Raw genomic sequence first — 144,179 nt, 5'->3', positions numbered from 1 at the left:
TACTCCATAGTGTATATGGACCACATCTTCCTTATTCATTCATCCGTTGAAGGGCATCTTGGTTCTTTCCACAGTTTGGCGACCGTGGCCATTGCTGCTATAAACATTGGGGTACAGATGGTCCTTCTTTTCACTACATTTGTATCTTTGGGGTAAATACCCAGGAGTGCAATGGCAGGGTCATAGGGAAGTTCTATTTTTAATTTCTTGAGGAATCTCCACACTGTTCTCCAAAGAGGCTGCACCAACTTGCATTCCCACCAACAGTGTAAGAGAGTTCCCCTTTCTCCACATCCTCTCCAACATATGTTGTTTCCTGTCTTGCTAATTTTGGCCATTCTAACTGGTGTAAGGTGATATCTCAATGTAGTTTTAATTTGAATCTCCCTCATGGCTAGTGATGATGAACATTTTTTCATGTGTTTAATAGTCATTTGTATATCTTTATTGGAGAAGTGTCTGTCCATATCTTCTGCCCATTTTTTGATATGATTGGTTTTTTTTTAAGATTTTATTTATTTAATTTGACAGACAGAAATCACAAGTAGGCAGACAGGCAGGCAGAGAGAGAGAGAGGAGGAAGCAGGCTCCCTGCTGAGCAGAGAGCCCGATGCGGGACTCGATCCCAGGACCCTGAGATCATGACCCGAGCCGAAGGCAGTGGCCTAACCCACTGAGCCACCCAGGCGCCTGATATGATTGTCTGTTTTGTGTGTGTTGAGTTTGAGGAGTTCATTATAGATCCTGGATATCAACCTTTTGTCTGACTGTCATTTGCAAATATCTTCTCCCATTCCGTGGGTTGCCTCTTTGTTTTCTTGACTGTTTCCTTTGCTGTGCAGAAGCTTTTGATTTTGATGAAGTCCCAAAAGTTCATCTTTGCTTTTGTTTCCTTTGCCTTTGGAGACGGATCTTGAAAGAAGTTGCTGTGGCTGATATCGAAGAGATTACTGCCTATGTTCTCCTCTAGGATTCTGATGGATTCCTATCTCACATTGAAGTCTTTTATCCATTTTGAGTTTATCTTTGTGTACGGTGTAAGAGAATGGTCGAATTTCATTCTTCTACATATAGCTGCCCAGTTTTCCCAGCACCATTTATTGAAGAGACTGTCTTTTTTCCACTGTATATTTTTTCCTGTTTTGTTGAAGATTATTTGACCATAGAGTTGAGGGTCCATATCTGGGCTCTCTACTCTTGAGAGCTCAGATTTTATAAAATAAAATATTATTTTATAAAATATTATTTTATAAAATTTTATAAAATATTATTTTGTATTATATATTATATATCCACTGGTCTATGTGTCTGTTTTTATGCCAGTACCATGCTGTCTTGGTGATCACAGCTTTGTAGTAAAGCTTGAAATCAGGTAACGTGATGCCCCCAGTTTTATTTTTGTTTTTCAACATTTCCTTAGCGATTTGGGGTCTCTTCTGATTCCATGCAAATTTTAGGATAATTTTTTAAAAGTAGAGCCCCTTCTTTCCGTGAGGTGTATCAGAGTAGGTATGCAGTGGCTATTCCAAGGACAAGATTTCCAAGAACTGAGAGGAATTCAGATTTAAGAAACAGAGTTTCTACTTAAATATTCCACTGACTAGCTGTATGAGTGGGGGCAATGACCTTAATTACTATCCCCCAAATCTCCATCCATGATTATGACTAAGTTTTTCTATTTTACTAGCAGCCTTGCTTTAAAGATCAAATGAAAAATTTATTTAGCTAACTTTAAATAATGTTTACTTTTAAACAGTATGGAATCATGTTTAAAATGATGTTATTTATAAAGCAAATAGTGTCCTACCCAAGCCTTTAAATGATGTTCACATTATGAGAACATAATTTGAACTGTTCTATAAACATCAACTCCTTTAGTTTTCAAAACAGCTGGTGAGTTGGCCTATTATTATCCACAATCTATCAATGAGAAAACTGAAACTCAGAAAGGTTAAGCAACTTACCCAACCTTTAACAGCTTATCAGTGGCTAAACTAAGATTTTAACACAATCAGTGTGGATTCTGGATTCCATTCCTGTTTTGCCTGTCTTATGCCGTTCTCACTTTGAAAACTCAGACATATTGTATGAATGTTGGTTACTATTATTATTATTGTTACTACTTCTACTATTATTATCATTATCAATATTATTATTACTTCTTGTTTCATTTTTTCTTCTGGAACTGAGAAAGTAACAGATTGAAGATCTACAATGGTGTGTCAGGCGTGTACTTTAAGACTTAGCATAAGCCAGAAGCAATATTTTAGGATATTTGAGGAACAAAAATCAAGTAATTAAACTGATAATTTTTATAAAATATTATTTTATATTAAAATAATCACAAATGTTTTTAGAGAATAAAACAAAATTCACAACGTTTTTATAACAAATCATGAAATTTCAAATAATTCTCAAGTATAAAGCAACAGCTATCTCCCCATTAAGGGCATATATTGATGGGGAAGGACAACAACTTCATGGATTACACAAGCTCATTAAGGAGTTAAACAATACCAGTTGATAATAATAATGCATTCCTGGGTTATATCTGGGACTTCTTAATGTTAACTGCAAAACAGTGTCATGATTCTAAGGTATTTTTCCATGTCCTATTATCTTATTTCCTCTTAGACCTTGAATTGCTATAGGGAATGCCTGGAAATTGTATCAAGGTCACCAGGACCAAAATACCCATGTCAGAGCCTGATGGGTCAAGTTGTGTCCTCACTAGGAACTGCCCTCCACTGGCTGCAGGAAATAGGGCATATGACTGGCTGATGGGGGAATACAAGAGCTAAGCCTTTGTGCCTGGGTTTGGGAAACTGCTGAAAGGCATCCCAGTTGGAGAGCTGATAGGTTTGAAGGCTTCAGTTATATCCCCATACAAGACCAGCTTCTGTCTTTGCTCTGTTCTGTCTTCCTCACTTCCTTAAAAACATGTCCAGAGCATATTCGCCAAAGAGCTTCTGCATGCAACTTCACGTCTCAGAGACTCCTTCCAGGGAACTCAGTCTGAGGATTGGATTATTCAGCTCCTGTGGTTTGGACTTAAATGATTAATTAACCAAGGTTTAAAAAAAAAAAAAAAAAGCCCAGAGTGTTGAAGGCAGAGTTAAATGATAATGAAATCATCAAGCTTTCAGGTATCAAGGCAGGTGGGGAAACAAATATCAAAGTCAAAGTTACCATCAAACATCAAGATTAGGAACTAAAAACATGGGCAAGGCTGGTGCAACTTAATTCATGAGGACAATCTCCCTGGTCCAGGGTTTTCAAAGAATAGAGACAGTCATGATAAAAGTGTGACTCAGAGACTAACAGTTCTGAAGCACGTAATCAATAATTAATACATACACAAGGACTCAATAAAATAACAATACAACAGTTCAAGGAAGCAAAGAAAAAATTCCCCAAACATTGTCTTTATTTCTGTCTTGTTACTAAACATTTGTTGTCCAAATAAGCTCCATTCTTACTCTTTGCTTTTATGGATTTCTTCATCTTTATCCAATTAAAAAAAAAAAAGTTTTCTGAAAATTCTTATGTAAGAGTAAAACATAAAAATTATCTTCATGAAAGGTATACAGTAATAAGGAATTACCAGTCCACAGTGTAAGTGAAGTAAAATCATACAGAAAGGTCCCCGAGTAAGGAAGTTGCTTTTGCCCTGAGGTTATTTGCAAGTATTGTCACATTTGAATTTTGATGTTGATGGCCAACCAGAGCAAAGGGGACAAAAATCAAAACTGAGGATCCACAGTGACAGGGATTCAAGCAGAGCTACTTTTCAAAATAATCTGAAGCATAAAAGGACTACATCCTCAACGTAAATGTGGATCTGATATGAATCAGCCTTCAGACCGCTGTGTAGGTTCTAGCTCCTGCTGCAGGAGTCGCTCAACCCACTTTGGTAGCTTCAGACAGGCAAAACCCCTGGGCATTTGGGGGAAGTTAACACACATCTCTGGGGGAAGGTACATTCATGCCGGGCCTCAGGTCCTATGGACAGCGCCCATTCCAAGACAATCATAGGAAGAGATGCGAGAACCAGAGGAAGCAATGGTCCACAGAACAGAACTGCAGTCTTCAGGTGTTACTGACAAAGACAGTCTTATTGACCACAATTCTCCTTGACCAAACCACAGTCAGGTTTTGCCGAACCTTGTTTCTGACTAGGCTTCAGCCTTATCCCTCACCTTGTCTTTGGCCTGATGAGCGTTAGCAAGAATCCTGCTGATTCAGACAGTCCCACACTCTTTGTGTGTGTGTGTGTGTGTGTGTGTGTGTGTGTGTATGATTATTTTTTCCATTTTTAAAATTTATTTCAATTAATTAACATTTACCATATTATTGGTTTCAAAGTTAGAGGTCAGTGATTCATCAGTCTTCCATAACACCCAGTGCTCATCACATCGTGTGCTCTCCTTAATGCCCATTACCCAGTTGCCCCATCCCCCCACCCCCTTCCCTTCCTCGGTTTTTTTCCTAGAGTTAAGAGTCTCTAGGAGACTTCCACACTCTTATTATCTGATCCAGCTCCTCATCTCCTGTTTTTAATGGATAAGGTCTTAAACTGCTGGTAGCAGGAATCATGTTAGGTCAGTTTAGCAAGAAAGCCCCTACCCTTGAGGACTCCTTTAAGTACTTTTCCATCCATGGACCCCCTTCACTCTGTTTGTTGGCTAAAAATCCCCCGCTGTTTTTTGCTACATTCAGAGTTAAGACTGCTGTCCCTCGCCTATTGTAATACCCCTATTGCACTATTCTTGAATGAAGTCTTCCTTACACTACTATACTTAATGAACTAACATAAAAAGGTTAAAATATCTGCAAGAAATAGGAAAGTATAAGAACTGTCACCATGACTTTGAAAAGATGCTAAGGAAATCCTTGAGGATGACAAATACAAAAGCAATAACTAAAATCATACTCACCATAGTCTTTTGATTTACATTCTGTTTACCAGAAGACGTCTATAAGGATCAGCAAAGCAAATAAAAAATGAATATAGAAGAGACTCTTAACTCGAGGAAACAAACTGAGGGCTTCGGAGGGGAGAGAGTTGGGGGATGGGGTGACTGGGTGATGGGCATTAAGGAGGGCATGCGATGGAATGAGCACTGGGTGTTGTATGCAACTGATGAGCCACTAAACTCAACCTCTGAAACTAATAATACATTATATGTTAATTGACTGAGTTTAAATAAAATTTTTTTAAAAGAAATGAATTTCTATAGAATGTATAGAAATGATTACATTACAAACTCCAAGAGCTGTCATGGCTCCTTTTCAAATCCTTTTTAACAGCAGTAATCAGAGAGAAGGAGAGAGAGACAGCTACAGAATATGTCATTTTTCCACTCAGAAGCGGCTTGCTTCAAGGGTCTTCAACCAAAAAGGATTTCTCAAAGTATATTCTCAAAGTATATTTTTATTTACAATGTATGTAAAATTTCTCATTGTGGTTGTTTTATTTTATTTTGATTAAGTAAAGAGTACTTTACTAAAGAAAGCCCTTGGTCATCCATACACTTGAAGGAAAAGCAGAGGACACAGGAAGTCAGTGTAAGGAAAGTGATGTCTATTGAGAAGACATTATGAGTCAGAAAAATGTACTATAGGCACTGCAATTATTTGTCTTTTTATGCTGGTAATTATACAGTACTCATACTTCCTGTCTCTTCAGTATCCATTTAGTATTTACAGAAGTTTAGTTAAGGCTGCACAATACTAATAATAAGTACCATTGATAAGGCTCTTCTAAGTAACCAGCTCTATATTGGACTTTCTGAAGTACATGAGTCCATTTCATCCCAATAGGATAGATCTCACTAACACCTCAAGAAGATAAAGAAACTTAGGCCCAAGCTCGCACTTCTAGTCAGTAGAGGAGCTAAGATTAAAATTCTGGTTTATGTGACTTCAAAGTACATCCTCATAATCACTATGCTCTGTTTCCTTTCATGTTTGAAGAAACCGTGGGTGCTCCACCAGAAAGGGATTTTAAAAACATGCTTCAATAAGAGTTGCCAGACATACTTACGAAGCAGTGCACTATTTATGTACATTACCTTAATTAAAAAAGATAAGTTTATAATTAACAGTTGACCAACTGATTTCATTTTGTCCGTCTAATTGCATTCATCAGTTTAGATAAGTTTATGGATGCACTGATTCTTTAATAGACATTACTGTTTCACAATCATTTCATATTAGAAAGATCATAAATACTGCCAACATCGATCTATTGGTACTTATTTTTAAAAATTTTAAAAGTTAAGCTTGTACTTCTGAATTTGGAAATCTAGAAAGAGCCTGTGGTTGCTGTTCTTGCTTTTGCATTTCATCAACTACCATTATCCCATTTCAAACTGAGGCCCAGAACGGAATATATTTCTGTGGTAAATTTGTTATGACAGCCCAGCAAACTAAGCGTCTCTGCACAGGTAAGATACTGATAGAATTAAAGAAGAGAAAAAGATCACTTCACACACACACACCACACACACCACTCACACCCACCCCACACAGGAATTGAGTTTGAGTGAGTCTTCAGAATTTTGAAACATTGGAACATTGGTTCACCTCCTTAAACCCTTCCTATTCAGAATGTTCTGGAACACATTTGTTAATTCTTTTATTACACTAGAATATAATCTTTTTGTGTCTGAAAACTCAATACCATTTAAGGGTCTAAGCGTTTACTTTCTATCTTCTCTCCTGTACTGAGTTTCAATCCCCCCTGACACCCTTTCTTTACATCTTTTTGTTAAAGAAAACAAAAGAAAGGAATAGTTGAGTGTGTGTGGTGTTTCTGTCAGGTTAATAAAACTGTGCATCTTCCCTAAACAGTTCCTTCCCTTGTTCAGCTTGTTCTTGTCTATTCTTAGCAAAAACAGATATATTTTTTATTGTCTTAAGTCTGTTTTATTGTTTTGTTCGTTTTTTTTTCCCCTCATAGATCTCAGGACAATCTGGGCTTGGACTATCCTGACCATATTGCTACAGACCTGTCTACTGTTTCAGGACTTCCATTCCAGCTTTGGTGACCTCTCTGTGTCAATTCCTCCTGTTTTATTTGTTCTTTTCAATGCTGATACCAGAGTGTTCTGTGTATAGTTAATTTGTTCTCTGGTCTTTTTTTTTTTTTTTTAAGATTTTATTTATTTATTTGACAGAGAGAGAGATCACAGGTAGGCAGAGAGATAGGCCAGGTGGGGGAAGCAGGCTCCCCGCTGAGTCGAGAGCCCAGTGCGGGGTTTGATCCCAGAACCCAGAGATCATGACCTGAGCCAAAGGCAGAGGCTTAACTCACTGAGCCACCCAGGTGCCCTGATCTCTGTTCTTTTAACTCTTGCATACAATTATCAAAATTTTGTCAGAATTCCACTCTAGAAGATCACATCATTCTTTTATATAAAATTTTATTTTAATTTGGTTATATAATTAGAAAATTAATGTAGGCTCACTGTAAAATTGTTTTTCAATAATGCAGAAGTTTAGAAGGAAAAAAAAGAAAAAGGTTAATTTCCCCTGTGCCCATACCAATTTCAATTCTATACCCAGAGGTATCTGTCATTCATACTTTGATGTTTCAATATCATGTTCTAGACATTTACTGGGAAAGCCATTGAGAGGATATGACCACTAGTTAACCTGTAAACTGACCAGGGCAATTGGAGTCTTCTCAATAACCACAGTCTTTGAAACATACATTTTACCTACCATTCCCAAGGTGGGGGCTGTTTCAAGAACACAGCCTTGAAAGTAAGGTGTTGTTGAGACCGTCTAGACTGAATATGTTCTAAGCTTAGTTAAGGCCTTCGTATAAACTTTTGAGATTCAGGGAGACTAGTGTAGAGATGTACTCATCTTCCAGCCACCCAAAACAAGCCTTGTATGTAAGTCCCCTTGCTTACTGAACCTACCACCTTCCAGTCTGGGGTAGTCTGTCTTCCTCTTTCCTCAGCCTCTTCTTGACCTTCAGGTTTGGGTGTAGCCTTAAATATCACCAGGGAAACTCCTGAGGTTTTGAGCCAATCACGTTTAAATATGGCATTGGATGTTTAAACACCCAAAGTTTTTAAGACTTAACAGTCTGCTCTTTGATCATCACTTTATAAATCAAAGTACCATAATATTTCAAGGAATGACAGTCCACAATGCTATTGTGCTATATCATGCATTACATTTGGTAATGATGCTACAAATGACCGGTTGGTATTGCCAGGGAATCCTTGTTCTCTGTGACATAGCCAGGGGGGTGTGGAACCGAAGGAAGGGGTTGCATTACTGTCCCAGCTTTATTGTTGGCATGGCATAATTGTTAGGATTTACAGTTATTTATATATTTAGAGAGTTAAAGCTGTTTTTAAACCACTGAATTGTCTGTCTTATATATTCAAATCTTTCTTCTATTATAGTGCACCATGGATTTGAAATATCTAAATGTCGAAAATAGCATTAAACCAAAACGTGGCAAATGTTGACTGTGGATAAATGATACATATATGGGTATCAATTTTTTTAAAATCTAACGTATCCACTGTGGAATTGTTTTTATGTCAGTACACCCAATTCTCCCTCACATTTTTCAATAGCTGCATGATAATGCTTAGCTTATAGATCGGTTGTGGACTGAATAGGAAATGTGTGGGAGCAGGGTCAAGGGAACGAGCAAGGTATGGTAAAGCATCAGGTTTTAACAGCAGAAGAAAGGAGTCACCACCTTGAACCCTGAAGAAACAGGAAGAGAATTTTCTTTGTTATTGGAACCTAGAGAGATCTGTGGCCATGGGTGGAGGGGGTGGGTAGGATGGAGTGGGGGTTGCTTGTCCAGACTTAACCAATGAGGTCTGGCTATAGTTAAAGGATGCAATTACTGGTATGGCAGAGAAGTAGCAGAGGAGAAATACCGCAATGCCCTTCCACTCTCTAATACTGTTGGTTTGACGCTATGGGCGTGGCAAACTGAATGCCAGAGGATAAAGGAAACCCACATCGGTTTCCTAGAAATCAGAATAGGGCAAAAATTGGATATAGAAGGGCAATCACAGAAAAAGAGCATTATATATATTTAGGAATCATTTTAGATATGTTGATTGATGACCTGCTACCCTGCTACATAACAGGCATTGTTTTTGGCCAAGGGGTTGCAATAATGAGTGAAACAGACAAATGTGCTGCTTTCAACGAACTTATAATTCCAGGGTGGGAGAATAATAAAGCTAACACATATCTGGTGCTTATCAGGTGCCAGATGTTGTTCTAAGTGCTTTACATATATTGCCTCATTAAATAAATCAATAGCATAAACTCGATAACCATTCTACAATGATGGAACATGATAGGTTGTATCCAATTTTCTCTTCTTTTTCCTCGTACCAACAATGATGAAATAAATTTTCCTGAGCATCCATCTTTGTGTGCACAGATAAGTAATTCTGTGGAAAAGACATCTAGACATAAAATTGCGAGTCAAAGGAAATGCATTTTTTTTTTAACTTCATAGACCCAGTCAAATGATTCTCCAGATAACTGCACCAGTTCACATAATCACCCATGGGAGTGCCACTTTCTCCTTTGCAAAACCTCACTGTTATCTCACCCTCCCAATCATCGAAGCAGGAAATGGGACACCACTGTTGTTTTGATAGGTGTTCCCCTGATGACCTGTGATGTTGAGCATGTCTTTTCATATTTCCTAGCTATTAGTATGAATTTCATGAATTATTCATCCTAGTTGGATTGTTTGCCTTTTTAAAAATTGTTAACAATTAAAAATATCCTAATTAGTATAATATAAGATATAAATAACAAATATAAAAAAATAAAAATAAACTTTTGTTTTTTTTAAACAAATGTTTTCTTCCAATGGGTGCTTGTCTTGTCACTTCATTTAAAGTATCTTGCATTCTACTGTATATATTAGTGTTTGTTAAGTTACATTTCTTAATCTTTTCTTTCAGAGTCTTTGAGCTTATAACGTATTAGGAGGACTTTTGCTATCCCAAGGGAATAGAGACATATTCTCTCTTTTTTTTCCTAACAACTTTGTGAACTTCTAAATACAGGTGTTTGATTTATATGGAGTTTCCTTTTACATATGATGAGCGGTAAGATTATAAAATTAATCTTTCCCATATGGCTATCCAATTGCTAGGTACTATTTACTAAATAACAATTCTTTTCCCTACCCCAAATTATTTGAAATATCATTTCTATTATAAACTAAATAAAATTTCTTAATGATGAATCATATTTGCAGTTCTGAGATATATATATACTTGGTTATGTTATTCTTTTAACACAGTAAAGGACTTAATTTGTTGATTTAAAAAATTATACTTGTGTTCATATGTGATACTGAGCTCCTGATGGCTGAAAGGTTATGTGATAGTCTTGCCTTATTACACTAGTGCTACAGTAGCCATGTGATAAGTAAGAAAACTTTAATCTTTTTCTCCCCTTTGAAACAACCTAAATAACATGAATTAGAGACAACTTTTAAGTGCCTGGTAGGATTTGATTGAACTCACAAGCTAAACAGATGTCATTTAAAGCAGTGCTGCTTTATTTAATTTTTCTTTTTTTTGTTGTTGTTGGTGGTGGTTTCTTAAGGTATGTTGCTTGTTTTTCATTTTTTTGACACTTGTATCTTCTTAAAAAATGATTAATTCCTCTAGATTTTCAGATAAGTTGTTATAAATGTGTACATAGTGTTTTCTTATTTTTTATTCCTTCACATCTGTACTTATATCCTGTTTCTTTTTCCTAACATTGATTTTTAGCAAACTCTCTTTTTTGTTAACCAGATTTGCTAGACGTCTTAATATTGTATTCATTAATTGTTTTAAAATTTACTTTTTGGTACTTAAAATCACATATACTTTAAAAAATTATCTGTATTATGAAGGCTGAATTTATCATTGTTCATTCCATCTCTCTATGTTCTTCTTGAAATTGTTTTCTGATATCTCAAATTAAAGGCTTAGTATATTTATTTTTTATTTCATTTTCTAATAAATAATCTATAACTGTTCCTCTAAGAATTGAGAGGGAGAGTGAGAATAAGTTATTATTCCAATGCTTTTCACCCCTGCTTATCTCAGAAGATATTGAAATGGAAGTTTGGGCTGAGACTCACAAGCACTAGAAACATCATCCCCAGTTTAGGTGGCAGAACCACAATGCAGAATTTTCAAGCAAAATTTTTTATGAAACTTTAGAAAACTCTTAAGTTCCTCACACATAGCTAGGATATAATGAGTCAGAGTTGAATTTGGAAAAACATTGTTGAGGAGGATTTCTCTAGATCAAACTCCGCTTGAAGTCACAATCCCTCTGATTCCCACAGAAAAGAAGAAGGGGGAGTGTGTTACTCCTCAGCCCCCCATCACTAGGAGGGGAGTTGGAGGTGGCTACTCAAAAGTTTAACCTGTGGACCCTTCAGTTTGAAGACGAAGCAGTACAATGGGGTCTGAGTTAAGCCTGGGAAGCTTGAGGACGACATACTGACCAAAGTGACCTCAATGGGAACAAAGTAGTCATTTGAAGTTTGGTAGGAAAGTGCTCTTTCAAAGTCTTACAGGAAAGACTTGCAATTTCCATGAACCAGACATCTATAAAAAGGAAGCTTGGCCCCTCTCAAAGTTGTCATCCACTCATTCCAGCTAATTAGAGGCATCAATTAGTCAGGAAAAGAGAACGAGTAGAAGAAATACCAGAAGGAATAAACCAACAAGCTTCCTTTGCTTAGATATTTGCCTGTAATAGCTCTTGGCATGGAGAGGGAGAGATGTCATAAATCAAGGTTAGAGCTTTTAACGATTACATAGGACTGAACACTTTAATGGCTGAACTGAGACTGTGTTTGATGAAATTTACAGGAATTACTATTATTATTTTTTAAGATTTTATTTATTTATTTGACAGAGAGAGAGACAGAGATCACAAGTAGGCAGAGAGGCAGGCGGATGATGGGGAAGCAGGCTCCCTGCTGAGCAGAGAGCCCAACGTGGGGCTCGATCCCAGGACCCTGAGATTATGACCTGAGCCCAAGGCAGAGGCTTAACCCACTGAGCCACCCAGGCGCCCCAACAGGAATTATTTCTTTAGGGAAAATCATGGGGCTGCCCAGTTAACCTGAGCCAGGAAGAGGGGGAAAATAGGCCCACTGAAGACCTGCAAAAGCCTGATGAGATGCAAAACGGAGTCCTTTTATGACTACATCCCCTGAATCATGTTTGCTCACATTGTGGTTACATTGCCTGATCTGGTGATTTTTAAAAGGAAGTGTTAACATCTCCCATTTTGGCTATATCTTTATATACTAGTCCTTACGTGTTTCCTCCGGTTCTCTTGCATATTTTAAACTTAGTGACTAGAAAAATAAAGACTCCTGATGGCTGAAAGTTCTTAAAATATACTTTGTGTCATAATAAAATAAGACTTTTAATCCCCAAAAAATCTTCATATTGAGTTCTATTTTTTTCTAGATTAATATTGTCACAGTAGTTTTTAAAATAAGTTTTTTCTTGGTATGTTTTTCCATCCTGCATTTTCAAACTCATTTTGTTTGGGATGTGCTTCTTGAAAATAACCTTTAAGTAATGTTGTTTGCCTTATCTATTTGCTTTTATTCTGGGTTTCTCTATTTAACTTTTGTTACCCAGTCCAATGGTATCTGTCTCATAAGAAAATGTAACCCTTTGTCTTTATTTTGAGCACTTCTGATGTATTTTTATTTACTCATTGCAGTATAATGAAATTTAAATCCAGCAAATTATTTTAGGGTATTAATTTATCATGGGAACTTATTATCTCAGTTGTTCTTTTCCTGAGCTTTGGGTTAGAAATACATCTAGAAGATGTAGTGATATAAAGAGTTTAAGTGGTGGGCTAATATACATCAAGCTTAATAAGACTTGAGGTGTATAAATATACAAATATAACACAAGCTTTACCAGGTGAAAGGTTGAGAACTCAGCTTCAGACCCAACTCCAGGGGCAATCGTTTTATTGAAGGCTCCACCCTGTACCATAGAATCTTAACATATTTTGGGAAATATAAAGTATCTTTGAGATACTTTATACACTTGAAATCCTATGATGTTATGCTATTATGTTTAACTATAAATTTCTTTCACTTATCAATCCAATGCATTAGATCAAGGAAAACAAAACAAAACAAAACAAAACAAAAAAACATGATGGTGCCGTACACCAACCAATAGTCAGCTTTAACTCAGGAATTTAGGATCTGGACTTTGGGGCAGTTTTAGACAATTTCCCAAATGAACTCCTAACTGTAAGTCATCACTGGACAATAATTGCTCAGAATACCTGTGTTGTTTCAGCACTGAAAAAATCCATTGGAATTAACACAGATCACAAACCAAAACTGTCATTTGTATTTAAATGACAGTCTTATATTTTATCATTTATCAGTGAACAGTAAAACCCTGATATAGAGAAACTAACTTGTGCTCTAGGTATTATTATAGTTATCTAGATATTGATATCCCCTACATATGAAATGTCTTTTTCTGAGGAGTAAACTCTTTTGTATTCATTATTTCTGTGATTATTAAAACATCTCTTAGGCTCTATATCAGTAAAACCATAACACCCTAGGACTTTAGAAGATGTTAGGACCTTGAAGTTCCCTGGTCTGCACTTGACCATCAAGGAGAATAAGTTCAGAGACTTTCAGGGATTTGCCTCAGACATCCAGAGAAGTGGTGGCAGAAGTGGCTCAAAGATTCAGGGACTCAGAGACTCGGTCCTAAACCTCCTGTCATAATTATTTTTCCTTTGTTGTGACTCCACAGATGCATCGCTTGAATTATAGTGAGGAAAACTTGACTGAAAGGAGGTTTGCTCACTCTTGGGTCATGGGATAACTGGTCAAGACTGTACTTGCTATTTGTTTTTTACGTCTCCATGGCCATGGTTCTCCTTTTTAGCTAACCTTATTCTCATATGGGTATCATGGTTGTGTAGCCTATGCAGTTGGTGCCTGGTACCCAGGACATGGAACAGAAAAGGTTGGGTTACTTCCATGACACAGGAAGTAGAAACAGTCATGCTGCCAAGTTCCAGAAGAATAGAAACTCCATGATGTCTAGAAGACCTGCTTCTGTTGGAGACCCCTTACCATAAGGCCAGCCACACTAGTGACTCCTGATGCTGGAAGCAGATACCCCATTAAGGAATGGAATGGTGCCAACCAACGAACATAGCTAGGGTTCCTACAGTTTGAGAAGTCTTCTCCAAGTGTGCATTAGAAATCTGGAATCTGGTCTGCATCAGCCATGCCAACCTTATTACTGCCAGGAAGGAAGCAGTTTCTCAAATGAAAAGAAGATAAATAAGCTTCTTTGTCATACCAATTCCAGACAAAAATAGCTGAAATGCTACTTAATATGAAGCAAATTGCTGTAGAGGTATAGAGCTTGTTCTCATTTTAAGGAATCTGCATCTAGGTACTTAAGTCTTCAAAAAGAACACACGATAAAATATGCTTGAGCATCTTAAAGGATTTCTTTTTTTTTTTTTCTGGAATAATACTTAATTTTACTTCCAATCTTTTGTTATATTTTAGAGCTGATGGCAGGGCTGCCTGGGTGGCTCAGTGGGTTAAAGCCTCTGCCTTCAGCTCAGGTCATGGTCTCAGGGTCCTGGGAATGAGCCCTGCATTGGGCTCTCAGCTCAGCAGGGAGCCTGCTTCCTCGTCTCCCTCTCTCTCTGCCTGCCTCTCTGACTACTTATAATCTCTATCAAATAAATAAATAAAATCTTTAGAGCTGATGACAATTCATATTTCCATCATTTGAATCTTCTTTTTCCCATAGCTACTCAAATAGAATGAGGACAGTTCTAGAGTTTCTCAAAACCAAGAAAGGATAGGTGTTAAAAAGATCACTCTGTGCCAGCATCAGGTAGCAATAAATAGCATCGAACATTAAGTGTAATTTGGCCAGGGGAAACATTAATTTCATCATCTTAAAATTCCAGTTACTTTGCCTTATTCTTTAGTCTGCACCTTTTTCACTTGTTTTGTTTTGTTTTTTTTCCCCCTTTGAAGCAAAAGCAACTCTTTTGTTTGCTATTTCATACCTTGCATCAAAATTTCAGTACTTCTTGAAATGCCTGCGTGGCTCAGTCAGTTAAGCAGCTGCGTCTGGCTCAGGTCATGATTCCAGGGTCCTGGGATTGAGCCCCACATCGGGCTCCCTGCTCGGCAGGGAGCCTACTTCTCCCCTGCCTGATGCTCCCCCTGCGTGTGCTCTCTCTCCCTCTCTCTCTCTCTCTGTCAAAAAGAAAAAAAAAAAAAATCAGTACTTCTTGCTGCAATTGTATTACGGTATGAAACCATGACTTTAATGATACTTAAAGACATCCTCAGTGCTTGTTTGCTCCTGGTCTTTTCCTGATGTCTATGAATTCCAGTTTGGGTGATTGATTGCGGTTGGCAGCCTTAAAAAGAAATACAGGTCATGATTACAGATGTCCTAAGACCTGGCTGCTCTGGTGTGACAGATTATGGGCAAAATACTAACCAAGGACTTAAATTTTTTTTTTTTTTTAGGACTTAAATTTTTAACATAGCCTTTTCTCTGCTCACCACTACTTTTCCTTCTGAAATTGGTGTTAAGAGTTACCTGCCCCTCTCCCACCCTGTATCAGGACTTGGTCAGACTCACCCTATTCACATATATCTAGAAAGATGAATATTTACTAATTGCAGATGAACTACACTTAACTTATATATTTATGGTCCTTTTGGTTTTTCTTTCCCCCAGCAAACCTAAACAGGCCATATACCTGTGTTCACTCTTATAATTGCTTCCTATTAAGGCCTATCTTCCTGACTAGTTTATAAGCCTTTAGAATTCAGGAACTCTATACTACTCATCTTCCTACACTCTAAGGTATTAGACACAGAGTAAGTGTTCAGAGAAAACTTATTCAATTAAATAATTCAAAGACCTAAGACAGACTTTTAAAAAGTGGATTAAATGATATCTTTAGTTATTTCTTACTGTATTATTGACTTTTTCATTAGTGACTTATCAGTTGCAAAGGAATGAGTGTAATATTTGAGTTTAAATTACAAATTGATCATTTATCTATATATAGTATGATTTAAACTTCTTGAGTGGGATACCTGGGTGGCTCAGTCCGTTAAGTGTCTGCCTTCAGCTCAGGTCATTATTCCAAGTTCCTGGGATCAGGTCCTGTGATCCCGGGGGAGGGGGTGCTCAGTGGGAAGCCTGCTTTTTCCTCTGCCTGCTTGTGCTAATAAATAAATAAGATATTAAAAATAAATAAATAAATTATTGGGTGTTGGTTTCCTTGTCCTGTTTTTTAAAGGGATAATGATGCTTTTTTTATAAGATTCTTATAGGGATCAAATTGACATAAAACTATTAATCATTATATTTGTCTCATGTCATCTTAATTTCTCTATCCTAACAAGAAAATACAATTATTTCCATCTTTAGTACGAATGCATTCAGGGAAGGTTTCAGACTTTGTTTAATGATTAAACACATTAACAAAACTGTAGAGCTAATGGAAACTTAGAAATTGGGAAATCCAGTGGTTTGCAAACTTTCATAGCTATGAGATGCTCTGTTCAAGCAAAATCCTTCTAGATAATCCAAAACCAAAAATCAGTTAATTCAGATGTTGAAGCAATAGTGGAGATAGTTGAGTCACATCTCGTCACCTTCCTTTTCTCTCAATTCAAGGGAAGGAAATCCTGATATTCCAAGATTCTTCAAATGCACTTTTTACAAAAGCTTTTGATCTTGATGAAATCCCAATAGTTCATTTTTGCCCTTGCTTCCCTTGCCTTTGGCGTTGTTCCTAGGAAGATGTTGCTGCGGCTGAGGTTGAAGAGGTTGCTGCCTGTGTTCTCCTCAAGGATTTTGATGGATTCCTTTCACACATTGAGGTCCTTCATCCATTTTGAGTCTATTTTTGTGTGTGGTGTAAGGAAATGGTCCAATTTCATTTTTCTGCATGTGGCTGTCCAATTTTCCCAGCATCATTTATTGAAGAGGCTGTCTTTTTTCCATTGGACATTCTTTCCTGCTTTGTCGAAAATGAGTTGACCATAGAGTTGAGGGTCTATTTCTGGGCTCTCTATTCTGTTCCATTGATCTATGTGTCTGTTTTTGTGCCAGTACCATGCTGTCTTGATGATGACAGCTTTGTAATAGAGCTTGAAGTCCGGAATTGTGATGCCACCAACGTTGGCTTTCTTTTTCAATATTCCTTTGGCTATTCGAGGTCTTTTCTGGTTCCATATAAATTTCAGGATTATGTGTTCCATTTCTTTGAAAAAGATGGATGGTACTTTGATAGGAATTGCATTAAATGTGTAGATTGTTTTAGGTAATCAGTCAATGTGATACAACACATCAATAAAAGAAAGAACAAGAACCATATGATACTCTCAATAGATGCTGAAAAAGCATTTGACAAAGTACAGCATCCCTTCCTGATCAAATGCACTTTTTAAATCTAGTGGATGGTCCAGCACCCTAATCTTATTGATGAAAAGAATCGGAGACATCCCATTACACCTTCAAAAACTCATAGTTCACTAATGTCAGAGTGTGGCAACAGCTAGATTCCCTGATTTTCAATCTAGTCTTTCATTCCACTCAACATAGAGCTACACATGTATTCAGTACAAACAGGAAAATTGGTCCCATATTGATCTGCCAGTCCCAACAAGTCCAGGTAGCAAGAAAAACAACATCTTATTTTTACTGAGGATTTACTGTATATCAAACACTATGTATGTATTTCAGAATCACCGTTTCATCTAAGCATTGCAGCAAACCTATGATTTGAATATCATTATCCCCATTTGGCGATGGAGAATTTGAGTATTAGAGAGGTCCAATAATTTGCTGAAAGTTACCCAGCAAGAATCTCCCATGATCTGTGCTAAACTCAGTCCTTTCCAACACCAAACTCCACACGGAAACAACAATATTGTACTTAGGAAACTAAGAAAATAAATATAAATATTGTTTCCATAAGTAATCTTTGAAAATTTTGAGTCCAAAGATACTGACTTTAGTCAGGGTCATCATTCATTCAGTTACAAGTTTCCAATTGTATGCAATTGAAAAAAATCTATTAATTACTTTGCTTTGTTTTAATAAGCCACTTTCTTTATTAAAAAGCCATTAATACCATTCCTTTTTTAAACTGTGCTTGCATTTCTCAATCATATTTAAATTTTACAAGGGTTTATTTCCTAAGAAGAAACTAAATTTAATCAATATTTTTCTAAGAAAACAGTCTTTGATTTATGGCAAGTCACTACTATTCAACTTTTAAATTAAAAAAGAAAGAAGTATAATAATGACTTAACTAGCTGTTAAAAATGAATGTAGACTTACATGGCAAAAGCATTTTAATAGGAAATAAAATTTTGATTATTTTTGTGAGATTCCCATATCAATTCTTTTTTTATGTAACTACAAAAGTATCCATTATAAAAGTCAAATATTTAATCAATAAATTGTTGTTTTCATGATTTTTTAAATTACATTCACTTAGTTTTTTCCTGTCTAGTCCTTTTGGTCTACATTCTCCCAGGTAGCATGGAAGGCCCATCTCAATATTGCCCTAAACTGTCCTCAGATTCATCATTCAAAATCCTCCCACAGTTAACCTCCCCATCAAGAACAATGAATTTAAGAACAATGAATTTAAGATATCTCCCAAGTACTATGTCCCCTTAAATCTGTAGTTTTTGCATATATTTCTTCATGGAACCTTTATGCTCCTTTCTCTGTTGAACTATTTCTTCAAAAACAACTGAGATGTTACTTGCTTGACCCTTAGATATTTAGATCCTTCCTCCTCTACTATATTTCTACTGTAGTCTGTTCAAAACATAATTATAAAATTTAGAATATCTTACACTTGATTTGCATCTCTATCTCTCTATCTACTTACCTATGTATCTGTCTGTCTGTCTATAGGGAGAAAGAAAAATAAAAGCATCTAGAGAGAAAGGAACACATCCCGTTTATTTTTTATCCCCACAAGCTTGCTTAGTACCAACAAAAATATTCTAAATATTTCTAAATAATTTCATCTTTTTTTTTTAAGTCTGTGAAGTGTGGCATATATATTTTAATTTCCATTTTGCATGTCATAAAATGAGATTAAGTTCCAAAATCACTGAGTAAGTCAGAGCCATAGCTGGCATCAGAGAACAGACATCTGAAAAAGAGGTCCAGAGCCTTTCTGCTCTACAAATGAATTCCAAAAATTCTCTATTTTTATAGAGATATAAAAGTTATATTTCCGTTTTTAAAAATCGCTAGTAATTTCCCCTCTTCTATAGGAAGAAGAAATATCCTGTGTCAGATAGGCATATGTTCTTAGGTGCTATCCAAGGAAGGTTTTGCCAAATTACTATATATTCTGGGTGCAAATAGATTTTCTGTCATTCATGTTATCTCTTTTTTTAAAGTAGTTTATTGAGGGGTAATTGCCATTCAAGAAAATGCACATGTACAAAGTGGACAATTTGATAAGTTATGACATGAAGCACACTCTTATTAAACTATACATCAAGAGAGTGAACATGTTCATAACATCCAAAAGTTTCATTATGCCCTTTGTAATCTATCCTATACTGCCCCTATCCCCAAGCAACCTCAAGCATTATCTGTTTTCTGTCCCTATAGATTAGTTTGTGTTTTCTAGAGTTTTACATAAATGTACTCTTTTGTGGCAGGGGAGGGGAGGTTTGGCTTCTTTCACCCAATATAATTATTTTGAGACTCATCCATGCTGTTATGCATTTCAATAACAATCCCTAAAGTCACTAGTGCCTCTAACCTGCTATGATTTCAAGGGAGAAATATCACATTTATCTTATTAAACTATTACTATCTTTGACTCAGATTTATCATATCACCCTAACTCTTTCTCATTTTCTTAGGCCATCAATCAGATCTCTTCTACTGTGTTATCCTTTGAGATATATAGTTCTAGATTTAATCATATCTCTTGGAAAAAGAGAGCTTTAAAAAGCTAGCCCCAAGAATTTAGAGAAGTATAGTCATTTTATGGTCCAGTCAGATCCATATGTCTTCTAATGTTCTGTCAATGCTGTTCTTAGTTGATTGTATTACACAACATGAAGCAGAGCCTTTGCAGACTTCCTGTCTCAGTATTTCCAAATAAATACTACCTGATCTCAATATTTCTCCATTTTTCCTGCAGTGTAACCCTATTTCCCCATTCTTCACTTTATCCATCCTTCCAGAAGTAAATTCTCCAAATAAGTTCCCTCCAGAGGAACTTTCTCATTGTGAATAGTCATGATTTCATTTGTTTGCATTCCTTTCCACAAATCAATCCTTCGGCTCTACCCTAATACTGCTATTCATCCCTGAGACTCTCTTCTCTTTGTCTTTGCCTTTTAGGAAAGAAATAACATCATGCTTCTGCTAAAATATACTCGTTTTTATCCGAAATGTTCCCTCCCTATCAGTCTCATTTTTACCAACGTTTTTCTAGCCTCACTTTGAATTCTTTCCCAAATCTTCCCAAACCCACCCATTTCAAAGTCTAATGTTTTTTGTATGCTCCCATACCATTTTGTTTGCACAACTATTGTGCATTTAGTCTCATTAACTTTGTGGTACAGTCAAGTATACATAAGATATCTTCCTGTTGCCTGTGAACTCTCAAATGACAGCTCTGAATCTTTGAAAATGCCTTGCACCCATGCAATAAATATTGTCTCAGTAGTTTTGTGTCATTTTCCCTTCTCTGAGCAGGTGCAGAAGGTTCCATGGTGATCTTCCTACGACTCCTCCCTGTGGGTCAGTAGGTCTCTTTCTGGGTAAATTTCCTTTCTTTTCTTCCAAATTCCCTCATCCTTTACTTTTTAAGGTTTTTTTTTTAAAGTAATCTCTACACCCAATGTGGGGCTTAAACTTCGAACCCCAAGATCAAGAGTTGTATGCTCGACCAACTGAGTCAGCCAAACACCCTGAAATTCCTTTATTCTTTAAAGTAGCAGATGATTATTAATATGTGAAGGTGGGAAAGGGGGCAGTGAAAAAGTTTTAAGTGGTGGGTTTGGGTTAGGATTAAAGATAGGAGGAGAGGTTGTCAGATTCAACAGAGATTCATTTCTAACAATTTTTCCCATTCTACACCAACAAATTAAATTATAGAAATAACTTTGTTTCTTCTGCTCACTTCTATACTACTTTAAATTATCACTCATTACGAAGAGACATCATTTTATTAACCCATCTCTACCCACTTCTCCACCCCTTAGGGCTGCCTTTAAAAAGATGGACCGAATTTCTTCCCAAAGCTAGAGTAAATAAAATTTAAAGTTTAATTCATACAATAATTTTTTTTGTAAGATTTTTATTTACTTATGTGACAGACAGAGATCACAAGTAGGCAGAGAGGCAGGCAGAGAGAGAGAGAGAGGGGAGGAAGCAGGCTCCCTGCAGAGCAGAGAGCCCAATGTGGGGCTCGATCCCAGGACCCTGGGATCATGACCCGAGCTGAAGGCAGAGGCTTTAACCCACTGAGCCACCCAGGCGCCCCAATTCATACAATAATTTAAAATGCATTCTATGGCTTAAAGTTATCCACCTAATTCCTACCTTTACATTTTAAAGAAGAGAACTGCTTGGATAAGTCACTTCACCTTCTGGGATTTTAATTTTTTCACCTGAAAAATGAAGCGATTTAAATGAATGATCTCTGAAGTTCTCTTCATCTCCAAGTCTTCATGAATCTGTGATTCTGTAATGTCTGCCCTGCAGGAATTCTATAAGAATAAATGTTTGTGAAATAATTTAAGACTCAAGGATGAAAGGTTTTATGGTAGTTTCAGAACTATTTTTATTAAATGAAGCATGCCAGGGAAGTCTGTTATGCCTGGGGATAGCTGTTGCCAGTGTCCCAGCACTGCCTGTGCCCAACACATCTTAGGAAGGGAAAAGGGGGACAAAAATCCCACTAATAGAGCCAGAAATCATGGTGAATCCATAGTACATATATTCCTGAAATTCAAACAAGAAAGTGGTAACAGGCACATAAACATTAACGCTTACAGAAAAGAGTCCATGAAAGGATTATGCCTTGGTGTCCTTATTAGAGCATATGCACAAGCTACAGACAAGGACTGGTGCTATCTCTGGGCATCACCTGCATGGTATATCTCCAGTGATATACCATGATGAACCTTTCCTTGCCTGACTCCTTCTGCCCATCAAAGCAACCTGTTTGATGATGTCATTCCAACCACCCAAGTAACAGATGGGGTTACTGAATCATTGCATTAGAATTCAAGACAACTTAAACTTACTAATTCGTTGTTTTTCATATTTCTCATATCAATGAACTAAACCTCAGAGTAGTCAGTGGACTATCAAAAGCCACAATTTATACATAGTTATACCAGGGCTGAGTAGCAGACTTGTGACTCCTAATCAATGCTACTTTCATCACAGCTTATTATCTTATAAATTAATTATAGTCTCAATATGAGTCGATGGAGGTGTAATGAATTCCCTGACTGCATGTTGATGAAGCTGTCAGTGCTTTACTCCAAAAGATTAAGAGAAGTGGATAATCTAGCACTTGGCAAGGCCTGCAAAGGAGATATTGTACACCAACACTGGAAGAGCGGGCATGGGCTCCACCACACCATCTAGAGAAGATAAAGGACTGGTAGTCCATAGACTGAACCCATCAGTGAATTATTTTAATTCCTCTCTACATTTCATTTTCCATATATATATATATATATATATATATATATATATATATATGGAATGGCAAGATTAGACCTAAAATCATCAAATTCAGAGAGTCATTTTTGTTTGCAGTAGGTGAACATCTGCGATTTTAGGACAGGAGATATGTGTGGAATATATTGCAATTAGTTGTCTAGGAAGATATATATATATATTTTTTTAATTTGTTATTTATGAGAGAGTGAGCAGTGGGGAGGAGCAGAGGGAGAAGGACAAGCAGACTCCATGCTCAGCTTGAGCCTGATGAGGAGCTTGACCTCAGGATCCTGAGCTCATGACCTGAGCCAAAACCAAGTCAGTTGCTTACCCAACTTCGCTTCACAGGCATCCCACTCATGAGATATGATTTAGGTCTTTATTCAGTGTGTAATTGATAACACAGTGAGGTTACAAAATAGAATTTTTGCTTGAAGATGCTTCAGTGTGGTCCAGGATTCTGCACTCAAGCCAGTCTGAGGACCTCATGCAGCAGTATTCCACAACAATGCTCTTCAAACTCTAGCTTGCATCAGGATGCTTGATTAAACACAGATTCCAGACCCCTGCCCCAGACCCTATGCAGAGATTCTGATTCAGAAGGTCTAGTATGGAGCCTGAGAATTTGGACATATCACAATCTCCCAGGTAATGCTAGGCTGAATAATTGAGGTCCATATTTTGAGTACCACTGCTCTATACTCTGAAGCATGTCTTGCACAGTTTCATTGTTAGTGCCATCACCAGATGTTGAATAATGAAAAAAATAATAATGCTTTTGTTTTAGGTAAAGGAGATTAAAAGCTACCAAAATTTTAGAAGATTAAAGTAAGTGAAGTGTGTTAAAATATATAAATGTCATCTGTCCACATTTTCCTTCACCAATTGTCCTAAATTATGGTACATTTACCCAGACTTATCCTGCTGTTGGATACCGTCAACCCAAAAGGAGATGGTAAGCTTTCCTAATACAGGCACTATCAGAAATTGCTTATTGTAGAGTTTAAGAAAATTTTAATAGAAAAGTGGTTATCCTAGATACTATATAAACAAGTAAGTATGCAACTGAAAACTTGGTGTGAATTAAGCTGTGGAAAATTAACTCTTTTTAAATACTATGGGAGAATGCTCTTTTAAAGGATGGTTGAACACATGTTGTGGACATTTCTGTCAAGAGTAAAGCTATCAAAGCCAAGACTGAAGTGGGACAGGTGAAGAATATTCCATATGAGTTCTTCTAGTAATTCAAACCATTACGGGATTCCAGTTAGATACAAATGCCCATTCTACATTCTGATTTATCTTCTACATAATTGAGCGCTGGCCCCATGCATTGAGGAATGATGTGGGATAGGGATTCTGCCACCCCTGGCAACTTGATTTTCTTATAGAATCATTATTTTTTTCCCCTTCTGAGATTTCGGTTTCCTTCGCAGCCTACTGTAGAAAAGTAGCAGGTTTTCACATCAGGAAGATCTCAGTTCAAATCCAAATACAAAAAATCATTATAGGATCACCACTCTGAGGCTGCTACAAAATGGCACTAAAAAATACTTGCTTGGTGGGGTTGCCATGAGGATTAAAGACAATATAAGTTAAGTAACCTTTGAAGATAGCAGCTACTTTCTATGAAGGAACAATAAGCTTCCCTGGGAATGACTTACCCTCCTATCAAATATCGGATGATCATCCAAAAACAATCTTGTTAATTTATAAATAATGGCAGGAAAGGTAATAGATGGGTAATAACATTTTAGAAGACGTGTGCATTTCTGAATGCACGTCATTCATAAATAAGTTTGCAATTTCTAACATTAAATTACCTATTGCAACTTTAAACAGAAAATAATATTTTTTATAATAAGAAGAAGTGTTCTGAATACTTATTAACTAAATCAAAGTTCAATATACCACAAAGTAGTAAATGTACTAAAATTTATGAAATAGCTCAGAGAAACTATAGAAAAATAGTGATAAAACATTAAGGGATATCTAAAATTGACCCTTCAGCCAAAACAATTTCTGTATCAAAAAAGGCAGATGAATAATATTTAAAAAAGAAACAGATAAAAATGAAAAGCAAAAGTAATCATTTGGTAGTGCAGAATGTGAACAATTAACAAGCTATAACCAACATGGGAGACATAAAATGGAACACATGTGAGACATAAAATTTCAATTTATACATGGGGAATAAGAATTTCCAATGCAATTGATAAATGCATTGAGTGCTATCATGATGAAAAGATTTTTCTCAACCTGCTGAATGAGAAATATCTACTCTATTTGCAGTGCTGATGAAGGGAATTCAATTTTAAAAACAAAAAAATTACAAAATCTCAGAGTACAGTTCAACAATAGGGGCTATGACAGTGAGTATCAAAATTATACCAATAATCTCTATGTTCATTCTCACTGAACTCCAATCGTGTCTTATCTAAATATGATTTTAACTGTCTTTACTACGATTGATTAAATACATTAAAATGTGTTAATATTTTGTGTCTAATACAAATTATTAGAATCCAGTAAAACAGTAAATTCTACTTGGTTATAGCTAGTGGTCATTCTTCTTTTTTAATGGAGACTGTTGATAGGCTTTATATACCCAATCCACCACTTAATTAGTGACAATAACTTTCTATAGTTTCAGAGTCCAGTATTATGGAAAGTATTAAATAAAATTTAGAATATTCATAAAACCACATCTATCCAAAAATAAGTACATTGTAAGCTGTTTTGTTTTCATTATCCTTTTAGTTAATGTGAGTCTTCTGGGAATTTCCACCTTATCTGGCCTTGCTACTATTGATTTCCTCCCATTACAGCGTCGGTATCCCTCTGTCTCTGAATGGGCAAGCGTGCACCAGAGTGACAGCCACCCACGTTTTCTTAAGCCAGAGATTTGGGCAAAGCCTATGTACTAGAAGGAAAGACTTGACTTAGTGAAATATTTACAGTTTCACTACAGTAAAACTATAGTCTTTTAGTCCCTCAAAGACTTAATGATATTCTTACAGGTATGTCGGACTTCACTGAATTTTTTGTCACAGCTTTGAAACAATAAGTCACCTTCAACAACTCATATTCACATTTACACAGTCATTCAGACTAATGACTGTTCATTTCATGCACTGATTCTGTCTGATCCAGTCTGTGGTCATCTTTAACGCAATCTAATGATAGTCCTTAAACAGAGGGCCAAAGGTCAATTGCTTTTATGAAGAAAGGAAGCATTGTAAACTATAAATCACCCATTTTAGAACATAGGGTTTTCATAAAATAGTTCTTCAGTCAAATCAATATCTTTGTTGAAGAGCTAACCTATGCTAAATGAGGCAATCCATCAGTATTGAAAAGAGAGGCCCACCCTTCCAACCAGGGGACACGGAAATGCTATCAATGGAGACCTCTGAAAAATACAAAGTACTGTTTCAAACACTGAAGGCCACCATGTAAAATTTCTTAGAAGAAATGACAAGGCATCTAAGATCCTGAGCTTTCTGTTGACGGTCTTGCAACCCAACATGTCTACTCAGAAGATCATTTTGATTCTGAAACAATTATTAAACACTCAATTTATTGCAGCCAACTGGGTTGCATATTATAATATTTATATTTTAACCAATAAGTTACATCAATATGTTCTATTGTACATTTTACCTGAGATTTAACTTCAAAAGAGGCTACCAAATAACAGTTTCCATTGACAGTAAAAAATACATAGGCATTGTAATTGACACTTGTGCTGTGCTAAACTTAATAATTGAGAGCTGAAGGAAATGATAGATCACCTAATGGCAAGCTAATTCTTTTTAGATAGTTGTGACTTTTTCATTTGCCTTATCTGCTTTCTCTTTAGAATCACTATCACAGGCTTTGAGGCAAGATAGACCTGAGTTTGAATCCAGGCTCTGCCATCTAGTGGCTATGGGAACTTAAGAAAAGTAATGTTACCTCTTAAAGCCTCAATTCTTCTGGAAAGGCATAACAATAGATACTCCCCACCCAGAACTTTTGTGAGAGTTAATTAAAACAATACATGCAAATGTCCTGGCTCTTAGTAAGGATCCCATAAATGTTACATATGCTTAACATCATTAACAAATGAAATATTACATTACTACATAAAGACAGGCCTGGAGGGGAACAGGGAGAGCCATAGGTCGAGGTAGGTCAATGACGGAAGTGGAATTGGCAGTGGCTACCATGTCTCCCATGCCAATGCTTTAAATGCTAAGTTGCTCCATCTCTGTGTAAAGTCCCACTTTGGAACAAATAGCTCTTTTGTTTTTATGATGTCATTTTGTAAATGGTATCAAAATAAAGACTTAGATATTAATGGAAATAAATTTCTCTTGTTTCCACTTTTAGAAAAGAATATGAATAACAAAAATGATAGTACAGGGGCACCAGGGTGGCTCAGTTGGTTAAGCAACTGCCTTCAGCTCAGGTCATGATCCCAGAGTCCCTGGAATGAGTCCCGCATCGGGCTCCCAGCTACTTGGGGAGTCAGTTTCTCCCTCTGACCGTCTCCTCTCATGCTCTCTCTCTTTCTCTCTCTCAGATAAATAAATAAATAAATAAATCTTTAAAAAATGATAGGACAAATTTTGTCATTTGTGCAAATGATAAAAAACAAAGGACGCCTAGGAACCACAGAGAGTCATGGTGGAAATGTTCCCTTTATTTCTAGATGTGTGATGTTTTTCTTCACAGACATTCTCACATTCTTGATTTTAAGCTTTTCCCCCCCAACTAAAGTAAGAAAACATAAGAGGAAAATATCCAAATGTCACTTTTCATTTATATTATTCTAGTGCCCCCTACTCCTACTAGACACAGAATTTGGTTAGTTTATTTCTAAGTAGACTTGCCCTGAGAAAGAAGTGAGCATGTCTTTTCCTTTCACCTCCATAGTCCCCATTCTTCCCTACTCTTTCCCACTGAAGTAAATCACAAAAAGACCGAGATGGTGAATATTTTCATGATTTCAGCTTATGTAGAAATTTTGATCTTTTTATTAAAACATTCTTCTAGTATGGGAGTCTGCAAACTCCAGCCCAAAGGCCAAATTCTGACTTCTCTGTTTTTATATAGATTATGAACTAAGAATGAGTTTCCTTTTTAAGTCGTTGAAGTAAAATTAAAAAAGGGATCATCTATGGCATGTAAAAATTATATGAGACTTAAATGCTAGTGTCCCCAGTTAAAGTTTTATTAGAACATAGCCAGGCTTGTTCATGTACACATTGCCTGGGGCTGCTTTTGTGCTCTAACAGTGGAACTGAGTAGTTGTGACACAAAGCATAAGCTGCATGCTCACTGCTTTGCTCAGCGGTTTGTTCGCTACAAATCAGTTATAATTCTACAACATTTCTGCTGTTAGGCCTATCACTGTACCATGACATTGGTTTTGTTACTTTTGTATGTGATGTAAAAAGGAATGAAAAAAGTGGACTTTGAATAATTCAGTCTTAAGGTACAGTGGAGTGTGGGTTATTTCATTATCAAATTTGATGGCAAAATATCTTTGAATTAAGCAAGGACTTTATCACAATGTTAAATAAGCATTGGTATTTCCATATGACGCCCTTACATCTCCCAACTCATGGGAAAACAACAATCGGAAAAAAGTAGAACCATTTAAATAAAATGTCTCATTCAATAGAATTTCTTCACAAAAATTAAAAAAAAAATGAGGCTGCAACTGATTTTCTAAGAAGATCAATTATTAGCCAAATTAGAGAATGCTTTTACTGATGTTAACATCAATTAAAGAAGTGTGGCCAGAGAAAGTAGTTAAGATTGTCAACTATTTGGCAAGACTGGGTGCTCAAAGAGTTAAAAACATTGGAAACGACATCAATAGTCGATTAAAAACAAGGCAAATTATCTTGAGTGGTTTTCCTTGGCTCTTCATTAGTCAAAAGACATTGACAGTACCGGTTGGTTGTTGCTTATTAGTGAAGTCAATGATGCATTTGGAGCAACTGAAAAGTGACCTTTGTGAATAATCTGTGTGGAGCAAATACAGGTGGAAACAGTTTCAAATAAGTTGAGAAAACACTCATACACAACAACCTGAAGTGGAATCAGCTAAGATGTGTTACAACTGATGGCGGTAAAAATATGTGTGGAGCAGAAAACCCTACCCTAGCTCCCCACGAATTCACAAAGCTTATGAAGAGGTTAAGGTGTTTAAAGCCTATGGGTTTGATTGTGTCATTCATCCACAGGTCATCTGCAGAAAGTATTTGAAGCTCTATTGTTGAACCAATTGTGTCAATAATGAACTTCATTTACTTTTGTGGATTTAACCATTGTCATTTGGATAATTTTGAACTTAGGACCAAGCATTTAATTTTTTTTCAGCCTCTATTACCAAACATTGAGCAGCTTTGAAATTCACCTTTGCTAGGAACTTGATAATGTTCCTTAAGGAATAGGCAGAGTGCTTACCTTTGAAATGTATACTTCAGTGTAATCATTCCCATAATACTAATGTTGGTTGAATCACAAGTAATATCAAAGTACTTTATAAAGTTGTCAAACTTTAAAACAATAAGCTGGATTTCCACTTTTACACAAATTGTAAAGTGGGCTAAACTCACCAGTTCTGAGCTAAAATTATAGTTACAGCAGCATTTTTCTTACCTTAATGAATGTGCAGAGGAATTGTACATATTTTATAATCCATTGAATGGTGCAACCAAGAAGCTTCTGTTGTACCTTCAAATGGACGTGATTCCTCTGCAATGTAAGAATATGTTAAAAAGCAATTATCAAGATGAGAACCAAATAGAATCCACAAATTCCTTCCAAGAGATTGAATATATTCAATTAAAATAATATTTTTGTGGAAGGTTATCAGTATCAGTACCTCTGTGTGGGAAAAGACACAAAATTTCATTACAGATTAACATTAACAGATGGACATTTGCAATTAATTTTGATGATCGAGAACACTAAATTTGAAACCCCAAAATATGAACTTCCATCACTGCTATAACAAATGACCCCAACTAGTGGATTAAAAAAATACTCGCTTGTTACCTTTCAGCCTTGTGGGTCAGAAGTCTGAGTTAGAGCACAGCTCACTTGGATTCACAGCTGAAAATCTCACAAGGCCAAACTCAAGGTGTCAGCAAAGCTATGTTCTTTTCTGGAAGCTCTGGAAATGATTCCACTTCTGAGCTTATTCAACGTGTAGGACAATCGCAGTTCCTATGGTTATGGAGCTGGGGCCTTCATTTCCTTTATGAACTGTCAGCCAGGAGCCAGTATGGGGATCCTTGATACTTCGTGCGTTTTTTCTCATGCTTTCCATGTGGCCCTTCCATCAACCACAGATTTGCTCTCTCTCATGATTCCAATCTCTATTTCTCCTTTTCCTGCATCTCCCTCACTTCAACCTAAGAGCATTCTCTCTGTATTTAAGAGCTTGTTTAATTAGAATAGGCCCACCTGGATAAACCAAGCAGCTATCTCATATTAACCTCTGTGACCTCAATTATATCTGCAACTTCCCTTTTGCTATATAGCATAGTTAAAGGACATATGGATTAGGGTGTGGACATCTTCATGGGTCATTCATTATTCTGCCTACCATATGCAATTGAACAAAATATTATTACCCAAAAAATAAATTCATTCTTTTCATTAGTAATTTTCATGTTATAAAAATTATATATATTATCATTATTTTGAATTATGTTAATTGAAAATGTATAGAAATGTGTATTTGTCTCTTGCTATACAAATACTTGTCTAATATTCTCAACTTTGCCTTTTGGCCCATAAGCCTAAAAAAATTTACTACCTGGCCCACTATAGAAAAATTTGTTGATTTATGTTGTGGTAGAAAAATAAATTGGTATAGACTTTCTGGAAAGAAGTTTAACAAAATGTTTCACAAACTAAAATGAAAATGAATAAAGAAAACACATTTTAAAAAGCTGTGCCAGGAATTATATTACTAGAAATTTTGTCTAGAAACTTTGTCTAGGAAATAAGGTATGTCTAGGAAATAAAGTGTGCTCATATTTAACAACAGTTTTGTTTACTCAGTATCCTTTACAAAGAGAGAAGTTTATAGTAAAGCCAAGTATGTATCAATAGGGGGATGGTTAGGGGTGCCTGGGTGGCTCAGCGGGTTAAGCAGCTGCTTTCAGTTCAGGTCATGATCTCAGAGTCCTGGGATCGAGCCCCACATCGGGCTCTCTCCTCAGTGGGGAGACTGCTTCCCTTCCTCTCTCTCTGCCTGCCTTTCTGCCTACTTGTGATCTCTGTCAAATAAATAAATAAATAATCTTAAAAAAAAATAGGGGGATGGTTAAATACGCTCAAGTAAATTAGCACTAAAATTATATTATGATAAATGCTGGGGCGCCTGGGTGGCTCAGTGGGTCAAAGCCTCTGCCTTCAGCTCAGGTTGTGATCCCAGGGTCCTGGGATCGAGCCCCACAACGGGCTTTCTGCTCCATGGGGAGCCTGCTTCCTCCTCTCTCTCTGCCTGCCTCTCTATCTACTTGTGATCTGTCAAATAAATAAATAAAATCTTAAAAAAAAATTATATTATGATAAATGTAAATGGTAACTTTTTCTTGCCATTGATTATTTACATTTTAATATTTTAATAAGTACATTTATTGTATTATAAAGATGTAACTATAATTAAAAGTTTTATAAAACAAATTGACTTAATTTTGTAGGACCATTAAAGAAGCAATAAAAAGAGACTTTGGTCTAATGTGGTTAATCCTGAAATAGAGCTCTACAAATATGGTTTAGAAATACAGAGAAATCTTCAAGAAGAAATGTTGGGGTTTGTCCCTAAGGAGTGTGCCTGAGAGCAGGAAGATGTGGAACAAAGATTCACACTTTTCATCACAAGGTCTATGCACTATTTGATTTTACTTTGATTAAAGTGTAAAAATATGGAATTGTGTGTGGGTATGTGGTTCATTTTATTTTTTTTAAGCGTTATTTATTTACTTCACAGAGAGAGTGAGCGTGGGGGAGGGGGGAACAGAAGGAGAGGGAGACAAGCAAACTCCCAGCTCTGCAGGGAGCCCCATGTGGGGGCTCAATCCCTTGAACCTGAGATCCTGACCTGAGCCAAAACCAAGAGTTGGAGGCTTAAACCAAATGAGCCACCCAGGTGCCCCGGATTTTACTTTGATAGAAGTGGGAAAATAACGAAATTTGCACACGTGTATATGTGTTTGTGGTTTATTTTTTTAAAGAAATATATGCTGGAGGCTGTCTTTTCTTCAGCAAAGCATGATACTCCATGAAACAAGAAATGACTGAGAAATTGAGAGAACTAATTCCTCAATTTGCTCCCTTTGACCAAACAGGCCAGAGCTTAGGTGAATGAAATATAAATTGAATGAAATCTCACAGGACCTGAAAACAATATTTTGTATATCATGTTTTTCCTTTTAAGTCTCCTGTTCTAATGTCCTCCTTTTACAGTCACTCCCTGAAGAGAAGACCTTTGAATTCTGCGGGTTACAGAAAGCTTTCCCTTCCCACTAAGAGAAAGGAAATCTTTAAGCAAAGCCCCTTTTCCCTCCTGGGGCACATCTGACATAGGTAGGTGGAACATTTTCCCTGGGTACATGAATAGGCAAAGTCAGAAAACTCAATAGATAGACAATTTTTTATAACAAGGAAATATCCAAGATAGGCTAAGAACACAGAAATGCAGAGCAGCCTAAATATCAGAATGAAGAGGGGCTTTGAAGTAAGCAGGCCTGCTATCAAAGCATTATCCAGTAATGCTTACTCCTCTGAACCTCAGTTCTAGTATCTGTAATAGTGAGTAAGAGACATTTATGTCAAGGATTCCTTAGTAATTAATGAATTAATGAATATAAAATAACAAGCACGGTATTTAGCTTACAGTAAACATTCAACAAAGATGTTTCTCTGCCTACTATTATAAATATCTCCCCCCACACTATATCCCTTGTAGTGTCTATAATCATATGAATGACATCTAAATATATGTATATAGACTTAAGTTCAGCTTTTAAATATATGCAAATTAATTTAATTATCTATGTTTTACTTTCAAGTAATTATGTACTTCCTTTCATTTTAGCTATTTTGAAAGCAAGAAACACATCTAATAATTCTTGTATAACCCCATATAATATGTATCCTGCTTCTACTAATGTATTTGAATATTTACATTCAGTATCCCACTTAATCCACAAAATCGTCTGCAAGGTGTGAGCTTTTCTTATCCCGCAGTTACAGGTGAGAAGGCTAAAGTGTACAGTGGTTAAATAAGTTGGCCAACCTAATATTCCTCGAAGATGACAGTGTAGGGATTTGAGGGACTTAAACATGGATGTGTCTGTGTCCAGAGTCCAGATATCTGTATGCTGTATTGCCATCACCCCAAAAGAGAGCAGAAATGTTGTCATCGTTGCTTTCTTGCTTATCTTTGAAAGCGCCTTCAGGGGATACACTACCTGTTTTTAGCATACACATCCGCATTGACTCCATCACCATCATTTCTCTTTTCACTTATAAGTAACTCATGAATACTCTCATTTTCCACCATCCCTGTCCATAGGACCCCGGTGCAGGCTGCTCTTGTCATGGCTCAAACAACTGTTTCAGCCTCCTGCAGATCAACCAGTCTTCATTCTTAAACCTTCCAGTTCATTCTCTATCTGGCGGCCCAGCTGTACTCTAAAACCCGATCTATTCTTGCAACATTTCAGTAACTCCATATCCCTCTGAGGAAAATTCTCCAACTCTTTAAGGCTCCCTACTATATAAGCTCCATGAAAGTAGCAACCCCAGCATAGGAGGGGGTCTGCACATTTTGGTTATTCAGGAAGTCTCTGTTTAGTCAGCATGCTGAAGGAACCCAGTTTCCAGGCTTCTTTAATTCATGTACCTGCTCATCTCTCAGTCTCACCTTTTACTATTCCTGCCCTTGAATTTACTCTCCAGCTATCATAGAACTTGTTTAGACTTTGAAAGTCATCAACGAGAGAAACCGTTCTCAGAAACAAACAGCAGCAAGAGTGAGAAAGGTAAACTCCAAGGTGCAGAGAATCTGAAAATACGAGGAAGGCTGAGGCTGGGGACAGGGCAGCTAGAAGGGCCAAGGAGATACTCAGGAACAGCAACAACAACAACAACCAAAGGACAGTGGACACAAGGCAAACAGAAGTACAGACCCATGTCATCAACCGCAAGGACTAAACCCCTGGCTCGAAAGTAATTTCTTGTGTCTTATCCTCAGCGACCTTTATACTTCTATTCTTCCTTAGTTTTTATTTATTTTTTTTAAATACATCACTCCCATCGGGAGAGCCATTCTGGGATGAGGTAAGTAGTAGCTATTATGCTCTTGTGTGTTCACTGTATGTGAGGTTTCTGCTAGAAACTGAAGGTACGAGACCAGGGGGTAACAGGCATTGCCCTCAGGAAGACTATGGTCTGTGTAGGAGACAGACATAGATTATCCCAATACAACAGAATAAAGACTTCCCTAAGCTTCACAGCTGCTCGCAAAGAAGGGCCACTTTACCAAAGACAAGGCCCACAGAAAGGTTTCACCATGATTTCTATAAATGCCTATTGATTTTGCCTATGTCAACAAGATAATTAAATCTCCAGAAGTTAAGTCCTCATTATTGTAAAGATGGGTTGTTTACATATATATGTGAATGGTCATAGGAAGCTTTATTTTTTTTTCTATTTGAATATTAACTCATTTTGTTTATACTGATTTTCCTGGCCAAAGGGCTGAAAATTTCCAAAAGTTCACAGTGGAATTTCTCACGTTGTTTGACAGGCTGAAGACCAAATTTCTGAATGTCAAACACGCTTATAAGTAGTCTGAGTTTGTCTGTTGTCTAATGCCATTTCACTTCCATTTTTTCTGAAGAAACCTGTTTTCCTCAGCGAGAGAACTCTATTTGGAATTAAGTCATATGCGGGTCCTGTTACATCAGGGGTCAGGCCCTTCCATTTCTCTCCCCTCCATTTTGATACCATTCTGTGTGGGGGTGTGGGGGTCATCACAGGGGGCATGCATTATAATCTAGGAGCGGAACAACTCAATCTTTTGTATTGTGATTCCATATTGACTGCAAACTTATTCCAATCTCTTCAGTAATATGCGGCACTGGATATGCAGGACATGAAGTTACTGAGAAATCACGGCTGCAAACACTGAGACCAGTGGTGCACCAAGTGTGGGGGAGGGCAAGGCAGTAGGAGCACTCTGTTTCCTGTATAGCCAGTAATGGCACTGACTGTAGAAAATTTAAAGAAATGTTAAAACTGATTAGAATCTGGTCTGCTTTTTTATGATCACCCTTCATTGTCATTTTAACAATGTCAGTGGTGTAATTCTTTTCCCTGCCAGGATAGACCATGCTTTATGTGACCCTTCTGCCTCCTCTCCAAGTCCTCCTCTTGGGACTCATATATCTCTTTCTCTCAGACCCTACGAGGCGCGAAGACTGCTGTTACCAGAGTTAGGGAGTGTTATCTTCTGTTGCTGTCTATAATATCAATCTTGGTATTTGATGATGCAGCAATAAATGTGGAGTTGTAACACAGGGCGACACCCCTAGTGCTTTCCCACTCGAGCAGTTCTTCCAGAGTGAATCGGATGCTCACTACCACTCAATGACTGGCTTCATAAAATTATTTTCCAGGATCTGATGAGACAACTGCCTTGTCAGGAAATAGGATGCATTTTTATGGTCAGATCTGAAATTAATGAGCAACTTGTCCTTTAGAAGCTCCTTCTGGGTGCAGTAATACCACTAAAGTCCCAGGTTGATAATCACCCACTTGATTTGATTATGAGCACTGCACTTTTTGGAAGACGTGTAATGTTATAACAAACAATATGAGAGATGTATACTACTGAGCTCAACCAGAAGAAAGAGATATGTTTTCAGAGCAATTTCAAGGAGGCCTTGCTAGGAATATTTCAGAAAAAAAAAAAAAAAAAGAGAGAGAGAGAGATTACTACTGGAAGGAAGGCAAGAAGGGAAGACAAAAAGGAAGGAACAAAACCGGGGGAAAACATTTAGGGTTTTTTGTGGAGCCAACTGATTGATCTGTATTACATTTGGATTTAAGAAAAAAACTAAAAGATGATTTAAAAAAAAAAAAAGGTATGATTTAGGGATGCCTGGGTGGCTCAGTTGGTTAAGTTCAGGTCGTGATACCAAGGTCCTGGGATTGAATCCTGGGTCAGGTTCCTTGCTCAGCAGGGAACCCCCTTCTTCCTCTGCCTCCAGTTCCCCCTGCTGTGTTCTCTCTCTTTCTTTGACAAATAAGTAAATAAAATCTTTAAAAAAAATAAGTTTATTTTACTTATTCCCAAATTAGAAAATTTTTATTTAAATGATTGAAAATGGAATGTGTACAAAGTAACATGTCATCTCTGTGCATTATGCAATAAGTCTCTGACTGAGCTGTATCTTGGCAGGCAGTCTTTCATCTTCAGTCTAACCACTCTCCCATGACTACAATATTCCAAGTATTTTTCCAGCCTCTCTATCTTTTCCCAGACCATAACTAAAGCTCTCATTCTCCTGTGTGCTGGGCCACTCCAACCCTCAGTGACTCTCTGTTTGATAGGGTGCAAAGAGTAAACAGGAAAGCAAGGCAGGGACTCCAGCAAGGAATGGGTTTGCCCTTGTTAAAATGTAGCAAACCTAGCAAGTGAGCCCCATGAACTTAACTTTCAGAGGATTATGGAATCATAGCAGAAGGTCAAGGTAATGATCACTTAGTCCAATTCTGCAACTTTGCATGAGTTTACAGATGTAGATCTAAGGCATACTGACACGGAATGATTGAACCAAAGTGATGCAGAGGTGAAACCAGAGGAGACCCTAACTGAAAGTTAAGGGAAAGGAGAACCTTGATTGTTTGAAATCTTTTCCAGAACTTAACTTTAAATTCCACCATAGAAAAATACGAATTCTGGCAAAAATTTGGTACTGAGGATTTACTTATAAATGGTAGAATAATGGATGTCTACACTTGTTTGTTCCTTTTTTGGATACGCAGTGTAGGTATTTTATAATTGGAATGAGAATGGTGTTTATTCTATGTTTTAAACGCACAGGGTGCAACAACATGACAAGGAGACTGAACGTCTAAGCCAAATTTGATGCAAAGTCTTATCTATGATGAATTTTTGGTTATCGATTAATGCAAATCCTATCAAACTTCCTATTGTTTTTATTAAATCAAGATGCTTGCATAAACTCTTCAGTCATTACCCATCCATCATTTCCTACCCATACAGAAATGGTGATGGGAGATAGTGGATTTTTTGTACCATATGGAAATAAGGTAATTTTTAAATTATCAAATATCATTGGACTCCCTCTGTGCCATATTATAAAACTATTAATATAAGTGGATTACAGATCAGAAAAACAATTCCTTTGTCAGATAATGAGTCTATTTTCCATTCCATTCAGTCCGGTCTCCAGAAACTAATTTGCTCCAAGCAAAAAAACTCAATACCCAAGGTTAATGTCAGCTGCCTAACATCCAAACATCCCTGCCATCACATTATGCTTCTTCCTAAAGAAACTTTTGTTTAAAACAAAACAAACTAACAAAGTAAACCCCACATAAATTCCCACATGACAATGTTCTCAGAGAGGAGGCTGGCTCCATTCCCAGCCCCACAATCTGAGTCCAGATTGGTCTAAACCAATTACTGTGCTACCATTCCTCTCACCAGTGATTGGTTTAGACATGGGCATGAGGAATAAGACTTAAGAGGAAATCCGTTGGGGGTGTCTTCTGGGGAAAGCTTCTTCACTCTTAGAAGAGATGCACAGAAAGAGGCAGCTGCTTCTTCCCCAGGATTTCATTTTCCTTGTTGTGTGGTCCGTGGGCAAGAATGAGCACAAAGCTCATGCTCTGGGGATAGGCAAAGCAGAATGAGGAAGAAGACTTAGGTTCTTAATGACACCCCTGAACCTCTAAATTCACAAGCTCTATAACTACCATTCTTCTGAACACTGTGTTGTGTTAGATAAGAAATGTCCTTACTGTTTAAACCAGTTGCAACCAGGAACATCCAAAATGATCAAGACCAAAATTGCCTTTACAACTCTCCTGGGATGGAGCCCTTTATTGGACTCCCTGCTCAGCGCGAGGCCTGCTTCTCCCTCTCCCACTCCCCCTGCTTGTGTTCCCTTTCTCATTGTCTTTCTGTCAAATAAATAATAAAGTCTTAAAAAAAAAAATGTGCCCTTCCTAGATACAATAGGCCTGACAAAGATGGTGGTGCAACGCAAACTCCTTAAAGCTACCACAGAAGAAGCTCAAAGAACATTTTCTTGAAGCCCCAAAGCCAGCATTGCTTGAGATGGCTGTGGTAGAATGAGTTCTATGTGAAACTGCATTATTCAGCCTCTGTTGCAATGAAATTCTAATCTTAGGATGCAAGAGGAAGTGATGTATCCTATTCCACACTGAGCCAATAACACCTCCCCAGTGGGTTCCTCTAGGCTGGTGACTAGCTACGAAATGACCTCAGGAATGTCCTTGGAAGCCAGGAGTTAAAGGAGGATGAATGACTTGTGGAACCAAGGTCTACCTTTTCTTGCTAAGCAGGAATATCCTTGATGAACTATTTCCCTTGAAGGAGAGAAAATCTTGTATTGTGTTATACTGCTAACATTTAGAGGTTTATTTGTTGCAATCACTAGCATTACAGCATTAGTTATACAATAAGAATTACAGTGTTTTGGTGAATGGGGATATGAATGAATTAAAAAGTGGGTAAAGAACATAATCCAAGAGGCGCCTGGGTGGCTTAGTGAGTTAAGCCTCCGCCTTCAGCTCAGGTCATGATTTCAGGGTCCTAGGATCGAGCCCCGCATCGGGCTCCCTGCTTAGAGGGGAGTCTGCTTCCCCCTCTCTCTCTGCCTGCCTCTGCCTTCTTGTGATTTCTCTCTCTGTCAAATTAAATAAATAAAATCTTAAAAAAAAAAAAAAGAACATAATCCAAGTTCATAAATAAGGAAACAGGATCAGAGAGTCAGGAGTCTTGCCCAAAACACCCAGGAAGTAACTTGTGAAACTGGCCTAGAACTCGGCCATTCTGTGCAAATTCATGTTCTTCTGGTGTCCTATCCTACAAAAGACCAACTGGATTAAGTCCAACCTACTACCCCCGTTTGTCACTATTGAAGTGAGAGGTTACAGGCAAGCATGGGAAAGAGGCTTCAGCGATCCACATGGCAACATATTAGAGTCAGAGGACGTAAGTACAAACTCTCGTTAGCTTATTGTAGATCTAGAGAGCCACAGAGAACTATTCATAGATACACACATGCACAGATTAGTATATAGACAGTCCCCAATTTACAATGGCTCAGTGTATGATTTTTCAACTTCATGATCCTGTAGACACCAGACTTTGAATTTTGCTAGCCACATGCAGTAAGACAATCTCTGGTGATGCTGGGCAATGGCTGTGAGCCACAGCTCCCAATCAGCCATGCAATCAGCAGGGTAAACATCCAGTGTACTTACAAACATTCTGTTGTTCACTTTCAGTACCATAGTCAATCAATTTACATGAGATATTCAACACTGTATTATAAAATAAGCTTTATGTTTGGGTGCCTGGGTAGCTCAGTCAGCTGAGATCGGGATTCTGAGATCGAGCCCTGTGCTCAGGCTCCATATAGAGCCTGCTTAAGATTCTCTCTCACCCCCTCATTCTGTGCCCCATCTTCCATACACATGTGCACTCACTCTGTCTTAAAAAAATAATGATAATAGGCTTTATGCTAAATGATTTTGTCCAACTGTAGGCCAATGTAAGTGTTCTCAGCATGTTAAGGCAGACTAGACTAAGCTATAATTTTGGTAGGTAGGGGTATTAATACATTTTGAACTTTCAATATTTTCAACTTATTGCAAGTTTGTTAAGACATAATCCCAGCATAAGTTAAGGAAGATCTGTACAACCGTGTATTTCCTTGTTACCAGTTGAGAAGGCTTAGAAGTGATAGTACCACAACAGCAAGTAGCACATTTAGCATCAGATTTTTGCTTCTAATACCATTGTCTAATAAAACAAACCAGAGCTTCTTAGAGAAATGGCTGATACTGGGGCAGGAAATATACAAGACAAGCCTAGAATATATTACAGAGCAAGAAAGTATGGAATACATTTTTTTTCTTTTAAAGGACTCAATAATAATAATGGGATGTGTCAAAGGGAGACAGAAGCCAATGAACAGAGTTGGAACAATTTGAGCAGTAAAGTAATTGAAGTGGTATTGAATTATAACCCAAACACAATAGAAATATGTATAAATATCCATGTGTTCATACTGATATAAAAGCATATATATTGGCTCGGTGAGCCAGTCAGTTAAGCATCTGCCTTCACCTCGGGTCATGATCTCAGGGTCCTGAGATTGAGCCCCATGTTGGGAAGTGGGCCGGTGGGAAGTCTGCTTCTCCCTCTTCTTCTGCCTCTCCACCCACTCACGTTCTCTCTCTCTCTCAAATAAAAAAAAAATCTTTTTTTTTAAAAAGCATCAAATAAATAGAGTAGAATGGAATAGAATAGAACAGAGTAGACTAGAATAGAATAGAAATTATATAGAGCAGCATGGATTGGGTGGAGAGCCATCAGGAGTATTATAGAAGCCATTCTTGCCCACAGTGGAGATGCAAACTCAACGGTCTCCAAGGTCACTTTCAGTTTAAAAGACTGGAATTTTTTCTTAATCTTATATATAACACTACATTTGAACTATTACCCTTAAACGTTGCCCCTGTTTTTGAGCTGTCTGCAGTCTCACTGGTGTCCAAAGTGAAAAATTTATTCCACTAGCAAAAATAAAAGGCATCTATTAAGAGGATGAGTACTTCAGCTTGTTTGTATGCATAGATGGGCACATCTCTAAGTATGTGATGAAGAACAGATCCTTTCACTATGATTAGGAAAGTGTGAAGGAATCATCTCTTGAAACTCAATCTTCTCTATGAAGTCAATGCAAAAAGAACAGAAGCTTTGGAAGGCAGGTCTCTAGTTCACAACCAAATTTAGAACTTGTCTTCTAGACTTCTTCATATCCTTTCCAGAACAAGGTCTTGTGAAAGGTCCCATCAGTAAAAAATAAAACACACACACACATTTATTAATATTAAAGCTTTTGAAGATCATGGGATCTGCTGATGAGAGTTTCCCACCTTCACAGTGGTAGGTCCTGAGGGATGAATTGTACATGGTGGCAGTTTTCTTTCCTCTGTGGTGAAGTAGACTTCACTGTTTAACACATCAAATGACTCCAATGTGTTTCCCCCTAGCCTCCTAGTCCTCTTTATTCAGGCAAAAACTGTGTGATGGGTGTCCCAAAATGTTTGTTTCTGGAATTCCACTCACAAGAGAAAATTAGATAACCTCTTGGTCCACTTCCTATGGAAGGGAGAATGGGGGAAGGGAACTGAAACCAGCTTTAAGAACTTTTTGTCTAAACTTCACAAGCACAGAAAGTGAATGTAATATTTTATGGGAAACCACACATTGCCTGTGGATCTCCACTACCAACGCGCGGGATACACACAGACACACACACACACACACACACCCCAAGCCATAGGCGACTGCTATTGGCAAATGCCTCACCTCCAATCACCACAGCTAGGAAAGGTTCCCAAATTCCTAACGCACCACCGGGTCTCTCGCAGCCCTGGGCTGCAGCCTGCTAGTCTGTGGAATGACAGCGTGGAAGGTGTTGCAAGGAAATCCCTTGCATGCTTTGTGGTATGTTAAAAATGCAGCATCATCCTCTCCGCTCCCTTTTCTTCAGCGGAAAAGCAGAATTCGAGGGCACTGGAGGAAACTGGAGGGGCAAAAACGCCGCTTGCCTCCAGGAGCCCTCGAGCTCCCTCCCTCCACGCCGCCTCCCCCCCCAGGCTCTAATTGCCAGTGCTCCAATGGGCCAGCAGCACCTTCACCCGTTTCCTCTTCCATTCACTCCAGCGAGGAGGGAAGAGGGAAAACAAAACTCTAAAAATAACTGCCAGCATCTTAAAAAAAGGAAAGCTTAGCTGCCCCCCCCCCCGAACAGCTCCCTCCCTTCTAGTCTCTCTCCTCCCCGCCCCCCCCCCGCCCCTTATGGGGCACATGTCTGCTTCTTACAACACCGAGGCACATGGTTCCAGTTAGGCACCGAACCCCATCAGGACGGAGAGGAAATCCACATCTGTGGGACGCTCCGCACGGAACCACCTCCAGCGAGGGAGGCCGGGGGACTGCAGCACCGAGATGAAGGGCTAGACCGCGGGAACGCTGCTCATGCGGTGAGAGGGGCGCAGGAGGCGGCGAGGGCGCGGGGAGGCCGGGGAGGGTGGGCCCCGCGGTGCCCCCGCAGTGTCCGCCGCGGGCCCCCGCGCGCGCTGTCGATATTTGCCCGCCTTGCTGCAACTTGCTGCAGTGTTTGAAAGAGTAGTAAGAGCGCATGGAGGTGGGGCCGGGGAAAGACCAGGCGGAGTGGCTGGGGGTGAAGCGGCGGGGGTGGGACGCGGCGGTGTGGGGAAGGGGGCTGGCCGGGAGGGGGTGGGATGGGGGAGTAAGGGGAAGCCCGGCGCTTACACATGTCACATGTGCTTTTTAAGACGGCCGGGAGCGCCTGCGAGCTGGATCTGGTGGAGGATGCTGCGGCAGGTGCTTCGCAGAGGGCTCCAGTCGTTCTGCCACAGGCTGGGCTTGTGCGTGAGCCGGCACCCGGTCTTTTTCCTCACCGTGCCCGCAGTCCTGACCATCACCTTCGGCCTCAGCGCGCTCAACCGCTTCCAGCCCGAGGGCGACCTGGAGCGCCTGGTCGCTCCCAGCCACAGCCTGGCCAAGATCGAGCGCAGCCTGGCCAGCAGCCTTTTCCCCCTGGACCAGTCCAAAAGCCAGCTCTATTCGGACTTACACACCCCTGGGAGGTATGGCAGGGTGATCCTCCTCTCCCCACCCGGGGACAATATTTTGCTCCAGGCTGAGGGGATCCTGCAGACCCACCGAGCCGTGCTGGAAATGAAGGTGAACCACAAGGGCTATAATTATACTTTTTCCCATCTGTGTGTGTTGAAAAATCAGGATAAGAAATGCGTGCTGGATGATATTATTTCAGTGCTAGAGGATCTCAGGCAGGCTGCCGTCTCCAATAAGACAACAGCCAGGGTGCAAGTGAGGTATCCCAACACTAAATTAAAGGTATGCTCCTCCTGCATGCTTCTGCCAATTAAAGAGGCAGCACTTCATTTCTTGCCCTAAACAAGCAAAGAAAATGCAGAGGTCTCATCCTTAAGACTCAGAAGCTAATGCTTCTTTCATTTCTTGGGGGAGGGGAAGATGGGCAACTGAGTGAAGAAAACAGGCAATGAATGGTATGACTAGATATTAAGAAATTCAAAGCCGAACAAAACAAATGCCAAAAATGGAAAAAAAAAAAAAAAAAAAAAAAAAGGAAAAAAAGTTGTTTCTGAGACCCTGCAATTACATCTTTGTTCAGGGTTAATAAATCAGTGAATGGAAGGGGGAGGGGGAATCCTGAACAATTTGGGGGATTTCTTTTCATTATGGGGTTCGATGTATTTCTTATTACTGATTACACATCCACCTGGTGCCATATCCACCTATCTACATCTTCAGCCTAGCTTGATTTTGACATGCAGAGATTTTGTGTTTTGGTGCCTTGTGAGTGTGTGTCTGAGAGCAGTGGTTATGAATGTAGTAGGGATTCCAGGAATTATGTGTAAGTGTGTTAGCATAGCAAAAGAAGCAGAAATTTTCTGTGTGTAAAAATGGAGATATGCAGCTCACTGATGTACTAGTTTACTGAGTCCTGTCATCTTCCTTTTCCATGAAAAAATCCAAACCAAACCGAAATTATTGTCACAGCCCAATAGCAAGAAGGAGAAAGAAAGATTGATTCTACAGTCAGCAAAAATTGCAAAAAAAAAAATTATTTCAGCATTAGATATATTGTGTTGTTTAAACTCTCAAGTCAAATTTTGTTCCTCAAATGAGATTTCTAAATTCATTCTACACTGTCAGGATTGAGCTGCTGCAGGCAATGAGGCATGCAGTCTCCAGGTGACTGAAGTTTCAGGGACAAATGTGACTTCTAAAAGAGTCACTGCACCATTTGTATGCTCGACCCTGTGCATGCTCAGAACCAAGAACTCCCAAGACAGGTGTTTCCCAAGAAGGAGGAATTTTCTTGCTTCTGATGTGTATAAGACTATGTGTGTGCTTCCGTGGAGATAATGAAACAGGAAGGCTGTCAGTTTGGATAAGTGAATGGCCTCACATAGAAAATCATTAATACTTCTGTTTATGGATTTGATAAAAACAGCATCCATACATGATTTTAAAAAGAACTTTCTCCAGGTTTTGTTTAGTTAAAAAGCTTTTTTTTTTTTTTTTTTTTTTGTGCAATGAGGGAGAACTTAATGCACTTAGAAACCAGGGATGCCTCAGGAAACCTCATAACCTGCCTCCTTTTAGCATGTTGTCCTGTTTAAATGCATCCAGAAGCTGACACAGTTTCAGCTTTACAAAGCTGAGCAGTCCCTTGGGGTTTACTGAAACTAGACAGATGATTCATCAGCTTGAAATCTAGGTAAGGCCTTGCGTGCTTCGTACTTACTGAAGGAAGCATGAATATATGGGTGGGCAGCATGTTTTTTTGTTACCTGAATCTTTTGCCATCAACATTATCACTGGCTATGGAAAAGAATGCAGTGGAGAGGTGATCTTTCTAGTCCACAGTCTTTTACCTGAGTTCCTAGCTATGCCAGACATCTGGTTTAAGAAAGGTTTTGGAACTGTTTCATATTTAAGCATCAATTTGTTTTACCTATTGAGGCAAGTTTACTGATTATTCATATGCATTATTAGTTGGGTCCCTTATTTCCTTCATTCAGCAGTACTCTCCAGGTGTAAGAGCTTTGTCCAATCAGCCACTGTGAATATTTTGTTTACCTGGCAATATCATTATGATATTTACAGTATAAACCCCCGAGGTCTTAGATGCACTCACATAATGATTGGTTGTGCTCCTCTGATTTACTAGGGGGCTCTTCTAGGCCCACAAGACAGGATTTGAGGTAAGAAAAGCAAGGTTTTATTATTAAAAGTAATATATGTCAGTATCTTCATGCAGAATTATCTGTGAGCAGGGACTCTGCAATTTCTGGGGTTCCTCATTGAACCAACACCATACTAGGCCTATAACTGGTGCTCCATCTAAACTTTCTGGCTGACTGGTTGGTAGATCTACATCTCCGTAAGAGTCAGTGGGTAACCATAGAAGAATGGAGTAATTGATTACAAAGGTCAGTGTAGTAGTAGTAAAATTGTTCTACGTACCATAAAAAGAACAGGAGAATTACACATTGGCTCTATACATATAGGCTCTATAGACCTTATTCTGCTACATTCTAATATCAGTGCCTCCTCCAGTGTGCTGGCTTGACTCTCTGTGCATGGCCTCAGTGGGACTTATAGAAGCTCTTTGAGAAAATGAATCCCTGGAGTTTCTGTTGAGAGCAGTGAGCTTTCTCAAGCATCCAGTGGTAACTGCACCCATGCCAATATAATATAATATATAATTTGTACAGTGCCACAAATACCTAGAATCTTATCAAAATGTCTCCAAGAACTTCTAGGTTAAGAACTCCTTGTCACAGAGCAAAATGAGGGGGTCTTTTGTTTGGATTGCATGTTATTTGGAAATGATTTTGATTCACATGTGGCAGTGATTCTCAAAAGGTTGTCCCTGTGATTTTGATGTGTGGTAAAGTTTGAGAACTTCTGGTTTATGCGATTTGAGGGGAAATTTATACTACATTTTATAGCTCTCTAATGCATTTTGCTTTCCTTTGTCATACTTGGGTCACTGCCCTTCCCAACTCAATATGGAAAATTTTCATGATGGAAGATGCTATTAGTGGGCCAGGGAAGCAGGAGTTGTGGCTAAATAAATAGCACTGGTTGGATAATAAATAGCACACTGGTTGGATAATTGGCAATCTCTTGACATGAAAGAAGCAGTAGGTCAGTTCTTGGAGATCTCTGTAGATGTGTAAACACTGTTTGACAGAAAAAAGTGGCCAGAAATAGCTCTGACAATTGGAAGGGCATCTCCCAAACATCTTGAAGACACCCAAGTAGTCCTGAGGACAGAAGGGTTTAGAACTTCTGATAAACATGATTATCTTGACAAGGTGATCCAAGAAGCAGGGACATAGAAAGTTGGCTGGCATCGAATTCCAAAGAAAGGCTCAAATAAAGATGTTACAGAAGATATGAAACATACACACATTTTCAAAGACTATGTAGAAAACGTGCCAAAATCTACAATTTCCACACCTATGAAATACGAATGCTATGATGAACTCTATGAGTGTACCTGTTATTAAAATCATTATATCATCATATCCATTATTATATCCCCAGTTAGGTACAAAGTTCAAGTCTTATACTCCTTCTAAGCATGCTTTTTGTGTCCCCCACTCCAACCTAATCTGATTCTTTGTAGATAGTATTCACATCATTGATTAGCCTATTAATTTGGAGATTTGTACTGTGATATGACAAAATTATCACCACTTTTCAAACCTCTGTGGCATGCTTTTATTTTTAAAGGTATTCCCTACATTCTCCAGATCTCTATAAGGTATTTCGGTTTGGAGGCCTCCCCCCGCCCCCCAACTTAGGAAAGCTACATATTATTTAGCTTAATACAATGTGGCCAGACTGAATTTTTAAATCAAATACTTTACATTTTGCTGGACCAGGCTCTTGAATAAAATGAATCAGGCATCAAAATCCTTAAGCAAGGATTGCTCTGGACTCAAAGAAATGTTTCCATGATTATTCAAGTGGCCTAGGTGTTTGCGGGTGTTATTTCTCCTCACTTTTCCATCTGGCTAATTCTAAGAAAGTAACAATTTCCATGTCTCCTTCTTTATTTTTACCACAGTAAAAGCACAGGTAAAGAAGAAACAGACAAATGCGGTCCATAGCAAATGGCAAAAAGGAAATGAAGCAGATTTGCTTCCCCTGCAGCCTGTCCTCCCTGTTAAATTTCATTAATATCATACCTATGAGCAGATGTTTAACTGAAGCATTCGTGCTTCAATACACTGCACTCAAGAATAGGAGCAAAAAAAAAAAGACTTTCCTGTTTCTTCATGAGGGACAGTGTTTCATTTTCCAGGTTTGGAAGATGTTACCCTTGATTACTTAGCTCCAGTCTGAGTGGAAGGACAACATAAGCCAACATGAATGAGGACCAACATTATTTTTAGAAACTTCCAAGAAAGGTCATTCTCTAGACCTTTTTAGACATCCATGTCAGGATCTTACCTTGGGATATTTTGATTCAAGCTTACTTTCCTGATTCTATCTTTTAATAAGGGAAAACATTATTACCTTATTGAATGTTCACATTGTGTACTATGTGATACTGGTGTTTTAGACACACCATGCTATTTTTACAAGTTTATAAATCAGAGGAATATTTTTATTGTCATTTGATAGGTAAGGAAACTAAAGATCATGAGGATGAAGGGTTTCTACAAGACTCTCCAGGGTAGTATAGGTTGGAGCTGGGATTTAAATCTGTCTGTCTGTACCAAAGTTCATATTCTTAATCCCAATGCTATATTAGGTCCTATCATACCCTGTACCATTCTTTGTAACAACAGATCTTTGTACTAAGACAAATCTAATGCCAATCACCAGTCCACAAGTTGGTGAAAGGAAGCCTTAATTCTCTTATTCAACCATAAGGGAATGAAATTTCCAGTCTGGACAAACTCCTACCCTCTGCATATCATGGAACCTGCTACAAATTGTTTAGCAAATTTCTCGCTGACACATGATTTCATCTTTAATATCATTTTACATCAACTCAGAACAAACCCTAGTCAGGATTCAGGATCAACTGTAAGTGGGAAGACTATAAGATGGCCCGAGGTTCTCAGACAGAGGATTTTGTGTCAGACAAGCTTGGATGTTTTTGTCTTAAATTGGCATCAGGAAAAAAGATTGATTAGATAGCATGAGATAAAACAATGCAGACTAAATTGAGAAATGTTCAGAGCACCTAAGTTCTAAACCTAGTTCTTTGAAGATTTGTGTGACAATGGACAAGTCGTCCCATCACCAGTCTGGGCCTCAAGTCCTAATATTCTTTTGTAACATTCCACCTTTTAGTTGATGAATATCATCACAGTGGATTTGGGAATATACACTAGAATATTTTTTTCCTGTGGAATAAAGTAGATGTATTTGGTTAGATGTGAACTATGCTATTGAATGATGTTAATCATAGTCTCCTAGTGAAATTATTGTAACATCTATTTCTTAACCATCATGTCAGGATTAGTTAATCAAATCTCTCTGCTGGTACTTCCCTCAGTGGTACAAGACTACCAGGAGCTTGGGGTAAGGGCAAGGAAAAGTTACTTTTTCCTCTTTGACACATCCAACATGGTGGAAACACAGGAGGAATAAAGTGAACCACTCCCTTGCCTCTCCTGCCACTTTAAACAATAATTAGCTCTAACAGTTGTTTTCCTAATCTTTTCTATGATACACATTATTTAACTGAAACAAGCTCATTTATTTTGTTTTTATATTGTGTTTGGAGAGTATTTTCCATTTTAACCTGGTAGCTATTACACAATTATTGGACCACATTGCTTTTAATTCAATTTTAGAGTGATCAGCATATGCTCAAACCTATTCTAGATACATCCAAACACTTCTCTATGTGCTCAGTATAAATATTTTTAAAGAGGAAACCTGGAAATTCCAAGATTCTATATTTGCCCAAGACAGCTCTAGACTGGACAGCAGGTCTGTTTCTTCCCTGAGTCAAACAGATCATCCCAGGGGCCCCCTCCCCAGGATGGAATCCTGGAAGTGACTCATTTCTCTGGATTATTTCTGCCCGAGTGCTGGTGGATAGGGTTACATTCATCACAGGCTTGGCACACAACAACAATTAGGCAATGCATCTGGCTTATCAGGGTGCCAAGTTGAATTATATACCACAAAATCAATGTCATTTTGTTTTCTAAGACCTTGCTCCCCGAAGTGTTGTTTATGGACCCATGGCAGTAGTATCACCTAGGAGCTTATTAGAAATGAAAACTCCCCAGGTCATACCTGACTGGGATCTGCATTTTCACAAGGCCCCTAGATGACTTGTAAGCATTTAAGAGTTTGAGAAATTCAGGTCTAAGACACAAGGTTGACCTAAGTATTCTTCATTCGTGACTGAGCTTGAAGTAGCATGTGTCAATTCAGACCAAAAACACCCATAAGAAAATTGAGTAGTTGAGCCTGTATCCATATGATTGAGTCATGCGGTAGAGACACTGAAGAAATGCCTGGAGAATTAGCAAACAGCTTTTCCACACTGAGAAACCCTCATCCCTGTCATCTGTCGTCGGGACTGTCACCTGGTTAAACTTAAAGCTGATTACTGTCGTTCAATATTTTCCAAAAATGTTGAAATTAAATCTAACCATCTCTTTAAGAAAAAACATCAGCAGCATTTTTCTCAAGCCCCTTTGCAGTTATTTTACAAGAGTAGCAACATTAAGGCCTAGTTAGCCTAATTATGTTAATATAATATGAGAACACAAGGTATAGGAACTATCCATAGGAGGAAGAGTGTTTGGGAAAATGAAACACAAAATTACAGTGGAGTATATTTTAAAGTGGCCTTGCAATCCAATTTTCTCAGATAGGATTATTATGGTAGAGCCATTCACTGAAATCAAGGCTTATTCTCTGTCATTCAAGGGAATTCAGGGCCTCTGAAAGGTACCCGATGAGCAGCGCTCAGAATGAATGGATTCTGTTTCGTTACAGGATTTGTGTTAGAACAGCCAATGTTTTCCCTCCAGATCTACCCTCCCAACATGGAGAAGCCTCACCTGGGCCACTCTGACTTTCCTCTACTGTCTCAAAGCCTGAAGGCAGAGTATAAGCTCTGGATTCTGGAAAGCAGAAATGTGTACAAAGGGTTCTCATGGCTTCAGGAGGTCCTGAAGGTTCATGGCAGACGCAGACTTGCCTGGAGGGTTAGGGTTCAGCCTCAAAGTTTATACTTCCCTTTGATTGTTCAGGTCTGTGCTTTTGCCTCACCAGTTTTCTTAATTCCGTGGAGGGAGGGAATGTTTGGTTTTGAGTGTCACTGCAGGTCATGCTAATATGGACAAGATGCACGTTTGGTTCAAAAGCCATTCCTGCACACACTCATCCAGGTAACAACTGTGTCAACTATGTACCAGGCTCTGTATTGGGCAGATTGGAGATCCTGTGAGGTACAAAACACATGTGCATTTGCCCTCCAGGAGCTTGAGCCTCATAAAAAAAAAAACAAAAAAAAAATCACATAAATTTTTATCATAGTAAGAAAAATAAATGATGAAATAAATAAATAAATGATGAAAGAAAGAGTGGAATACCAATTCTTAGGGTATTGGAAATTGTTTTCTTGAGGAAGTGACTGTGAGTTGAGATCTAAGCTGAGGAGGTTAACTTGCTTAAGTTGGATGGTAGACACAGAGCACAAAAGGGAGGACATGAACCTTAGAAGCATTGGACAGGAGCCACCATGGATGGAAGTTTCCAGCAACGATGGTGCTGAGGGCCACTGGAGACTTTCTTGAGGGTTGGTGTAACACAAGTTAGATCCAGGTCTATGGACCTAGACTGTCTTGGTTTAGATCATTGCTCCATGAGCTCTCTGACTCTGTACAAATATTTTTTCACCTCTTTGTAATTTAGCTCCCTTCTCATAGTTCCTACTATTGAGTAGGTTAGCATTGAGAAGGTTAGCATTGAGTAGGTTAAATGAGTTCATGATACCTAAAAGCAGTGCTTCTCGAGCTCTAATTGTTAACAAGATCCCTGGGTTAGGGATCTTGTTAAAAAAACAGATTCTGTTTCAGTAGGTCTGGTATGGGTGACAGTCTGCATTTCTAGCAAGTGATGCCGATGCCACTAGTCTACAAACCATACTGTGAGCAGGAAAGGCATGGCATGCAGCATTAGAACAGCACCCGGTTCATTATAAATTCTTAACAACTGCTGGTGGCTTAACCGCTTGCATGCTGATACTTTGTCCTTATCCCCATTAAGTAAGTGAAAAACCCTTTTTGTTTCAACCCTCAAAGCTGAAAAAGCTTTGTGTCATATGGTAGTATCCTCTTTTCCTTAGTAAGTACAGTATGAGGGACATAGATCCCTCTGTTTTTTGCATTGAAGACCTTAAGCTGCCTCCAGGGTTATCATTCTGAATGTGACCTCTCTTTGCTAAGGATAGTAAAGTGAAGATAAAGAAAGTGTGGGACCTCGGTTTCTGTGTTCAGCGGGTTTGGAAGTATCTTGTTGTTCTTAGTACAATAGCCTTGACCACTCTCTCCCCTAGAGGCATTTGTGTCATTCTGGTTCTCCTCTTCCATCTCTGATGGTTCTCTACTTCTTACTGGCTCCCTCTTTCTACTACTCTGTACTTATAATGGCCCCCATAGAACACTCTTTTCCATTGTCTTTTCTCACAATATTCTCATTCAAGCCAAACTTCTATCTTCTTCTACATCTATGACTCTTTGAATGGCATCTCTATTGCACCATTTACTCAGGCTCAGAATGTCCATCACCTATAATTAACTTTTTTCCCCTACCCGCAACCATCCAAGACATGCATACACAGTAATAGCTAATTAACTACTGGTTCTGATGCCAGGAGTTCTCCTAACGTGGTCCTTGGACCAATAGCATAAAAACCAGCTAGGAACTTGATAGAAATGTGAATCCTCAGACCTCATTCCATATCTGCTGAAACTTTAAGAGGGTACCCAACAAGGTCTGTAGGTGATTGATTCCTATTGAAGTGCGAGAACCCTTATTCTACAGTAATGGTGTTCAATCTTGCCTAAGCACAGGAATCATGAGGGAGGCCTCCAAAATACTGATGTGTAGGTCTCATCCCCAAAGATTCTGACTTAATCAGTCTGGAGGAGCCTGGGTGCTTGGAATTAATAAATAAATAAACAAATAAACAAACAAAAACCTTCCTCTGCTGATTAAATGGATTCCAAAGGTTTCATACCAAGGTCTTCTTTTCAATTATTTTTTCCTTGTCTTTCTCTTCTCTCCCCCCTTGGGCCTTCATTACCCATTACCTTTTTTATTTGTCTGATAATCTAATCTCTCTCCTGTAATTTCTCACACTTGAGACATAATCTGTGTAACAGGACTTGATTACTGTTTGTTGGTTTTATTTTCTTCTAACCAAATCCTGTAAGTGCTTCCCATTGCTTGGAGAAGAAGTTACGAGCTCCTGACCATGGCCATGGAGAACTTTCCTTGGTCAGGTCCCCAACTTTTTTTTTACAGATTCAGGTTACACTATATCATATGCTGTCACCAAACCAAAGTAAGCCTACCCTGAACTTCCCTCTTTTCTTACCTCCATTTATACTGTTCCTTTTGCTTGGAATTTCTTTCACTGTCAAACTCACCCACATTTCTGAAAAACTAAGGTCCCAAAGCCACTTTTTCCCTGGAGTTTCTCTAAGTGCTTCCAAAGGTAGAGAACACTTCCCTGAACTTTAGAGGTACTTTGAAGGCATTTCCCGTAATCACAGTCTAACAGTGGTTACAGATTTGTTGTAAGTCTTTGATGAAATAAAATTGTACGTACCTTATAAGCTGATAGAGCTGGAAGCCTTCATTATAAAAATTGATTTGCCTGAGAGGAGCCAGCCAATAAGGAGATCTGTAGGGCAAGCCCTTGGGGGAAATTCTAAAAGGACAAGGTAAAAAGCCCATGCCAGTGAGCCTGACATTCATAGGTTGTGTCTAAACCCTCAAGATAGATGGCCACAGAAAGACACTGAAAGTTGTTTCTGTGAAGGGTCCTGAGATATATGAGATATATGAGGCACAAGCAAGCTAGCTTTGATCTAAAGAGCCAAAAAAAAAAAAAAAAACATCAGAAGAAGGAGAGAGAGAGAGATATTTTCCCCACATGTACACAGCACACATGTGACTTTAGCTCAGGAGAGACTGCAGAGAGCATAACATGGCATGGGTACATGATAGGGTTGCTTAGGTATAGCAAATAAAAATACAAGTCACCAAGTTAAATTTGAATGTTGGATGAACAAAGGATAATTTTTTTTAGTATAAGTATGTCCCCTATATATTGCTCTCTTTACTTATCAGATACGCAGATTTAACTGGGTGTCCAATATTTTATCTAGGAGCCCAGTGGTATGAAAATTCACAGACTCACTTCTGAAAGCCACCGTATTGACTTCAGAAAGTCCCAGGGACCAATACCAGTGCTGACTCACAGCAGTGGCAATCAACCAGGGAAATGGAGAAGATGAGGAAAAGTCTATTTGGGATGTAGTAAAGATAGCAGAAGGACTCCCAGAGATGCATGGGTAAAAGTTTTCAGGGGCAGACTTCTGTTTCAGAGTGAGGATACAAGCAAGTGAAACAAGTTCTTCTTACTATGACCTTATCTCTACATTGTGCCCACAGGAAACCCAAGTTACATTTATTATTTTAATAGTTCCAAGTGTTTATTTGCTAGTGAAATGAAAATGTAATGAATAAAAAACTTACCCAAAGACCACACTGGGAAAAGATTCCATTTAGCAGAAATGTCTTTTGTTTTATATTTTATCTATGAGAAGATTAAGAATATTTATACACAAGAAAAAAATTTAATTAAAGAATGTAGATGATGGGTATAGATTAGTGAAAATCTGTAGCATGGGAATATTAGCAATGCAAAATTTGAACACTAGACAGGATAGGTTACCCATTCCACGCATGATATTGCATTAGAAACAAAGATGAAGCAAGGTATTAAACATGTGTATAACAGCACGAAGGAGTGTATGTGTTATTTAGAATCTGTCTTATTTTCCTTCAAGAGTATAAGACTTTTAAGGGCAGTGATCATATCTGGTTCAGATTTCTAGCTTTAAAAAAAAATGCAAGAAAATTCTAGTTTTTCATTTCTCTCTTCCCAGGAACCAGGTCTCTTTGCTCAGTGCATTTTGTGGGATGATCTCTGTAGGGCCAATTCCTGGGTGGAAGAAGCAGAGCCTGAGTAATGGAGCATGAGGACAATGAGTGGTGGGGTACAAGTCAGTGCCCCCCAAGACAGACACACACCCTGCTAGAGCTCCCAGGGGGCTGAGAAGCTCAGGGTCTGAACTAGTTTAATGACCCCTTTTCATAGATAGAGCGTATCTCTCGAAGGGAATGGCACATAAAACTGGTATTAGCAAATTGCCTTTTATTATCATTTCGTTCTTTCCAGCCATTTTTTTACCTTGGGGATTATTTTTAAGGACTTGAATCTTTCTAGGCTGAGAAACTTCAGAATTTTGTTTTATCAACTAATCACATCTTATCAGTATGTCTCTTGTCAAACAATGCCCAACTTTATATTTTTAGTTAACTTAGCTCAAAAAGTTGTTTATAAACTGATATTTTCCTACTTGACTTTTTCCTGATAGAAGGATGTTTTGTTAGTTGATAACTAAATTCATAAGATCCTCACTTCTAATCCCCATGTCCCTCAGTTTAGTATCCAGAAAGTATACCGCGATGTGAAACGTACAGCCTGAAACAATTAATGTTTTTATTGAGGTGGGTCATATTTCCTAATGGATTGAGATGAGAGGCAGAGCTCTTATTGATTGAGTACCCTCCTTCAATTTTAAAAAATAATGATGAAGAGGATAATAAAAAAGAAACAGACAAATCTTTGAACCTAATTTTGTCCTTTACTAGCTCTATGACTCAGACATGTTTCTTAATGTCTTTGTCCTTCAGTTTTTCTGTTAAAAAATAATATTAATATCCATTCTATAGATTCTCAAAATTTCTGGTGCTTGGCAGTTTCTTAATAAATGTTAGTTATTTTTTAAACCATTCCAACAGTATAATAGTACCAAGGAAAGATTAGGAAACAGAGTGAAAAATCTTTCACAGTTCCACTCACCAATTCTATAAACAATGTATTTCTAGTCCTTAACTATAAAATATGTAGTTGTCATATATGGTATATGTCTTTTTTGGTCCTGTTTATTTTCATTTTTTTCATAAGAATTTGAGAAAATTGCTCAAAAGTTTGGCAAGTAACTATGACATAATTTACTTAATTGTTCATTTATTGTTATCTTTAGAGTGTTTATGGGGCAGTGTTTTTTGGAACTGATTTTCACTATCTTTAATAGGCATAAGGAAGAAAACAATATATTCTGGCTTGTCAACAGAAGCTGTAGGAAAAGAGCATTTTCTTATGTGATTTAAGTGTTTCTTTGGTATGTATAGGCACTTATGAATGCAAGATACAAATATAGGTCAAGAAGTTCCAGGGGAGCAGGTGCTCTGAGAAAAACCCTGTATACAAATTAGAAGGACCTGATTTATTTATAGACCAACTCCAAAATGCTGTAATTTACTTAAGGACCACATCCAAGATTAAGCTTTTAAGAGTAGTTTGTGGCTTATCCTATTATAAAGTAATTTTTACTGCTTTTCACTTGCTATAGCTCAGTGATTCTCCAAAGAAACAATTGACGAACTTTCCAATTTTAGCAGGCTCTGGAGCCCCTCCCCAGACCGTTGAATTAGATTCTCTGGGGAAGGGCCTGAGCATTGGTGTTTTCAAAGTCTTTATATGATTGTGGTGGATAACCAGATTGAGAAACACTGAAGGACCTTAGATCAGAAAGATCTCACCATCCTACTGAGCCACTTTGCAGAGGATGAGAGGTTAAAGGGGAAGTGCTCTTTGCCTGAACACTAGCTGCAGGCCCTGTCTGTGGTCCCAAGGGAGAGAGCATTTGCCTTGATACCAGCCCTCACAGTACTAGACGCCCACCAGGTAAACTGCCTTCATGAGCTCTCTAGGCAAATTAACAACTTCATCCTCACCTATAATTCCTTAACCTGGTATTGACTGGCCAGAAATATGATGTCTTAATCAATCTGTGATGCTCCAGAGATATCCTGGATTGCTAAATATATTGCTAAATCCTGGATTGCTAAATACATTGGGAAAATATATCCTTTGACACTTGAAAAAGCATGCTTACTTAATACATTTTTGTAAGGAGATTAATGAAGAAAACCTGTAGGCACATGATAAATATTATTATATTTATATGATAAATATTATTATGGTGATAGAGGCAAAGATAATAAATCTTGAGAGTTCAAAAAGGTATAATACTAGGACTTATTATAGTCCTATATAGACTTATATGGGAAATAGACTTCCACTTTTTAAGTTTTTATTAGCTCCTTGATTTTCACCAAGATAAACCAAATTCCTTCATATTGTGAAGCTGTCATTTTTGCTACCTTGCAAATAATTCATTAATGCTCTCCATTGTTAGCCCATCCTTTTGATAAGTTCATAGTAGGAAATAAATATGTGTTGAATGAATGAAAGATCAAGTGAATTAATGATTTTTAAATTGTTATATTTTGAGTATTAAAAGCATGATATTAAAGAATTTCGAAATATTCCCAGCCTTAGCTTACCCAAAATTTATTTAACCTTCAGCTAAATGCCATAGCTTGTATCTTTTCACCTGTGAAAATATTATACTTCTTTTCTAGACACAAGAGTTTTGGGAACGTTAACTACTAGTTTTAGCAAGCTTGAGACTTTGAACTCATTCATAAACAGATTCAGACTTCCCCAGATCAGTGTGGCAAATCAATTCAGATTAAAACAGTATTAACACCATGTCTAATTAAAGGAAAAGTATGTTCATTAAAGTGCAATGAATATTTAAAGTAGTTCCAACTACATAGAAGCCATAACAATTTAAGCGCCCTTCTTGGGTCAGTAGAGAGCTTTTCCATTAGCAGCCTAGTGGATTCACAAATCATATACTCCCTTGCTTATTGTTTTTAAGTGGCAATTATAAATCACTTGATAGAATGAGGTAAAAAGGGATGTTTTCCTAATCTGTATGAATGATGTGATGTGCCACTGGGCATTGAAAAGTTGAAATTATATATCAAAAAAAGAAATTAAACATTTGGTACCCCACTCCTGTTCTATATTAAATACTTCATCTTTGGCAAAAAGCAAAAGCTTTTGAGAAAGTTGAATCTATACTCATATTTTGCAGAGACATACAAGATAGGGAATTGATTTCTCTTTTATTTACTGTTCTAAAGAATATTCAGCAATTATAGCATGCATTTCTAAAGGACTCAGACATAAGCATCATAGTTTGTGCATATATACTCATAAGGCTTCATTAAAAGAAATTTTGGAAGGTTATCTAATCTGCACATTTCAGAAAGCCTTGTTGTATATAAATATTTTCAGTAACCTATTCACTATGTCCTTTTCAAAGAAAATTATTCCTTGTCTCTTTAAAACAAATATTCTTCTTTTTTTTTTTTAATAAACATATAATGTATTTTTATCCCCAGGGGTACAGGTCTATGAATCACCAGGTTTACACACTTCACAGCACCCACCATAGCACATATCCTCCCCAATGTCCATAACCCCACCCCCCTCCTAAACCCCCTCCCCCCAGCAACCCTCAGTTTGTTTTGTGAGATTATGTAAAACAGGTATTTCTATTTGTTCTTCCTTCAGTGAAGAAGGAGAACCCTGGTTGTTGTGATCTTTTGTTCTTTGTTTTTTGGTTTTTGGGTTTTCTTGTTTGTTTTTAATCCATCTTCTACCTGTGACCTTGGAAATGGTCATTATATTCTCTTGGCCTTTTCCTCTCCAGCTGCATAATTTCTTATATGTAGACCACATTCTCCACCTCACAGCCTTTTTGTTTTCAGCAGACTTTAAAGTTTAAAGTTTAAAGTGTCTCCTCAGTCTTAAACACATACGTTCCATTCTTTATAAAGATATGCAAGTCTCTTCTGTGCTCCAAACCTCCTTCTCTCTGATCTGCCTTATCTCAATAAATAGCCTTTCTCAATAGAGATGTATTCCATGCTTACATTGCTTCAGAAACTGCACGAGGCCAGGGTGATATAGAGATAAGTTACAGATCCTATTTTCTAGAAACCTAGTCTAGTGAAGAAGGAAGACAACTAAATGGGTGGTAATCAGTACAGTGTGGTACCTTAAATCTTAAAGGTGAGTCAAATGATCCAGAGCTTTGAATAGTCCAGCATTGGCTTTATATCAGATTCAGCCTCCTCAGGTACAAAAAACAAAACAATACAAAAATTACTCTTTACTGGTGGGAGAAGTCTTTCAGAGATGCTTATTTCAATTGGTAATAAATGTTTTCTTTTCAAAATGTATTCATTAAAATTGAGGTCAATGGAAAACTGCTCTCCATAAGGAAGGAAATATTTTGCTATGATCAGTTACTCTGAAGGTTATGAAGTCAGCATAAAATCCCAATAATGTTATAGACTTAAAAAATGAATACAAAGCAGGAAAATTTTATGGGAATGGACCAAGAAATATCAAGATGAAAAAGCACGAGGGTTATTAAGCACAAACAAGACCTAGCCAGAAGATTGTTGAAGAGTGGAACTTTCCACGACCCCAAAAATCATCCCACCTTCAAGTCTTTCCTCCCTGAGGTATAGTAACTTTTATTCAGTTGGGAGATTATTTAACCAGCAAAAACGAATCATATATACAAGTACAAGACACCTTGTAGAAATCATGAAGCAATGGTGTTGAAAATGTGAAACAATCACAGCGAAAATGCTGAGCATTTTTAATAATTACAAAAAATAAGGAATCAATTCCTATTTTTGTTTTGGGTGATATCTGGTTTGATCAACGTCTCTTAGACATGGGTGCTAAATCAGCATTTTTATCTCCATTAAATAAAGTAGTCACTTTTATATCATTAGCAAAAGGTCACGCTAAATCTTTCCATAACAAAGTCGGTAAATACAATCTGCAAAGATATCTCACACTTCCAACTGATCGCAGGATGTTCGATGTGCGGTTCTGAGAGTTAATGTTTATGTAGAAATTGTAGGATTCCAGGTCTCCTTGTTGAGAAACATAAAATAGAACTGTGCCTTCTCCCTTTTTCATGAGGATTCTTTGTATTAGCAAAGTGAAGTGCAGCATTAAATAATCGCCAGTGAATTCAATCTTCATAAATAGAAAATCTAGATATATTTATCCGACTCTCCTATAGCAACACCTTTATTTTGCTTTACTTATCTCCGTAATTATTTCTGTTCTCTTGGTTTTTATTGCTATTGTTTGCTTTAATTCGGAGATTGGAAGACCACAGATTGAAGAAGTCTCTTTGATCTCTGAATTTTTTGGAGGCCGGGCTAGCACATGGCTTGTGAGTTGTAGGTCCCTGGGAGCAGTCCTAGCACACAATGGGGTTGTGAACCCACAGAGACTGAGTAGTGGTCGAAGTCCACTCAGACTGGAGTGCAGCCAGGATTCTTACTGCAGTGCCTCTATTCTTACTACTACACCACTGACCACACATTGACCACAGAGGTCTTTCAGTCGTCGGTTCCTTGCACATAATATTTCTAAAGTTATTCCTGATGGTTTTCATGAAACTCAAGATTGAAAGTGGAAAAGGATTCACTGTATCATCAAATTCATCCTTACCCAGAACTAATAAAAGTGTATTCCCTACAGCATTTTTTCCCAAGCAATTTAGGCAGTTTTATTAAGTTCAATTTATGTGCATTTCACTTAATTGATCGAATTTCTGCCACTTTTCTTGGAATACTCTTCTGAAGCCTTAATAAACCTGACTAATATCATGACACTTCTCCATTATAAAACTATTTCTCTTTATTATGATATTCCATTATTCCTTTTTCTATTAACAACATAGAATGACCCTAAATAATTCTTCTTTTTCTAATAAGTCATGCTGATACCTTGTTCTTTTTTTTTTTTAAAGATTTTATTTATTTATTTGACAGACAGAGATCACAACTAGGCAGAGAGGCAGGCAGAGAGAGAGAGAGAGAGGGAAGCAGGCTCCCTGCTGAGCAGAGAGCCCGATGCAGGACTCGATCCCAGGACCCTGAGATCATGACCCGAGCCAAAGGCAGCGGCTTAACCCACTGAGCCACCCAGGCGCCCCCTGATACCTTGTTCTTACAAAGACCAGATATCAAAGTCCACATCCTAGCTTTGTAGACTAGGAAGCATTGTAAATAGAAACATTTGATGTAATTTTTTTAGTATTATTATTATTTTTATTTTTTATTGTGTTATGTTAGTCACCATACAGTACATCATTAGTTTTTGATGTAGTGTTCCACGATTCATTGTTTGCGTATAACACGCAGTGCTCTATACAATATGTGCCCTTGATGTAATTTTTATATGATCTCTTCCCGCACCAATTTAGACTGGGGAAAACCAGCAACCAAAGCCCTTCTAATTTTATTTAATAACTACCACTCTGAGGGTACTCAGAATATATGAAGATACTGAATATTCATCATCACATAATGAATAAAGGATTACAGAGTTCTCACTATGTGCAAGCTGGTAATAGATTCTGTGTTTCGGAAGCAGTATCCCTGCCAGTAAGGAATTTACAATTTAGTTGACTTGACTGAATAAGTTCACAATGCAGTTGCCTTGTCACATACGTACGGTAAGTAGATGAGCCGGTCAATGTCCAACGGGGTATGCAGACATCACTTGCTATAGAAAGGAGTCCAGAGGAACAATGGATCACCTTTGTCTTTCCCTCGGCCTTTTGGGATGAAGTGGGACTTGAGCTAGTTCCAAGAACAAAGGTTGGAATCAGCCGGAGGAGTACAGGGAGAGCACCTGGGGTGGAAGAAGAGCCCATCTTTAGAGTGCACCCATTTGGGTGGTAAACCAGCATTTTTGTTCTCAGTAAATGAACAGGGAGAATTATCTTATTTCCTAGAACTGGCCCAGGTAGGCTAATTAGAGTCACAGAAAGCCCTCTTTAACAGTTAATTATAGTATGCTAACATTTAAGAGAACTCCAAAACTGCATAAGTTCTCTAGGTCAGGGTTTATTAACCTTGGCACTGTTGACACTTTGGGGCTGATAATTCTTTGTTGGGAGGGACTGCCCTGCACATTATACAATGTTTAACAGTGTCCCTGGCCCCTCCCTACGAGACACAGCAGTATCCTGCTCCTCTCCCCGGTTTTGACAACCAAAAACAAATGTGTCCAGGCATTGCCAAATGTCCCTGGATGCGAAATTGTTCCCCATCAAGAGCCACTGCTCTGGTTCTCTGAACACTGAGGGAAAGAGCTCTCTCAGATTCTCTTCTCCTTCTGCAATACCAGCCTCAGGAAAATTGTCTTTGTACTTAACCTAGATTGTCTCCTATTGCATGTTATAAATCCTCTTCTGAAGTGGCCTCAGAGTTGTGCCTCCGTATCAGGAGTACTTTGTCCACTCTGCAAGACTTGAGGCTATAACGTCTGGAAGATTTCTAAGTACCCAGGGAAAACCACTAAGAAATGCTCACTAATGTCTTTCCTCCACTTAGGAAAAACTCCCTAGTCTTGTTCACTTGTCAAAACTGTAGTCCTATTTAGATTAGAAACCTATTTCAATTGTAAATCCCATTGGTGGGGAAAGCTCGGTTTTAGGAGAGAACACAGCTGGTGCTTCCTGGATGTTAAATAATTCATCTTCCTCATTTTGGAGAGTCAGAAACAGCCAAGCCGAGATGCTAAATCCTCAAGGTAATATTACAAAACCTAGTTCCTGGCACAAAAGAGGGAAAAGGCCTGCTAAATCGCAGAAGCCACCTTCCGCAGCTTTAGGAGAACTGTAAAGAATATGCTGTTTGCTCACCTGATTTTTCCCCATTTTGCTAACACAGAGAAGACAGGTTGCCCTAAGAGAATTTTATGAAACTCAGTTAAGAAAAATCAGCCTTTCTACATTTTATGTAGTCATGCCAGTTTCACTCAGGCCTGTAGTTCATTTTTCAAGTGCAGTATTTTGACCCTTCTAAAACGTATTTCCCCCGGAAATCAAAAGGTAATCATGGAACTGGGGGACCACTTGCTGTGTTCCAGTTTGTAGAAAATAGATGACATTTGAGTAAATGCTTGTTGTTAAATATTTCTCATTAGTGGGTCTGTTCTCACACTTGGCTATTTATTGCATAATCTATTTTAGTCCAAGTTGTCCTAATACCTGTCCCAGGCTCATCTTGGATTATCGTAATAGTTTCAAAGCTGCACTAAATCTCCAGAATGCACAGCTTCTAGAATAGTCAGTGTTCCATACTAACACGTTTTTCAGGTAACTAGTAATCTTAGTATTTTTATTTCTATGTCCTGAAAGAGGTAACATTCTTAGAAGAAAACCCATTTTACATCTTAACGAGACATGGTTTTTCTTCATATATGATAGGGTACATATGTGTGCTACTACGTCTGTGTGCTCTTCTCATCCGAGTTTCTTGATTGTGGGACTCTAATGAGAATCTATAATACCCCGTGATTGCAGCAATTTTTATGCTTTAATCTATGCTGCTTGAATGGTTGACTGCATATGATATAAGCAATCAAAGCTACCAAACTCCAAATTTTTCCATGGATCAGGCTCAGTAGTTTTGTATTAGTTTCACTGAGAGTAAATACAGACAAAGGTAAAAGACAATCAAAGAAGTCTGCACGCAACCATTGCAGTTATCAAGGCAACACAAATTTCTAAAGATCATTTATTTCTTTATCTAAGGGAATTTTCTCAGGGTACATAGACAGACAAAAATTGAATTTTCCAACTGGAAATTGGCCAGATGTGCTTTTTAACAGATATGTTTTTTTTTTTTTTTTTTTGAAAAAGACGTTGTAGTCATTAGAACAAGGAAGACAGAAAGGAAGGGTGAGTGCTATCAAACAAAATCTCAATTTGGGTTCACTTATTAAAGTCTTTCCTCATCTCATGGGAACAAAGGGGAAAAAGCCATTTTGGTGATTGGAACATGGACCAGACAACCCAATAATCAAGCTCTGAATGAATCCAAAGCGTCCCAGGCATATTTGGCTTATGGTAGTGGTACCAAGGGAGCTTTTATGAGCATCCATGCTATTTTTTTCCCTTCATGATGTTTTCTCCAGAAGTTAGAAATGTAACTTGAGCTACTCTAACTTCCTAATAACACAGCTTGCTTTAATGTACCCTAAACAGGAGCACTTAATTCAAACAAGCCTCCATTCTATTATTTTTCGACAATGTCTTTTGGGAAATCTCATTTTATGTGCATTTTATTGGGTTCAAAAATTGATAACTTGTATCATAAATCAGATAAAATATATATTATTTCAATAAATGAAAGGACCTTTTAAAAGTCAGAACAGGGGCGTTGGGTGGCTCAGTCAATTAAGCGTCTGCCTTTGGCTCAGGTCATGATCTCAGGCTCCTGGGATCAAACCCTGGCTTCTGGCTGCGTGTTCATCGGACAGCCTGCTTCTTCCGCTCCCTCTGCTCCTCCCCACCACTTGTGCCCACTCTCTCTCTCTCAAATAAGCAGGTAATCTTTTAAACAAGATAAATAAAAGAACAATTGAGACAGCTATCCCCATATAAATATCAGTAAGTTCAGAAGTACACAGCTGAAGGAAAGGGGAAATTCCTGGAGACTCTTAAAAAAAGGATCCCTAAAGAGTGTATCATTAACCCAGTTAAAATACTAGTTTATAACTAATATTAAAAGAAAATAGAAATAGAAAATAATCAACCCATCTTATCATTTAATGTATATTTTCTTAATTTAACATGAAATCAAGGTACTGGGAATATGACTAAAACTTTTCATCTGCCTGTATTTCATTCAAGAGAGACTGAGAGAGTTCACTCAAAACTCTAAAGGATTAGGGTTTCCCAACAGAGCCAATGCATCTGGAATTCTCTTGTTTCTATGAAGGCGCAGCTTCAATAGGAATGAGTAAGACACATAAATTTAAATGTGGGTGAATATCTGGGGACCATTGACCCAACAATCCTGAGGGAAGAAATTTAGAAATTAGCTAAAGTAAGCACATACACTAAAGTAAGTTAGTTTAGAGATGGCAGGTTGTAGAGTGATGCTCTGATGTGTTCTCCCAAGTAACTTACATTGACTTGTTCCTCAATATTATTTAATCTGTATATTGTGAGTATTTTCTCTCCAATTTTCTATTTTTCTTAAATGTCTGAATGGTGTTCAAGCAAATTCTGAAGTAGTCAAACTGGCTCAGTCACAGCTAAACCAAGACATGACAACTGCTGAAGATATAGCTAATGTTTCTACATAGGCTTTGAACAGCTTGTTCAATTTTGTTTGGCCACTCATTTATTCAACATACATTTTAGTGAGGTTATCCCATATGCCAAAATCTGTGCTGAACTCTGGAAAAACAAAGGCATGTTATACTCAACCCCTGCCTTCCAAGCTGCAGAATTCAGGAGGCACAAACTCCATCTCTGGCATCAGGAGATCTAAGATGTCATTCTAGCCTTGTCACTTACTAGCTGTGTGATATTGGGATAAATGACGTTTTCTCTCTCAGGAACTATCCTGAGGTCCCTGGAAAGATTGAAATGAGAAATACTTTTCAGTAACTTTACTAAAATAAGCAACGAGTAAATGTTAATGCTTATGCTCCAAAGGGAATGAATACATTAAAAAAATAATAATAAACACAATTCAATTATAGGGGTCTCTAAAGTGGGGGCACCTAAGATGTCTTATCATCTCAAGAACAAAAAGAATGAAAATGAACCATCCTATGTGGGTTAAGCCATTGTGGGAATATCAAAACCTGCAATTTTAGAAATATTATAACAATTACAAATATTTTTAAGTGAGATCAAGAGAATGCTCTATCTCTTCTGAGTTAGAAGAGAGAACAGAATAAAACTACAGTAAGTTATTAGGCTTCAAGAAAACTTTCAAATTCTAAAGGTTGTTAGTAAAATTTATTACCCCAAAAATGTATTTTTAGAAAGATGACATGCAGCTTTCTTCTCTGGATGGTTTGGATGCAGGGCTGACTGGAAACAGAGGTGGGGAATCTTTAGGATATTCCTCTCCTCCCATGACTGATAGAGGACTGATAGGCAGAGGTGACAGCATTAATAAACTATTGTGACGGAGATGGAAAGGCTGTAGTAAAAGATCAGGAGAAGTAGGTAGCAGTTATTATTTCTTTTTTTAAAGAAGGAATGGGGCATATTCTGCAATTATGGAATCATATACTCTTTTTAAGTTTTGATGGAGAAATATCAACATATGAATCCTGTTTCCAAATTCTGCCTAGAATTGCAGCCTCTAAATATTATGGTGCTATTACATTGAAACTTGACAGCATTTTAGTTAATAAAATGTTATTTGACAGTATTTTGAGGACTTTGTCATTTGGAATGCATGCCAAAAATATTTGGAAATTTAAACCTGAAAATTCCCAAGTTCATTTTCAAAATTCGTAAGTTACTCATTTCAATAAAAAAATTCTAAACACAATATAACATAATAGGAAATAAAATTGGAACATACAGATATGTTCTAGCCAAGGTGTCAGTAAACTTTTCTGTGAGACTCCAGACAATTCATACACAAATGCATACTACTGTGTACCAATAAAACTTTATTTACAAAAACCAGCAAGGACCAGATTTGGTTGGTGGCCTTTAGTTTGCCAACCCTTAGTTTAGCAATTTTTAAGTCTTTCTTTCTTTTTTTTTTAAATAATTAATAACATTTTTCTTCTGCTGAGTATCAGATACCCTCACCTCAAATTTAGGTTATACATCTGTGTTTTCATTCACTCTTCAGAATGGAACATCTAAAAACAAAAAAACAAAAAAAGAATATAACATCTAGAATGGCACTTAGAATAGGAAGACTCAAATCTACAAAGAAAACTAGACGAATGTTTACAGATTTTTATTACAAACTTGGATTCAGTTTAGAAAGGATCCCCACACTGTAAGAACAGAGGAAAAGAGCCTAGCTCTCAAAGAGATGAGGATATCTTTAGGGCATGTTAAAATATTATGGCAGCAAGGAGAAAAAAATGTTATATTCTTCTTCCATATCTAAAATTGCTGCCTTCATGAAAATGCCTCAGGATGCAAGCACAAAAATTAAAATATTAATGAAAATACATAAAACAGCAGCATTAAACTCCCCTTCAGGAAGGCCTCATAAAATAGGACTAATACTGGGTCTTGCAATCAGGCTCAATCAGGAATAATGAGCTTACCCTTCTCGTTCCTTCCCCTCTTCTTTCCTTCAAACCCATGAGTTTTGTGTTCTAATTCTCCTACATTGAAGACTAAATTTTACTTTAGATTTGGGATAAAGGGCTAAGCCCAAAATCTGTGCTCTGTTCCCCCTGGGGTTAAATAGCATCTCTCCTTTCTATCCCAAAGTATTCAATATAAATGTTATAGTGCATCTGAGAAGCTATATCCCCTCAGGGAGGCAGACAGCCTCACTTTTATAAATACTTGGCATCTGGAAGCACGTTTTTCATTTTTGAATATTGTTATGAGCTCGGCACCTATTTTTGGTGGCATTTCTTTGAGACATTTTACATAGTGAGAAAAGCAAACACGGGCATTTATTTGAATTTAAGGAGGGGGAACACTTTGGATTTGAGATCGTATCCATGGCATACAGGATAAAGCATGTTTTATGGCAAACCTGTGATATGAGGTATCACTCTAATGACTTAAACTAATAATGAAGAAATGTACAGAAAGTGCAAGTGGGTTTGAGGTAAAAGTCTTAAAACTAAGATGAACATGGTGAGGAAATAAAATCTTGACATTCTCAGTTCTAGTCTTCTGATTTTGTACATCAGAAAATGCTGCCTCTCAGCATAAAAAGAATTATTCAATACTATCAGAGGGAATGAATAATATTCCCCTAGTGATTCTGTGAGGTGTAGGCCTGAGATTGGCATCTGGACATGACTAATATTGTTATAGATGCTGAAAAGAACAGCTTGGATCAGAAAATTATAAACCACTCTGAGAAGGCTTGGGATTGATATGGAAATTTATTGAAATGAAAAATACCTTTAAAGACGAAAGGTGTCTGTGCCTATTTATCTGTATTAAAGATATGTGCATGCTTCCCTAGCAGTGAATACCTTTAATACGTGGATTTGCTTACACCTTCAGACTTTTTTGATAAATGTACTGGTGTTTCTCTAATTTGTCCCAACCGTAGTATCCGTTTCCCTCATCTTTTCAACTTATTCACTAATACCATCCCTCAGTTCAGTACACAGTAGTAGAAACTCAACAAGTATATTTGATACATTAGCTAAGAAACTAGACCAAACGCCACTGACACTTGTCAGAAATCAGAGCAGACAACAATTTGGCAGTATTCCTTCCTGGCCACTATCCCTTGGATAAAAATTCAGCAAATGAGAAAATACAAGCAACTGTTTGTGGCGCTGGATCTAACTGGCAGCTGTTTCTGATTAATTACTTTATTGATTGCTGTCATATTTATTAAGTGTCTACAGTGTCAGATGTCTGCCTAGTGTTTGGATGAAGGGAAGATCTAGAAACTGCAAAATAGAACTGCAGGGTGGAAAAACAGGAAGGAAGAAACTGCAATGCAGTGGCCTGGGGGGAGTTGCCTGAAAGAGCAGTCCAGCAAACAGCATCAGAAAAACAAGATTAGGTCAGTGATTTGGTTGGAAAGGGCAGCCGTGTTCATGCTAATCGATTTCCATTTCTCAGTCCAGAGTGCTAAACTAATATTTCCATCACACCTTTTAGCCCCATTGAAGGACTTGTTTTACATCCAGCTGTGGCCAACTAGCCCAGACTTAGTTTGAAGCTGATATTTCTATTGTATTGAATTGCATTGGCATTATTCGTCCTCATTTCAATATCAAATAACTAAGATTCCTGGAAGTAAGTGATTTCTCCAAGGACACAAAGCTAAAAAGAGTGAACTCAAAAAAAAAAAAAAAAAAAAAAACCAACCAAAAAAAACCCAAAACAAACCTTCTGGTTCCTGGTTCATGGTGGTTGTCTTTCTGCATTCTGCCCAACAGGAAGCTATATGCAGACCCATACTTACTCCCATTTGGGAAACTCCTGTTTATGGGCCTGGATTTGAGTTTAAAACTGGTTGGCATGAGTGGTGGTAGTAGGAGTGACAGCTGTTCTTTGTCTTTTCTTGGAGTTAATCCACAAGAAGAGAAGAAAGTGCTTATACCTAACAACACATCAGTGGCCTCTTGTTAATATCCCCACCATTTGGTATGTGAAGTTCAAAAGAGACCAGTTTGTTTGGTTCCTACAGTTATGACCTTGCCCACCAAGATTCTAATCAATCCATCAATATTTCTGTACATGTCCTAAACTATACCAATCAGCAAAGGCATTTTTAGAGTGGATTGCTTTTTTCCCCACCTCTCTAAACGCTCTGAGAATTTTTACTTGTTAAAAAAAAAGAAATCATAAATAATTTCAAATGGCTTTCAAAAAGATCAAAGGAACAGAATAAAAGAAGAAAATAAAGATATGCTTGTGGTTGTGATTGAATGGCTGATAAAGCTTAAACTTCAAATCCAGATCAGTTATCTGGATCCCAAAAGATACAACTAAAAAAGGCTTGACCTTCACAACAGGAAAGATATGATTTTACCAATCTTCTCTATTACTGACTCTTAAAGGATTGATAGACTGGACATTTTTGGCAAGCACAGAGAAAAAGTGTATACAGCTGTGGCTATCAGCAACTTATGTTGAAAAATGAGAACATAACATGAAAACATTTTAATGGTGGAAGTTCTGTGGGACTGCTAACCCATGGAGGGCCAGGCATGTAGACCTGTTGTGTTTTAACTGGTAGCAAGGAGAGATTTTAACAAATCCGACAGTCAGTGGGCAGTGTATCCCTTATGTAGTCTCCACCAAGTGTTACTTTATTTAGCTAAACATTTGGTAAGAGTTGGATTTCATAATGTTTGAAGTTGCATGCTTTGATAGGGAACTAAAGAGCTGATGTCCTATATTACGAAGTGTGGGAGGGTGAGCACTTTGGGAAACCAGAGGTGATAGTAACAGGGCTGATTCTCTATTCTGAAAACGGATATTCTAACTAAATCACCCCCTGGAAGAGACACATTTCCTCTCAGTTTACTGGCATAACTCATTTTATTATGCCTTGCTTTATTGCATGTTATAGATACTGCATTTTTTAATAAATTGAAGGTTTCTGGTCACCCTTGTTGAGCAAGTCTGTTGTCACCATTTTTTCCAACAACATTTGCTTGCTTGATGTCTTTGAGTCACAATTTGTTAATTCTCACAATATTTCAAACTTTCCTATTATTATTATATGTGTTATGGTGATCTGCGAACAGTGATTGTGGCTTATTGAAAGGTCAGATGATAACATTTTTCAGCAATAAAATATTTTTAATTAAAGTATGTCCATTGTTTTTTAGACATAACAGTAATGCCCACTTAATAGACCACAGTATAGTGCTAACATAACTTTTATTGGGCTAGGAAACCAAAAAGTTCATTTGACTCACTGTATTGTGATATTCTCTTTATGGCAGTGATCTAGAAGCAAAAGCTCACTATCTCTGAGATATGCCTTTACTCACAAAATTGAACTTGTAACTGCTAAGTTCCCTAGAAACTAGTTTATAAAACAAAGCTCATTTCACTGTTATCCAGCAAAAATAGTTATTTACTTGTAATGAGTTGATATTTGAATTTTCATTAAAAAATGATATTCAGAATGGATACCTGCCATGATCATCACCATGGATTTTTATATATATTAAAGATGCAATTTTCAGGATATTTAAAAATAGTGATACCTCTCATCCATACTTCACCAAAATGAGATTTTGTTTCGTTCTTGGAGCAGCAGTGAAGGAGGATGGTGGGCCAAAAGGGGCACTGTCTGTGAAGGTAGAAGATTGGATTTGAATCTTGACTCTATCTCTTAGGAGATGTGTAACTTTGGCGAGGCCATTTGACTTCTCTCTATAAAATGTGAATAAGAATTCCATCTGTTTCATGGAGTGGTGGAAGGAATTAAAAAATAAGAAAGCACCTGCCTGGGCGCCTGGGTGGCTCAGTGGGTTAAGCCACTGCCTTTAGCTCGGGTCATGATCCCAGGGTCCTGGGATCGAGTCCCGCATCGGGCCCTCTGCTCAGCAGGGAGCCTGTTTCCTCCTTTCTCTCTTTGCCTGCCTCTCTGCCTACTTGTGATCTCTTCTCTGTCAAATAAATAAATAATTTATTAAAAAAAAAAAAAAGAAAAGAAAGCACGTGCCAACTCATCTGGCATAGAGTACAAACAATAAACACACCTTATTTTTTCTTCCTTATTGTAAACCCATTCTTTTCCAAGATATAAAGTTATTCATAAAACAGTTATTGTTCATAATTTAGAACCATCCTGTTGACCCTCACATTTATACCTGATCATTAAAACTTGCTCTTTTTTCTTTTAAGATTTTATTTATTTATTTGACAGAGAGAGATACAGCAAGTGAGGGAACACAAGCAGGGTGTGTGGGAGAGGAACAAGCAGGGCTCCTGATGAACAGGGAGCCCGATGTGGGGCTCAATCCCAGGACTCTGGAATCCTGACCTGAGCTGAAGGCAGATGCCTAATGACTGAGCCACCAGGTATCCCTAACTTGCTCTTGATGAGAGCTACAAAGCAGGGCACATTTGATATTTTTCCTTTCATTCCCGACTCCCATGAGACAAAAAAGACTTACTCCCAGTTTGGAGGGAAGGAATTGCCTGAACCAGGATCTACATTTCCACAAGATTCCTGGGTGATTCGTAAGTACACAAAAGTCCAAGAAATAATGATGAGGTCTGTACCCATCCTATTTTCAATGCAAGCTTCAGATCTGATATGCATATTTTATATCTCCATTTGAGTCCCTGATAAAACAATGAACAAGGTTGAAGACAGAACCTTTCAATATGCCTCTGAAAAATTCTCTCGAGCCTCATCTGATACAGTAATTAAATCAGCATCTTGCTCAGTAATACAAATTCATGGAATTATTAACTATCATCCTCCAAAATGTTTTCTTCATCTTTTTGTGCAGTAATACCATGAGAGACATTTTCTCTAGCATTTTAATTGGGTAATATATCATACATACAGAAGAATATATGGGAGATATGTATAGTTTAAAGCACAATTATAAAGCAAACACCATGAAACAGCACCAGGGTTAAAACATAAATCACCTCCAGCAGCTCAGGATTCCTGTAGCAGCTATTTCCAACCATGTTCCCTTACCTTGAATAGTAATAACCACTAAGAGCATGACTTCTCTGATAACATCCTTTCCCTTGTTTTGGTTTACAGTTTTTACACTTAAGTATACATTCTTTTTTTTTTAATTTTTAAATTTTTTTATTTTTTATAAACATATAATATATTTTTATCCCCAGGGGTACAGGTCTGTGAATCGCCCGGTTTACACACTTCACAGCACTCACCAAAGCACATACCCTCCCCAATGTCCATAATCCCACCCACACCCCCTTCTCCCAACCCCCCTCCCCCCAGCAACCCTCAGTTTGTTTTGTGAGATTAAGAGTCACTTATGGTTTGTTTCCCTCCCAATCCCATCTTGTTTCATTTCTTCTTCTCCTACCCCCTTAAGCCCCCATGTTGCATCACCATTAAGTATACATTCTTGAATAATAAAATTATTTCACCTGTTTTGAGCATTATATAAGAGGATTTCAATGGGATATATTCCTTGCTAATCTCACTCAAAGTTTTATTTGTGTGATTTATCCATGCTGATGTGTTTAGTGTTGATTAGTTCCTTTTCATTGCCAGATTAAGCATTCATGTCACTCTTTATTCTAATATTCATAAACATTTGGTTTGTTTGCTCTTTTGGGCCATTATAGTATTATACCTGCATACATGTCTCCTGGTGTGTGTGTGCAAAATTTTTACAGGTTCCTTAGCTAGGAGAGGAATACCAGAGTCATGGAGTCTGTAGATGTAGTCAACTTTACTTAATAATGCCAAAAATTCTTCCAAAGTAGTTTGAGCAATTTACATTTTGAAAGAATAAGTGAGAATTCTGACACTGCCCATAAGGGCTTTTTCAGAGGCTGCCTTGAAAGAGTGAAGAACACCAGGTCCTCTGCCATTCTCTGATACATCTATCTGTGACTCTGTTAAAAAAAGGGGGGTGCCTCAAATCAGCATCATGTTATCCCTTATGTCTTATCTTAACGGCTTAACCAAATATCAGGCCTCAAATCAACATCAATCTTTATAGAGGTGTGTGAGAAATTCACATTTTCTTTTTTCAACCAAAATTCCATTTGCCCATTGCCAAGCTAATGATTCCTCTGTATTCACTGTGGCTGCATCAACATCACTGTTGACAGCTCTGGGTCTTCTTCTCATGTTCTCATGTTCTTGGAACAGTGGTAATTCACACAGGTCAGCAGACAATTAGAAGCATCATTCAATAATATGTTTTATCATCTATTCCTTACTCAGTCCCATTTCTTTTTTTCCCTATATCCTTCCACCCCTTCATTCTCATAGAGAAGACAGAAATTTAGCAGCGGTTTTATTCTCCATTTTTTTTTTTTTTCTTTTTGGTCAGCCACCAAGAGTTACATTACTAGCCCAATGCAGGGAGCCTGTTTCTCCTCTGATCTTCTTGGTCCAAACAAAGAAAACAAGATAAGTCAAATATTCAAAGCAAACAAAAATAACTTTTTTCTTACACTCAGCATTGGCACCTTATTTTAAATTTAGCCTTCTGAACATTATTCTCAGAGATCTATGGTGTTCTTTTAAACTGTCTCCTCATTTACATTTTTTGACATCTCTTTGTAAAAGGTAAGCTCATTGGAGAATATTCCTTGCCACCTCACTTCCTGTAGGATTCTCCCCTTTTCCTTCCTCAGTGCAATTATTTCTATTAACATAATCTGCATGATATTTTTAAGACTTCTCCAACATTTGAGATTTCTTTTTCTGTAATGGAGTAAGATGTCATAGCTTCTGTCAACTTTTTCTTTGAAACTCTTGAAGTCTCCTTTCTGAAGTTCCTAGTGCGCGTCTGACTAAGCCCAAGCTTGATCAGAATGAGATTTTTTTCTTTAAAAAACGAAGAAAAGAAAAAAAAGACACAAATTTATGTATACTTCCTTGATGATAAAAGACCCTTGGCTTATCGAGTATGTGTGTCTCTACATTTCTTCAGTGTGACATGTTTAAGTGCTTTCCTACTTCCTCATCTTTGTGCTTTGATGTTTTCTCCTGGGTGCCTATGCGCCTTTGTCTGTCTTGTTAGCACAACCTCTTTCTCCTTACATTTTAATCTACCTTGATCCCCTTCTTTTAGCCATCTCTCTACTAACATACACATGTTTAATTTCTTGGGAATCAAAAAAAAGAAAAAAAATTCAACTTCCTGCCATGTTTCCGGGACAAATTTGACTCACTGCCATCAAGTTGACACTGCAAACTCAGGAGAAAGAAGTTCTTCTAGGGCCGTGCTTCTCAAGCTTAAGTGTACATCGGACTCATCTAAAGGTTTATTATTAAAAACACACATTGCTGGGCCCTACTCCCTAAGTTTTTGATTCACAGAATTTGCAGTCCTCCCAAGTTTTCAGGTGATGTTGACATTGCTGGTTCAGAGAACACACTTTGAAAACCACTGTAATTAAATGAAATACTAGAATCTTCTGAAGGATTGATTTCCCAACTCAGAGTAACCCAACCCCATACTTTGTTGTTATAAGTGGTAGAGTTTGAGCTGTTCATGTAGACTCATATGTTGCCCTCTTCCAAGTAAGTGTTTCAATGGTATATTATATGTATGAGGAAAAAATTGTGGTATTTCAACACATTTCTCTGCAAAATGAAGGGATTATTTATTCACCACACAGATAATAAGAAAAAAATGATTATTTGAAGAAGAAAAGGCAGTATATTTTGCATTTGGTACACATTGTAGAGTACAAGAGTAGTATAGCATCAGGAAGAAGTGTTTGACTCTGAGAAATATGTTTTTCCAGTTTTGGAGGGGAGGGTGAATGTAGAGAGTGTGTAACAATTCTTCTGGAAAAGAAGGTACTTTGCTGTCTCTGATAAGGTAGCTCACTGCCCAGATACCTTTAACTACATCTTATTATTACTCAGTTCTTCACAACATTTTGTCTTCTAGTCATTGTTTAGGAAGTGAGATGAATCAGTGAAAAGTAGAATTTTCATTGACTGCAAAGGGAGTTTATTCTGATAAGAGTTGGTGGCAACAGTAATGAGGGCTTTAGTGATGGATCTGCTGACAGATCAGGACAAGTGCACTGTGTGCCAACCTTCAGGAGTGAAAGAAACAGCAAAGGAGTGAAGAACAGTCCACCCAAAGACCCTTTTCTCCTACTCCAATACCCTCCCTGTTACAAATTTCAAGTAGTTTTAATGCTGTGAACCTCCATTCAAATATGAACGATACTAAAATTCTCTGAAACCATAAAAATACATTAAAAATGTAATGCTTTCCCACCCTCAGCTTTGTTATGTAAGATATTAGCCAAAACATCACTGGGTCATCTTCATTTTTTTCAAGGAGCTTAAAAGAACACAGCGCAGCCAACTGCTGATCCTTACGTCCAGACCTTAATTCTACTCGCTTTTGATGAGGCCCATATCCCAGGTTCTGCATTCACAACCACAGGCGGTCGCCTAATAATGACGTCCTTCCACATCTCTCTTTTTCCAAAGGTACCAACACTGAGGTTAAAACCTACCTACCAAACACTTGGCATTTTAGGTCATATGCACCTGTGGGGTTTTTCTTTTGTTTTATTTGTGTTTCTTAGTAAAATGACAATGACTATTGTATCTGCCACACAAAAGAAACTAATTTTAGTCAGAAGTGTACAGTATGCTTAAGTGATTTCCTTTTCTCCAACATCTAGTATCTCAGAATTTTCTACAAAATGTAGTGCCCCCGCCGAGGAGGCCCACAGTTCCTCCAAGGGTACCTCATTTACCAGGATCCCATTCATCTACCTGCTAATTTAATGTCTTGCTCTTCTCTACCATTATGATCTAGCATTACAAGTCTCCACACATCTGGAGGAAGAGTTTCCAGAAAGGATACTATTTATTCATGACTACCATTGCTGCCTGGGCATTGAGAAAGTCTCCATGCACAGGGCCTGCAGTGTTGTTTGTAATGTGAGCAAACTAACTTCACACTAAATCTGCAGATGAAAAAAAGTGAAGTTCTATATCACCTGCTCAGGAGGTACAGCCAGGACAATGCTCCTTGAGATGTTTGTTGTTCAGGTTGGATAGAGGCCAACAGTCACATGGCTGAGCAGTGATGGAAGAGGAGAGATTTTGGTACAGGACTTCTTAGTTATAAAGTCACTTAGTTTTCTTTACAGTCACAAATAGAAGAGAGCACGGGACTCCAAATATTAACAGAAAGGATGGAAACAGTACAAAGCATCACATTTTTTCCAGAGTCTCTGGGTCACTCCCAGCTTCCTGCCGTGTCCACAAACATACAGGGGTCTCTCCCCACCCCCCACATCACATCCCTGGTTTCATTTTCTGAAGTTTCGATGTCTTACAGTTTCAGGTCCCCCTAGTCAAGCAGTCTGAAAGCAGATGATCCTCCTTCTGACAAATCATCAGAAGCAGGAGTACCTGGATGGCTCAGTCAGTTGAGTTGACTCTTTGATTTCAGCTCAGGTTAGATCTCAGGGTCATGAGATCCAGCCCTGCGTGGGGCTCCATGCTCAGTAGGGAGTCTTCTTGAGATTCTCTCCTCTTTCTGCAACCCCCCACTCACTGCATTCTGTATTCTCATGCGTGCACGCTCTTTCTCTAAAACAAATAATTTTTTTAAAAAAAGATGAATAACAGCCTAATATTACATCACAATGCAATTCTCACTTCGTCTCATCACTAGGTCATGTTTTCCTGTCACATCATCATGAGAAGAAGGGTGAGTAGGGTACAGTAAGATATTTTGAGGGTGCCTGGGTGGCTCAGTGGGTTAAGCCTCTGCCTTCAGCTCAGGTCATGATCTCAGGGTCCTGGGATCGAGTCCTCCATTGGGCTCTCTGCTCAGCAGGGAGCCTGCTCTCCCCCCACCCCGCCTGCCTCTCTGCCTACTTGTGATCTCTCTCTCTCTTTCTCTCTGTCAAATAAATAAATAAATAATATTTTAAAAATATATTTTGAGGAACAGAATACATCACATAACTTTTATTATGGTATATTGTCTTAATTGTTCTATTTTATTATTAGTTTTTTTTTTGTTGTTCTCTTATTGTACCTAATTTACGGATTAAGTTTTATCATAGATGTATTTAAGTGTAGGAAAAAAACATAGTATAAATAGAGTTCAGTGCTATCCATAATTTCAGGCATCCACTGTGGGTCTTGGTATGTGCCCTCTGTGGATAAGGGAGACAACTGTAAATGTAAAATGTTCTCCTAATTAAAACATTCTAGATCCACAGTTTCCAACAAATTAGATTTCCCATGATACTGGTGGGAGGTTTAGCTAGATAACCTCTGAGAGATGATTAACTATCTTGCCTAGAAGCCCATTTCAAACTCTGGAATTCCATATGTATATTATGCCATTTGGTTTCTTTATGTACTCATAACCCTCTCCCTTCCTATTCAGAAAAGACAAACAGTTCAGAAAGGAAAAAATTAAGTTGATAAGGTACATACCACTCTTTGTTTGATGGAAGATTTTTAAGAAGATATTTTATCATAGGCAATTACAAAACAAAACAAAATAAAAATATTGAACTCTCTATTTTGCCTTCAAGGAATTTCCAATAAAGAATGGAGAAACAAAAATAATGAAACTAACATATAGTGATTAAAAATGGTATTTGAGGGGCGCCTGGGTGGCTCAGTGGGTTAAGCCACTGCCTTCGGCTCGGGTCATGATCTCAGGGTCCTGGGATCGAGTCCCGCATCGGGCTCTCTGCTCAGCAGGGAGCCTGCTTCCCTCTCTCCCTCTCTCTGCCTGCCTCTCCATCTACTTGTGATTTCTCTCTGTCAAATAAATAAATAAAATCTTAAAAAAAAATGGTATTTGAGGAATCCAGAAAATGCTGTAAGACTTCAGAGGAAAGAGCTTTCTTCCAGTTTAAGTTTCTTGAAATTTTTGATGTTGGTTCTAACTTTTGTTTACCAAATATAAGAAACTCTTTTGCACATAATTTGACATGTCTCAGACAATTCTGATGTTCCCTCGGAGATATTGTGACATTAATGATCATATTGATCCAACTGGAAAACCTGACCATGTGATTATTTTATTATAAGCAGCAAATGTGTTTAGCTGTTAAAATTATTCTTAATGCAATGTGCTATTGCTTCATAGATAGGAGATCATTTTGCTATTTCTTTATTATTTAATTTAACTTTTGTCTATCCATATTAGGTTAGAATTTGGAACTCTCCCCACCGCCCCAAGCACACACACCCCATATACCAATGCATGCGGCTATTTTCTTGCTTAAAATACACTGCTAACTCAGGTGGCCTTGATGATCAAGTTCCCTTTTACAAATAATTTTTGGCATATTCAATGATCTAATCTAACACAACTCTTCATGACTAGTTCTGTCTTCACAGATACCCGGCCATGAAACAGGAAATTTGTGAGGTCACCTCTAAGTATTCTTTTAATATCTCACCCACCAAAAGAGCAAAGGAGAGAGAGTATGCGTGTGTGTGTGTGTGTGTGTGTGTGTGTTAGTACTCGCTTCTTTTAACTATGCCTTTTTTTATTTTAAATGTCTGAAATAAATTTTCTGGAACCTGTGTGTGTGTGTGTGTGTGTGTGTGTGTGTGTGTGTGTTTTAGTACTCGCTTCTTTTAACTATGCCTTTTTTTATTTTAAATGTCTGAAATAAATTTTCTGGAACCTGTCATTATTTTATGCCTTGCACATGGTCCAAAGAAGAAACTGCTTCTGTAGAGAATAACCAAATAAAAGACAGAGGGTACATACTTATAATGAAATGCAAATTTCTCATTAAAAGGCAAATCCTTGGGGCGCCTGGGTGGCTCAGTGGGTTAAAGCCTCTGCCTTCAGCTCAGGTCATGATCCCGGGGTCCTGGGATCGAGCCCCACATCGGGCTCTCTGCTCAGTGGAGAGTCTGCTTCCTCCTTTCTCTCTGCCTGCCTCTCTGCCTGCTTGTGACCTCTGTCTGTCAAATAAATAAATAAATCTTTTTAAAAAAAAAAAAAGGCAAATCCTTCATCTCAAAAGGTTGAACAGGATACAACTTCACTTGACTGGCGGGAATTTCCCATTAAAGCACTGAAAAAATATTCCAACTGAAGACGATTCTTTGGATCTGAACCACTTTCATTTCAATGAATTGGAACATTTGAGTGTACTGTAAGCCCATATCCTACAAAAATTTATTCTGAGATAATTAAACAAATGTCAGCAAATGGGTTGCCATCCGTTATAATTCCTCCTTTCTTTAATATATTTTCCCATCAGAGTTGATGAAATGTTTCATCAACATATGTAGTCTCTATTTAAAAAAAAAAAAAAAAAGGCTGGCTATTTTTCTGCATTGTTCACCTTTTAATGAATTCTACTGACACTATTTTCCTCATTCTTATGGATTCTGCCCAAGCTTCTTGTCTTCCAACATTATTCATTCTCTGGACAAGTGTGGCCTTAGATCAAATTCTTAATGTGTATAACTCTGAAGTATTCCTCTCTAGCCTTGGTCTTAAGCAATGTATTCCTTTGTAAATATCTCCAACTTGATGTTTTTCAGGTACTTAAAGCTCAAAATATTGAGCTCAATTCCAGCTCCCCCAATCCCACACAAGGAGTCTTTGGGTTGGTGAGTGCCACTGTGGTACACCAGGCTCCTAAGCCACAGTGGGGCGTCCTCATTCCCTGCTCCCTCCTTCCCTTCATTTTTCATATGTAGGCAGTCACCCCGTCCTATCCACTGTACTTCTTAAATATCCCTTTATTAACTCTTTTTCTTCTGTCTGTCGCCCTTTTAGGGATTCTTTATCTCTTACCTGAAAGTATATTAGAACTTCCTCATCATTCATCACCACAGCCATTAACACTGTTGTAAAATCCCAACACGCAAACATGTGCACACAGGCATTTCAGACCATTCTTCTTACTGTTATCAGAGGGAACTTCTAACATCTATCTCATCGGGTCCCTTCTTGTTTTAAAGATTGTCAATAGCAACCCTTCCTGATTCCTTCAGATGGTAGACAAGACCCTTCTGTGGTCTCCCTTGGGCTTATCTTCTTTTTTGATCTGGATAACAAATAGTAAACATCATTGCTTAAACTGCTATTGGAGGGGGGGGGGAACCCTGCTATTGGAGGGAGTGGTGGACCTCATTGCACTTCCATACCAAGAAGAATCCAGTATTATTCCAAAGGGAGTAGTTCAGTGCTGAGTGCCATTCCATTCCTTTAGAAACTTGCTCAGTATTTCCTTGTAAATAGCTCCAGTGTGGTCCAGACAGCTGCCAGCCCCAATTCTAAGGGAGTGTTGTTTTTGCTGTGTGTGTTCTTATTGGTTTTGTTTTTTGTTTTTTGTTTTTGTTTTTTTAAAAAAAAAAAAAACCAGTGCCTTGACATAGCAATATGCATTTGAAAACTCTCCCCTAAATACCTGCTTATGTAACTTGATTGCAGTGGCTTCAAATAGCCCTGATCTCTCAGTCAAAGCAGACACCCACTTACCAAGTTAATTGTGCTTCCACAAAGCACCTCTATGTAAATGAAAGATGCTAGACTGTTTTCTTTACATAAGCTTTGTAAAAAAGAGAGACTCTCACCTTATTCATAAGGAATGTGTGACATAGTCGCCTAGAATTCTCTGACTACTTGCAAAATTATAGGGAAATGAACCTGTGTTGCAGTAAAGTAGAGTGATGGTGAATGTCTTTAGGACAATGAACCAGACTTCCACATTTTTGTGCCTGTAATAGAGTTTCATTTGTAGCAGGTGCTCTAAAAAACTGGTTCTTTGTTGGGTGTGTTAAGTTGGAAACCATGTCTTTGTGTGTCCTTGTTATATTTGCATTTCTCATTCTGTATCTTTTCTCCTTCTTTTCACTTTAATATAATCAAGTCATTTGAATGAAAATATCTGCTATCAATGAGGGAGAGGAAATACATTGGCTTTCTATTAACACTGTGATAGACACAGTGTTCTTAGCATTCTTGAATCAACATCAGTGATGCCTGTGAGATGGTACAGAATATTGGAGAGAGAACATGTAGTTATAGCAAGCATGAAATATACTGAAGCAAACATATTAAAATCAAAGTCTGCTGTTAATTATTTTGATGAAATTGTATTTCTCTGAACAATCCCATGGGTGAAAAGACAGTGGGCAAACACAAAATGGAAACCATGTCGGTGTAGAATCATCACACCTGGCTTTTGTGTGGTGTCCTTATACATATGAAATTTAAAGAGAGGTGATAAAGTAGGGAAGCTAAGAGAGGCTCCTTCACCAGATGCTTTTGGTTACAGAAGGACCGTTTTAGTCCCAGGTTCTCCAAACCTTAAAGACAAACTGCTCTTGCCAGTCATGTGGCCTGTGATACATCTAGAATGTCTTGTCTAAAGAATGGGCAAGAGATCTCAGTTCATTTCCTAACCCTTTGTAGGAACAGGTTCAAGAGAATTCTCTATGCTAAAGTTTTGTGCTTTAGAAAGCAAGGTAGTGATTTGTGGAAGAAAAATACATTGATTGTCAAATTATGAGAAATTGGGCTATTGAAGCTTGGCACTATTTTAGAAAACTGAGAAGTAAATTGAAACCAACCTAAAAAAGGAGTGCGATTTTGATTAGAAGCATTGTCTCCAAACTTCATGAAACAGAGCTAGGTGATATTAGAACTGCCACAGCTGAGGGATATTTATGTGTGCCTGGAAGAAGCTGCAATCATGTTTATCGAGTGGAGGCAATTAAACTCCCAAAGGCTAGAATGTAGGTCGGCCTGCCTCAAAATGGCCTAATTTTGAATAGTAAATTTACAGTGATGATGACTTTCAGTATTATGAGACTGTCCGCCTTCGTATTTTCCCCTATTGTATAAAAATCCCTTTTGCAAAAAAGTAAATCAATTGCCAAAACAGTTTGGGAGAATCCATCATATATGCTTTTACTCACTATAACTTACTACCACCTAATTTATTAAGATTACCATACATCCCAAACCAAAAAATGGGGAAATGGGATCAAATAGTGGATATTAGCTTTGAAAAATCTTACAGGAGTATAAAATAAAAACACTTATTTGAATGTTCCCTGAATTTTTCTGAGTTAGGTAATAAAATAACATGAAATTTTACCTTTCTTACTAAAACTAGAACTACAGTTATTATGCATAACTTAATATGCTTCCAGCATATTTTCTTGCTTAACTTGAGTGGGTTACTTCTTTCCTACATCAGGCAAGTATTTGTATGTACATATTTTTATTTAAAATTAACCTTAAACAAAGAAAACCAGAAAAGTGATTCTTCTCCTCTCAAGAAATACAAGCAGAAAATAATTTTCTAAATCTTTAAAGATTTTTGAATAATCTTTTGCAGTGAAATTATCAAGGAAAAAACACTCACTTAGCTTTTGAATTAATTTTTTACTCTGGTATCTTAAAAGTGTTATTAGCCTTTTAAAAATTTACCTCCCAAATGCATCCAAATGCTCCTTTGCTAGATATCCAAGAATATAGAGCTTAATACAGAGATTAGCCCATGCACTTGAGAAAAATATATCACATCAACCCAGAAAATGTTAACACACTTGCAAAGGTGAGCCATTACACCCTCATCTCTCATGCCGAGAGAAGTAATATTTAACCCACGTGGAGCTGCAAGATAGGAGAGTACTTACTTTCTGAGCTTTATCAAAAGCCTTTCAATTATTTTAATATCTTTGAGGCTGGATATCTTGGTAGTCATGAAGAAAAATTTCATGGACCTCATTAGAATGTATATCACACATGATACTTTCAAAGCATGTCTGTCCTTTGGGGGATTAAACAGGAAAGGTAATTTAGTGAAGATAAAATGGACTTAAGAAAGCATTGTATTCTTTATCTAGTATTTTACTGACATAGTTCAATAATTATCCCTCACTGTGGCTTTGAGGTAGCTGTCTTTCAAATAAAGGAAGGACAACGATGGGAAAGAGAAGAGGAGGAAAACTGAAAGGGTCAGAGGGAAGGAGAGAGAGAAGAAAAGGGCAGGGGAAAAAGGCAGCAGAGGTAGGGGAGAAGGGAGATGGAGCAAGGACAATGTAGGGAGGAGGTTCATTTAAGATGATGAGATATTAACATCTGATCACTTCAGCAGACACTCAGACGTGTCACTTTTATTTCATCAAAAAAATTAAGACACAGCTGTCGTGAGCCCACAACTGCAAATAAAAGTTACACTCTCAGTTTCACTTTCTTTCCCAATATGTCAGTTCCTCTACCTTTCCTTGAAATATGTACCCCAAATTCATTTCCTCTAGCTTCAGAAATATACCACTTTTCATTTTCTATCTTCACTGAACTTGGAAGGCCAAATGGAGCAATAAAATGGATAGCAATGCTAATTAACTAATTATAAGTAGAGGTCCCTTTGAATGAATTTTTTTTTAATTTTAAAGATATTTATTTATGTATTTGTCAGAGAAAGAGAGCACAAGCAGGGGGAGAGACAGGCAGAGAGAGAAGAAGGCTCCCTGCTGAGGAAGGAGCTGGATTCAGGACTGGATCCCAGAACTCTGGGATCACGACCTGAGCTGAAAGCAGCTGCTTAACCAACTGAGCCACCCAGGCATCCCATTGCATGAAACTTATATTCAATCTTGGAAAACAAAGAAAAATAGAAAGTAGAAGAAATTAGAAAAATGGAGCTCATAAATGGCAATGCTATCTCCCCACTGCAGAAATTAATGGCATATTTCCTGGAAGTTGTAACCAACCTCATAACCTAGACCTCTATGATTACAATTATCTTGGATAATTCAAGAAAGAAAGAAAGCTTAGAGTGCTGTTTTATGTATAGCAAATACTCAAAACACGTTTGTTTGATTGGCCAATTAATTTGGCTTCTGTTTTCAGGTTAAAAAAAAATGCATGGGAAGGAACAATACAAAGAAAAAAATTAAAAAGACACCATGAGGCGGGACGCCTGGGTGGCTCAGTTGGTTAAGCAGCTGCCTTCGGCTCAGGTCATGATCCCAGCGTCCTGGGATCGAGTCCCACATTGGGCTCCTTGCTCAGCAGGGAGCCTGCTTCTCCCTCTGCCTCTGCTGCCACTCTGTCTGCCTGTGCTCACTCTCTGCCTACCCTCTCTCTGATAAATAAATAAAATCTTAAAAAAAAAAAAAAAAAGACACCATGAGGGTTTGGAACTCAAGTTCAATGGAAGACAAAGTAATATTAAGCTACCAAGGTTCTCACAGTCTTTTCTTTGAGAAGACAATGCCAGGGGCGTCTGGGTGGCTCAGTGGGTTAAGCCTCTGCCTTTGGCTCAGGTCATGATCTCAGGGTCCTGGTATCAAGCCCCACATCAGGCTCTTTGCTTGGTGGGGAGCCTGCTTCCCCGTGCTTCTCTGCCTACTTGTGATCTCTCTCTCTCTGTCAAATAAATAAATAAAATCTTAAAAAAAAAAAAAAGAAAGAAAGAAAAGACAATGCCAGTTAGCCAGTGCAAATTCAGATTAACTTGTGAGTTAAGTGTTAACACTTTACCTTATCATCGTAGCCAAGAATCTGCTGTTATTTACCTGTAACTTTAAGTAGAATGCTGTTGTTCATTATATTTTAATGGACAAAATCACGGTCCTTCATGGAGAAGAATGAACCATCATAATTCAAGTTGACTTAGAAGCCACTAGGCAGATTGCTTAGGACTTGAGCCCAGAAACAAGGGAGTCTTGATTCTTGGCCCTCCCTTCTCTTCCACTGCTTGTTAAAGTGAAATTTGATTATCAGTCAAACCTAATTTATCATTCCCATTCCTAACTTCCCTTCATGCCATTCCCTTAACATATTTATTTTTATTATTTTTGTTGATGAGTCAATAGTGCTTTGAAAAAAAATAAAATAGCCCAACTAACCAAGAAAGCAGATGTGACCTATAATTTTATACCAAATCAGAGCTAATGTTAAATTTTGATGATTTCCTTTAAATATTTATACATGCATATTTATTTTTACATGGTTGAGATCATGCTGTATGTTTTTAATTTTGCAGCCCTCAGCAGTTATCTGCATTCTTCAGCAATGTCTTCAGAGTTTAATACTCTGTGCTGCTTTATTTTCTCACTACCTTATAGGTTTTGTTTCTATAACAAAAGTACAAATGCTTCCAAGGAAGAGATATTTTTCTTCTGTTTATTTGTCCTTATCTTATTTTCTACACACACACTAACAATTTGCCTTTCCAGACACTCAACCCACATATTGTTTGGATTTATTAGATTTATGGGAATCATTAGAGTAACTAAATCACTTTTGGCAACTGCTGTACCTTTAGGAAGGAAGCTTTTCTCCAAGAATCTCTAGAGCTCCAGAAGAGATGTTCTTTGGAAAAAGGCCTGGGTGTGAGGAAAATTTATTTTCCAGAATAGTGTGCATTCTAGAAAATCTAAAAAAATAAAAAATAATTTTTAAAAATGATGCTTTTATAAGCAGGTTGGTCTTGGCTTAAATAAAGCTATGAGGAACGTAAGAAAACCATCCAGTGCCCCCTCTCTAGTGTCTATCTCCATCTCAAGGCACACCTAAAGTTCATTTTTCACATTGCAGTCAAAGAGAGCTTTTGAATAAGCAAATCTCCATATTCATATTCACTACTGGTACTCATCTCGGCATCACTCCTATGCACTGTATATTCCAGTCATTCTCAAAGTCTCGGGAACACTACATGAATATTCTCCTTTCTAGACCTTTGCAATGCTATTCCCTCTGCCTAGAAGATCATTCTTCCCCAAGACAACCAACTAATACCCCGTCTTTACCTGGATAATTGTTACTCATGCTTCAGGTCTCAGCTATGATGCCCTTCTTTTAGGAAGGTCTTCTTAGTTATTGCTAGGCTAGCTGATTATTTCTTATTGCTCCCTTAATACTTACATATATATTTTTAAAGGCCTTTCTGCTTACATATTTCCCCCTATCTTCCACTTCATCCCAAAGCATAGGCTTTCTGAATATAGGAACTATAGCTGTTCACCATTCTAACCTCAAAAGCTGGCTGACACAAAGCATGAGTTCACTGAATACATCTCCAGCGGAATGAATGACTCTGTCTTTCTTGACTGTTTCCGTCTGTATGTTGCATCCTCAAGCATGCCCAGACTTTTCCACAGGACGGCCCCATGTAGTTCCCTACAATACGTATGCTTTTGATCCTTCCTCTTTCCCTTTGATTTCTCAATCAAAAGTTTGAACTCTACTTTTTGTCTCTGTAACTTGTTAGTCTGATCTATTTTTCCACTCAGAGGTATTAATGGCTCAGGTGCCACGCTCTTGATATAGCATGTGACTGAAAGCTAGAGTGATTTTTGGAGAGTTTCTTGCCCAAAGGAAAAGCTGTTATGGCAGGTCTTTTGACGCCTCTCCTGGAGGGGGCACTGCACTTAAGGCCTTTGTACATTCCACAGATGTTCCCATACCAATGATGGCCAGCTTCCTTTATGGAGAATAACATTAAAGCTAAATGTTCTTTGATATAGAATGCTTCACTGTGAGTGGTTCCATTGATCCTTTTATGAAAGACTCTTTTAAAATAGTGATATTGCTTGCAATTGAAATTTTTGGAATAGGTCACTAAGATGAATTACAGAAAAACAGAAAGTTCATTGTTATGCACCTCACATGAAAGTAGATGTTAACTCTACTTCCACACTTTTAAAAGATATTTGTGTAAAGATTTGGCATTGAGGGGCACCTGGGTGGCTCGGTGGGGTAAAGCCTTTGCCTTCAGCTCAGGTCATAATCTCAGGGTCCTGGGATCGAGCCCCTCGGGCTCTCTGCTCAGCAGGGAGCCTGCTTCCTCCCCAATCTCTCTCTCTGCCTGCCTCTCTGCCTACTTGTGATCTGTCAAATAAATTTAAAAAATCTTCTAAAAAATGTTTTAAAAAATGTTTAAAAAAAAGATTTGGCATCGATAAAGGAGAAATTAAATGTATTTATTCAATTATGTGATAAGTAAACCAATACAGAGGACAGAATACTCATGAAATAAATATTTGAAGAGAAAATGAATTTTACTGTATAAGAAATTAATTCATTTGGACACTGAGAGATGATTTACATCTAGGTAAAATTGGGCAAACTCTTGATCTTTTTCCACTTGAGAAGAATTCTCTCTGGAAGTTATTCAAAGAGAGAGAAAAAAGCTACTGGGGTCCAGATTTTAAAGGAGCTAAAAAGCTTCTTGTTTCTATGGAAATGGACATGGGCCATCTTATGTTTCTTTTTCCTTCTTATTGCTTTTTCCCTTAGGGTAGATTTCTCTAGTCTACTTTGCAGTGTCTAATGACTTTACCACAGATGAATCATTAAATACAGAGCTAATGAAACCTTTAGAAATAATATACGCCAAGACTTTTATTTTTGAGGTGGCGTTGGTATCCAGAGAAATCAAGCAGCATGCCCCGTCACCTTGCTACAATCGTAGCAGAACTGGAACTTGGAGCCAGATGCCTGGATTCTGTCCCCTGTGTTCTCTTATTACAGAGATTTGCTGGGAAATGTAGAAGAATATTAGGTGTCTAAGTGAATAGACAGTGTTATTCAAGTATTTAATTTATGACATGCTAATAAGAATAATACCCAACACTTTCTGAACACTAGTCTAAATGTTTCGTTCGCATTTGCACACTTGATCCTCACAATGCCATGTGATTTTTATTTTAACCTGTGATAAGACTGACGTCCAGACAGCTCCACACCTTGCCCATGTTGACACTGGGACTCTTATTGAGACGGCTGAACTCTTGGGTCTGTGTACATTATTGCTATCTTATACTTCCCTTCATTCAAATATATTCATAAATTATTTAAACACATGTGCAGTTGTAGTAAAAACATACATGTTCGAGTCAAAAAGAGGAATAAGTGATTGACTATGCCACTTAGTAGTTGTATAACCTGACATTATCTTCCCCTGCCCCGAGGTACCTGTGTCCTCCTTGGTGACTTGAGACTACTCCAACATAGCACTTTCTCATAGAATGACAGGAAGAGTTACCTAGGATGATGCAAAGAAAGTTCTTAAATCTTAAAACTAAGTCTGTCACATGTGTTAGAAAGTGATATGCTAAAATGCATTTTTAATATTCTTTTATATTCTGACTGGCTAAAGTCTGCATTTCATTTCAACAACATAAAGCTTCTTTTTTTTAACTTTTCCTATTTGAAAAAAAATTAAAATGCACTACTATGCTCTCCTAGTTGAGTAATGTGTCCTTATAAGAAATTCAACTTATTCTTTATTAGGGCAGTTTAGTGCTTTTAAGTCTTCATTTTAAAAATGTTTATTTATTTATTTATTTATTTGAGAGAGAGGAAGAACACAGAGTGAGAGTGAGAGGAAGAAGCAGATTCCCCACTAAGCAAAGAGCTTGATGTGGGACTCCATCCCAAGATCCTGAGATCATGACCTGAGCCACCCAGACATCCTAATGCCTTCATTCTTTTTTCTTTAACTAAATACCATATAGGAACTGCTTTCTCATTATTTGCTTGTTTCTACTAAACATGAAGCTCTGATGAGGAAATTCAAGATAGCTGATGATTTCATTTAATCATAGTTTATTCTACAATATTTGATTTTGAGAATAAAACAAAGGGATGTAAGTTAAGAAATAAATAGGAGGGAAAGTCTTTTAAACATCAAGCAAACAAAACAACAAACTTTAGCATTCCTTCAGAAATGTCCCTGTCTACTATACATAGATAGGTAGATTTTCTTTTCAGCAGTAAAAGACTGACGATCTAAAAGTTTCCAATATCCTTGCCGAGTCGACCTCATTGAAAATCAATGCAATCTGAAATGCGATTGTCTTGGACAGAAGCTCTGCAGCTAAATTATCTTGCAATCACAGAAAGTATTTTAACGGCAACCTAGCACATACACGGAGCAGATAGGACACTTACTCCCCTATAATTTCAAAGCCTCATTGAATTTTTTTTTTTCTCTGCACAATGGTTTATGACATTAATGTCTCTTTCCTCTCCTAGCACTTGAAGAATTTATTCTTTGATCTTGTCTCGGGATTTTAATTTCCTTTTCTACTGTAGAGGTTTAGATTGGGCGGTAGTTTTCAAGAGCTACAAAGTAGTAACCGTAAATGAAATAAGACCTAAAGAACCCAAGATTTTGTTTTCTTTTTTTCTTTTCCCCCTAGCATTACTGCTTCTGGAGAGAGAGTATGATGTGATGCTTCCTGGCTATGAGGTAGCCTCATAACCTGTAAATGCATTGATTCACCTTGGAACAATTCACCTACCACAGACGGGCTCAGCTGACATTTTTTTCATGCTGCATCAAGAACCTGAAATGCTGCAGGGACTTCTTAATGGAGCTCTTTCCTTTCAAGTCACCCTGACTTGCTAAGTCATCTGCCACAGTGCAGTGAGAGAGCACTCCAAAAAGGAAAGCACGCCATTCATTCCCTGCTTAAGCACAGTAGTTTCTTACTACAGAACAATTAATTCCAGCTCCTTAATAAGGCTTTGTTGATTCTTCCTGAAAAGGCCCTGCTTTCCTCTCTAGCCTCAGACTTCCTCCTTTCTGTCAGTTCATTGAACCTTGAGCTGTCCTTTGCCCCGAGGCCACAGTGCCTACAAACCCTTTTCCAAGTACTAAGTCCCTCTGTCAGTTGACTAGCCCCTCCACATGTTTGGTATGCAGTGAAAATGGAAGAGGAAACACATTTTAGGGAAATGTTACACTACAGTAAAGGGATTGAGGGGAAAAAAAGGGTAAAACTTATATTTGTGTGTTTCTGCACCAGCCTCTAGTTTCTGTATATACCTCTCTTCATCTGAGGCCCTATTGTCCTCAGATACTTCGAGCTATCTCTCACTTCTCCTATTCTTAGCAAAATGGTCTCTTAAAAAATAATGTAAGATTAGTTACATACATCTCAGGTGAACTTAGTTAACCGATAGGGAACGCTCCTTTTATACCTGGCTGTGTTCTAGGCACAGGGAAATTACCAGTGAGCAAGATAGGAAAGGTGCTTACTCTCAAGGAGCACACAGTCCAGTGGAGGAGAAATTGATTGATTAAATAAGATCGCTTCAGATAGGAATCTTTTGGAGGAAAAAGACAACATAGCAGTATGTGATAAAGTGATGTGTGGGAAGGAGGTATAGTTTAGATCATCATGTGGTTCAAATGGTCTTCTGGTAGATAAGGCATCCAGGAGGAAGCAGCCCTCGCCTTAGAATCATGGAGGAAAGCATTAGTTGCAAAGGCCATGTGGTGAAAATTAGCTTGGTGTGTTCAAGCAGTGGGAAGAAAGGTGGGAAGGCTGGAACAGAATTCATGGGGAGAAGAGGGGTGGGAGACAAGATCGGAGTCTCAGCCAGCAGTGGGACATGCAGTGCCTTGCAGACATGGTAAGGAATTCTTCTTTTATTCCTAATGCAAGTGGAAGCCAATAGCTTTTAAGAGTATAAATGGTGTAGTCTCATTTAGAGTTATGCCAGTGAGTTCTGGCTTTAAGGTGGAGAAATAGACTGAAGAAAAGCAGAAGTGGGCACAAGGATATGAGTTAGGAGCTTCAATTCATCCCCTGTTGATGATGCCGGTTCAGTTCAATGAAACACTGAAACAGGAAAGCACTGGAAGTGATGTGTTACCATTTTGTCATATTTTTAAGGTTTATCTTCATGATGACATAAATGGGATTTCTCCACTTAAAGGAACTTTGGCATTTGTGTAGGAGGTTTTATTGGAACAGGAGGAAGTTGAATCAATAGAAATGGTAGGCGTTTGGTTTAATGGAGAGTAAAATATTGGGAAATAAGAAATCTACACATGAAACAAGTTTTAATCATAAAGCGCAGTTAATGGGGACTAGGACCTAAAGCAGCTTCCCTGAAATCACTCCTATAGGATTCTAGAAAGTTCTGGATTTGGAATTAGAATTGCGTTGCAACCCTGTCTCATCACTTTGACTAACAGGTTTCCCTTCTCTGAGCCTCTATGTTTGCTCATCTGTTAAACAAAAACGTCCTCCTGGCAATTGGTGAGATTGTTTCATGCCATAAAAGTAATCAATTCATGGCTCTATAATAACGATATCATTTCTGGCATTCAGCTCTCACCAGCATAGCTTTATAGGTGGTATTTTTATAGATTAATAGAGCTGAAATATATCTTCAATATTATATAAACATTTACTCATATATTCATATCTGTTCATTTTAGAGATGATAAAATGGAAACCTGCAATGGGAACTGAACAGCCAAAGTTTTCTTAAATTGTTAGTGTGAGGTGCATGCTGCAACCCAGGTCACATGACTTCCTGATTACTGACAGGTCCAAGGAAGTTCTGCCCAGAGGATAATTAAAACACATGTTCCATTCATTTTTTGTTTCTCCTATATAGAAACACTCATGAATCGGTAAAGTTGGGAAACTCCTCTACCACCCCTTACAAAATAGTAGAACTTTAACTTACAAATATTTCTCAGACTATACTGAGTAGGATGATTGGGCCAATGACTGTACAAAATGTGGACCTTTCAGCAGAGGTAACTGTTCAAGGACTTCTAAAGACCTTGTTTATTTTGTTCTGGTACAAGAAATAGAATAGATTAAGAGAGGAAAAATTCATTCTATTTGTAACATCCATTTAAATATAATGGGTTGAAAGCATATCTTTTATGAAGTAATCTTTGTGAGAAATGGAAATTAGACAACTTCAAAAGGAGGGTGAGCAGTTAGCCAAACTCAATAAAGATCCGTTATTTAAAAATCTATATATTGCCTTCTGTAGAGTTTTGACTTTGGTCCAGACACATTATCAGCGCCCTCTTTGATCCACTATAATCTCCAAATGAGGCCTGAGGGATGCATAAATCTTTGTTCTGTTGCTAAAGATCCCTGGGAAATCTTTTTGATGACAGGAATGAGTAAAGACAGATGGAACTGCACATTCTTAAGTGAATAAATATAGCTTTTAAAATACTTTCTCTTTCAAATAATCAAAAGCACAAGTCAACATCACAGACGGGATTTCAAGAAGTAGAAACAGGGGTGGAGCTAAAAATTATACCAAGCTTAAAACAAAAATAAACAAGACTGATTGAGGAACAAGAATGGAGATTATTTAGAGTGGAAACCATATTCCAGTCTGTCACTGCTGGGATAGGATTCCCACTCCTTCTTTGAAGTTTTCCTATCTTTTCACTTGCAGCTCATCAAAGAAACCTACAGGTTTCAAAAGAGAGCATTGGGAACCTCTAGCTGGAATGTTAGATAGATAGATAGGTAAATGATAGATAGATATGGAAAAGAAGATGGAAAATTTACAAAGATGCCTTGGAAGTGGGAGATTTACCAAGCAAAGGGGAATAAAACTCAAATTAAATTCTTATTTAAAAATATATTGTTGGGGCACCTGGGTGGCTCAGTGGGTTAAAGCCTCTGCCTTCGGCTCAGGTCATGATTCCTGGGTCCTGGGATTGAGCCCCACGTCAGGCTCTATGCTTGGCAGGGAGCCTGCTTCCCTTCCTCTCTCTCTGCCTTCCTCTCTGCCTACTTGTGATCTCTGTCAAATAAATAAATACAATCTTTAAAAAATATATATCATTCAACTGGAATTGGTCAGGTTGTATTAAATAGAAAAATTGCTTTTATTGAACATGTGGAAGGGAAATGGGTATGTGAGATGACTGTAAAATTTCTTCCTCACAATTCTTAATTATCCTTCTTACACCACTGGTAATTTCTATAAATTTTTCAGACTGTTTGTGTTTACAACACACTTTCAAGTATTACAGTTACTTTGGTGTATGTTAAAAATACGTATGGGAACAAGTACCTCAGACCTAAGTGTTCTCCTTCAGGAGAACTGTCACACCTGTCTCGTTGAGTATGCAGTGCCTCACAGCTCTGTGAAAATCACCACAGTTATCAGACTGTTGGGTTTGTTGCCCTTCCATACTACCTTTCCAGAAAGAACGGTTCCCGGTTCTGACTCTACACTTTTCTATCCTCATGAGATAAAAGTCTTGCTTGATGTAGCAAATGCAAATTCTCCTTATAGCATAAATTTACCTTTGTGCCTGCATTTTGCGCAGTACCTGTGGCCCATTTTCAATGCTATGCTCTGTCTTGTAGCCTGCTATCAGGCTCAGTATCATGTCGGACAAGCATTGCCATGGAAGTAAATGACAGTTGTGGCAAAAAGAAAATACCCAAATTGTTGAAAATTTGGTGATGTCTGTCAGGGATTTCTTTCTGAGGAGGCACCAATGGCTGAGAATTACTGCTCTGAATTAAGCAACTCAGTGTCCACCTTGAATGTACCTTAGAGAGAAGTGATTGCTTCTCTTATAAATATCCTACTCATATGACTTTGTCTGCTCTACATTGTGTGAAATTCTGAAACCAAAATGACTTTTGGCCACCCCATCTGAAATCTCATCAGTTTTGTTTGGGGGATTTGTCCACTGTGTTCTATGGGGAAAAGATCAACCAATGTCTGAGGCACAATTTTGGAGGGAATTATGTAATGAATGAACAGATGTTCACATAATATTTAGAAAACCTCTCAACCCTATTCTATTAATTGTAAAAAAAAATAGTATCTTCTATTTATTCTGCAATATATGGTTGTATCCCCAGAGTATGAATGTTTGTGATGTTTGTGTGTGCTTGCATGTCTTGGTGTAGGTGTGTGTGTTAACCATGAAAAGTTTAATGTGTATTTATTAAATGAATTATTATTTTAATTTTTGAAATATTGTTAACTCATGCCATGTTTTACTTTTGGCTGAAACTGAGTCATCAAACTTGATCCTGCATATAGGAGTTATAGAAGGAAATGATGGGAATGGGGATATGCATAGGATAGATCAAAATAATATTTATGTACATTTTCCTATGCATGTGGTGAGTCTTCTATAGCTTCATGATACTCTTTGCATCTTTCTAATCTTGATCATCTTGCATGGTATCCCATGGCACTCCAAAAGGTTGAATATAAAATCCTCACATGCCACTCCACCCACATCCATTCACAATTGCAAGAGCCTCCTTCTGCCTTTGTTGTGTTATTTCATTTAGAATAAGAATCTGTTGTTTGAAATGCGCATCCCTCTGGTAACTTTAGTCTCCCCTTTTTCTGTTTTCAAGGATGGGAGGAGCAGTTTTATTGGACACCAACTAGGCGGGGTAGTGGAAGTGCCAAACAGCAAGGACCAGCGGGTCAAGTCAGCCAGAGCCATTCAAATCACCTACTACCTCCAGACCTATGGCTCTGCCACTCAAGACCTCATAGGGGAGAAGTGGGAGAATGAGTTCTGTAAGCTCATGAGGAAGCTCCAGGAAGAGCACCAGGACCTCCAGCTCTACTCTTTAGCATCCTTTAGCCTCTGGAGAGACTTTCATAAGACCAGCATCCTGGCCAGGAGCAAGGTCCTGGTGAGCCTTGTGCTGATCCTGACCACAGCCACCCTCTCCAGCTCCATGAAGGACTGTTTGCGCAGCAAGCCCTTCCTTGGCCTCCTGGGGGTGCTCACAGTGTGCATCTCCATCATCACGGCAGCAGGGATCTTCTTCATCACTGATGGAAAGTACAACTCCACCCTGCTGGGAATCCCATTCTTCGCCATGGGTAACTATCCATCCTTGTGGTAATTGGATTCTTACCGATGTGGGGCAAGGTAGTACATTTCTTGAATTCTCAGGCAGAAATCTGTTTTAACTTTTCACTGATATGTTTGTGTGATTATGTAAGATTTTACCTGGGGTAACATCTGTTTCACCTGATTGGGCCTTTTGGAAAATCTAGGCTGACCAAGTCATCTTCCCATTTATATTGCAAAAATTAATGCTGTTGGTTATTTTTAAATTATACAATATTGGAATTTTCTACTCTGCTTCTTCAAATATTATAAGCCAGGGATTATGGAGATCCAAAACTTACTTTGAACAAATTTTGTGGTTCATATTCATGAACATCTTCAAGTTGATGATAGTGAAGAGTGAATAGCATAGGATGAAAATTCAAAGAACCACTGATTTATTCTAATTAAAAAAAAAAAAAAACCTTTTTCAGTAACCTTGATTTATTAATTCACTTCAAAGTTTTTATAGAAAATATATTACATTTCCCTACCTCCATATAAACTAAACCTTCCTACTACACTAAAGATACATCCCCTAATTTCTTTTCATCTCTGGTGAGAATAATTAATGAGCATCCCCAGCCAAGATTATCCCTTCTTATAAGTTTTCTCCAGACCTACATAAATGTCTAGAAAATGTTCTATGAGTGTGTGTGTGTGTGTGTGTGTGTTCTTGCAAAAGAGAAGATCAAGTCTGTGAAGAAATGTGAATGATGGCTCAGCAACAAGACTGATGGAATGTATCAGAAAAGCCATGATAAGGTGATATCTGTGGTTCTACAAAAGAGTTCTGTCAGATATGATATAATTCCCTACATGCAGTGATTTGGAGGATGAGCTGTAATCATGGTCTGTAGGTGGTAAACTGACATGAGCAGAGAGTTTTCAGTTGTAAAGCAATTGCTTTTCACTCCCCATGCTAAAATCAGCTATAAATTACAGTTTTATTATTAAATTAAAAAGACACATGTATGTGGTCAGAAAGTCTTCTAAATGATCCAGGCCCTTTTTGTTTTCACCTTAACAAACATCTTTGAGAACACTGCAAAATGGATTTATAGTGTAGGTTGCTGGTGTCCAAATTCTTTACCTGGAAACCCAAGTTCTTTGTGGCCCTAGTAAGTTAGTTCATCTTAGTAAACCTCAGATTCCTCTTGCATAAAATAAGGATCATAATTTTATCACTTTCAAAGAATTATTTTTTGAATGTAGTAGAATATATCTAAGGCTTATATAGCATATAGTAAATGTCATCAAGATTTAAGTGCACTGGATTTAGTGATAAATAGGAAACAGCCCTTGGCTTCAAGAAATTGAAAGTCTGCCTGGATTTTGCATATCACCTTTAAATGCATCTTCATCTTCTTAACAACAAGTATTTTTCTTTTTCCCAAATAACTATATTAAAATTTGTTTGCACAAGTGGTGAGGATGTGTCTAGATTTGAACCATTTATACTTGTTGTGTTTTTTGAGCTTAGCCTCTTGACTTGAAATATCAACATAAAATTTCTAAGAATCATTCACTGTGGTTCACAAATGAAACATGGCTTGTTTAAAATGACAAATTAGATACCTTAGACCCTACTAGGGCTTTTTCTAAAACTGTGGCAATCTAATTGGGTAATGGAAATATTTATCAAGAAAGTTCTATAATATATAGCATTGCATATTCCATACAAATAAGGAGAAAAATTGTCTCTAGTGAGGCTGAATTATAATGTAGATGCTACAAAATCAAAGTGGTGTTTTTATCCATTAAATAAATAATAACACTGAAAGCACTAACACTGAAGAAAAGGCCCAGATTCTGAAACACACATGTTTCTCACTTTTCTTCTGTCTCAGTGATTTTAAGATCATAAATCAACCTTAGAAAGTGTAGGTATAGTCTCTAGGAAGCCTGGTGAATGGTTACTCTTCAGTATTCTTAGAATTCAGTCCTTAAAATATTCTGAAATGAACTTTTCTGGTATGTTCTGAAAATGTAACAATAATAAATTTATCAATATATACTTATCTAAGATATCTGGCCCATCAAGGGGTAGTTTGTTGTGCTTTCTTTTGTTTGTAAAACGACCTGTAATAACAAAGATATGAAGATCGAGAACTAGTGAAATGAAAGGATTATCCCATAGGGCTAGGAAATCTGAGTTTTCATCCCAGCTTTCCCCCTAACTTTGTATGTTTTATTGGGCTGCAATATATAGTCCCTTTGTCCCAGTACTTTATACATTAAATGAAGGATTTGGACCTTTCAATCTTAAATTTTGAAGATCCTACAGTATTAGTTATCTTATTTTCAATTGAAGTTAGAATTTGATCATTTCTTTATAAAGTCATTTAAGGTATGTGTTATCCTTCAACCTCTAATCTCCATTCTCTTTTATTGGCTTTTAGTGTGTGTGTATGTTCATGTGTGCGTGAGAGAGAGACAGAGACAGGGAGAGGGGCTTTAGAATAGAAAAATCACAAGTCTATGAAGAGCACAAGTCTATGCTCATGCATAGAGCATGCAGAGCACAAGTCTATGAAGGTGATGAGGTGGAACGTGATTTTGAGCATCAATAAGCTGAGTTTGGCAGATATATATCTTCTAGTAGTACATATGGCATTGGTTGAAAGTAGTCCCTTGACCGATTACAGTTTACATGGTGCTAACACTGCATAATCTAAAGTTAGTTGGATGTAAGGGAAAGAAGTCCAACTCTTCTGGTAAACTTATTTCTATTCCTATCTTCCCACAAGGATTTATCTGAGGTTGTGCTCCAAGACTGAAAATCAGTTATCTTTCATGATAACCTATCCCTGAAGCTAGGTATGTCACTGATGGTGTTTTGTTCTTCAGCCATGTTATTTCTGACCAGCTATCTTCCTTCTAGACTGTATCTGCTTGTTCTTTTTTCTGACCATTCATCTACTTAATATCCGTGGAGCTGTTTAAGAGGCACATATACTGTATCTTTATACCTGGCATTTTTAAAACCTGTACTAACTTTTATATTTTGTCCTGGTGTCCCCATAAGTAAATACATGTCTTTCAAATTGTATGTTCCAGATTAAGATTGGAAACATTCCAATTGGAATCCAATAAGATTACAGATTGGAAAAGAAGATGATCATAGGCATATGTGCTATCTCTGGAAAAGATCTGAGAAGGAAATCCAGACTTCTCCTATTTTTTTTAAAACACCTAAAATGATCCCATTTTGCTCCAACTTATCTTTTCTCTATACAAACATAAACCAGTAACAGTGCCACTAATTTAATTTATAACTCATTGTCAGCCTTTTTTCCCCCCCACTTCATTTGCTTTATGTGAATGTGTTTCCTTTTCTTGGAGGAGAAATATGGGCTAATATTACATATGGGCACCAGCCTGTTTTCTGCTGTATTTTGCTGATCTTCTGGGGATAGTTGCCAAAGTCAGTGATAGCCTTGATTTGCTATTAATTTACAGTCTATCTTGAGTTTATTTTATATGCCTGGAGTCTTACTTTAGCCATGGTGATTTTGACAAGAGCTGCTTTGGGTTAGTGCTGAGAATAATTTGAAGGAGTTCAATAGAGCTTGGGAAATAAGTAGTGAAGATAGTGAGTAAAGATAAGGGACACATCCAGGGCACCTGGATGGCTCAGTGAGTTAAACCTCTGCCTTTGGCTCAGGTCATGATCTCAGGGTCCTGAGATCGAGCCCCGCATGGGGCTCTCTGCTCAGTGGGAAGCCTGCTTCCTCCTCTCTCTCTGCCTGCCTCTCCACCTACTTGAGATCTTTGTCTGTCAAATAAATAAATAATATCTTAAAAAAAAAAAGATAAGGGACACATCCACGTGACTTATTTTGTTCAGGTGAGCCCAGCATTTCCAGATAGGAGACTTTTGTTCATCATCTAAAATTGAGCTCCATATTCATTTATTTATTAAGTCAATCAAATATTTATTGAGAATATATATGTTCCATGTATTTTGGATTTGAGAGTAAAAGGTATTGAACTGAACTGAGCAAGTGGTTGCCTCCATGGATCTTACATTGTAGGCCTGCAAAGGGGAGGCATCTGACAATAAACAAATAAGATAAGCGATATAAAGTAAAAAAAAAAATAAAGCAGGATAAGGGATAAAGAATATAAGCGGTAAGAGAAAAGACTTTCTGGGGGGAAAAAAAAGGAAATTGAAGTAGAGGGCTAAAGGAAGTGAAGAAGTAGCCATGTGGCAACCTGAGAAAAGAGTATCTCTGACAAAGAGAATGTGCAAAGGCTTTTAGAAGGACCTCTTGGTGAAGTTGAGGAAGCACAATAAAAGGAGTGTGGCTGGAGCACAGTGGACAACTGTCTGAGTATTATGAGATGGAGTTAGAGAGATGGTAGTGAGAGGTCATGGAGGCCACTGAGAACTTAATACTTTTTTAAAGATTTTATTTATTATTTATTATTTATTAAAGAGAGAGAAAGAAAGTGAAAGTACAGAGGGAGAGGGAGAGAATCTCAGGCAGGCTCCACACTGAACATGGAGCCTAAAGGGGCTCAATCCTATGACCCTGAGATCATGACATGAGCCAAAATCAAGAATCCAATGCTCAACTGACTGAACCACACAGGTACCTCAAAGAACTTAATACTTTAGACGGAAAGCTATCTGAAGCATTTGCAACAGGAGAGTGTGATCTGCCTTATGTTTTATGTGTTTTTGTTTTTTTTTATTTTGTTTATTTATTTGGCGGAGAGAGAGAGAGAGAGGGAACACAAGCAGGGGGAGTAGGAAAGGGAGAAGCAGTTTCCTTCTTCTACTACTTCTACTATTACCTACTGAGCAGGGTGCCCTACATGGGGCTTAATCCCAGGACTCTGGGATCATGGCTTGAGCCAAAGGCAGACACTTAACTGACTGAGCCTCCCAGGTGCCCCTGCCTTACTTTTTAAAACACATCTTTGGCTACAACATGGAAATGAGACTACAATGGAGCAAGAATGGTTATAGGAAGACTATGTAAGAGGTTATTGCAAAAATTCGTGGGCTATAATGGTGGTGACGTTTAATACCATGGAGCAGAGACAATGGTAAAAAGGGATTGGACTCAGGATATGTATTGGAAAATAAAATTGACAGGATGTGCTGCAGGACTGGATATAGTACATAAGATAAAGAAGAGTCAAAGATGATTCCAAACTTTGAGGACTAAATATCTAATAGAAAGCAGTTGCCCTTCATTATCATAGGGAGATCATGATAGGAATAAGTTAGAGAGGAAAATATCAATTTACTTTCTATCTGGTAAGTTAGATATACCTATTAAGCATCCAAGTGGGAAAATGGGGGGTTAGCTATATAAGACAATATGTAGATCAGGCTAAGAAGTAAAATCTGTAAGGTGGAGCTAGAAATATAAATTTTGGATTTATCATGGCATAGCTGATAATGAAAGTCATGGGATCTGATAAGATCAACTAGAAAGATAAATATAGATAAAAAATAGAAGTCAGAGATCTGAGCCCTAGAGCATTCCAAAGCTTAGAGATTGGAAAGATGAAAATGATCCAGAAATGACATTAAGAAGGATGAAGCAGTGAGATAGTAGGGGAATCAAAAGAGAATAGTGTCTCAGCAGCCAAGTAAAGAAGGCATTTCCCAAACAGCTGGAGATCAGCTGTTCCAAAAGCTGCGAAGCAGCTGTGTCCAATGAGAACTGAGAATTGGTTGTTTGATTTAGCAATTTGAAGGTCATTGGTGACTTTGACAAGAGTTGCTTTGGAGGAGTGCTGAGGGTAATTTAAAGAGGTTCAATAGAGTTTGGAGGATAAGAAGCAAAGACAGTGAGTAATGGTAATTTTTCCAAGGAATTTTGCATTACAGAGAAATAATGATTGTATTTTAATTGGGATGCACAGCACAGAAAGTTTCATAGTAAAGCAGAGATAGGAAGAAATTGCAGAAACACTGTCATTGAGTAGGAGAGATGGGACTGGATTCAACGCACAGCCAGAGTCATTGACTTTATATAAGAGCATAGACAACTCATCTACAGTTAAGAAAAGAGAAGGCAAAATATATGGACAGATCCAGATAGATTGGTACATGTGGGGGTGGGAGCATGTGGAAATTCCCTTCTGTGGCTTCAACTTTGTCAGTAAAATATAAAGCAAGTCATCAGCTGAGCATAAATTTGGGGAAGGAGGTGTTGATTTGAGGAAAGCGAAGAGAGTTTAAAAGAGTCGCTTTGGAAATTGGAGAACAAATTGAAGTTAGGTGAACAGCTAAGAAGCACAAGGACCTACTTGAAGTTTATGGTCATGAATTTTAAAAAGAAATCAATTCAGCACGGTTGCTGAGTCAGTGCCCCCACCGCTGCACCCCCCCACCCCCACCCCTAGCCACTTGGAGGAAGAGTTGAGTAGTCATTGACAGGAATTTAGTTGGAGAAAAAAACTCCCGGGGGTCGGGGAGGAGGAGGGCTTATAGTGTATGCAAAAAAAGTGACTATATTGACAGATTATGAAGATTTTACTTGTTAGGGTCAGCTAAACCATGCCGCAGTAACAAATAATGCTATAAATCTAGTTGGATTAACACAACAAAGATTCATTTCTTGCTTACACAGTAGTTTAATGTGAATCAGGAAGCTTTCCTCAGAAACACTCTTACAGCAAAGATTCAGGGATTTAGGATGCCTCTGTGGTGCAACATCTTGTCTTCTCATAGTTTATGGTCCCAGCTATGTACACAGAAAAGTGAACAGCTAGAGAAAACACACCTACTTATAACTACCTTGCACTCAAAGCTATACAGTTACTTCTCATCAAATTCTATTGGCCAGAACTATGCACATGGCCATAAGCCAGCTCAAGGAAATATAGAAAATGTAGGAGAGTAAATGGATTATTTAATGGGTATCAACTCTCTGTCCCACATAAACAAAGCCAAACAATAAAGGTAATGAGGATTTCTTCTCATTGTCATCATAATGAAAAACTGATAGGGTCAAAATCTTATGACTTTTTATGAAATCAGAAAACTGTTTTAGGTTGAAGTCTATTCTGGTTATCTATTGCTGTATGACAAATACCACAAGACTTAGTAGTGTAAAACAACTTTTTATTATTTTGTTTTATTTATTTTATTATTATTTATTTAGCATTATTTTATTACGTTCACAGTTTCTGTAGGTTAGGACTTTGGAAAGGGCACAGTGAGGTCAGTTTATTCTATCTACACAAGGTCTAGAGCCTCAGCTGAGGGTAACTTGAAGTCCAAAGTCTGGGACAGGTGGGACTAAAACAGCCACTTCTAAGATTCTTTCTTTGCCCACATGGCTGGTACCAAGCCTGAGATTTCTGAAGGAGAATCTCAGCTGGGAAATTTGAACATAGCATCTAAATGTGTCCTGTCCAGTGTGGTATTTTTTGTATCTTTTTTTTAAGATTTTTAATTTATTTCAGAGAGAGAGAGAGATCACAAGTAGGCAAAGAGGCAGACAGAAAGAGAGGGGGGAGCAGGCTCCCGCTGAGCAGAGAGCCTGATGTGGGGCTTGATCCCAGGACCCTGAGATCATGACCTGAGCCAAAGGCAGAGGCTTAACCCACTGAGCCACCCAGACGCCCCCCAGTGTGGTATTTTTAAGGTAGTCAGGATTCTTATGTGAAGACTCAGGGCTCCAAGAAAAAGTGTTGTAAGAGACCAAAGCAAAAACTACAGGGCTGGTGGTTGCATAGCATCATATCGGCCATATTCTACTATGTGCCACGCACAAAGCCTAGCCTAGATTCAAGAACAGGGTATTGGGACTCCACCTCTTGAAAGAGTGGCAGGGTTGAGAGAGAAGCAGAGTCACATCGCTGAAGAACAGGTGGAATGGGAGCTATGGTTCTGGCCGTCTTCGGAAAATGCAATCTGTGACCCAGTTTTAATGTGAGTGAGCTGGAAAGGAAAGAAATGGATTCTAGAGATATGTGGTGTAAAGGTTTTGAGAAGAAATTATTACTTATGAAAATGATTATGATTTGATCGTTTTGAGCTGGGAAACAAATGTAGAATTTAAAACATTATGAGTTCCTAAGACCATGAGACCTGAGTATAGAATGGATTTACCCTGTGGAATTTAAAGTCATGAAGAACTATGACAAGAGTTGTAATGGCCCCTGACACACTGAGAGTTCCATGTTAAATCTTAGGAAATGGGGGAAATCGATCCTGAGTTCTGTTAATGAATATTTTTTTTAAATGACTGATTTGCATAGTACATGGCCTACATTCAAAGGAGTAGGTGCTTTTAAGGAAGACAAACAATATCTTTGACTCCTTGTGGGGTATAGATAGCACCTATAAAACTTTCAAGTCCAGTTGCAGAAGAGGAGTGGGAGAACAAAGTGGTCTGCACTGGAGAGGGCCAGGAAAGCAGTGTAATCAGCAGATGGCCAGCTTTGATTAGAGCAAGAAGCCAAAGATTATATTTGGGGAAAAGATTTTGGAGGTAGGGAATCTTGGTGATGATAGACTAAGTTCCAGAAGGCAGGAGGAAAATGGGAGGGATGACAAAATGGTCAGATCAGGGGGTATACATCACTATATAGGAATGAAAGTCCCCAGCAGAGACCAGGGAATTGTGGGCCTTTGTGATTCCTCTGTGAGGGGAAGTATATGACTTGACAGCAGTACCAATGGTCCCACCTAACAGAGTCACTCTGTTACCTTGTAAGTCAGATCATATCACTTACCTGCTCAAAATCCCCAACAGCTTCCCATCTAAGACAAATTTAATGGATAGAAACATTCAGTGATCTCCAAAGACCAAACAAAGCTAGCATCTGTTACCCCTCGGACCTCAGATTCAACCTGTCTCTCTCTCTACACCTGGAAAGCTCTTCTTCAGATGCCTGCAGACTTGTTTCCTTACTTCCTGCAGGTTTTTATGCAAATGTCACCTTCTTCATGGGGACTCTCCTGGCCACTGTGTCCCAAACCACAAGCACCTAACCAGTGCTTCCAGTCTCCCTCTCTATTTCAATTTTCCCCTTAGAGCTCATCATTATCTAATATACAATATAATATAACTTTGGTATTGTTCATTATCTGTCTCCGGGTAATAGAATGTAAGCCCTAAAAGAATGTAAATTTTCATTGCTCCATTTGCTGTTTTTTCCTAGCGCTTAAAACAATACTTGGTCTAGGGTAGGCATTCAATAAACATATGTGGAATTAAGGAATGAATGGTCTCTCCGTGTTTCTCAAATGGGTTATGATCTATTAGAGTCACTAAATCAATTTAGTGTATCATGATCCATATTTGTATTTCACTTAAGTGGAAGAAAAGAGAATAGAAAGGAATGGGAAATATCAGAAGCTGTTGCACATAGTAAAGTGTCATTGCATCATATTTTGTATCAGTTTAATATATATGTGTGTGTATAATAGATCACAATGTAAGATGCTTTCCTAATATATGTCACAGTGAAAAATCTTAGAAAAACACTCTAGAAAATTTGTTGAACTAATGTCTTAAGTAGATTATAGTGGTAAGTGGGGACTTTTTGATGAGGAGCCAACTGGGAGAACTCATCAGAAGCATATGTAGCTGCTCCTCTGGGTTGGTTCTGCAGGAGGTGGTATTGGAACTTACAAAGGGGAAGGTTTTGCCAGGGATTTAAGGTGTTATTTCCTGGGCACTGCTATTTCCCTAGATAAGAACCAGCATATTTAGCACACAATGGGCCCTATAAGACTTGACTGGCTAAACTTTTTCAATGATTATGTTATGGTATTAGAAATATTTCTCAGTAAGTTGGTTTTACCAAAAGACCTACTTTACATGGGGTATTAAGGTATTACCTTCCCAAAGTAACTCTTTCCTGGAAGAGACAGGACCTATTATTATGACATCAAGAAAGTTTCATTGGAACTATTTCTTAGCCACATTAATTGCAGCCACCCTGCTTCTGGAATTAACTATTATTTCCCTTGGGGCAAAGGTTGGCCAATGATATAAAAATGTTCCCATGCTTATGGCTTGGAGTCAGAAGACTTGGAGTCCAGTTCAGCTCCTGCCTCTTGTCTGTCAGGTGACCTCTCCCTGAGCCTCCCATGTTTTCTCTTTCAGAAGATGAAGAAGTTGTACTGATTGGTCTTTAACATCTCTTCTACCTTTATTCTTTAATTAATGAATCTGTCATTTGACACTTAGAGCAAATGTCATCTTATTTTCTGGATTTGGGGTTCATTGGAAGCTAGTATGGGTCTACTTAACATCTTTTCCAGTGTCCATAGTAAGCATTTTGCAAACATTGACTTATTGATGGTTTTGTGACTGTTAGAATTCATACAGCAAAAAAATTCTGAACTTTTGATTGTTTTTAGCTTGGCTTTTTTAATGTCCCTATTTTTTCTGTTATTCTTTAGTTCTGATTTCTTATATTAATATCTCTTCTTCTTCTGTAGCTTTTAAAATGGACTTCCTGGGACAGAGGTTACTAATGGGTTAAGACAGGTGTTCATAATTGATTTTCATAGACCTTTTAAAGGAGGTGGGAAGGAAAGAGATTTTGGCATAACAAGTAAGAAGTTGAATTTTATGCCAAACATTTCAGGTAGCACTGAATAATGTGTACTTTTATTGTACACACTGTCCAACATTAGTAGTAATTATACCCTGACTCTTTAAGATTCTGCACTTTCTTTGGAATCCACCTCCATCTATTGCACTTTTTCGTACAAACAAGATTCCTCCAGTGGTAGTTAGAGTTTTGGAATAAGGAAGAGTACTGTTACATAACACAATTTACTCAGGGTGAGAAGCATATGGACTCATTTTGGTGGTACTGTTTATCTTGAGGATAGCTGATGCTGCTTTAAACTTAAAATGAAACGATTTGTAAATATGCCTCTTGCTCTGCTCTTGCTTTTTTCCCTCTTGAATCAGATAGTGAATCAGTCTGGAGTATTAAAGCAGATAGGGAAATGTGAAAAGCATCAATTTATTCAGCATTCAATAGAACTATTATTATGTCAGGTACTATCACTTCTCCAGCATGGGCACCTAAGCCTTCCTCAAATACATCTCCATCACAAGCAACCTGAGTTATCTCCATTAACTGAAGTTGTCTTGAGTGTCATGTCAGAACGTTCCAAGGAAAAAATATCCCTAATGCCTGAAAGCTATAGCTGGCAACCATATTTGAGATTTTCTGCAGTGCTGCACCAAGGTAAATGCTGCAATTTAAACTACAAACTTAAAAAAATTAAAATAAATAAATAAGCAGGAAACTTGAATGGTGAAAATACATTCAGGCTTATGCCATCACTTTTCTGAGGAAAAATAAGTTCCATCCAGGAAAAAAAAAAATCATTTAAAAACTGGACACTTACTTTCTACATTCAGTGCTTTTCAAGCTAGTATTTTCATACTCAGTCACCTAACAAAAAAGGACAATTAGCAGAGAAAGATGAGAAAATTATTCTGTTGATTTGAGGATCCTAGTGGTAAGCCCTTGCCCTCTAAGAATTGCAGAATTCCTGTGTACTGATTCCCACCTGCCTTCCTGGAACAATGTGGCTTATGTATGCATCAAATGTATGTGCCTTACTGCTTGATTTCTTTTGTAATGATAGAAAAATGCCTTTATCCAGATCCAGGCAAAACTATTATTCAAGCTTCAGTTTACAAATCCCACTGTGTACCCTTAGAGAAATTATAATCCTGAGTTTAAATTTAAAATAAAGTATATGCAAGTATCTTCCCTACTGCTTCCACACATTGGCCTCATCTGAATGGAATAAGACTGTGCCCTGGCAAGTGGTATTTCCAGTAATTGTTTACAGAGAATGGAATATCCTAATTAAATATTGTACTTCATAATATAAATCAGAAAAGTATTAGTTAAGAATATTTCCTAGTATTATTTGAGTGACATAATAAAAAATATGGGCTATAAGCATAATAGTCAATGCTAACACCAAATAATGAAGAAAAGGAGATAATTTTATCAGAAAGAAGTGGGTGTTAGAATAGGTTTGTCAATGTTAAAAACAAAAACCGCCATTTATTACCAGCAAAAGATAGGTTTATTTAGGAAAAAAAGATAATTACAATCATGGGCGAACAACCTACGGCAAAACTGTAGGCAAGTCCTGGAAACAAAGGAAAGGTACACTTTTTAAGGAGAAAAGTGTAAATTGGAGAAGCTGTTATAAACTGAAAGTCCATTGGCATAAACTAGGAACTGGAAGCATGGTGACTTTTCATTGGCTTATGGGGGAGGGGCAGATGAGAACATTTCTTTCTTTAGCGAGCAGAGTAAAGTAGTATCCAAGTGCAAGGTCAAGTCCACTTCTTCCTGTTGGGTCTACAGTTGACTAAGAGTAGAAAGATATGAGAGCTCTCCTTGCCAAAACCTCTTGACTCCCTATTAGCAAGGTTTACCATTACTAATTTTCACAGGTTAAGCTACTTTTTAGTAAGAAAATAAAAAGAAAGAAAGAAAGAAAAAGGAAGCAGGTGAGTTGTTTAGCTCATTTCACTGAACGAAAACCAATCGAGATCACACATATACAGAGAGGTCACTACAAGGCACCTGACTTAGAGATTTTTGGGTGAAACTGTGATGATGATAAGGAGGACTCATTATAATACTTAACAGTAAGTGAATAGATTCACTCTATAAATCTGTCACCTTGCCCTCCCTTTCCTGTGTCTTGGTCAAGGGTCAGGGCAACTTTATATACTTTACTGTATTAGCACAATGTTTCAGAAGCAATAAGTGCTCAGTAATTATTTTTTGAATGAATAAGTTGTAATCCACTAGCTCACAGCAAAGTCAACTTTTTAGAAATGGATATAAATCTTTGTATGAAATCATATGTGTTCTTTTAAAATTTTGGCAATAATGACTTTTAAACAAAGCCATTGAAAATGTTTATATAATGAGGGGATTTGGGATTTCCAAATATTAGAGTTTAGTCTAAATGTCGTATCATTTGTTTGGTGTTTTATGAAACTTAAAAGTACTCCCATGGCTTTTTTTTTATTATGACGATGGCTTCTTTATTTTCCCAGAGATATCTGGGCAGCTGTTTCTCTTAAATAAGGAAATGAAACACCTGAACGGTTCTCAAATCTGTTATGAATCAAAGATCAGAGCCAATTTTTTCTCCCAGATTCCTTGACTCTGTTGACTATTCTCAAACTGAGCACTTGGGACTCCTTGGGATGTGTGAGGATGATGGGTCTTGGGAAGAACTGAGCTAGCAGAATTCCTAGATATTCCTTCCTGCTTCTGACCATGCACTTCACCCTGATATTTTTACATGATGGGTTGCCATAAAGATTCTGTTTGGGGAGAAATTTCCGTGGATTAAAAAACAAAGAAGCAAATGTTTGAAAACTGCCAGTTCTCTACCGTTCCATAGTGCCTCCTTCATAACATAATGGAAGGCAAAAACTAAATTTGAGATGAACTAAATTTATTTTGCAGCCTGGGTGGCTTTGCTTTGATCAACTGTTATATCCATACATTTCCTGTAGTTATCTTATTGAAGTATTTCTAGAAGTGTGATTTCTACTTAAGACTTTAACTTTCTCTCCTGTAGACAAGTTAACCTATTTTTAAGATTCAGAAAATCCAAAGGGATGAGGTTGTATAGTTGCCAGAGGAAACTGAATGAGACTGCCAAGAGACTACAAAGGGTAGACTTATTTGTAATTTTACTGTATTCCAGGGTTAGAATGTCTGCCTTACAGGTTAAGAAATTGTATTGCAAAGGCACAGTGGGAAAACTAGTCTCTCAGTGAAAGAATCCCATTAACTAAGTTGACAAGAGATAATATTAGCCAAAACCTCTGTTCTGGTAACCTTTCCCAAAAAATGCTCTACATATTTCCCCTAACAAGGCTTTCTTTTCTCAAGATATATAAAAAAAAAAGACCAGTCTTACTCAGAAGGCTTTGTGATGAACATAATTAAAACGTAATGGTACCTTACGGATTTTTTGCCCAAGTGCCCACCCATGCCTTCCAGATTTGGTGTCATTCTTCCCTGGAAAGTTTTGTGTACACAGTACATAAACTCACATTGTTAGACCTTATCATTCTATGTTGGCTATCTCTTTTGGTTGATAAGCTTTATCGATATGATGATTCAATATCACTGAATATGTTAGTAGATGAATTAAGTAAATAGTGTTTCAGTTGGGACTAGAAATAATCAGTGGATTATTTATTGATCATATGAGTTTAGTCCTCAGAGAGTTACCATCTTTTTATGTTTTCCAAGTGTTTGAGGTTCATTCCTTCTGTTCCTCCTTTGAACCCTTTGAACATCCTATGATATTTTTATTTTGTGTTGTGTTATTTATTCCAGTCTGTTCATCCCTTTGCCCTGTCTGCTAATTCTTTCTAATCCTATCCTGAAAGATGAAAACCTGAAAGCAGTAGCACATTATGTGAGAATTCCTATATTCACCCATCCTACCCAAACACCATTACCAATATATCACCTACTTAATCAGCTCAGCACTGCCGTGTTTCTGTAGCATTATGGCCAAGGAAGAGATGTCTGTCAAAGGAAACTCATGTATTTAGTCTCTATGAGCTTCTAATTCCAATCTCCTTGGCATTGGAAGCTCTGACCAAAACCAAACTGCTCAAACCAAACTCATATTATCCCTTTTTCCAGAAATTCCTTGTATATCTCTCTTGTTCTGATCCTCAAAGCTTAAATGTCTCTTGCTCTATGGTATTTTTTACTTACTTTAATCCCAAGAATGACTGGTTTCCTTTTTTACTTTCTCTATACCCTTGTTTATATGCCTATCTTCAATTCTATACTCAGCTGCAAAGCCTTCTTTAGAAAAAATCAACTTACTGTTTTTCTAGCAGTTGGTCTAGCACAAAGTAGGAAGTAATTTAAAATTATTTTCAGACTGACCAAATGAAGCCTAGCTCTGCCATACTGGCCCATAACTGCACTGTACATAACTGGCCATTGCCCTTGTTTCCTCACATAGCATTTGTTCTGGTTACTCTCTGTTTGCCCCCCACCCTCCATCATCACCAACACATTTTCTTCTCTATCCTTGCCTTTTCTGATCTTTGCTCTAGAAGGCTGACTCCTATGGACTGCTGCACCAAGGCTCCCTTGTCCTCTGGCTTTGAATTAAGAGGCATGACCAGGAGATAGTAGGGTAGAAAGAGGAAGGTCAAGGTCTCTCCTTCCCTCTCCACTTTGGCACTATTTATCTGACAACTTTACCTTCTGCCAGCAGGTACTCTGTATCTACCACTGTTACTGGATATTGGTTATACTATTCCTCCCTTTATTCCTTTAGACCTAAAAGTGGTAACTCTTAAGACTTTCCTGGTCTTGATTGTCTCTAGATACCTCAACCTCCCTTATTTTTGGCTCTGCCCATATGATTGTAAGTAAGCTTCTCAATTAAGGTCCTTTTATTTATACCACCTGAGGAATTTTTACGTCCTTCCAAGCCTTTCAGTCTCTGGCTAGACACTGTACAGCCACCCACTATCTTGCCGGATCTGAAGCCAACCAGCTTTCTTCAAGAGCACTGGATCCTATTCTCCACCAACCAACTCTTGGCCATCAGCAGACCTAGGAGCAGTCTGCATCGCCTCCCTAAACTTGATTATCAGTGGACATCTGCTGCTATATTTGGCCAGCCATTGTGGATGTCCTAAACTGACAATGTCTTTTGGACGTCGTGCACTATATTTCTAATTTGAGGCCCGTCTTGTGTCAGGATTCATTCCTCTTACTTTTATAATTCCTGTATATTATTATAATTCTTTACTTTCTCCAACAAGTTGAAGTCTTAAGGCATACAAGCCTCCTAAGCAGATTTATTTTTGTATCCTACATGGCTATTTTGATATATATCCTTTGAGAAAGACCCCAAAGAAGAATTTTCAAACATACGTGTTTTTACCATCACCCTTGGTAAAACTTGGGGCTGGCATTAATAGAGGCTATGCCCTCTGTGAAGCAAGAATGGGAAATTATTTCATTGGAGAATTCCATTTCATCATAATCATTTTTAGGTCACAGTGGCTATTTTCTTCCTTGTACCTAGTTTAAGCTAAAAGTAGTTTGATATAGAATTGGTGCCTTACAGTCAGATTTTCCAAATATATATAAAAAGAGGCTTCCTGTCCTTGTTTTGTGCCATGGTGCTTGTGCTTTTCCAACTGAAAATAGCACTGGCGCTCTTTCCTGGCACATTACACTGCAAGCTTCCAACTAATTTGCTGTCCATATTCACCCTGAAGTCCTTTTAAGCATTGCTGCTTTCCAAGTATTTCCTCCTCATTGAGTATCTATGTCTCACTTTCCACAAAGCTATTCATTTTCCGTTTTCAAGTTTGACACATATCCTTCTACCAACCTCTCTTCTCTCTTTGAAACCCTATTTTATATTCCTAACTGGTAGGGAAGTTTTTTTTAATTCATTTTTTCCTTATTGCAAAAACAATGTATATTATAGGAAAACACTGAAAGAGGAAAAAAGTATAAAACTACCATCTAGAGATAACTGATAAAAATTTCAGCTTTATCTTTTGACTTTATCTCTGTATCTATAGATAGGTAAATATATAGATCTTTACAACAAAATAGGACTCTCTCTATATTATATATTATGATAATTCTATGTATATATAATATATATATTATTATGCAGTCTGCTTTTTCACTTAATAAATCAAGAATTTCCATACATGCTGAAACTGTATAAAACCTGTATATATACTTTTTACTAATAGTTATACATTAACACTGGTGTGACTACTGCTCAGATTAAGAAATAGAACATCACCAGCATGCCTGAAAGCCTCTTGAATTTCTTTTTCTATCACACCTACCCTCCTTGTTATAACCACTATCCTGACTGCTGACTTTTAAGGTAATGAGCTCCTAGCTTTTCTTTACAGTTTCACCCATGTTGTAATGTGATATATATATATATATATATTACATTTTCTCGGTAAACTAAATATTTTATCAATATAAAATGATTTTTCATCTTTAGAAATGGTTTCTGATTTAAAATCTATTTTCTGATATTAATATAGCTCATCAGAATCTTTTGCTCATACTTACTATGTTTTTCTACTATTTTAGGATCAACATTTCTGTTATTTCAGATTTCCATATCTGTCTTGTAAATTGTAGATCATTAGATGTGGAGGTTCTTCCAGCCTAATGATTTTTGTCTTTTAGCTGAAGAACTTAGTCTCTTCAGGCCCTTTAATACAATTTCAGATGTCTTCAGATTTAAATCTATCCTTTTATTTCACGCTTTTTATTTGTCTCATATGTTGCATATATATATATGTCTTACTGTCTTTTAAACCTTCTTTTGGATTCAATTAGTATATTTTATTTTTTTTTTCTGTTTGCAATTTTAAAAGTGAAATGTATGCTTCCAATTTTGTGATTCTTCTAGAAATCACAGTATTCATACTTATCCAAAATCTAAAATCTATCAAAACCTTCGTTTGTCTTTCTTCTGTAAAAAAGGAGATCGCATAAGCTCCATTGAGACCACTCCTGACTTACATGTTATTTCTATGAAGCTTTTTAATTCCGATGTTATTATGTAACCTCCCTGAACATTATTATTTCTTCTTTATATAGTTCATGGTCTTTTACTTTTACCCACATACTTACTTTTTGATTGTTCTTTCTTTCTGAATCTTAAATGCTTTATCTGAAATCCCTTTCTTCTTTCTAACAGGAATTGTTTGCTATGATTAAAGATGTTCTGTTAGTGAAAAATTCTTTCAGGTTTTTGTATTTATGAACATGTCTTTTTCCCTCATATTTGAAAGTTATTTTTGCTGGGTATAGAATTATTTTACTACATTGAAGATGATGATTCTCCATCACTTTTATTCTATTGTTTTTCCTGACTGCTTTTAAGATACTTTTTGTTTTTGGTTTTCTACAGTTTCAGTAGGATATATCAATATGTGGCTTTCTTCAATTCACTGAACCTCATGATTTCATGGGTTATTGACTTTTATAAATTAAAAAAAAAAAAAAAACCCTACCAAGATTTATCTACTGAAATATTTTTATGTTATTCTTTTTCTTCCTCTTGAACTCCAATCAAGCATATGTTATAATTCACATATCTCATAATACTTTTTATATTTTCCCTTCATTTCTTTGTGCTACATTCTGAATAATGTCTTCTGTTTGATAGAATACTTTACTACTTTTCTCTTTTGCTTGGTCTGAATGTTTGTGTTCCCTACAAATTCATATGCTGAAATCTTAACCCCCAAAGTAATGGTCAGCATTACCATTGTTACCAGGAGTAGAAGGCAGAGCCCTTATGATTGGTATTAGTGCACTCAATCACAGACACCTCAGAGAACTTGCTTCTTCCCTCTACTTTGTGAGGATCATAATGAAAAGGGGCCATATATGAACCAGGAACTGTTCTCTCCAGACACCAAATCTCCTAGTACCATGATCTTGGACTTTCCCACCTCCAGAACTGTAAGAAACAAATGTTTTGGCTTATAAACCAACCAGTTCATGAGACATTTATTATAGTGTCCTGAGTGGACTAAAACACTGTACCTAAACTGTTGCTAAGATTCCCATTACATTTTTTTTTAAGATTTTATTTATTTATTTGACAGAGAGAGATCACAAGTAGGCAGAGAGGTAGGCAGAGAGAGAGGAGGAAGCAGGCTCCTTGCTGAGCAGAGAGCCCGATGTGGGACTCGATCCCAGGACCCTGAGATCATGACCTGAGCCGAAGGCAGCGGCTTAACCCACTGAACCACTCAGGTGCCCTCCCATTACATTTTTAAATGCTTATTATTGGATTTCTTAAGATGTCTATAAGTTTAATTTTATTCTTCCTTGAGCCTCCTATGTCTAGATCTGTTTACTATTATCTGAACATACTTTCAAGGTCATATAATTTTTAATATAGAAAGTATAACCTAAGCCTTTTAGAATCGTTCTATTATCCAAAGTCTCTATCACTCTTCTGCTGTTTGTTATTTGCACAGGTCTTAAATCAATCACCTTGTTTTTTTGTGTTTGTGTGCCTAGTTATTTATGAGTGTGTAGTAGGAATGAAATGTAGTAGGAATGAAAAAACTTCATGGGTATTTTCAGATTACTGTGATTGTATTTTTTCTTCCAAAGGGACTTTCTGTTTGGGTTTGTATCTGTCTAGCACCTGGGGACACTACTAATTGGAAACCATCTCAAATGTAATTCATAGCTTGAGTTTCCCTTCCACACAGACTATGATGTCTCAGTTTATAATTATACACAAAAACCCATATATAAACACATTTTTAAGACATTTTTTCTTCTTTATTTTTCTTCTCCTGCTACACTCAGCACAGATACAGTCTTCTCTAAAATGCTCTGTGATTTGAAGTGAGAGGTGAGGGTTTGTTCTAGTGTATTGTTGTTCTGAATCTGTGGCCTTTGAGGTCCCAGTTCAAAGTGGAGAAGGTGTCTCAGTAAAACATCTCACTTTGTGGAACCCATGGAATAGAATCTCTGTCTCCTCCCATTCCTTCAGGTAACTGACCTGAAGTGCAAGGGTGCAGTATTATAAAATAAATAAAACCCTCAAGGAAGAAACGGAATTTCTATGAAATTCTACTTATTACTCTATATTCAGTCTTGTCCCCAAAATGTGGCCATAAAGTTCTCCATTATATTTGCAGCTATTTCTTGATTTTTCAGATGATGAGCTTTTTTCTTATACATTATATTCTTATTTTCAACTAATGGGTTAATCCAAATAACGATATTATAATATGAGGAATCTGAACCAACCACAGTATCACTTCTAATTCTTAGATATTCTTCTGAGCTCTGTTTTTAAACCATAATCTTATGAATATTTTATATATATGTTGTATATCTAATATTAACTGCCTTCTAACTCAAATTTGCCTTTCACATAATTTCTTAGATAGTGATTTGCTCATTGTCTTCAGTTTCCAATTTAATAGATAATATTTAAATATAAACATTTTCAAACTTACTTTCACTACAGACCAATTATTACTTTTCCTTTGAAACATTGGCATTTCCTTCTGAAAGAAAAGTGTTTGTCACCGCAAGAACTTTAATAGGAATCTAGAAGCAACTATATTACTAAACTATATTGGTCATCCTGCTGTGCAACTCGACATTCATTATGAAAGAAAACAGAGCTAATGCTCATGGTGATTTAGAGCTTACAGTTCCAAAATACCATTCTTTGTAGTATTCTGGGTTCTAGTTTGATTAGACGGGATTGAGAGAAAGGCTAATATAGCTCTATTAGGCAGAAGAGATCCAATGGTTTGAAAATAGTAGGATATAAGGAAATTCTTACAAAGCAAATGAAGACTGCTAAAAGTAGCACACATAAATCCTTATCAAAAGGCTCTGAACTCAAATGCCTCATATAAAGGCTTTTTACACTTGTACGTGCAATAGACATAGGACAATAGAGAATAGTGAGGATTTGTCATTAGAAGATAAATACACAGCCAAAAAGCATTGGAATGGAATGTTTAAAAATGCATTACCTATGTAAGACACTTCTACAAGCCAAATTCTGTGGTCAGGAAGCCAGGAAAATGAACAAAGTCATTTGAATAATAATTAAAATGTATTTGGCACTTAAAATGTCCCAATGATAATGATTTATTTTATTTATTTTATTTATTTTATTTATTTTAAAATATTTTAAAATATTTATTTAAAATATTTTAAAATATTTATTTTAAAATATTTTATTTGGGACTTAAAATGTCCCAATGATAATGATTTATTTTATTTATTTTATTTATTTTAAAATAATCCATTAAAGGATCTTTTTTCATAGATCAGAACAATGAGACAGAATTTTAATAACTGGCCCAAGGTCTTAGCCGATAATATATGATGGTGCTAGAGCACAAACATGGGAGCTCTGATTCACCTAAGCTCTCCACTGCTAAGCCTATTTCCTCTCCATGTCTTTGTGGGTAGCGAACTAATAGACTAACTGAAGTTTTATAAATAAAACTAACACTGTTCCAGATTTTCTCAAAACTCAGATATATTTCTCATCTGATAAAAGGAAATATACATATAATAGTAAGATAATATTATATGGTATTAATATATTATAGACACATATGTGTATATAATTACCCAGTTCGGTATAGATTGAAATTTACCATGAAGCATGGCTGATTTGGCCTCTGATCAGAAATAATTTAGATACTGAAAAACAAAACAACTAAAAAAAGAAAATGAAATTTGAAAAAGAAAAATTCACCTCAATGTAAAATAACATCACCACAGGCTATTTTCAGTATGTCGACTCCATGGATATTGCTAAAAATATCAATGTACTTGAATAAAAATCTTTGAAATGTTAGGCTTTCTATGCTTAAAATGAACAGTGAAAAATAGAGCACAGCAATAAAAAGTTATTTGAATATGAATATATGATATAAATAGTAATTGAATCAGCATGAATTTTATTTAATTAAAACTAATTTTTTTCACTCTTCATTAAATAAAGGATTTCTTCTAAGACAAGAAAGTTGAATGGGAATAATTATATCATAAATTATTCTTCCTCTATTTTTACATATTTCTAACTTTATAATGCTAAAAATATTTTGACTACATAAGCAGTTTCATACAGTCCCTTGTTAACTATGCATTTCTTTTGTTATTGAAAATCATTTTATTACTATCCAAAATATTAGACTATTCTAGCTAGTTACTTCATAAATTTCATGTGTCTTGATGTCTGTCTTTTAGCCATTTATAGGTTTTTAACATGTTCTTTGTTTTGTGCTGTGTGGCCTTGTGCAATTTTTATTTAAGGTATCTTTATACCTCTTACATATAGCATTATTTATATATATAGCATTATAGATTCAGTTCTTATAGCCAATCCTATCAGCATAATAATTTTTTTAAACTTTGTCACTATGAAAAAGCAGTAAAAATGGGAGCTATACATAAAGAAAGCAGGAGTCTATAAGTTTCTGAGAATAATTCCAAAGAGTCACATGAAAAGATATATTATGTTTTATGAATAAAAATCAATTCAACAAAATCCTTAAAACAATAAGCAGCAGTGTCTGTGTGGCTCTGTTGGTTAAAAAAAAAAAATCAGTTCTCATAAATAAATGAAAAAGTCTGAAATGGTCACAATTTTTTTTAAATTTCCATATTACACATTTCATTGCAAAAAATTGAGTTAACCCTCTACTCTTATTAACGTCATAGGGAAAATTGAACATAAGAGAAAATATGAAAATTTGCCTTAAGTTACAAGCTTACAGAAAATCCTGATTTATAAATTATGTAATTGTTTCCCTACCTTTCAAATTTCCCCAACTTAAATTCTATTGCACATCTATTTTATTTTAGATCATAGTTACAATTTTGATAAATTGCCTGTACATTAAATTCCTCACTAAATTATATTTGTAATTTATTAACATTTATTTTTCTTTCTGATGCTTAATCATTGGCAAATATCTTCTGAAACCATACCCTTATGTATACTTTCTTCAAGTATTTATTGTAATGCACTGAACCTTTATATGTAATAGAGAATTTCCTATCTAGAAGAATCATTTTTGGTGTGATTGCTCTTAAATCAATGTATTTAAGATTTAATTTAATATATAGCAAAGTAAGGAATCTTTGAATATTTTTGTAGTCATCATTAGTTACGAAATAGATAGTAATTATCAATATCTAAGTGTATTTATTTGGAAACATTACTAATACAAATATATTTCTATATTATCTATGTATTTCTATAGCATAAATAAATAAAACTATTGACAATTTATAGCACTCTTCACTTCTAGAATAGATATCTAGATAGCACTATTCATATCTAGAAATAATCCTATCATTTCTGTTTAAATATATCAGAATACAAGGGAAAAGAAATAGGTCATTCTTTTTGTTTAAATCTTACATGTGTGGGGCTCTAATGAATTTACATAGGAATTGGGTTAAACTGTCATTTGGTTTACTGCCAAATGTTTAATATTTGTGATTCATAATATTTTGTAAAGGCAAAACTGGAATTCTCTTGTTTTCCTAAATTCTAAGATTAAAATGACAAATTAGCCTAGATTACAATAATATTTCCAAGATTTTTTTTTAATTAAACTTCATAAGTCTTTAAACTATTGGCATAGTTGCTTAGTTTCTTGGTAATTTACTATCTTCTTTGTTTTTCCTTAATATGTTGGTATATCTTTAGACATTTACCACAATCGTATCATAAAGACTGAGTTTTGTCATATGGTTGCACCATCAAAAACTAAACTTTGAAATCTCAGTTACTTGCCCTTTGAATCTGGATATACTAAATGTGCCTCCCTAGATAGAAAAAATATGTATTGTTTTAAAACTGCTTTAATGTCCTGCTTTTATGTGTGAACTAAGGAAAACTAAATATTTAAGCCACTGAAACCTAAACCTTTCACTTTGGAAATTCGGAAGCATTTATGAATCATGCATAAATCCAACATTGACATTACAAGGCATCATTAAAACTTACTTTAATCATATTCTTTTAAATACTGAAAACTCTTTTTTCTACTGTAGAACCAAATAAAAGCAAATTTAAAAAAAAAAAAACACAAATTTTCATACCTGAACAACTTTCTTCCCTTCCTCTATTTCACATGGAGCATAGTTTTCTTTTTCTCTTGTCAATTATTGAGCATTTTGAAGTTGACTTTTTTATTTTACGTTAACTTTCAGAAATATGAAATCCATATTAGTAATCTTTCAAATGTATCTATATTTAATTTAACTTATTTGTTATATTTATTTAATTAAACTACACTTCATTTCTTTTTTTAAATTTTATTTTATTTTTTAAATTTTCATTTATTCATTTTAATTTTTTATTTAAATTCAATTTAATTAACATATACTGTATTATTAGTTTCAAAGGTAGAATTTAGTGACTCATTAGTTACATATAACACCCCATGCTCATCATTTCAAGTGCCCTGCTTAATCCCTATCACCCAGTTACTCAATTACCCCACCCACCTCCCCTCCAGCAACCCTGCCTATAGTTAAGAGCCTCTAATGGTTTGCATCCTTCTCTGCTTTCATTTTATTTTTTTTTCTTCCCTTTCCCTATGTTTATCTGTTTTGTTTCTTAAATCCTACTTATGGTATTGTCTTTCTCTGACTTGTTTCACATAACATAATAATACCTTCTAGTTCTATGTCATTGCAAATGGCAAGAGTTCATTCTTTTTGATGGCTGAGTTAATAATATTCCAGTATGTGTGTGTATTCCATATCCCCTTTATCCATTCTTCTGTTAGTGGACATCTGGGCTCTTTCCATATTTTGGTTATTGTGGACATTGTTGCTATAAACATTGGGGTACATGTGCCCTTTTGAGTCACTATATTTGTATCATTTGGATAAATGCTTAGTAGTGTAATTGCTGGGTCATAGGGTAGTTCTATTTTTAACTTTTTGAGGAAGCTTCATACTGTTTTCCAAAGTGGCTGTACCAGTTTGCATTCCCATCAACAATGTAAGAGGATTCCCCTTTCTTCACATCTTCACCAACATCTGTTGTTTCTTGAGTTGATAATTTCACCCATTCTGTCCAATGTGAGGTGGTATCTCATTATGATTTTAATTTGTATTTCCATGATGCTGAGTGATGTTGAGTATATATTTGTAATTAAATTAAATTAATTATTTAATTTTCAACTCATTATAAAGGCTCATTTACTCTCTGCTTTGCTATATACATAATATGTAGTATTTTATAGTCTTTTTTAAAAAATTACTTATGTATCTTGATATACCTTGGGTGTCCTCAAAGATAATATAATCTTGTTTGGAATTTAATTTATACTACATGCATGAATTAATTCATGATTACATTCAGAATTTTTATTGAGCATTTATTATGGGGAAAAAAGAGGTAATCCAGACTGATGTCATCCCTTTCTTCATGGACATTAAGTTCTGATTTTTATACATATGAAAAAATAAGGACTGATTTAGGATATAATCTAAGATATTTGGCAGAGATAAAGCACCATGCTTAGTGGAATACGTCAATCAGAGAGACAATTATCATGTGATCTCACTCATGTGGAATTTAAGAAACAAAACAAAGGCTCATAAGGGAAGAGAGGAAAAAAATAAAACAAGATGAAATCAAAGAGGGACACAAACATAGGAAACAAACTGAAGGTTGCTAGAGAGGATGGGCATGGGGAGATAGGGTAACAGGGTGGTAAGACATTAAGGAGGGCATGTGATATAATGAACACTGGGTACTATATAAGACTGATGAACCACTGACCTCTGCCTCTGAAACCAATAATACATTATATGTTACTTAATTGAATTTAAATTTTAAAAATTAAAAAACAAAAAACAAAAACCACTCAGCACCTTGCAGGTTTTCTGAGGGGGAGAGATCAAGTTGTGGATGTGTTGGATAAAATTCAAGGAGGGGTGGAACCTGATGTCACCTTCACAGGCAGGCATTTCTTCCAATTAAAAATGCTTCCACAGACATTTTTAATAGCTCCCTCTCTTACAAACCACTGAAAGCAACAACAGTCACAACCCCAATTACAAATTGTAAGAAATATCTGCTATATTGGACCAGATGAGAGATGATGAAAAAAGTCAACATGAGTCCATTTCCTTGGTTTATGGCAGGTTGCATATTTCCTAAGAGTTAAATGTCTCAATTCTGAAAAGAGTTCACACCATCCTTGAGATGTAGAAGCTAAAGTAACCCTGAGAAGGTCAGAGGAATGATCCATTAGAACCCAGTCCAATACTGTGAGATGTTAGGGAAAATGGAACAAAGGAAAAGGTTGTCTTCATTAATGAAGGTGAAGCTGGGTAAGGGCTAGACAGGGCGACAGTATAGACTATTTCTTATTCTAGGGAGCCCATCATTTCAGGAGGGTCTCCACATGCCATATTGACCTCTTGAATGCCAAAGATAAATGGGAGATGTGCAACAAGGATGGAGACACAGAGATTTAGTGAAAGAGATTCTAAGATGGCCAACTGAAACTGAAACTTGAAGGTAAACCCACCTTACTTCCACGGCCATCCCCTCAGCGTTCAGCAATACCTGCTCCAGATGGAATTGCCTCTCCATAACTAGAGAGACACCATCACACAAAATGGAAGAGAAAAGAGTGTAAGCAAAATGAAAATAATGAAATTCTACCTGAAAAGCAGTTTATCCCAGAAAATAGAGAAACCTCAAAGCATGCTTCATAGAAGATACAAACAGCATAACTTCTCTAAGGATTACAAACATGTGGAAAATAGACACAAAAGAAAACAGAAAAACTGAAGAGACAGCAAAAAGAGGAAAAATAAGCTGGCAGAACTCAGGGGGAGAAATCGAAAGAAATAAATCAAGCCATTATTAGAGGGATGAACTACTTTGAAAGCAACAAAATATAAAATAAAAAAGAATGAAGACATATTTAGAAGCATAGAGCACATAGAGCACAGACTTGAATAAATCATACAAAATGATATAAAAAAACAAAAATAGAAAAGTAATTAGAGAGAGGATGATTGAAATGGAGACAAAGGCATCAACATAATGATAAGCTGTGATTGAGGAAAAATAGAGAAATATGGGACAGAAATAAAATACTCATAATTACCCCCAATTGTCCTTCAGGCATTAAAAATAAAGAAGGATGATCTCCTGTGTGTAACAGCTCGGGGAATAAAATACACATGTCCCCTTCTTGAAAAAAGAAGCTCCTTTATAAAATGTCAAAGGAAAGGAATCAAAATAAAAACTCAGGAGAAACCATGATAAAACAACATTAAATATAGAATAAAAGTTGTCAATCAAAGAATTGCAGACATAGAATAGAATGAAACTATCATAAACCTAAAAATGTAAAAAAATATATAATAACAAAATTGGGGAGGAGGAAAGAACTGTGTGTGCCTATCTATTGACTTTCACAGTGAGGAATACACAGATAGTGCTTACTGTTGAAACATGGAATTAAAATAAATAATGACCTAATATTTTAATTTTCATCATTTTTACTTAGAACAATTATTTAGAAACTTTATAGTTGTAAACAGAATTCCATATGAAGTTTAGTAATTTATTTTGAGAAACTTATTTTAAGAAAAAAATGTGAGGACATTGCATTAAATTACCAAAATAATTCAGTAATTGTCATTGATATTAGACAAGAGTATTTAAAAAATGATTTTAAGTCATTCTTCATATAATCAAATCTCGTTTCTTTAAAAACTCATTGAAAAATAGAGGGAATTTTTAAGTAAGATGAGCAGTTATGGAGAAATGAATATTAAAAATGAAAAAAAAAAGATTGAGAACACAGAGAAAGAAGAAAAGAATATGAAGTTTTGAATGTAACTATCCAACAACAACATGCAGTGGATTTTTTTGTGATAAGTAAAAATTGTAGCATACCAATATAGGGATATTGGTATGATATTCCATACTAGATGACATTACATCACAGATAATACCAATATGAATATTGGTATGATAATAGGAATATAAAAGATGTAGCTTTATAGTCTGAAAACCATGGGTTTATCCTTATTCTATGTAAGTACCCACAGAAATCATCTTTATGTATGTCTTAATATTCTTATACATAAAAATAGAATTATTTCCCTTTCGTGGTTTAACACATATATGATCTATAAAGATATTGTGTGGAAACATTTTGGATTTTGTGCATAGATTATATTGAATATAAATAGATATTCTTATTGGTCTAGTCCTAGAAGAGTCAGGTGTATTGATGTGTCATGTTGAAGAATGATAAAGATAGTGTATTTTAAAACTCGGTAGAAACAAGACTATTGTCTTTAAAAATAGTATGACTTTCTAGGAGAGAGCAGATTTAATAAGTAAAAGTCCATTTATTCTTTGGACATCAAAAATACAGCCATGAGAATCGTATAAATGGTAATGGGTGGTTGATTTATAAACTTGTAGGGAATATGAACTTAGAAGAATTTAGACTTGTGTAATGCTTTACCTAAGGATATACATACACACACACAAACACACAGATTCGGCAACAAAGTTCTTAAATATCTCACATAATGTGCTTACTAAGCAATAAAAACCTTGCAAATTTTGTCATTAAGAGCTTATTTTTATTACCTTTTTATTATAAACATTTGAAAATATACATAAAAAGTGAAAAAATCATACTTGCCACCTAGATTTTACGATTGACCTTTATCACACTTCCTTATCACATACTATTCATCTACCTATCCTCTATCCATTGATCAATAATCTTATTTTTGGTGCATTTATACTTTATCCCCAAACACTTCAGTATTCATGTCATTTACATACTGGAGTTCAATGTTGTTTACAGTTTATTGTTTCTTTTGAGATAAAATTTATATATAATAAATTCACAAATCTTAATTATATCAGTCATTAACTTTGAGAGAAAATAATACATCTGTATAACCTAAATCTCCACCAACGTTTAGAACATATTATCTCTGTTGCAAATCCCCTCATAACCCTCCCAGTAACCCTTACCCCACATTAGCCCCTCAAAAATAACCACTGGTCAAATTATATCATACCATTTATTTGTTTTGCCTTTTCCAGAACCTCATAGAAGTAGATCCATATATGGAGCATCTGGGTGGCTCAGTCAGTTAAGCATCTGCAACTGGCTCAGGTCATGATCTTAGGGTTCTGGGATTGACCCCTGTGTTGGGCTTCCCACTCAGTACAGAGTCGGCTTGTCCCTCTCTCTCTCTTTCTCTCTGGGTCTCCTTCCACTTATACTCTCTCTCTCTCTCAAATAAATAAATAAAATCTTTAAAAAAAAAAAAGAAAGAAAGAAAGAAATAGACCCATATAGTCATTTTTGGTAGAAGGCTTCTTTTACTGGGTGATAATATTTTTGACTAACATCTATATAAGAGTTTATTTTTTTACATTAGTAAGATCAGTGTTAATATTCTGATGAGAATGTAAAAATAAATAGAATATTCTGGTTGCTTCTAAGTGTTGGAATACTGACACAATAACAGAAATAATAAAAACAGATGAGCTTGTGTATGTCCTAAAATCATTTCACCAGTGGTACACATCTCACACTTGAAGAAACATGGAAAAATTGAGTATTGAATCCTGACTTTATTATTCCATTGTCCTATTGCTGAATGAGTTACCTAACTTTATTTGGCCCTAATTAACTTAGCCATCATTGGGATAATAATATCTATCTCACAGGGTTATTGGGTGGGATAAATGAGAAAACACATGTTATGTGTTTAACACAATATCTGGAAAATAGGAAGGATAAAATAACTGGTAGTTATTATTATCATGATTAGAAATCTATCAGTCATGAATAGCAATTAGTAAATACAATAAATGATAACATTTACTTAGACTATGTGCAACTGTTCTAAATGAATTGACTAATTTAATACACAAATGATGAAGTAGGCATTATTGTCATCCTCATTTTTATATGATGGAATTGCAATAGAGAGAGCTTAACTTACTTTCCCAGAATACACTAAGTGTTTGTAAAGCAAGCTTTCACTCAAGCAGAATTCTCTTGATCATCAAGTCCTACTGCCTCTTGGCAGTTTAGTGGTGCTCTGTAGAGAAAGGGAAGTGTAGTAGAGGAAGAACTGTGATTAGCAGTAATACTAGTAATGGTAGGCTAATATTAGCAGAAATGAAAAGAAGCATAAAAATACTAAATCGCGGGGCACCTGGGTGGCTCAGTGGGTTAAAGCCTCTGCCTTCAGCTCAGGTCGTGATCCCAGGACCCTGGGATCCAGCCCCGCCTCAGGCTCTTTGTTCAGCAGGGAGCCTGCTTCCTCCTCTCTCTCTGCCTGCCTCTCTGCCTACTTGTGATCTCTGTCTGTCAAATAATAAATAAAATCTTTAAAAAAAAATACTAAATCTGAGTGAATTAGTAAAGAAGCTACAAAACACACACACACACAGAGAAGGAGGGGGGAGTAGGGGAAGCAGAAAGTGAAGAGGAAGAGGAAGAGAAGGAAGAAGAAGAAGAGAAAGGGGGTGGGGAGAAGCAATGAGGCCAAATTTAATCATTTCCTAATTTTCCTATTTCTAGTTCTTTTTCTAGGTATTTTATGTATGTATGTATGTATGTACATATGTATTTATTTGACAGAGAAAGAGAGCACAAGCAGAGGGGGCAGGAGGCAGAGGGAGAGGAAGAAACAGGCTTCCTGCTGAGCAGGGAGCCCAACATGGGGCTCTATCCCAGGACTCCAAGATCATGATCTGAGCCAAAGGTGACTGAGCCACCCAGGCACCCCTATTTCTAGTTCCATTGATTAATTAATTATTTAAAAGAAAGGGCTGTTTTGGAAGTTCCCCAGTTCACATGATATAGTTGTTCTGGATGTATAGCACGAAAGCAATTTTATCCTTATAGGTTCCATCATGTTACTTGAAGGAGCATGGGAGTTCTAAAATTGTCAGACAAAAGATACATATTTTGTTGAATTATCTTTAGCTTTTCTTCTCCTTCAGTATAAGGGTTTTTTCCCCTGATTACATAAATATGCTATTTAGAAAAAACTTCAAAGTATGAAATGAAGCAAAATTGAAAAGATGTCATTCTCATTATCATAATCATATTGTTCAAAGATATGCTATAAAAGTCTGTGTGTCTGTGTGTTTTAGTTATCTGTTGCATAATAAATCACCCCAAGACTATCTGCTTCCTAATAAATCACCCCAAGACTTACCAGCTTAAAAGAACAACAATTATTATCTATAGATTATGAAGTCAGACACCAGGATTTGGCTTAGCTGAACCCTCTGTTTTAGGTTCTTTTATAAGGTTGCAATGAACTTTCCTTCTAAACTCACTCAGTCATTATCAATAGATTCAGTTCTTTAAGACTGTTGGATTGAGAGTCTCAGTTCCTCAGTAGCTGCTGGACAAAGATAGTTCTCAATTCCTTGTCTCACAGAATTCTTCAGAGTAAGAGAGTGCGTCGTGGAAGCCCACAAAAGAGTCTACAAGCAAAATGGAAGTCATAGCCTTTTGTAACCTAATTAAAGAAGTGGAAGCCCACTTGTTCAATTCTGTTTATTAAAAGCAAGTCACTAAATCTAGCTTACTCTCAAAGGCAACCTAGTACAAAAGAGTGTGAATAGCAAGAGGTGGGAATTTTTGGAAGTCATCTTAGAAGTCTACCTACTACAGTAGATATACATATATCTTAACAAAACTGATATCAGACTGTAAAATTTGTTTTTCTAGCTTGTTTTACTCACTCATCAATATACTGGGAATATTTTTCAACGTAACCAAATATTTTAAATTATTTAAAAGACTGTATAACACTCCATTATATGGGTGTGTGGTAATACATCCTAATCTACATCACTACATCCATAGTCTTAGTGATTACGAACCTTGAGTCTAGAGATGGGTTGCCTGAGTGGGATCTGGATTCCACTATTTAGTTACTGTGGGGCCTTGGACAGCTACTTAACTTCTTTATAATTTAGTATCTTCATTTGTAAAATGGAACTAATAATAATACCTTCTTCATAGAGTTGAGAAGTGTCCGGCACATAGTAGGCACTCAATGAATGCTATTACTGTAATTATCATCATTATTACTATGACTTCAATTATTAAAATGCTGCTGTGACCATCATTGGACATGAAATTTTATTCACTTCTATAGTTCTTTCCTTATGATAAATTCCTAAGTGTAAAATTGCCAGGCCAAAAGATATATGTGCACTTTTTTTTTTTTTTAAGATTTTATTTATTTATTTGACAGATCACAAATAGGCAGAGAGGCGGGGGTGTGGGAAGCAGGTTCCCCACTGAGCAGCGAGCCCGACATTATGTTCGATCCCAGGACCCTGAGACCATGACCCGAGCCGAAGGCAGAGGCTTTAACCCACTGAGCCACCCAGGTGCCCCTATGTATGCACTTTTAATAACATTGTCAAATTACTTTTCAACAAGATTATGCTAATTTATCTTCACATCAGGGCATGACAGTGTCTATTTCCTCAAACCTATATCAATTCTAGATAATTTCATCTTTATGATGATAACTTGATAAGCAAGAAATGCTATTACATTTTTATTTTAATTTGTATATCTTCATCACTGAGGCTGAGGCTTTTCTTCTTTTTTAGATTAATGTATAATTGACATACGTTATATGTCAGGTGTACAACATAAGGATTTGATATTTGTACATATTGTATAATGATCTACTGCAGTGAGTCTAATTAGCATCAATCACCACACAAGCTTCTAGAATTTTTGATATCTGTGATGTGAATTTTTAAGATTTACTCTCTTAGCAATTTTCAAATATTCATTACGGTATTATTAACTGTAGTCACCATGCTGTACATTACATCCCATGACTTCCTTATTTTGTAAATGGAAGTTTGTACCTTTTAACCACCTTCATCTATTTTATCCAATTCCACCCCCAACTCTGTTCCTCTGGAAACCTACAATCTGTTCTTTGTATCTGTGAACTTGGAGGTTTTGTTTTGTTTTTAGAACCCACATATAACAGATCATACAGTATTTATCTTTCTCCATCTGACTTATTTACTTAGCATAATGCCTTCAAGATTCATTAATGTTGTTGCAAATGACAACATTTCATTCTTTTTTATGGCTGAATAATATTCCATTTTGTATATATGCCATATTTCTTGATCTGTTCATCTGTTCATTTGTTGATGGACATATAGGTTATTTCCATATTTTGACTATTGTAGTAATGTTGCAGTGAACATGGAGGTGCATATGTCTTTTTCAAGTCTGAGTTCTTCTTTTCTTTTCTTTTTTTTTTAAGATTTTATTTATTTATTTGACAGACATAGATTACAAGTAGGCAGAGAGGCAAGCAGAGAGAGAGGAGGAAGCAGGTTCCCTGTGAAGCAGAGAGCCCGATACGGTGCTCGATCCCAGAACCCTGGGATCATGACCTGAGCCGAAGGCAGAGGCTTTAACCCACGGAGCCACCCAGGCACCCCCATGTTCTTATTTTCTTTGAATAAATACCCAGAAGGAGAATTGCTAGGCAGAGGCTGAACTTTCTTAAATCTCCTTACTGGCAATACAAATTTCTTCTTTTATGAATGACAATTCATACTTTTCACATTTTTAAGTGGGATGTATTACTTGAACTATTAAAAGATAGATAACCATCTACATTTTATAATATAAATATCTCTGGAGGTATTGATGCAGTAAGATTGTAGCAAACTTTCAGCCAGATAGAATTTACCTCCTATCTGGGAGCAGGGAGCTGAGAAGTCCCTGAGGAAGTCACCCTTTTTCACAGGGAAGGTAGAATGGTGTTTTTAACCCCACTCTTGATAGATAGCAAGGAAAGCATTCATTCCCTAATGAACCATACCTAATAAGGGCTTTTCAAGACTTTGGGGGCTGCAGCAACAAGCTGAGTGAGGTGTATCAAATGGGTTAGTAGTTTCAAGAAATACTTTATTCAAGTAAAGAACATAAGAAATTGGGGAGTGACGTGGCCTATAAAAGCCCCAAAATGATATTACCAACCTGCAAGGACAGAACAGACAAGGCATCTGAGAACTGATTTGATGGCTGAAGGGGGAAGGAGGCAGGCATGAGATCAGAGAATAGGAGAGTAGAGGGATTGTTTGAGGATCAATCTCAAAAATATGACCCATCCCCTCTGGCATCCACTTTGTGTACAAATGACCCAGGATGTCTGTGTAAAGTTGAGGAAGCATATGGCCCACTATGTACTTTCTAAGAGCAGGAGCACAGTGCCAAATTCACAATAGGTACTTAAGAAATATTACTAGTTTAACTGAAGAATGAATGTAATAGCACAGTTAGAAAAAGGTGTAGATATGTAAAACAGTGATGAATGGTTGCTTGGAGGAAGGGATATATGGAGAGTAATGACTAGTAGTGGGGTAGAGTTTTTAAGGTCAACCTCACAAAGTAAAAAGGATATACCAAAGACAAGGCAAGATTAGTAACTAGACAGTCAGAAATTGAAGAATCAATGGAAACCAAGAAGGTTGGGAATACAAATAATTTAAAACTAAAAAGGGATATCTTCTAGGATCAATACCTACCTCAGCCAGGATGGGTCATAAACATTAGAATGTATAACGAGGCATTTTGCAAGTGGATTAGTCATGAATTTGTTTACTCAATAATTATCCATCAATAACCCAATTGGGCTATCCATCAATAACCCAATATGTGACAGACTATGACACTCCATATAGGAAGGTACATCCTATAACTTCAACTTCAAGAAGCAAATAACTACAACAGAGTATAAAGGCTGTAATGGAATAAAGAGAGAATTTTAAAGGAACTTCAGTGGGGAAGACTAACCCAGCCTTGGAAGTGATGAAGGCTTCCCAGAGGAAATGAGACAATGAGGGACAATTGTGTTGAAGGACAATTCAGAATGTACCAGTTGAGCTGAGGGAGAAGAGCTGGGGATTAAATTCCTGAAAGGAGCAGTGGAAGGCACCAAAATAATGGAGTGAGAGAGAGAGCTTAGAAGCACTCTGGAAACCTCATGTATTTCAATGTGAATATTGGATTTTTAGATTTCAACCACCATTCGTGTCCTTTGTAGCATGCCCTAAAATACCTACATGCTTAAAAGTTATTTTAGAACTGTTGTGGGTACAGTGGGACTTAAGAGTCATATATCAGCTAGTACATATTTAGCATTTTAGAATTTTGCTGTCATAGTTATACCCAGGCATAGAAATGTGAGTTCCATTGGGGAACAACTTTCTTTTTTATCCCCAGTATCTAGAATGGTGCTGAGCAAAACAAATCCTTGTTGAAGGAAAAGAAATGAGTGAATGGTGTTGTCACAGCTTGATTATAAAAATGAGGTTTAGTATGAAATGTTCTAAATCCCAGACTAATTTCTGGATGATAGTTTTACATTTATTGGCCAGCTTCCCTGCTCTCCAATAATTTGTGGTCAGCAAATAATAGTCAATGGCAATATTAGCCTACATTAAACACAATTAGGAAAATATTCTAGAAATAAAAACACTATGTCATCTAAAGTCAAGTGATTCTTTGATTATTGCACTGTTCCCAACTAGGAGCAATTTTGCCCCTCCAAGGGAATTCAGCTATGTTTTGAGGTATTTTTTATTAGGTCAGGAGGAAGGCTACTGATATCTGATGGGTAGAAACCATGATGCTAATAAACACTACATTGCACACGATGGCCCTTACAACAAAGAAATGTCCAACCAAAATGTGAATAGTGATAAGGTTAAGAAATCCTGGATTTTTGGAATCAGGATCTCTGCTTCTTTGGTACAAATCACCAAAACATAGTTTTATCTTTTAACCCCTAGAACTCTTTTAGTTCTCAAAATCTACGTTTTTATTACAATGAATGTATTTGGCTCCACAGTAGAACAAAATATGGTATGAAACATGGAGGAGAAAGTGGAGTCCGGCTCCAGAACAGAGTATGTATTGAAAGGTTAGCCATTTGCCTGCTGCTAAAATGAGATGAAATATAGGAGTCAATTTTTTTCTTGTTTTCTCTCCAGAATGGAGACTGGGAAAAATTAACAAGTAGAAAATGGTTGTCTCTGGCATTTCTCCTAATTTGTTTCTTATGATTGGCATTCTCCTCTACTTCTTTTTGTCTTTTCTTTTTGTGTTACCACCTCACCCATTAAAAAATCCCATTACTTATATTGTTCCCTGTGTCTTCCAAAACTGCCCTTCTCTTGATGTCCTGTTCTTAACCATTTGAGAGAACTCCACCTCAGTGTTAATAGCTCACAATAGTGTTGAGGTTACTAGTAAATTATATTATCATTTAAAAAGAATGATAGCACTGTTTAACCCAAAGTTACTGATCAATAATGGCGAGATTTCAAGCGGTGATGTACTAGAGATCTTTAAAGCCAGGCTTTAACTTTTGCTTTTGTTCTTGAGGAGTGAGTTTAGGTGTAAACACTGTATAATCATAAGAATTGAATCAAGGTTAGTCTTCATTCTTGGCTAGGGTACTACCTGTAGCTAACCACTAATAGTGGTTGAACTACTAAATTAAAACATTTGCACACTGACAGATATATAGCTGCTGCCCTAAGCCTCCTGGATGCCCACAGCCTCCTGAATGCCCACCATCATCTCCAGTTGCCAGTGCCACTGTGGACCCTCTTCGATCTCCCCACAATCCAGCAATTGCAGGGTTAAAACATGCTGCCATAGACACCTTCCAACTCTGGCAGCTTCTGCTCTGACCAGCTGTCCCTCCCCTCACCCTACCCTCCCCCACCCCCCCACCCCACCTTCCATTGTTATATAGTTTGAATAGTGCTTTGATTACATCACCAACCACAACTTTTGTTATGTTGTTGTCAATGTTATTCTTGGTGGAGGCAGTGCTTATCTTAGATGCCAACAAGTAAAGGTAGGCAAAGAGCATCCTTTCCTTGATATTTGGATACGTCTTTGAATGTTTCAAAGCAAACAGAAAACCTCAGATATAAGCTACAATTTCATCTTTCACAGCATTTTTCTTCGAGCTCCCCCACCAAAAAAAATCCGTGAGAAAAATGTGACCGTCTTGTTTATGTCTATTTCAAATGTGAAAGATACAGAGGATTATAAATAATGGTTTAAGTTAAGCATAGTTGTATGACTCAGAAGGATAAAAAGCATAATATAATGATGTTTTACCCAGAGAAAAAAATAGCAAATGAGGAAAGGAGCAACATGAAACAAATGGTTTAATTATAAGGGTGCTAAAAACATGAGAGATTATAATACAGAAGCATAATAAAAATGAATGACCTCATTCTCCTTTTAAGCACTAAAATTCATTAAAAGAGATCCCTTCAGTTTCAAAATTTAAGATGTCTTAATACTGATATCATTATTTCTTCAAAAATTCAGTCAATGCAAAAAGCACAAAGAAAAGAGTAAAAAAAAGAAAAAACCCAAGTCTCACCACTCAGAACAGTCATCATTAAAATTGGTAAATCTTGATCTAGAGAGTGCTTATAAACTTTTGCAGACTTAAGGATGGATGGATGGATGGATGGGTGTTTATACATAGGTGATATATTAAAAAATAAAATGAGACTATACTGTATTTTATTACTAGTGATTACATTTTATTTACTTTATGTTTTTTAAAAAGCAAAAGAATTTGTGGACCTGAAAATTTGCTCAACTTTATTTGAAGTTCAACAAGCTAAAAGAGACATGCATTTCTAGAATTTCTGTGGATCAGAGAAGAAGATTATGCAAAACAGTAGAAACTGAAGTTTGTTAAATATTTGTTTCCCTTTTTCAGGCCACCCTTGTTTCTTTCCTGTAATGGAACACTTTCAAATTAGCATATTTTGTTTCTTTTATAGCTCTCTCTCTCCCAGCTCAGGACCTTTGTTATATGACCTTTGTTATTGCATAACTTTTTTCATAATATTACCCTTATGTTCCCATTTGGTTAGTTTCAGTTCTACATTTAAATGGAGTGCAGGCCTCTTCAGGACTATTCTGCTGTTTCATGATTGATTTAACAATTGTACTTTATCTATTGACTTCTTATTATAGAATGTGAGAATGTAGCCTAGTTACATCACCTCAGCCATACATGCTTCCCTATCTACATCCTGTCATTATGGCTATATAGTCATTTTTAGTAAAGTAATGAAAGGTCAGTGCTTATATTACAATGACTATAAATATTTTTCAGAACTGAGCAACGATTACATTTCTTTTCTATTCATCTTTCCCTCAAATTAGTAATTGCTTTGGTTTGCTTTGTTAATATTGCTAATTCTTTCCAAATTTACTATTAATTCCCACATGTCAAAATACTTTAAGTAATTGGTTGGGTCCCTTTTTCCCCTCTTAGAGATGTTGCTTCTGGAGACGCCTATTCTCCTGAACCAGGCAACTGATTACCCTCGGAGTTTGCTGTACTGATGGCGTTTCCCATAGATTTGATCCTCAGGATCAAATTGCTTCATGCCCTGTGATGATAGCCCCATTTCCCAAATCTTGTGTCTTCTTCATGTGGAGTATATTCTGAGTAAGAGAGCTTAGGAGGTAAATTTTTGAGATCTTATATATCTGAAAATATCTTTATTCCAAACTTTAACGTTAATGGTTTGGCGGAGCATTAGGAAGTTCTTTCTGAGATTTGGAGGCATTTCCCCATTGTCTGCTCGGTTCCAATGTGGCCACTGCTGTTACCAAATGCCATTCTGATCTCTTGGGCTTTATATGTAACTTTTTCCACTTCTGGCAACAAGCCCTACTGTTTTGAAATTTCAAGTAGAGATTGGTGCAGCTTTTTTTTAATTGTGCTGGGTACAAGTGGATTATTTCAATCTGGATGAAATCCACATGTAACTCCTCCAAAGAATTTTTTTTTTTTTTTTTTTTTTGCGGGAGGGGTAATTTTGATGAGGGAACAGGAGGCTGGCTGAGGACAAAGCAAAAGCTGGCACCTTGCACCCCGTCTCCACCCGTTCCCTTCCCCTTGGTAATGTGTGTGACATTCCTCAGGCACCCCTGACTTCCATAAACCATAAACAAATAGTGAACTTGCAGAGATCACAATCCTGCAAGACCAAGTCTCCCTGGGTTTACAAGAGTCCTAGAGATCTACAAACAAAGAAGTTACTTTACCAATAGCACAAATTTCCAGAGGCAAATAACTCAGTTCCTCAGCCCTAAATAAGGTTCAATTTCTTCTAAACCCGAATCTCACTAACAAAGGCGCTTGATAGCAGAAATGTTAATGGCTGGCCAAAAGACAACACTGATCAAGCTGCAAGGCCTCTGGAATCCAGGCATCTTGTAGGCCCTCTTTAGCATATGAAAGCACCATTAAAACCTCACTTCCCCCCACTTTTCCCCAACCGCAAGGTACATAACCTGCCATCCCTCATAACCCGGGGCAGCAGCTCTTTCTGCCCACGGGTCCTGTCCCCGTGCTTTAATAAACCACCATTTTGCACCAAAGATGTCTCAAGAATTCTTTCTTGGTCATCGGCTCCGGACCTCAGCCCATAGAATCTCACTTAGGTTCAAGAACTTCATCAATTTCAGCAATCATGCTTTCAATTCCAAAGAGCTTATTTTCCTCTTGTTCCTTTTTTCTTTATCATCCCATCTGGTTTTATGATTTCAGTCTTCTTTCTTCTTAATTTTCGAAAGACATCATTTATAATTTTTGAAGTTTCTTCTGCTCTTTTTAATATCACACATCTCTGGGTTGATTTGTTGTTGTTGTTTCCCTGTTTAATTTTCTGCATTCCCTCTCCATGGCCCTCCTCAGGTATCTTGTGACCTTCTATGTCAGGTACTTAAAAAAGCATGTTGAAAGCTCTGTGTGCTCTGCATGCTTGGGTGTAGCTAACTGACAGGCTTCCTGGTAGATTGATCTCGGTTGGCACCAGCAAACTCCAGAGCAGCGGTTCCCAAATCTGAGCTTGAGATTCAAACTGAGTGCCTCAGAATCATCAGGAAGGCTTGTTAAAACACAAATTGTGAGGCCCCGCCCTCAGTTGTTGTTTTGTTTTGTTTTTTTAACTCTGTAGCTGGAGCTTGAGAATTTGCTTTTGTAAAGTTTCCAGGTGATAACTGGTTTTGCTGATCCTCAGGCTACAGTTTAAGAACCACTGGTTTAGAGAAAACTCAATCTAGTTTCCTGCCTACTGGGAATGTATCTGTTAGCACAAGCATAGCAAAAAAGCAATATTGGGAATCTCTTCCATACTGAGCTTTCTCTAAAACTTTCTGTTTTAGAATGAGAGTACCTAGTGTCTTGCAAGTTACAGTCCTCTAATAATTTCATCAGAAAGCAACCTCATCCTACCTAAAGGTCTCACTGTTCTTTATAAAGGTTTCAACCAGACCTCCTCTTTTTAGTGCAACCCATTCCTACCTTCTGAGGTACTAACTTGCCTGCAATTCCTGAATCTTTCTAAGGTTTCCGCAATTTAAATCTTTATTGGCATCCTTCTGTTCAGGCACACAGGTTTTATCCTCCCCATGCTTAGTTAATTACCATTCTGCCACCTGCTTTCCTTTTCCCCATTTGTTAACATTTTATTCATTATTGAGTCTGTTCCAATTTTTATAGCATATATACCTTTTTTAAAAAACCTATGTCATTTAATGGGGCTCCAGGAGGGAGCAAATATAAGTGCATGCATCCAATCTACTATGTTTCATTAGAAATATCCACCTCCTTCTTTACCTCCCCACCTCCCTTACCCAGAGGCTTACTGAAGCTAGAATAAAACTAAGTCATCCTCAATGGACATAGCCATAGGCATATGGTTTTTTTGTTATGGGAACAATTCTCTCATACCTTATTGATGAAGTTCTAGAACCTAGGTGAGGTTCGGTGGGCTGAGGTCTGGAGCCGATGACCAAGAAAGAATTCTTGAGACGTCTTTGGTGCAGAATGGTGGTTTATTAAAGCACGGGGACAGGACCCGTGGGCAGGAAGAGCTGCTGCTGCCCCGGGTTGTGAGGGTAGGCATGTTATATACCTTGCGGTTGGGGGAAGGGGAGGGGAAGGGATGGGAGGTTTCAACAGAGTCTTCACATGTTAGGGAGGGCCTACGAGGTGCCAGGGGAAGGCCTTGCCCTTATGGCTTGATCAATGTCGTCTTTAGGTCAGGCATTAACATCAAGATAGTTGGGAGATTCTTGGTGGGGTATTATGATCCTGCTATCATTTACATTCCCTTCTACCTCAGCCTCCTCCAGTTTATGGTGGGGAGGGAGACATTAGGGCTTTAGGAACTGAGAGTTATTTGCCTCTGGAAATTTGTGCTATTGATAAGGTAACCTCCCTGTTTGTAGATCTCTAGGACATCTGTAGAGCAAGTGAGATTCCTGTTCTGCAGGATTGTGATCTCTGCAAGTTAACTATTTATCGTTTTATGGCAGTCAGGGGTGCCTGAGGAATGCTACACATATTATGGAGGGGAGCAGGTGGAGAGGGGGTGCAATGCGCCAGCTTTTGCTCTGTCATCAGCCAGCCTCCTGCTCCCTCATCATTCCCCCCGAACAATTTTGACCCTTAAATCTTTAAGGTGGTTGAAGGTGGAAGGTCTCATCTTCTGTAACTTCTTCCTGCTGAATAGGGGCGTAGAGCTGGCCCTACCTGCTCGGGTCAATATTGATCAGGGTAGGAACATATAAGGGAGTTACGAAAGGTGGAGGCAGCTGAATCCAGCACTGACAGTGAAGAGGCGTCCTTGCGCGTGACAAGGATCATCTGTTGTAGTGAAGTCATTGAAGCAATGGAGTCTTGGCACCAAGTAGAGAAACATTGAACAAAGCAACATATTAAGGTTAATAAGGAGATAAGAATGAGAAGCCCGAAAAGGAGATTTGGCCATAGCCCTCCTCCAAGCCAGGAACTTAACCAATCACTGAGAGAAAGAGAAGGATCTTGTAGAGCCTTAATCTGGGCATTCATGTCCTTTATTAATTCTGTGACATTTTTGTGATAGTCTGGGATGTACACACAACATTCTGTTTGATAATTGTGCATGTGCCACCCTGGGCTGCTGTCAGGACATTTAAGGCCATCTTATTTTCTGACTGCCTTGCATATCTGTGAGACTTCGGTATGAAGTAGGGAGATGCTATTTAGTGAATCATTGAGTGCCTTTGTAGTATATTTATTAAGGGCTTCTACATGCCACATGACATCCTCTAGTCCCGCAGATGGAACAAAAATGGATGCTAAGTATCATACCATTTAAAAACAGATCGTGTCCATCTTTGTTTTAAAGTGGGGAGATTAGCTGGAGTGGTGATGGTTTTAGTAATGAGCCCATGAATCCAGGCAAATCCTGAAGTATAGCAACCTATCCATCCTGGAGGAAGCCAGGGCCACAGGTTGGTTCCACATATCCAGTGGGTTCCATTTGGAGCTGGCCATCTGATACCAGGTCGCCTTGCCCAGTCAGTAGCAAACCAGTCAGTAGCCTGCAGTACTATTACTTGGGAACACATTTCTAGTGATAGCCATCCTAGATATCGTGTGTTATTTGCCCAAGTATCACTCGTATGACTCTTTTGTTCCCAGCATAAAACTGCCTTTTGACTGAACCTTCCAATCAGTGTGGGTATGAACCACGAATATGTATCCCAGATTTGATATACACCATCCTTAGTATAGCGATAAAAAGAGTTTTGTAACTTAGGCCCATATTTGATTGGGGAGTTATGGCTTGACAGCATCCCCTTTCATTCCAAATAGCTCCATGGGCATGTAGTACCAGGAAGGCATATTTGGAGTCAGTGTTAATGTTTACTTTTAGGCTTTGGCAATTGCAAAGTGCTAGTGAGCACTATGGCATACCTAGCTTTTCTTATTCTTTCTATGAAAACTACTGTCATTAGTAAACCAACTGTCATTTGTATTTTTAACAGGGACATCTTAAATCTGGCCAGATAGTGTAAGCAAGATCAATAACCTCTGAACATTTTTGCTTTACAGAGAAAGAAGTACAGTGGTCAGGTTCAGGCATATGGGTAACTAGGTTTAAAGTTTGACAAGTTTTAAGTATTATTTCTGGCGTATTTGTAAGTATGGCCCAATATTTAATAAGTCGGCCTCCATCATCCATTGGTGGCCTTTGGCTTCTAAGACAAATCTGGACCTGATGTGAAGTCATTATAGTCAGGGACTGTCCCATAGTGAGCTTTGAGGCTCTTTTATGAGGGCTGTTCTATGCTTAGCTAAAACATCTGTTTGCAATTGCACCTCAACAGAGGTGGCCTCTAGGATAAATATGACTAAGGGATGAAACCAATGAGAAGCCCTTTGAGTGGTCCAGCCTTAACAATATCTTGAATACAGAGGATCACTGGCAAGTGAGAAAACGTGTCAAGAGATAAGGGGAGTTCCCCATGCATCATCCAATCCACTCATAATGAAAGTGGGGTCATCCATTATCTCCACAAGTCCATAGTTAATCCTATGGAGTGCGATAGGCTGGCTTTTAGGCAATTTCATTATTCCAGCCACACACAAGGTGTTAGTTAAGTTATACAATTGTTGGGGAATCAATCCTATTTTTCCAGTTGTTTAATCATGTGCCATGGGGTTCTGCTAATATCCCCACAAAATAATAAGATCTACTAAAGAAGCTATTGTGCAACTTCTCTGAAGTTTACCTCAAATTGTTTAGCTTAGGTAAACAAACATTTAAAGACAAGAAAATCTAGAATTTAATATACATAAAGGTGTGTTACTAAAACATAATTTTTCTCTCTAAAATAACCCTCATTTCCAGAGATAGCCAAATCAGGACTAATTCACTAGAGAAATAAGTCCAGTTTTAACAAACTTGGCCTAATTATTTACATAAGCTCAGCAAGAACAGTGAGTGTGATCAATAGATCTTTTAGAATCTGCTTTGCTGGAACTTTTTATAAGGAATCTCTAGGTTGAACTTTTAGTAGCCTCTCCAGGCCAGAAGCCAAGCCATGTACTTGCCATCAGGCATGCCTGCAATACCTGTCGATCTGGGCGAATTCCTCTTCCTGAGACTGCACCTACCAAGGAGTGACATTCTTTACTCACCTGGCGAGGCTGCTGGGAACTCTGTAAGCAAGGTATCAGGCCAACAGTCCCAAGGGGCTTTATGGCTCCAGGTTTCATAAAGTCAACCTTAGTTCCTTAAAGCTGTCTGGTCTGAGTCTTTTCAAATATAATATATTTGAAAAGCCTTGGTAAAATAACAAGTTTCCAATGGTGTCCTGTTACAAGGAGAACAGATTCTTATTGAACTTAGGCAAATGACTGATTGCCATGGAAGAAAGGATACTTAACTAAGACCTTTTGGTTTCAGAGGGTTCAGATAGAAAAGTTGAATGCTTTGATTTGTTTACAAATCAATACTTTTACATCTCTGTAAGTTACAGATAACTAGGAGCGAGTATCCCTAGTCTGGAAGAGCAAACATTAGAGAGAACCAGCAATGTTTAAAGTAAGACAAAACATTAAGAGACACAACATTATAATCTTTTAGTTCATTTACTCCCATGTTACTAATTCTGGTGAATGCACCTTTAGTTAGTTTTGAAAATTCTTACCCATTTCAATTTTAGGATTTTCAAGTATATCAAATATCTGTATTTGTCCTGAAAGTCCTTTATAAGAATCTCCTTAAAGATAAAACTCATTTTACGAGAGAATTAAAACAATTATAAATGACGGAACTCAGAATGGATATGGTTAGAGCTGAAGAGACACGGGAGTTTATAATTTAGCTGCAAGGAAATCAGGTTACTTCTGTGACACATAACATTTCCATTATTACAATATCAAGCAATGATCTCTCAAAACATTAAAACTTTAGGAAATGCATAGAATCTCTAGAATAGTTACAGCATTTTCCCAAATGTAACCCAAGATTTATCATTGGTTCAGTAGTACTTCATGAGCAACTTTGCACACCAAGGAAAAGCCTGAGTTAAAGAGATTTACAACTTAAGTCTTGTCAACATTTGCTAAAATCTTATAAAGTTTTAAAACACATGCCTAAATATAATTAGGGATGTTAAATACCTGATAAAACAGAACATAGAAACTGGGTTTTCTGGGCTGGCAAAGAGAAAACCATTTACATTTTCTTAACAGTAGATCAATTAATCTAAGAAAAACCTTGTCCTTTTGAACAGAGACAATTTCAGTCTTATACCAATGTACCTTAAAAACCATTCATTTAGTCCATCTTGACCATAGCTAAAATTCCTTTTCTGAAGTTTTCCCTTCACAAACCTTCTACAACTTTCCTTTGCATTCAGGTTTTGTCCCAAGTCATTTCCTTCTAAACAACCATCTCATTTAGGACAAAATTACCTTCCCTTATCCTCAAGAAAATGTATTCCCATTCCTTAAATCTTTCTTACATATCTCCTACTTTCCTACATACAGAGTTCCCCTTATTTCCATCAGTCTTAGTTACACTAAGCAGAACTTTGTATTCTTAGAAACACCTTTAGTTATTAACCAATTGTGAACTGTTACAACAGAATTCTTCAGGTGGCAATTTATGAATCAGTTAAGCATAAAACATGTTTACCAACAGAATTAAATACTCTTAGTTTCTTTGCAGTTAGAAGTCAAAAGCACAAACCTACATCCAGTAATTAACGACTTAGCATTTTACCCTGTTTGGTTAAGACTTAGATATCCACAATTTAATTCCATTTGTCATCCAACCAAAACTTTAAACCTTCAGGTTACCAAAGACTTTGAAAGCTACTTCAGCAATTACCCATTAGAACTTTGAGACAGACAATTAACCATCAGTTTAGTCATTTCTTCGCTAACAAATTTTAGTAAATAACACAAGCTTATTTGGCCTTCAGTAAACTTCGAAGTTTCACATTTACTACTGTTAACTTAAAAGACAGGTCTTATCTTAATTAAACCAACAAACTTATCTTCGTTCCAATACTGATTTATGTTCCACCTGGGTCCACTCCACTTTGAATGTTTACCTGAGACACGGGTGGGAAGATCTGGAGTGGGGAGGTGTTAGGTCCAGGGGGTGCTCTTCTTGCTCCTTGACTGTGAAGAAAGGAGCCATGGTGCATGATCTAGAGGCTAGTCATGCAGGCTGCACGCACTTTGGTGCAGAAACACAATAAGGGAGAAACAGAGGAAACAAAGTGCTACCAGGAGGCAGAGAAAGGATTCCCGGTTTTGGAGCTCATAAGCCCCAACAGAGGAGCAGATGCCATGCATTCCCATCAGCAAGGGGGAAGGGGTTAAGCAGTCCAATCGGGCCAGAGAACACAGGGAAACTTCCCAGAAACAAAGAGAGTTTCGGCAGCTGCTTGGGAATATTCCTTATGGTCTCTGTCTTGAGTTAGACTAACCCCAGTTGGCTCCAGTTATAGCCATTAACATGGGAAGTGAGTGAGGGAGAAGCCCCCACATCTATTAGGAGAAACAGAGAGAAATTAAACCAGAGTCCCCTTTGCTAGGGATGGCCCAGCAACCTGGGCTTATCTGAAGTCCTACTATCGTAATTATCATCCAGTATGTTTGGGCAAACACATACCGCAAAAAACCCCTTATTTGGGGTCCTGGTGCAGAGCAATGAAGGCCTAGGTATGAGCAATGCAGGCATCCTAGGTTCAATTGCCCTATTTCCTGCAGAGGAGATCTAACTGATAGATCCCACTGAGGCCATGCAGTGTTACAGGAGTTCAGTCCTTTCCTAAGTTTTGCAATCCAAATTATTTCCAGTGGGTTAAAAGTCACCCCAAGGTAGAGTCCTTGGGAACTAAAGAAGCCTACTGAGGCCATGCTTCCAGAAAATTAATGAAGGTCCATTACCAAATCCCCTCACTCCTGGGTGGCGTCCCACACAGGGTATGTCAGAGGTTTTAGGTGTGTTAAAAAGCGACCGGAGGCGTCCCTCAACAAAAATCGCTATTGATCACCATCTTGCCTTCCCTGGGAAGGCATCTTTGCCATAAAAGGCCCTGGAGGGGTGCCGGCATCCCTCCACTTCCCCATTGCATCCTAGGCTACAGATGGGTGCCTGGCGAATGGACTAGGAAACTGTGCCATGCCATGCCATTGTCTGTCCTGAAAACTGCATACTGTTTTGCCATATTAACCCATGGAAATATTAGAAAAACCCATAGAAATACTAGAAAAGTTTGGCAAGGGGAAATTACCCAATTTCATAGCTTTAAGTAGTCTGTAGAAGACACTGACAAGAAACAGCAAAGACTGAAATCCATCATGGTCTATGCGACATTCCAACACATGTGGTCCTCGCAGCCAACTTCCCTAGGAAAAGGTCCCCGGTTGCGTTTTAATTCAATCAGGTACTGGTTTCGGCCGGCTCCCAGTGGAGGTCTCTTGGCCAGAGTGACTAGGCCAGGGATGTGGAGGGGATCACATTAGATCAATCAGGAGGAAACCTCACACGGGAGTCTTAAGATTGGCAGCCGTCCTGGTGACTTAGGTGGCTGTCCCATTTCTGAGAATTTTAAATTCCCTGAATTTTAATGTATCCTAGCTTGAAGTAAAATGAAAAATACCCACCGGATGATTCTTCAAGCTCCAGGGGAAAAAAAAAAAAAACTTTTTTTTTTTTTCCAATAGCTATGCAATTTTATTTCTTCTCTTACCTTACTTTTTAAAAGTTGGATCCTAGCAAAATTTAATCTGAACTGTTTAATGTGTAACTTTAACATTTAAGTTTATAAATTATTGAGTTTAAATAGAATTTGCCCACTTTACATAGAAAGATATCTCTGATAGGTAGTAAATTGTGTAAATTTTTTTTAATCTTTTTAAGGTGGAACCAATGATAATATAAAAGATACATTTTTCAGATTTTCTGGAGTAATGCCTGATAGTATTACATGCTCAGAGACATTATCTGCACCAGTGACTGCAAAATGGATCCCATCAAGTACATTCATACTTGTCAGATTTCATGTGCTGCTTTTGTTTCTGTCACCATAAGCAGGTCACTAATAGGGGTATTCAAAAGGAAAACACAAGTACGGGAAAACAAAACAGGTTGCCTCTGTACTCCTGAGAGTCTGAAGTTTGGGGCTAAATAGGTGATCAGAAGGCTAGTGTCTTTTGTTTTGTCTAAATTTAATGGGTAGTCCTGTCTTGGTTTTGTTTTCCTCAAGATCGAGTTAAGTTTCATAAAACAAGGAGTCTTAGCAGTATCGAGTGGAATTCACACCGTGAGAGATAAATAGCTATGGAGTATTAGAAAGTTTATACCACACACCAGACTTTGTATTTGTCTTTTTACTAAGAGGAATTGTGCAAGATAATCAGTGGAGGGAATCTAACAAACAAATCAAACCACAGGAGATTAAGAACAAGATCTAGTGAGATCAGTGAAGTATGTGCAGCCCTTCATTAGGAATGAATCTGTTAGGTCCTTTCATATGACCTATGTCATCAGTCACTTTCTCTTTCTTCTCTCTCTCAGGGATTTTCTTTATAATATCTTCCCAGATTAGTTTAGAGTCTAGCTTGTATTTAGAGAAGAGTCTTTTCTTCCTTCAGGTTTACAAGACCTCTTTTTCTGTTCACATTCCTGCCTTCTCCCACATATCAATAATATCCTGTTTGAGACCATTTCCATATAGCACTAAAGCAGCTGTATGAAAAGTGGAAGATTCAGGGAAACTTCTGGTTCACTAGGCAACAGGGTGGTGGACAGTGTAGTTATAAATATGATCAGCTGAATCTTTTGGCTTTCACTGTGCACACAAAGCCAGACATTTCTCTTTACTAAGTTCAAGGTGCTGAGAGACTGTGGACTCTGAGAGACAAACTGAGGGTTTGAAGGGGGTTGGTGAGCCTGGTGGTGTATATTAATTTTAAGGAGGGCACATATTGCATGGAGTACTGGGTGTGGTGCATAAACAAGGAATTTTGGATCACTAGAAAAAAAATTAAATTAAATCCAATTCTTAAAAAAGCAAGAAGCAACATATCATTTTTTCTGAGTTACATGATATACATTCACATTTTTACATTTCCTTCATTTTTAATTCTCCAAAATGCACTTACTTCAGGATGGAATTTCTTATCACAATATTGAGTTCCCGTACACCAAAACTTCATGAAATAATAGATTTCACTTTTTAAATAAGTGTTATTACTGGCAGCCACACAGTGGTTTACAGATAGCAGGCTCCTAGTAAATGTTAGTTCCTTTCCTTTGAGTTTCTTTAGTACTTAAGTAAAATTATTAAACTTCTGTTAAAGCAAGGGATTCACTGTCTGTAATATTTTGAGTTGTAATTATGTAACTACATAATAAATTATGTATTTTTTTCAAAAACCATTTATTACTACAATTGCTATTTTACTTACAATTTTTGGCAACATTGGCAAAATACAAATTTTATCTGAAAGAACAAGCAAGCAAAATAGACATGGAAATTCACAAAGAGCAATAACAAAATAATAATTCTGGCAGATATTCAGTATATTTGTAAACAGAACAAAGTGACATTGCCTTAAAAAATAGAGAGGTATCAATCGAAAAACAGAGAAAGCTCCTGAAAGAACTGAACTCGCTATATTCAGTTTCTTTTGATTACAGGCATAGAAATTGACTCAAGCTAGCTCAATTCTAAGAGAAACAAAGCTTTTGGTGATTATCTCTTCCTAGCTTTTTATGAAAGCCTAGGAAATTTAACCAGATTGGAGAGGGAAAAGGGAGTAGAGAGGCTTAAAGTGACTTTAAAAGGGGGAGTAGTAAGAAGATGGAGGAGATTTCATTGTCAGTATCTTTTAAGAACCTTGGTGAAAGTCAATAAACCAAAGGGAGTATCGAACAATCAAGGGAGGTAGCAAGCCATGCAGGCCTAGGAGAAAAGCATTCTAAGAGAAGAGCAGTTGCAAAGTCTTTGGAACTGGAAGAAATGTGATTTGCTTAAAGAAAAGCAAGGCCAGTGTGTCAAAAATAGTGCACCGGTGGGAAAAATGGTTGTGTAGCATGGCAGAGAACGGGAAAGTGAGAGGAGGTAGACGGGGGTCATCACACCAGAACCTGTAGCTGGCAATAAATAACAATTTGTACTCCTTAGGGTCATATGTTAGGTAAATAGCAAGCAAGAGTTAACAGCGTTGATAATACCAAGCAACCACAAAAAGACAGAACTAAAATATTTCATATTTTCACTGTTTTTAAGACAGAATTTCTGTTATAGGAACAGAATAGGGAGAGAAGCATGCAGATTATGTAATTACATAATAAATATGTAATATGTAGAGTCTAAGATCTTTTTAAGGAAGTAATATGGAAATACTTCTTTCTCCAGTAGTTACCTCTAAAGGTACAAAGCTGTTTTTAAGTCTTCAAGAACAACAGAGCTTTAACTTGCAGTTCTAAGCCTACACACCTACAAGTGATATCTAACCTTAGTAAGTGGTTTTCGTGACTAATTATCTATCTTCACATATATTTGAGTGTGTTTCAATTAAAAAGCAACTTAATTCATCACATGTTCAGGGCATTCAGAGTTGCTTATTGAAGCACTCAGACTGAAGGGAAATTACACCAAGGGACATTTTTTATTTAAAAATATTTCCTTGGTGTGCCTGGGTGGCTCAGTCCTTGAGTGTCTGCTTTGACTCTAGTCATGATCGCAGGGTCCTGGGATCAAGCTCCACATCGGGCTCCCTGTTTGGGGGGTGGGAAGCCTGCTTCTCCCTCTCCCTCTCCCACACCCCCTGCTTGTGTTCCCTGTCTTGCTGTGTCTCTCT

General features: G+C 37.3%; 1 protein-coding gene across 2 annotated transcripts; it reads left to right on the top strand.

Annotated features, from left to right (window-relative positions):
- Window positions 1-41,929: 41,929 nt before the first annotated feature.
- On the top strand, window positions 41,930-94,199 carry LOC101692751 (patched domain-containing protein 4). 2 transcript variants are annotated; one of them, XM_045071180.1, is made up of 3 exons: window positions 41,930-42,170; window positions 42,486-42,897; window positions 93,319-94,199. In XM_045071180.1, the coding sequence occupies exons 1-3, from the start codon at window positions 42,166-42,168 to the stop codon at window positions 93,820-93,822; spliced, it is 921 nt and encodes a 306-aa protein (XP_044927115.1). In that variant the 5' UTR covers window positions 41,930-42,165; the 3' UTR covers window positions 93,823-94,199. The 2 variants fall into 2 exon arrangements, with proteins under 2 accessions (XP_044927115.1, XP_004739783.2); XM_004739726.3 differs by lacking the exon at window positions 41,930-42,170 and having other exon boundaries at window positions 42,472-42,897.
- The last annotated feature ends 49,980 nt before the right edge of the window (window positions 94,200-144,179 follow it).

This window comes from Mustela putorius, unplaced genomic scaffold (assembly GCF_011764305.1).
Source record: "Mustela putorius furo isolate JIRA1106 unplaced genomic scaffold, ASM1176430v1.1 tig00003983_pilon_pilon_pilon, whole genome shotgun sequence".
Taxonomy (NCBI): domain Eukaryota; kingdom Metazoa; phylum Chordata; class Mammalia; order Carnivora; family Mustelidae; genus Mustela; species Mustela putorius.
This window is presented reverse-complemented; position numbering and strand designations above follow the sequence as displayed.

Coding starts and splice junctions, on each gene's coding strand:
- LOC101692751 (XM_004739726.3), top strand. CDS start 42,472: ATGTGCTTTTTAAGACGGCCGGGAGCGCCTGCGAGCTGGATCTGGTGG. Junction 42,898..93,318: donor GAGCCGTGCTGGAAATGAAG/GTGAACCACAAG, acceptor TCTGTTTTCAAG/GATGGGAGGAGCAGTTTTAT.